General features: G+C 38.9%; 5 protein-coding genes across 7 annotated transcripts; all 5 read left to right on the top strand.

Moving 5' to 3' along the window:
* Positions 1-21,788: 21,788 nt before the first annotated feature.
* Positions 21,789-32,418, top strand: LOC138182580 (uncharacterized). Its single transcript, XM_069118580.1, has 3 exons — positions 21,789-24,756; positions 30,007-30,286; positions 31,290-32,418. Exons 1-3 carry the CDS (start codon positions 24,621-24,623, stop codon positions 32,386-32,388), a joined length of 1,515 nt encoding a protein of 504 aa, XP_068974681.1. The 5' UTR covers positions 21,789-24,620; the 3' UTR covers positions 32,389-32,418.
* Positions 32,419-60,398: 27,980 nt separating this feature from the next.
* LOC138182621 (uncharacterized) lies at positions 60,399-61,217 on the top strand. Its single transcript, XM_069118655.1, has one exon. It carries the CDS (start codon positions 60,399-60,401, stop codon positions 61,215-61,217), a length of 819 nt encoding a protein of 272 aa, XP_068974756.1.
* Positions 61,218-69,470: 8,253 nt separating this feature from the next.
* Positions 69,471-70,864, top strand: LOC138182620 (uncharacterized). Its single transcript, XM_069118654.1, has one exon. The coding sequence runs from the start codon at positions 69,578-69,580 to the stop codon at positions 70,862-70,864; it is 1,287 nt and encodes a 428-aa protein (XP_068974755.1). The 5' UTR covers positions 69,471-69,577.
* A 2,914-nt stretch (positions 70,865-73,778) lies between these two features.
* LOC138182494 (uncharacterized) lies at positions 73,779-131,290 on the top strand. 3 transcript variants are annotated; one of them, XM_069118402.1, is made up of 8 exons: positions 73,779-75,084; positions 125,983-126,168; positions 126,470-126,617; positions 126,796-127,072; positions 127,387-127,630; positions 128,161-128,298; positions 128,416-128,703; positions 129,193-131,290. In XM_069118402.1, exons 1-8 carry the CDS (start codon positions 73,779-73,781, stop codon positions 129,573-129,575), a joined length of 2,970 nt encoding a protein of 989 aa, XP_068974503.1. In that variant the 3' UTR covers positions 129,576-131,290. The 3 variants fall into 3 exon arrangements, with proteins under 3 accessions (XP_068974503.1, XP_068974502.1, XP_068974505.1); XM_069118401.1 differs by lacking the exon at positions 73,779-75,084 and adding an exon at positions 97,305-99,218 and having other exon boundaries at positions 129,124-131,290; XM_069118404.1 differs by lacking the exon at positions 73,779-75,084 and adding an exon at positions 97,308-99,218.
* A 1,710-nt stretch (positions 131,291-133,000) lies between these two features.
* Positions 133,001-142,920, top strand: LOC138182619 (uncharacterized). Its single transcript, XM_069118653.1, has 13 exons — positions 133,001-133,123; positions 133,628-133,723; positions 135,121-135,242; positions 135,313-135,539; positions 136,034-136,172; positions 136,263-136,420; positions 136,886-136,942; positions 139,505-139,608; positions 140,458-140,579; positions 140,915-141,141; positions 141,579-141,717; positions 141,801-141,952; positions 142,782-142,920. Exons 2-13 carry the CDS (start codon positions 133,653-133,655, stop codon positions 142,881-142,883), a joined length of 1,620 nt encoding a protein of 539 aa, XP_068974754.1. The 5' UTR covers positions 133,001-133,123; positions 133,628-133,652; the 3' UTR covers positions 142,884-142,920.
* The last annotated feature ends 1,259 nt before the right edge of the window (positions 142,921-144,179 follow it).

The following is a 144,179-nucleotide window of genomic DNA, read 5'->3' as shown; positions in this document are numbered from 1 at the left end:
AACGTTGTGTTTCAGTGTGGGATGAGGATGATGCAATGAGGTTGCGATGCTGTATTTATAATAGTATATGGAGATTCCTAGATAAGGTTAGAGTGTTGGACATTATGTATTGGAATACTTCTGAGATATATATCTTGTCGATATCTTTCTAAAAAATTCTTAATCCCGCAGCGGTATTGTTAGGTCATAGGTGACCGTAATAGTTTGGATTAGGTTACTTCGTTCGAATGTGAATTTTTCATTTTACACTATAATGAACATTATTACAGGTTTTAGAGACGTCACTTGGAAGTGTAGGATTTTCGTGGCTCATCATAATTTGTCTTAAAATTGGCGGAAAATAAATCCTATCAATTATACGATACATGCTACGACTTGAAAAGTACGAATTCGAATGCGACATCGAAGGGAACTTGCTGCCAGCTGATATGCAGATTTTCTGCTAGCAGCTTTGTCCCATCCAGTAAAATGTAAAATTTATTCAGACGTAAAACATTATTTGTCTCGGCGACAGTGTTCTTTGAATATGCGCGTTTTATGCCAGCAGGCGACATCGATACATAAGAAACGAGGGAAATACAAACGTTTACATTGCATATCGCAATTCGTACATACTTGAATATGTGACTGACTGAGGTATACTTTCTCTTTTTCTTCCAGATAGATCTTTCAACGCGTAGGACCATCATATATCACTATAGTTTCCATATATCAATTTACAGTGTACAAGAGAGGAAAAATTAAAGTATATGCAACTGTTCTGTTCTTGCGATGAAACATCTGCGAGGAAATTTTCCCGACAATGGCATCTGTTTGACAAATCTGGACAATCTCATTTGTAGATCATATTTCATTCATCAAGACACGCTTCATCATCTAGATTTATGGTCGTTGGTTCTAGGACTCTGTTCAGCTTCACCATTTACGGCTGTCTCGTGAATAGCCTGATCAACTTCCTTGACGAGCGCAATAGAGAAATGGAGTGTGTGTAATGGCAAGATTTTCAAGCATAATGCATTCGTTAAATAGAATAAGAAATTACAAATTTATATAAAGCTGTATAAAAAGAGAAAAATATAAAATCTCAGTGCAATGAAATTCGTAGAAATGCGTTCACACGTATATGCATACGATGATGTACGAATATTTAAGCAGCCAACTTAAATATACGCAGTTTCGTTTTCAAACATTGAAAATTTCACATCTTATGACCATGATCATTTTTCTTTAAATTTATTTCAAACGCTACAATCAGTTTGATAGAAATGAGAATATCTAATAAATTTTCATTTTTATTATAACATCGATGTAAATTTTCATATATACTATAGCGAATGAAAATTTCCATTCCCTCCCTTCCAACGAGTAACATTATAATATAGTGTGCCGACGAACGATGATGCGGAAGTAGTATCGTATTCGCCAGGACGTTCCGCGTCAGCTCCGGTCAGAAGTCACGTCCCATCGGAATCAAAGATTATGTCGTGACTCGGTTGAAGCTCACGCGAGGACCGTCACGATTCTTCACGAATGCCATCATAGACATGCTGCGCACCTACTTAAACGATCCCTTGAGAATTACTGCGATCGGAGGGTCGCACGTCTCGAGACGAGGACGAAACGCAATAGGAAACCATGGTTGAAGATTGTTGGACACGTCCGACGAGTCGATCATAGAACGAAGAACCATCGAAGGCTGCAGTTACACACGATATAAATGATCGTGCTTTCGTAGATAGCTAACATTATGGCGGATGTTAAAGGCATCTACAACGAAACACGAATCGTAATCGCACGCTTCGTAAAACAACAACCCCGCCCGATTTTCCCGGCGATAAATTCATGCGGATGAAATAATCTAGGGAAATTTTGTATTTCCAGTTAGAGGTAACGTATAAGATATCTTAGAGAAAATATCGGATTGTTGTGTAATAAACAAGCCATTCAGAAATTGATCGATTCCATTTTATGAAAGTTTCTTAATTTCCATGCAAAGTATGTGATTAATGTTTAATTGTTTAAAATTAAAATAAATAATTTTAATAAGATTAATCACGACAAGATGTTGTTCCAGTTATTTTAAGATCATAAAACATTTGATAATTATTTTTATTTGTGCATTAGTTTCATCCGCCTTGAATCAGTTATGTTTTACTTCTTTCAAAGTACGATATGTGATAACACGATTATTGCTCCCATTTCATTTATATATACTAATTTGATCAAACTGGTCCAAAAGAATGTCGAGAATATAAAATTTTTTCGAAAATGAAGTTAATAAACTTGTATCATAGTAAAAATGCATGATTTTAGATGAATTCTACTTAGATTCAAACTTTTTATTTTTATCTCGAAAATAAGATTCTCTATTTTTATAAGAACTAAAATCGTCTCCATTTGTCTTCATTAATTCCTAAAAGTGCGTTCAGACTATCAATATTTATTGTCAATATTTCAATCAATATATACAGGGTGGTTGGTAACTGGTGGTACAAGTGGAAAGGGGGTGATTCTACGCGAAAAAAGAAGTCGAAAATATAGAATAAAAAATTTTTTTTTTTATTATTTTTTTAAATTTGTCCATCGAGGCAACGATCTACAGTGAGATCCGTTATAACGTACCGCACGCGTACCGAGCGAAAATTTAAAGTCGATTTTCTCGAAAACAAAGCCTCAAACGAAAAATTTTCATTGTATATTTTCGACTTCTTTTTTCGCGTAGAATTACCCCCTTTCCGCTTGTACCACCAGTTACCAACCACCCTGTATATATCGATCGTCTGAGGTTCCCTTACTTACGAGAATGTTGAAAACTTCGAAATACTGTGAGTAAATGTCTGGACACATTTTAAAAGAGGGTTCAGATGATCAACATTACTGTTCAAATTATCGTCAATATTTGAGGATTCTCAAAATTTCCTTGACAATTATACTGATCGTCCAGAATCTATAAGGTTTCTTACATACGCTAATGTTGAGACCCTGAAACATTGACAATACTGTTGATCGTCTGTACGCTCCTTAACAAATTAATAAACCCATTTCCAGTAAAGCCCGATAGAAAGCAAAATAACTTATATATATAAATAAATAATTTATATTAATCAAACAAAACGCATATTCTATGAAAAAGAAAGATGATCCAATAACGCGAAAGAACGAAACAGCGTCTAATCGACAGGCGACGGGTTAACAAGCCGTAGCGGTAATTACGACAATACCATCGATAACACAGAAGGCGAATATGCTCGGTAAACAAATCAATGCATAGAATGTAATCAAATGCTCACGATGTCTGTGTGAAAACGCGGCCAAGCGACTGCTCTCGTGGAATGTGTAATTTCAACGTAAAAGAAACGCTGCTCGGAGCAACGACAGGGAGGAATAGAAACTCGCTGAAAGCAATTGAACCTATCTCTCTACTCCCCGTTGAATTCCCTTGTATCTGCCTCTCTTCTCTGCAGCTCCGCCATGTCCCATAATTACAGGATATCTGGGAACTCCGACACTGGGCGAGCGACTTTGTCTTACCCATATTCCGTTCTCTAAGCGTCCAGCCACTATCCCTCGTCGCATGCTCTCTCTTTCCTCATCCTTCCCCCTCGGTTGAATTCTGGAGAAGCGGGACAAACCGATAATTTAGCGGTTTTGTTATTTCTTGGCTGCTGGCTGCTGGCTCCTCGCGTTCGTCGAGAGTCTGGCGTTTTACATGCTCAAAGCCACCGTGCGCCATCCGTTCCCCTATCCACCTTATTTCTGCTCTTCATCCTCACTCCACACCCCTCTTTACCCACCCATCTTTTCGTCCTTGTTTCACGGCGCAGCACGCTTCGATTGCGACCACACCACCCGGCAAAATCACCGTCGTGAGCAGTTTTCGCTGAAGCGCAGTGTCGATTTCCACGCACTCTTCTGGCTCTTTCAGCCGACTCTTTCTTGAACCTGTACTCTTATTATTCCGCCGTTTCCCCGCTGCTGCTCCCGCGGAACAGTATTCAACGAACCGCGATTTACGAGTTCAGCCGAAAGCACGACGATTATGCGTGCCATAGGCGTGTTTCTTTGTACAAGAAAGGATATTCTGGTCCTAGCAAGGATAAGTTACAAGGTGAGAGCGAGAAGGAGAGAGTTTATGGGAGAAGCCGTGGCAAGCTTGTTAGGAAGTAAGATCTGGGACGAAGAAAGGACGCAAGAACTGTACTGTGCGACGAGCTACGATCGGTTTAATTATTACTTTGCTTTTTCTTCATGGCGTTCGTATATCTTGGGGAATTTTTACTTTCCTAGTAGGAAAAGCGTTAGTGGACAGTGTAGTAGGTCTGTTGGTAATCGGAGAGAATTATTCAGAAATTGTCAAAAAAAAAGATTCTGCCTTCGACAAAAACAACGTTATGTTGAAAGGCTCACGGTAATGGTGCCTCACCAAGTATTGGAAGATTTCAATCAAAACATCTATTTTTCTGTTCTATAAGCAATCTCGATAAACGACAGTGGTATTTCAATGTACAGAATTAGAAGATTCTAGTGGTAAAATCTGTCCTCCTAATCTACAAGTGATCTTAATAAACGCCAATGGTACCTCAATGCACAGAATTAGAATGTTCAATCAATTCGTAAGCAATTTTCAAACTTTATTCACAACGTACCTATGAATACATTTCTATTCCATAAAGAACACGAAGCATCTACACCTCCGAACCCAATGAAAGAATCATTATTAACCAACAATTTGCCGATAAGATCGATAACCGATCTCAGAGACAAGAATCCTAAGGAAGGAGAATTAATAAAGAATTGTAGCCGCGGGAGGGGCGTTTCTGACTCTCGAACGAACGACACGCGAGATTGCCTGCGAGATAATGCTTCGATTATCCCGCAGAAAATCACGATCGCGCGTCATAAATTACCTATGTAGACTCTATCGTATTCCACAGTGGATCGAGGCAACAAAAGAAAGACTCGGATGTGCGCCGATTTCCAACTAGATCCCGGTGTGACAGAGAAGAGATTCCCGCGACGTGGAGCGGCGGAAAGAAGAGGAACGGAAATTCTGTATCGGTCGATCGTTGTTGGCGCGAAAGGGGCGCCATAGGCGAATACCGTTGCATCGGTAGATCGGTAAAAGAAAAGAGGACGGCCGCGAATCGCGAATCGTGAATCGCGAACCGCCTGAATCGTTATCGCGACTTTAGATCGTCGAGAATGTTGCGGCCGAAACATGAGCGGGAAGACGCGTGATAGATCCACCTGGTGTAACATGGGAAATTGCTCTTCAACCGCGGAAGAATCGGGGTCATTTTGATCGATCTGATAATAGCGAAGGGCAAGATGGGGTAATTATTAATAGAGTTAATAATTAGCGATTAGATATAATAGAAGTATAGGAATTATTATGGATTGCGATTAACAATTAGATTCATGTCCGAGCTATGAATAATTATAATTAATGATTAGAGGAGATATTCGATTGTCATTAATGATTCGGGTAAATATCATTAATTCAGTTGGAGATTAAATAACTAATTGACAACTAATTTAGTCAATCGGTCAGATCAATCACGATTGTTGACGATGAATTTCTTCTAATCGTAAGTCAATCAATCAAATTAAAGATTTAAATCAATTGATACCTACTGCAGTGAATAAATAACTGTTTCTGCTTGGTCAACAGTGTTGACTATTTCTGATGGAGATGGTTTTGATAAATTGGACATGCTAGGTTGTTAAGGTTTAAATCTTTGCAGCATGAGTCACATTCGATATTTCATCACGTCTGGTTCGTACTTAATAACTTTCAAAAGCCATTCCTGATTTGATTATAGTTTTCGTAATCAATGATATACGTACCTACGTTAATAGATCTCTACATAATTTAATTATTACTATAAAATAGTATATTTTACAATCTTTCCTACTCTTTTACAATTTGTATACACTAATACACTTCGTCTCAGTCCCTTCATTTCTACTATATTTTATAAACTATATATAACTGTAACTTCACATGAGGTATCGCATATATTAGAGAACATTCTACATAAGAAGACAACATAACAACAGAAAGATCTAAAAATAATTGGTATAAGATGAATAAAATACGATTCACTCAGAATTTAGACATAAAAGTTACAAGTTCCATTCACGAACCTCTAATTTGTCTGAACCCGCAAAATTCATCAGTATGACCGGCGATTCCATTTCTCGAATTTATATAATTACACGTTCCTTTGATCTAGATGCGCAAACAATAGGCGGCATATTCAGTCAATCATTAATCTTCCTAAACCGCGTCAGTTTTTTCATTCGGTAGAAAAGCTTCCAATCTAATTTACACTTTCTCACGTCAGCGGAATTAAATCACGATGCCGCAACGTTGGCTGATTTATGGACACGCGCAACCTGCCTAAACCCAATAAATCACTAAACATTATAACAAAGCGATGCAGCCTATTATATACCGTGAGCTACGTTCTAGAGAGGCTTCATCGAAAAAGTCCCATTATTTACGCCACGTGTCGTGTCGTATGGGTTGGTAAAAAAAATGACACAGTTGATTTACAACGGCACCCACAAACGTAGGCAACACGCTTACAAATGCATTTGCATCGTATGGTACCATATGAGCCTTTTTATTCGAAGGATCGAATTGACCAAGGTCGTAAGCATCGGCCGTAACCTTTGTAGTTGGAAATTTATAGCCACCAATGGCCTTGTCAGCTGGTAATCATGCTGAACAACGAAGCACGCGCGCTTTGGCTTCGTAACGTTCGATGGTTCCTTCAAGAAGCGGATAGGAACGTAGTCATCTCGAAAAGAAAGGAGCGTGGCATAATATAAGAGCGACAGAGAATAAATGACGAGCATTTTTTGTGAATACCTTCTGAATGTCATGAAGTAAATTAAAAAACGAACGAGTGGTGGACCATGATATTCTTTCAATAGTATTGTACAATATAAACTGGCTCATGTAAGTATTTGAACATTTATAGGGGAATAGAAGATGTTTCTAACTTGCTCAAAATGGTAAATTTATATTTTCTTTATTTTCTTTTACATAGCACTTTTATCGAAATTTAAACTTATAAAAGAAAATCACTAAAATCCACAAAAAAATTATCTGTGATGACCAATAATAAGATATTTTATTATTTCTTTTTTAATACTAGCACTACTGACTGTTACAGTGACATGTTTAAATTTCTTTTTATTTTACAATCAATAAAGACATGTAAATGTTTTTGACCATGTTAATGTTACCTTTATTGAGATTGAAATAGTAACATTATATTACTATTTCATTTTCATCATGCCATTTTATAATTATTTATATTTATAACATATGCATACAGTACATATAATGTTGTTTTAATGTTTATGTGATTGATAATTGACGATGAGATAAATTTAAATAAATGTTATTTCATGTTTATCAAGTAATATTTACTTCAATACATTCTCCACAAATCCAAGGATTCGAACATCTCTTCCGCGTTTATATCAATTCCTTCGAAACGAGCCTTAGTCACGGCAAATCATTGTATACTTAAATCAATTTTGTTCACTCTTTGTTCTCGAGAGCTCTCTAGGTTTCTGCCAACTACGATTCGCATCATTACCATCCTCAGCCCACCCCACGTTTCATTTCCAGTGTTCCCTCCCTTTTTCCTTCGTTCATCTTTCAGCTGAGCGCAGCGTACATAAAACGGGACCAAAAGCATCGCTAACGAGCGCAATAGCATGCATCCTTCGGCTTCCTTTCCGCCATAAGATCGTAAACCATCAACCTTTGACTCTCGTAACTCAATCTCATTCTGTTTGCAAAAAGTTGAAGCGCCGTGTTCTGCATTTACTCGTTAATTGATTCCCATAACTGAAAGCTAATTATCCTGGAATGTGTTGCCAGTGACGTTAAATATTTAACGACAGCTCGTTATTGAATTATTGAATTATTGGTTCGCGTAATGACAGGAAGGACGAGAATGCATCTAGCTATCGATAGACGATATGCACTCTATTCTATTTATTCTGTACTTGTTACGGTCTAGACTATACAGTATAACGTTTCATCGGGTATTGAAATGTTGGGTGTTAAATGGCAGATGGACGACACACGTCTTATCGATACAAGAATTGGAATTGCGTTTCCATGTGTGTACGCGACATGTTAAACGGAGTTGCAACAAAAAAAGAGCGAACGTTTCTCTCAGAAATACCTGTTAACACAACGTTTAATAAAAGACAAGAAAAGAATTTTGAACTGAGAGTAAGAGAATTTTATGATCCTTTCTTATTTTCCTTCGTTCCGCTCTACGTTTGATTCGTTCTGCTTGTCGGATGGTTGAGATACTGAACGCGTTATTTTGCTTTAAACACGCAATATTCGACGATCTCGCGTCACCGACGAACTCGGTGAATGCGTAACGGAGCCATGTTACGATTTCATTGTTACTTGAAAATGTGAATTCAGATTGGAACTATCGATAGCCTTCTTCACCTTATCCGAGTTCTATAGCGAGTTTCGAATAACTCTATTATCGTAGATCCTTTATTGTTCACAATATCCGCTTTCTATGTACTTTCTGTCTATTTTTGTAGATATTTTTATTACGTTTATTATAGAAATAAATTATAAATATAATAGAAATAAATTTATTAAATCCTTACTTTGTGTTAGTTTGTTGCGTAATAAATGTCGCTTTAAGACGAGATTTTGTTTCATTTATGTTTCTGAATATTAGATGAACTATCCTGAAACTGCAATCAGATCAGAAATTTTCATTTTAAAAAAAGTTATACTTATTTATACTATTTATCTCGACATGACATTTGAGCCGAACTAATCAAGTCCGTTTATGTTCATATCTTCAATTGAATATTTAGTTAATCAGTTAAGCACTTTGTCTTTATTTATTATGCAACCATATAATAATATCACGTCATACTCCTAATTATTATTCAAACAACAAAAATTTATATTTAATTCTAACTTTAACTTTGATTATTCGGCGTAAATAACTAAATATGAATTACGTATAATACTTCAACATTTCCCATCCGCCATGGTGTGTTATAGCATGGAATAGCTAACGCTTATTTAAGTAGCTACCAAAACAAAAATCATAAAGCGAAGGGGTTAAGAAATCGTTTTTTGTGCGAAAGTCTATAAATCCAAAGAGCATCGTTTCTAGCTATGATTGCGTTTGTAAACAATAAAGACACGGAACTTATTGAATGAACGACGTGAATGGCCATAGTAATTTTTATTTATGGGCCTGTTAATTGACGGCTCTTGGCAAAAAATTGCAGCATATGGGAGTATACCAAAACGAATGCAAGTACGAGTATGATTGAACCTAATGGTACACTTACGTGGTTCGATAACTAGCCTGACTGGTTCGCCTCTGCGTATGGTTGCGCTTGACGTTAGAATAATTATAACCGTTGGTCTTGAAGGAAGCAGGAACAGTTACTTTGTCAAGTGCTGAATTTCTGAAAAAATATAAACGACACCGTTAGTCAGACTCGTCGTTCCAATCCTAACGCCTCGTAAAGTGTTACGTGTATTGTTCTTCCGTGTTTCTGCTCTATCCTACGCGTGTCCCACGCAAATCTATGTTTCATTGAACAACGAATGTTAAAAGCGGCGTGTGTGAATTAGATTCGCTGGGTTGTTAAAATGAATCGATTTGAAATTTAAATTCGAATCTCTTAAATATAATCTTGGTATGTTTTAATACTAACACGAGCAGAATGATTGCAATGACTAATTCGTAATATTTAATAGAAATTTATAAATATAAATTTACTATGATTTCGTGTCCTATACTTATCGCATTTTTAGGAGAAGGTATACTTGTAACACTCAATTATCCACTAACTTCCTCAATTGAAATATTATATATAAATCTCATTAAATAAGTATATTATTACACTCCATTAAAATTTGTTTAAATTTATTAAACCAATTTTATATTGTTTACTTGTATTATCTCAGTCGTCACGTTTCCAATACCATTTTCCAATACCATATTTATGTGTTTATATAAATATCGATATATGAATTTATCAGTTCGTGCAAATAGCAACCGCATGATTTTAACGACGCAAGAAATATATAGAAAGAAGCTGTTCGTCCCGTTCTTCATCCGCCGCCCACAGACTATACAAGTGCAATGCTCAACTCTTACATGATTTAAATAAACATGAAAATCGCTTGAATGAAAACAAGCACAAGGAGGTCGGATAATGAGACATCTTTTTGCGTTTCGAGTCGTCTGACGAGGCGTAGTTAAGACAAGCCTTGCGAACGCGTTAAATTCGTATCAAACCGACCGCAAGTCTCCATTTGCTTTTTCCTATGCAAGTCTTTGCTCCAGTTTGAAGAAAGGGAATATTTTTTATTCATTATCATCATACACGTACATTATTTGTTGCGAAGGTGTGCGTTACTGCAGATAGCGACTGAAATATAAGGGCTCCGACTAATTGAAAACAACGATGCACAAACGGGCCTAGTCCACGCGGCACGGATCTTAATTATGCGGTATCTTTTTCTGCGCGGCATATAATGTGTCGGAGATGAGAGTTAAAAATCTTTGCGCGGTATTAACATAGAAGGAGATTTTATGGGGGAATAAGGTGTGCCTCAGCGTGTAGCTTTTTGCTCCAAGCGGCACTTGTTTTTGTTACGAAAAAACGGTATTAAGATATGGTTGGTACTAAGGTGTGGTTGAAACTATTGGTTTAATGCAAGGAAATGGTGCGTTGACTTCAGTGCCCTAGTGTTTCTCCCTTTTCATTCCTGATGTTAAATTATCACCTTTAGAGTTTATTAAGAATGAAGACTAAAAATGCTGAATAATAAACGTGGGAAATCATAAACCCATCTAGTCAGTAGTCTAGATTGTAAGTGTTAAAGAAACTCATCAGAAAAAAATTCGTCATAATCAAAGATAAAGTCTTTTTCTCAAACAGATCCCTGCGCTACAAAATATTTAATTTCACAACTTGTATACAGATACACCAAAATCCTGGATTGGATTAACTCTGGCAAGGAGGAGCATTAATCACATTAAATGTTAACATCATTCCTGCTAGGGGTGCCATCAAAGATGTCGTTGGCCTCGTTATCTCCACGGTATCCCTCGGTCAAAATAGTTCTGCGATAAAACGCCACGGCTCCCAGATATCTCCCGGTTAATCATGACCATGATTATCAGGTTGTTTTGCATCGGTCGTTTTATCACTCAACGCACGAATAGGCATCACGCTAGAACAGCTTTCCAGTCTACCGTTTGAGATCCAGTCATGTTATCATCCCAACAACTTCGATACCAAACGATTCGTCCCTTCTTCCAAGCGATTACTTATTAGCCTGATCGTAATATGAAAGTAATTACCCATACATAAATCTGCTCGGCGCAAAGCCTTCAGCGCGCCATCGACTATCGAAGATTCCAATCCGTAAACCGTAAACTGATGTCACGTATGCTTCTCGAACGTTTCGCTTCTGCTATATTCTTTCGGTCGTCTCTTGTCTTCTCCTTCTTACGTTTTATCCTCTCTTCCAGTGCTGGACGTGAAACCAGGAAGGGATTTGAAGGATTATCACGATGTAACTCGAAGCAGTTATCCTCCACCGTTCATTCTTAACCCTCAATTACTTAATTAGCAATATAAACCGCGGTATCGAACGGCTCGAGAACGAGCACATACTTTATAAGGCACTTGCATCATGGTTGCAGACTTATCGGTTCGAGTGGGGCAAGGATTAACGGTTGTACGGTCCCAGAGGATGGACACAGGGATCTTCAACCGGAACATGAAAGGGAACATAATATATGTATATGTTCATATATATATATATCATATATATATATTCCAAGCATCATATATATATATATATTTTTTTCTTTTATATATATATATATATATATATATATATATATATATATATATATATAATTTGTTAAATAACCTACCTATATCAAACTATAGAGTTGGATTGAAAGTTGATTGGGTAGAAATATAGCAGTCCTTTGCTAACTAGACACGGGTTGGGATGTTATCTATCCAATTATCGAGAATAAAAGCCAACTCCACCAAAGATAAATATTTAGCTCCTAAAAAATAAAATACTAATCCAAATACAGTTAAGAAATTTTATTTACGGGACGTTCCTTTCCGACGATAGAACGAGCAGTATTAATCCGTCATATTCAGACTCCAGATAAACGATATTTCTTATCATATAATAGATTTTATAATACTAGTTCATATAATTTATACTACAATACCGCAATGTGCACAATCATTTTTCGCCCATAATAGAATTCACTTTCAAATAAGCAAAATCAAAAAGTAAAATTCCATCCAATCTTGCACTATCTGAAATATCCTTGTAAATAGAATTCAGACAAACGAGAACTTACTGCGATGGCAAAAAGTCCAGACTTATCAGACGTCCGATGCAAGAAGCGGTCGTCGAAACGCATTGGGGTCCATTATCGTGACATGTTTCGCTCTCTCGGCGTGAAGAAAAGAGTGGCTCGTCTCGGTTGCTATCGATCTTACTCCGCGCAATTTCATCGTTCGCGTTGATCAACGTGACTTTATGCGCGTGTATTCTCGCGCGCGCGCGCATTAGATCGATACGTAGGCGTTTGCGAAAGAAAAACACAACGGGACCTATCTGTCTCGTTCTATCCGTCTCTCTTCTCCTTTCTCTCTCTCTTTCTTCGCTTCATCCACCAGTGGAGGATCTTCTTCGGCGGTCGAATAGATGGAACGCATTATTCACCGTCGCGAACCCATAGCCAACCACGATTCTAACAGCGGTAATATGCTCCGGCGGCTCGGTACACCGTGCCGCTTGCATCGATCTTGTCTGGTGTATCGACGAGTCGACGAAATAGTAAATCAACGGGCGGTCGGTCGAGGGTTGCACACCGATAATCTTGCAGTGGACACCCTGCGCTGCTGCAGAACGACGAGTTGCTGATGAATAGAAAGGTGCCAGGGGGCCCGTGGTCGTATTTAAATCGTTCTTTCGACGTAATTTACAGCTTGTCGCGGGAACCGCTTAACGCTAAAACGTACGCGTCATCGTAAGTTATTAGGCAATGCAATGCCACGATCCGATGTTGCATGCTTTTCCTTCCCATTTTTTGTTCCTTGTATTTTTTCATGTCGTAACGGCGCAATAGAAGAAGAGTAAGATGAGCCGAGATTTCTCGCATGTTGCAGAGGAACGTGTAGAGAGTTGTGCAAAGTATGTCGCGAGTATATAGTTAATAATGTTATGGTAATCTGCTGTGACTTTGGAATGGGATTTTCTAGAGCTATTAAGTCATTTTATAAGTTTTATAGTGTCTTGTTATTATCGAAAGTTGGACGTGTCATTGTAGGGAAACATAACGAGTTTAATTATCAACGAATAATTCGGGATAAAATTCAGGAATAATTCGATTTTCAAATTCCTGTGTGAATGTCACTTTTAACTTATAAAATTGTCTAAAAGTTGTTGAAATTCTTTTTCGTAAAATATTTGAAACATATGTGTAGGAGAATAGAAGTTCCATGTGAACATCGATTACGATTGGCTGACATAAGTTTTGATTGTTAAAGAAAATCAAAAGTATCGGATGCTTAAAATTGTGGACTGAAAAAGTATATGTGACCACCCAAGATGTTAGATGAAATGTGACCAGATGCATCTTGAAAATATCTGTGTAGTCAGTTAGTTACTGAGTCATAGTCATTAAAGTTTATCTCTTGCGATATTTAATGGTTTTGTTGCATTATACTGTTCCCTTTATTTATGAATTATTTTTAATATATGTATATATGATAATTACAATATTATCATTTGACGTTATGTTATTAAATGATACTTTCAGCAATTTATTATCGCATACCACTATATGCAGGCAACTAAAAAACGAACTATTTTACAAATATACAATTTTATTGTATAATTCGTCATCACATTTAAATTAGAAATCAATCTTTTTGCTGCTACTCAAGTATTTTATTGCTCAATAATTACATGACACTAGAAGTAATAAAGAATACTTTAATAGTCGTCATATATGATAGAATTTAACGTTAATAAGCTATAAAGAAGAATGAATTCTGCTTTAAAGAAAATCGTAATTGGGTTTATTAAGGCATCCCATACTTTGTATTGTTTGCCCTTTTCTCGGTTTCATGCCGTCCTCCGGCGAATCATATTCTCTTTTACTATACAACTAACTTTATTTCATAAAGCGAAGCTATATTTCTCTGGTAAGATCGCTCTTGAATATTGTAAATATGGTGATACGATGTGGAAGAAGAAGATACCTAAGTGGAATGTACCATTGGAATTCTAAAAGTGCATAAATCATCGTTATGAGATATGCATGAGATGCATATGAAATGCGACATGTAAACGATCGAGTAGTTATCGGTCGTGTAACATTTTTGCGTGTTTAATTCAATCCAGTTCGTTATCATAGATCTCAGATTTACCCTGCGAACACCAGCAACATTACTCAATAGAGATTACTAAACATTTAGTAAATATAATCTTTCTCAAAAATATTGTGCCGAATAACAAATTCCATTCCAAAATTTATCTTCCAGGAATATATTGTAATTTAAGAAACTACAAATTCACAAAAATTATGAAATAAGATCCATTTGATATATTTGTTTACTACATTATATATTTTTTTTATATTGAAAAATAAGTATATTTTTGACATATTATAGAAAACATTGAATTTATTATTAAAAAATTACTGAATTATCAATGTATCGTGCAAAATATTAAATTTTATACGGTAAATTTTCTAAATCTTGACAAAAATTCATAAAACGAATGGCATAAGGTCCATGATACATACTACAGTTCTCTATCAGAAAAGATGAGCGATTTGCAAAGAAGATGTTTTAAAATATAGTATGTGGTAACTTATTATTTAAATTGCTATCCAAAGTGGTTTTCCTATCGTTAACCCGGTTTGTTAGTATAATGAAGCATCAAACGGCAGATGTTGTCGAAGCTGCAGTCGATTGGGTCTGTTTGGACTCGTGTCCAATCTCTTAGGGTATAGATTAGTCCGAGATTGATTGTTGCGAAAGTTTGCATGCCGTGAACAAGGGGCTGGGTATAAATCATTCTTGACTGATCGAGTATTAGCGGATAGCTTATTGTTGATTCATGGTAAATTTCGATTATGAGATAGCCAGGTGTATTACGAGATGACAGAGCTGTAAGGGCATGTAATTAAACGTCTCGTCGAGTTCGACTTGACATTAAACTTCAAGCAGTATTTAAATGGCGTAAGATAGACATGCTTTATTGCTCGTGTAAAACGATCGGTACTCCAATGTCTATTAAGTCTTCCGATAGAACTTTAAATGCTCGGTCTACTCGTAAACTAGACTGTAGTTACGGTATCTAAAATTATTCACGATTTCCCAACGACGAAAGCAATTATCAGACGAAGTTGTCTGATGTACTTCCTTAAATCGTGTTTAATCCTTCGATGTTAATGTAAACGATAAAATTATATATTATGTATACGCGAATAATATTCGAGATTCTGTCGTGAAGAATCGCAATAAATATTCGTAAATGTAATGTAAAAATTTCAAAATGTCACAAAATTTGAAATAATAAATTCTTATTTACTTTACGTCCTGTCATGCCCCAAATCATTTTCTCATTATTGGCTCCAATCGAGAAGTTGAATATTTAGTAGAATAATGAACGAGGCCTTTAGTTTTCAATGAATAGTCAATGAAATGAATGTTCAATGAGTAATAGATGAAGTCTGATGGCATTTTCTAATTAGAATTTCATAGTTCAGACTTCATTTTAATTTTGTTTCAATAAATCAATTACGTGTAACTTCTTATGAAAACAATATAATTTGCGGACATAAATTTTACAACCTACATGACCGTATAAACATGTATCCTTTTTAATACCCATAAAGTATAAGAAGAAGTATGAAGAAGTATTACATATTATAATATTGTAATATTATAAGTACGAGGTTTCATCTTATGAACGATCAAACGATACCTCCTAAAAACCTTGTATTTAAAGGGCATTAAAACTCATAAGACCATTGGTTCTTCATGGTGTTAGAACATTACACCGTTTCCTACAGTGTTATATACGCAAAACTGGCGTAAACTCTGGCAATAATCGTGGTCACGGTGCTGGAAGAAAGTCGTGTCCCACGAATTTGTTCCGCGTTTGGCACATGAAACGTTTTTGCTCTGTCGGTTCTCGCGAAGATTGGAAGTTCCACCGGTACCACGTCGCGGCTGTAGAATTTCACGCTGCGACACGGTAAAACATACTACACAATCTCCCGCATCTCTCCCGATACTACCTGTGTGGGCAGCTTCTTCTCTCCGCTTTGGCACGCGGACTCTTGTAAGTATAAATCCTGCGTTTTAGAGCGCGAAGGCCAGATTACACGTGAATAATGTCCACCCCTGTCCCTGGTCCGTTCTTTTTCCACTTGGCGAGTAGTTTGCCAGAGATTTACGCGACACAGATCTCCCGCGGTGTCGCGCAAATTGAAATTCTTAATCGGTGCTCGCCACCGTGATTCATAACGTTGCCGCGAACGCTATTGTAACGAGACTTTCGGTGCCTCGAGCGGCCAAGTTTTACTCGCTTATGTATGCATATTTTCTCGACTCCGTATACGATCCTTCAATTCAACGATAAGGACCTAAAAAGAACGTACTTCACTATTACTGGGATAGCAGTTGAAGTAGTTTCGTATTCAGATTGATTTTTATCCTTTAACTTCTTGTATGTCGAACGAAATTTTTTAAATCGTCCAAAAGATGTTTGTTTCTTTCTATACAATTCTTTCTTGAAAAAATAGTTTAAGTGAATTAAGAGACCAAGCTAACATTGGCAAACTATTTCAAATTAAGCGAATTCAAAGTTCTTAAAATCGAGCACCTGCATTATTTAACGAATGTAGGCAGGTACAGAAACTTAAAAGCACCCTCTATGCCTTTCAAATCACCGATATAAATAACAAATTCAAATTGTTAAAGTGGTTTCAAGTTATTTAGACTCAAATGACTTGAATTCAGGTAACTTGACTAATCTGACCAAGGTTTAAGAAGATGAAAAACGAAACAAAATAATATAAGGGAAGAAGAAAACGACAGAGAATGGAACGAGAAGCGAAGGAGAAGATGGAGAAAGAGATGGAACGTCGTAGAACGGGTGGAGGCAGATAAGAGCGAGGGAAGTGAACAAAAGGAAGAGAGTACGGTCGCTGGAGCTTCTTCGACGTCATTTGTAATACCGAATGGCCTAATGATGCGACTGGTCGTGACAGGACGGGGATAAAAGTGGAAGCGCGCGATTGCAGGGATTCGCCGTGGATGCCATCGTATGTGGAGTTACCCGGGAGCTGCGTTCGTACGGTCGTTCAGCGTGTCCCGATGATTGTTAAGGACCCAATCTCAGTGAATACTTTCCGGCGCGTAATGGTGATTTGCTCGATCGTAGAAACGGAGGCAACTCCTGCGACTTAATCGCGAGCAATTTTTGCACGCTGGTTATTACGGGGAGGAGAAATTGTGATCGAAGGGTGTACTTAGAATATTATTCGCTTGTGAACGTGTCGTATCACGGTCAAGTTGCCTCGCCAACCAGCTAGTTTATTACACTGTCAAGTGTCTTCTATTTTTAACCTCCACGTGCGTTAACCAAGACCTCTTTTTAATATTCTAAATTATACCATGTTTTCGTTTACGATTAATCTATTTTAACATTCTCATTCGCACGTCTTGAGAATAATTCTCTTTGGATCAGAATTATAATAATGTAGAAAATTATATTCCCTTGTTGTATAATACGAGCTAACTTCTTACGCTCTTAAGATTCGCTTTCCCTTGTTCTTCTTTCTATCCTCATCGTTCTCTATGCCTCGTCTGCTCTTCCAACTCCAGTCAATCGCAGCGAACGAACGGCCCTTTAACTGGATCGCTTGAAGGTTAGAGTAAAAAGCAGCAGCAAAGTCATAAGCATTTATGAGTTTCTTACGCGCTATAATAAGTTTGGAATGATTGTCGTTTGTATTCCGCGGATGCGTGCAGCCGCTGTTTCTTGCGTGGAGCAGACGAGATACGCGCGGCGAGTGCACGCCCGCTTCCCTAATGCGACGACGCGCGCCTTCCCCTCGAGCACGGTGCATTACCGGTCACGGAGAAAGAAGTGTCCCGTCACCGATTCTTCTTCGCACGTCGTTCCACGGTCGTTCGCCAGACCGAAGGATTACGCAACCATTCTTCGCCGTGGCGACTGACACTCGCTTCTAGACCTTGTCTTCTTAGGTGAGTGTGAGTATGATCAACGCATATGCCTCCGTATAAGAAGGTATTTTAAATGCGGCTGTTACTATGTTTAACGACTAGACTGCAGACATTTATATGAATTTATATGTTTATGAACGTAATAAAAAAATCGAAGTAGAAATACGGTTTACCCTTCAAATATTCTAACGAGTACTATGCTTTAACTATTTTATAGACTTCTATACATCCTATGGATTTTGTAAATTTTTGTAGCGTTTTCTCTCATAAATGAAAAGAACTTCCAAAAATTACTGAGACATTCTTCAATGTGATGAAATGCAACAGTACGATTATCTTTGATAAATACTACTAAAATATTCCATCTTTATGCGCATACCTTTACATATTACGCATGTTATTTCGTAAGTGATTTCTCAAAGATATAATTAAACATTGATAAACTAATCATTTTTAACATATACGTAGGAAAATTTCTCTTCGCAAAGAACAATGTAATATTGATGTCCCGTTTAATGAACAAAATTTCTCCGGTAATTTCTGTTTTAAATCCCGATCATTAACTTTAATATGGTCAGTCTTCGAATTCCTTTGTAATTGCTTTCTATTATCCTTTAGAAAGGTTCTCAGTGCGGAATGAACGAGAAAGACGAAATCTTAAAAACTTCAAACAATAAAGGTCTTGCACGGCAGAATGCACACAACGTAACTAAACCGACGCTAATTGTAAACGCTAAGGATGCCTAGGGTAGAAAAAAAGCATCGGTGTTTCACGAGCACGTGTCGTAAACCTTTGCCCTAACATAGCTAAGCCACGAGCACTATCGGCCTCTAAGTCCAAGAGGTTCGATCGTAACCAGCCTCTGTCTGACCTTTGTAGACGTTATCTACTGGCCGGCGTGTAATTGCCAACAGAGAAATCGATTCCACGCTTTTGATTGATTTCACCTGTTCCCGTTTCATGACTTATGCATCACGCCCTTTCACTTCCTGACACCAGCATCCCGACTGTAATTCCTGGTTCGTTTCAAAGCATAGATAGAATCCACCAGAGAGCTGTGATTACAATCATGCGATGGCACGTACGATTGCCGACCGGCCCAGAGACGACAGATATCCAGGAAATTGGTTCTATTATACTTTCTTTTAATGGAAAATGGAATCATGCAGATACATGATTCGACGTCCCTATCGATTATGTTCATGTCGTTTTAATTGGTGCTTTGCTTTGACTTCGATTTGATGTAATGCGATCGTATCTGGTATTGCTAATGGAAATCATACGTCCGAGCCTTTAGACTTGTTTTAAATAGTTCATAAATCGAGTATGCATATACGTCTACAGAGTGTCCCGTTTAAATTGGATATCTTCATATTTTACTGGGTTATAATAATAGGAAAAAATGTTGAAACTTTGTTTTGAAAGGACAAATATGAGAAACAAGAAATTTTTCAAATTCATAAGTTCAAGATCATTTCAAGTCAAGTGCACGTTCTTCGAAATTTTTAGGCCTTTTATTATTTTAACTGACATCTTTATCGTCATGATTAAAATACATGGAAATAAATAATGAAATTACTACATTAATCTATTTACCTTAACAAATATCTACGTCTAGCTAAATAAAAAGTGAATTTTACTGATTAGCAAAATATATTCATTTGGTTTACGACTCGAATAAAACTAAACTAACAACTGAAGTACGGATTTCTGGAATTTCCACTTTTCCGCTTCCTCTAATTTTTAATATTCCAATAATTTACGTACATTTATTATCGAAAGAAAAAGATAATAAAATATATCGAAGTACGCGTGAAATGTATAATTCCAGGACTGAAATCTTTATGGTAGTACTACAATTTCCTTGGCCTTGAAACACGACTCGCATCTCCGGGTAGCCCCAGAATAATTACGCTCCTCACGGACAACCGTCTCGAATCGTTCTTGTAGTCATCAGTCTCTTTCGCAGAGCAAACATTAAGCGGCAGCCGCTGCAACGAAACGTTTGCACCTACGAATTTCATTTGCCCTCGACATCAACTCCCTCGCGTCTTCCACCGCTATCCCGGCTATAATAAGCCGTTCTATCTACCTAAGCTAATCCTAACGCTAAAGGTTGTACTTCCAAGCGAAGTGTAACTTCCAAGCAATTTCCTGGAATGGGAAAGTTTCGAGGTTGGCTGACTTGTCGGATGAACACCGACTAGAACGGTTCAAATAAACTCGCTTCGTGGCTGGCTCTGCCACCAGGCAGCTGCCATCGGTCAATGTGCAATACGCTTTGACAAGTACAACAAGTGGCGGATGCTTCGCGGTGGTCGGCGAGACGGCGGAAAAAAGAGACGTTAAGCTATCGACTGGAAGAGGGGAAAGAACGTGCCGCAATCTGAAAGGTATCGTCGATCACCAGGGACACCGAGGGAAAAAGATTAGTTCGTTTCACGACGGGAAAAACGTCGAACGATTAACGATTAACGATTTTACGACATTCTATTAGGTTGTAACATAGGGAATGTTTTCCAACGATTTTTGAAGATTCGTGTTTCACTGTTTTCCTTTTTTTTCTTTTTGAAAATTGTGTACTTATAGATTTAGATGTCAAAAACTAGAAATTATACCTTTGTGAAGAAGAAAAATTTCAGCTTTAAAATGATATACATCTGCAACAATGGAAACATTTATGGAGAAAAGGGAAGATTGAGAAAATTTATATAATTAAATTGTATATTTCGTAATAATTTTGTGTTCATCAGCATTTGATTTTATATCGATTCGAATTTATTTTTCGAATTTTAATTAGACACACATATTGAGATTTTCCCCCTCACAAAGATATGCATAATACCTCTATTTATACAATATAAACAATTTCTTTCTCTTAAGCGAATTTCATTATTACAGAAATCTAATACCCTTTTTCATTTAATTTCTCACTTACTTAGCCATATATAATAACGACTCGATTCTCATCAGCAATGAGCTAAACCTACACCCAAGAACAATCAACGCCTCTCATCAACCATTTCCAAACTCTCCATTTAAACCTCGCTAATATCCTATGAAAACCTTTCGTCCATCTTAATCACCAATAAAATCACCATCGAAACAGCAACAGGAGGGTACGGTCACGCGAAATATCCACGAGAAGTATAATTGTGTGTAGCAGTAGCAAATATGAAAAGAAAACAGAAGCGAAGAAGACGCGGCGTGGTTCGCAAGGCTACGACAAGGTAAAGTCAACTAACTATCCGGCCTCGAAGAGAAACAGAACAGAGTAGCTAAGCAGAATCTCGAGGCAGGATAGCCAGGAAGAGCTAGGTTGTAGCCGAGGCGAGGCGAGTTCGAGTAGGGATGGGGCAAGGCAAAGCGCATTGGCGAGGCAACGCTAAAGCAACGGGCCCAAAGACGTCGGGACTCGAGCTGGCTCTGGTGGCGCGTTCACCTCCCGCTCGAACGCAGTACGCTTCGGACTCTCGCGCAGGCGAGATTGCACCAATCCGCTCGGTCGATCCGGCGACCACGTGCGCTCCGAACGTTCCACGGGAACCGGCTGTGTTTTGGTGACGGGACCGGGCCACTAGGCCACGTGTTTTTCGCTGGCTTCTTACATCCGACAGAACTAAAGAAAGTTCTTTAATGGATACGCGTGTTCTTTGAGGTTTCTAGGATTCATAAGTGGAACAAGGACGAGGAGGGTTAAGATATATCGTAATTATGATCCAATTTCTGGATGTTTCTATCGTGTATGAAATGGACAGATTGCAGTTAAGAACGCGATAGAGTTATCGAGATTATAAATAGACATGATTATTGGAGGATCTGCGGTTGTGTTAATTTGTCGAGCGAAGGATGTACGTAGAGGTGTGGTTGCTATGGTGTAATAGGAATCGCAAGGATGGAATTCGATCGAGGAACGATATAATTCGCGATTAAGAGTACACGTGGATCGGAACGTCTCTGCGATGGTTCAATTTAATCGGGAATTAATTCGATCGATCTGGATAACTATGGATCGTGAGAAGAAGAGATACTAGTTCTAGCTCTGTCCCTATCATAATGTGACGAATAAGTGGAAAAAGAGGATGTGGAAGTGTAGATAAGGGGAGTAAGATGTTCCGTCCAGAGGCAAAAGGTGAATTTTATAAACTGGAACGCTCCGCGAGCTCCGCCCCGCTGTTTCATTAAAGCAATTCGCTACTGTGAATACGGAATACGTTTTTACTGGGTGGTCGTCTGAAGCAATGAACGATTGAAAAAAAGACTTGACGAGTCCAAGTTTAGATTTATTTTATCCATGTCGAGCGGCTATACACTGGTCGGTTCATTAGACTATGAAGAGCGGAAGTGACGTTATACTATATCCATCGACATCGTGTTCGAACGTCAGGCTGATCGAGAAAGGAGACGTTCGATAAAAACAAGACGGAAAACGTCTAGTCGAGTGGCCAGGTAGAAACACGAATATTACAATCCTCTTAAAGTCTTAATGCTTCGTTAACTAACGATAAGTAAAGCTTAGTCCATATACGAGACCCATATCTATCCATTCGAACGGGAAATTTTATTCGTCGTAAATGAACGTTGATCGAGAGATCTGTTCTCACGGTTCGAATTAACAGAAAGGTGTCGAGAACTTGGAGCCTGGTTCAAGCGACAAAGAAACGCAATCTCATCACCGAGCATCATTCCACGATCATCGTTCCGAGGCGAAACTGAACGTGATGGCGAATGAATTTGGAATGGTCACGCTAGCGTGAATCGATACGAGAGATACGCGCCGATCCGTCGACACCATTGTTCGGTAACGATCGTCTTATGGATGGATCCATTGATTCGTGATCCGTGTTACAAATAGGCCGAGAAACTAGACGTAGAACGCGAGGGAAAAGAAAGAGCTATCAAGGAAACAAGAGGAGAAGAAGGAAGGAAAAAAGGCGAGCAAAGCGTACGAACCGACCGGGAGCAGGATTGACGGGATGCAGAAGAAACGGTGGTGCACAAAAAACGCTTAAAGCGACAGAGATACCGGGTTAATTAGATTATCGACGGTCCCAGGGAGTTGCTCTCTGAAAGAGCTGCCAGCACGACCATACATGGTCCACCGGCCTACGAAGAAGCTGGAGCGTCGCGTGGGAGGTCGTGTAGCTTCCACGCTCGTTTTTACGTAGCTCGGGAAGACGGATTCGTGTGCTCACCTTGGAACCCACACGTCGGCCGCGATTATTAAACAGGCTGGTTGCGCGTCTCGTTTGCGAGTACCGGTCTGTCGATTTGCTGGCAAACGACTTTTCCGAGAAGGCCAGCCATCACTGATCGTCCTTTGAGTTGGTTTCACGGTTACGCGTGATGATCGCCGATCTCCAAGATTTCAAAAGCAAAACGAGTTCGTTTTATTGCTCGATGATATCGATCGAGGTTGCAGGAGGGTACGCCAATCAGACATCTGCAAAGGAAGAAGATCGCGAAGAAAAGAGAAAGAAGGTTCCGTCATCTACTTGAGAAATCGTCGAAAGTTCGTCGATCAGTGGTCAAGAATAACTAGTCGTGAAAGCCGAATCGCGTGCCAACTTTCAATCTCGGCGCCGAATGCCCGCTACGCACGCCAAGATCGCGTTTAAAGCGGCGTCCGCATCCTATAAATCCAGATTTCCGCGATTCCAGTGAACCAGTCAGCGGCTGGCCGCGTATATATGTCGCGCGGCCTCTCTGCTAGATCATTAGACCCGCGTGGAGGAGCATTAAGAACGATGAAAGTGTAGCGGAGCGTGTTATGCAAAACAGTCGACGGAACCAGAAAAGCCTGATCCCGCTGATCGATCCGCTCTGCCGTCGCTACGAATTCGAAGCGATCCCTGGGAATGCGTCACGCTATCGGGGATCGATTTCAATCCTACTATCGATCTACCGAAGATTACGCAACTTCGAAACTTGAATCAGGCTTATGCAACGGTACATCCACTTTGCGATCATAGCAGTCATTGGTATCAACGATGAGACTGGTTAACGACGAAAAAATGATTCTGAATACTTCCTAGTTCTTTATCAACAACTTTCAACGTCGTCATCGTGCGATAGTCTTTACCAGGGCTAGTCGTTGGTTCTTTACGAACTTTAATCTCTTCAGGAGGATTCCTCAGCCTGGGATTCTTGAGAATTGAATTGCAAATCGCGGTTAGATATGGATCGATTCAAGGGCGTTTCGAAGTTCGCGCGGTGATCGAAAGTCGAGCGGTGGCGCTCGACCGATCACGCGGGACTAGGGACGGGAACAAATATGTCGGTCGCAGGAACCAGGAGGCTATGCAGAGTAGGCCTAGTCGCCGTGCTGGTCACCGCGTTGTGCGTGTTGACTCTGCTTGATTCGCCGCCACAACTCCCGGATCCACCAGCGGATCCTCCTCCTACGCCTGGTAAGCAATTTTCTCCGTTGCTGTGCTCCTTCGCCTCCAGCAGCGCGCGACCCTTGCCCTTTCGTTATCGCTGAACGGTTCGCAGCCCGTACCCACTAACGCGCCTTTGCCACCTAACAATGCCTATTTTTTCTCTGTTTCTTTCTATCTCCTTTTTTATTCGGTTGTTTCATGCTAGGAGATTAGACGCCGCTGATTTTGTCCCTTTCGAATCCTTGCGAGGGATTTTAGTTAAGTTTCGCGTTGAGTAAACTTGTGAATAGGTATCTGTGAGAGAGTAGGTCGAAGAATAAAAAGTTCTTAAATTTAAACGCCATATTCATGGAAATTTTACTTTCCTCTTACTTTTACTTTTTTAAGAATACTTATTGACATTTCAAAGTCTTAAATTAATCAGACGTCTTAAGTATAAGAAAAAAAGTAGTAGTTAAGAAAATTAAATTTTCGATTCAGTCTTGACATCCCTGAGATATTTTTAGAATCGTTGTTCTAAAATGTAATTATATCTAAATAAATATATTTTGTGAAGTAAAAATATGTACAAAAGTATAACTAGTAATTAGCGAATATCTAATTAAAAGATAAGGAATGGTGTCTGGCCTTATTGGAATATTTTATGTAGCAAACTAAACATCCTCTTTGCCTTATTTTGAAAGCAATATTTCACGAGACACGGAGCTAAGTGAATTCCACCATGCAAGAATCTCGAATTTATTTTCCTAGCATGAAAGCCCTCTGAGTCAAAGATCATCGATAACAGCTTCTTTAAATATGCAAATGTGCAACTTTTATCTTCTCCTATATCTACGTATTTGCATATCAAAGCTGTGCAAAGTGCAAGTACCTTGATCTGGGACCATGAGAAATTTATAAGTTTCCTGATGGGTTGATCGCTGCTTTTCAAAATGTGTCATAAATTTCCTGAGTGTGTCCGTCAAATATCGATACATCTTTCTTTCGAAGAACTTTACGAGAGCGAACAATTTTTAGCGAGATCAAGATGAAAGCACAAGGATAATAATCATATATCTGCATCTATGAGGAAGTCTATATAATATATCCTTCTATAATAGCACTAGGAATTTTTTGATCTGCATAATATTTAACAAGATAACTTTAAGATTCCTTAATTAATTAAGATTTCAGAATGTATTATGTATTTCACAGCATTTTGAAATATTATTAGCATTATTACGTGTAAAAAATATACGATATAGTATACAAATATGAATTTGCATAAATATACTATCTGTGTTCGGATAAGACATGACTATCATGATTACGTTGGCAAAACTTATTGTCTGATGTTTATAAATAGCGTTTTGAATAAATATAACTAAAAATCAAGAAATAATTTTAGACTCTTGGTAAGTTTGGTTTTAAAAAACACGAAGATACAAAGGTTATGTGATGTTAAATTATATTAAATTCCTACTACATAGTATACCCAGTAAGCCAGGGTAATTATTCACCATCTTTATGAAATCGTAAAGTTTATAGTACCGGTCGTAATTCAAGAGAAAGGTATTTCTGGCTGACGCAACGAAAATGGAGCTCTGGAGGAAAGTAAAAGTGACGAAATGCTCGAGTCCTTTCGCTGAGACAGCGATTGATACGCGACAAGAAGATTCTACAATCGCAAAAGCCATTCCCATGTGTTAGGATAGCCTCGTTTCAAGTTTAGTAGGAGATTTGTGTTTTACTGTTCGCACTACTTTCTACTAGTGAATACTTTCCCAGCGATTGGCTCTAGCCGACAAAGAATAGGAAAATTCCACACATGTCTTCAACTGATCATTAATTCATAATTCGAATGATTATGCTTAATTGTGTGAATTTTAACGAGCCCGCTGTTTCTCTTTGAGTAACGTGTTAGATTTCCTTTAAATAAGTTGTTCGGCCAGCAATCCGATGTAAATCGAACGTTTCATTTTATACTCTAGAGGCTTGCATGAGAGGAATCTCGGTGAAGATAAGAGTAAATTTTCTATTATGATTCATGACCAATGTAGCTGAATAACCAGAAGATCTCTTGCTACAGCTTTGCAGTTCTGTTTCGGTACAGTGGATTGAAATTTTCCTTTATCCATGAATAAGGGAAAGAATAGTTCCAGAGAGATTTTCTAAGCCTAAACTGGCAGATTTGAACTTCGATTTAATATCGGTATATAATTTCAAGTGCTTTTTTAAAAAATTCTATATCTTATCTTTTGTCTAATTTTTTCAAATAATTCAAAATTTCAGAATTCACTCACAATTAATTGTGTAAAATGATTCAAAGTCCTAAATCAACTACCAACAATTTAAACTAATTTTTAAGTGGTGAAATAATAATCTTACAATAAAGATCACTGGGAAATTGTAACTTCAAGACTACATAATTAACAAACGATAAATCAAATACGATGACTGATATAACACGTTAAAACATTCACCATTCATCGCATCGACACCTACTCTAAACTTTAAAATCAGATTTCAGATCAGAAATCAGATCGGATAATCCAAACTTCGTCTTCCAAATTAATTAAACCCAAAGCCGAACAACTATCATCTCCAAGCACCAGCACGTACTAATTCCCGGAGAAAACCGTCGAAATCGAGTCGAGTGGAATGGCATACAAAAAGCTCGCCCCTTGAGGGCCGTAAATCAACCGCGGTGCGGTGACACAGGCTTATCGTGGACACAAATCTCTACACGGTTCCTTGGCGGTAGCGACTTCATTAGGTGACATAATTTACAGCTCGATTCATCTACCGATTGCCTCTTCTTCCACGTAACACCCTCTTTCTTCTCGTTCTCCAACTATTTCACCTCTGCGAGTTACTGGAAAACGTGAGCCTCGAAGCCTCTTCTCTTCATAGTTCTTCGACCGTCGTCGGTTCATTCTCATATTTCTGTCGGTTACCGTGTAGCAGAATTCGCTTTCTCGTAAAACTAGCGAACCGTGGCGTCTCCGAGAGAAAGCAGGAAGCAAAGTTGCTAAAGGGCAGGCTTGGATGGTACGCGGCATCAGCGTAATACGCAGTCGTTGGGTCAAGCGTAGACACAACTTTTAACGATTGTACAGTGACTGTACACTGTACATAGTAGGATGCATAAGCTGAGATATCAGTGAGAGAGAGAGAGAGAGAGAGAGAGAGAGAGAGAGAGACAGACAGACAGACAGACAGACAGACAGACAGACAGAGACAGAAACAGATAAACAGACAGAAAGCGTGATCGAAACATTCGCACATCGATCGCACGCCGAAGGGCATGGATTTAATTGGTCGACCAAGCTGCTTTAATTCGAGAATTAACGGAAGATGGATATTTTATGTGCACAGGTGTAAGATGCTTTGGGAGTACAGATTTATGCTAGGTTGAAGAAGTGATAGAGCTAGAAGAAAGGAGTGAAATATTAACGGTAAACGTGCCTTTTACGTATCGTGCCTCTTGGGCTTAACGGTCGTGATTAATTCGGGAATCATTGTAATGAGAGTATCTTTGTTTGCTTAGCATTTGTCAGTCCTTATTTTGCTGAAGTAATAGTTTTAGTTTTGGAAAGTATTTACGGAGGTGGCTTGATTTGGTCGAATGTAAGACAAGTTCTTTTCAAGAACTTGATATAAATGAGAAAAACATTCGTTTTAAAAAATGGGGTTTAAATATAGAAACTCGAGTTTTGACTCGAACAACTAGTTTCATATTTGAAAAGCCGCATTCGAATTTAAACTTGAAAACGAATCTAAATCTAAATAATTAAATTCAAATATGAAAAATTACATGTATGTTTAAATAAAAATTCAAATATAAACGTCAAATTAATATGTAAGAAGCAAATTGTATAAAAATTCATTCTACAACTAACAGTTAACGAACACTTTAAACACTGATTATAAACGGTCACGTAGAACTGACAACCGGCTAGTTTCTATTTACGTTTCATAGTGCGTGAACAAATGACATATTTCACTATCGAATCCATTAAACGAATCGATCGTGATGGCAGAAAATGAAATAAAAGTATGATCAGGGTAACCAGTGGTCATGACTCCTGGTCATTCGTGACGTTTACGCAAAACGAGTTTCCCCTCGATATACGTTAAAGCATATTTGCTATTACAGAGCAATTAACCAAAAGAGCAATTGAAATTCTATATAGGTAGCTAATCGATGCTTATCGGAGGTCAGTGACGTGTTTCGAAATCGCTTAGAACAGGAATTGGAGAGGAATTACCGAGAATTTATGGAAATAACGATTTAAATGTAGCACGATCGTTTACTCACACGTAAACGTATTCACGACGTACAGCGTCCGGCCTCGCTCGATGACGTAATACTTCCGTCCGGTAAAAGATCGTCGAGGTGTCTAGGCTTCCTTTCTATTCGCAGAGAACGATGACACTATCATAGCTACACGATTGATAATAAAGGAAATTGTTAATCAACTGTTTACAGGTGCAATATCTTTTAATGTGGGTTTTCCGTTAGTTAAAATTATTTTCACTCGCACAGCGGGAGTGTAGGCTCAATCAATTATTGCTAGCAAAAGCTATAAATTTTAATTAAATAAACTTATTTTACCTCGGTAAATTATTGCTATAAAATTGATTTTCCGCGAATATCACCGGAATATATTCAGTGGAAGAATTAATAACGCAAGAGTAGTAAATCTTCGTAGGTGAATTAAGTTATCTGAGTCCATGTCAAAGTTTTACTATTCCAAGTTTTCACCAGAACTAAAAAAATTCTGTAATATTTAATTACTTATATGTTTACTACAACAGGTCATTAAAAATTCCATTCAAACATTTAAAATTTAAACGAAAATAATAATTCTAATTGAGGAATGGATACATACTTCTCAAAACTTGAAATAATTCCCCTAAAAGTCTTTAAATATGTATTCTTTCATAAATATCTTAATACTCATAGAAATCAATGCTAAGATTAATGCGTGAGTATAACTCATAACCCACGTACGCCATTAAAAGATTAAACCAATGTTTAGTATAAACGCTACCTAGAAAAACGAACTTAATTATCTAGCGCGGATACATTCGAGCCTCTGTAAATACTTAAGCGACCATGGTTTATCTTTCACGCGATGTAGCTTTCCATTTAATAACCCGCTTCGCGTACGTAGCTCGTATCGAATTAATTAGCCGAAAAGCGTGCGCTACCGCCGCTTCCGCGTTAATGAGCAGAGTGTAGCATGCGTCACGCGACTATCACAATCTCAATCTCCCTGACACATTTTCCAGGTGGCGAACCCCCGGGCACAAGAAGCATCGTGGCTTACTCATGGGCGCGGAGATTGGCACTCGATTACAGACCCTCCAAGGAGTGCGACGGTAATGGAACGTACGGAACGACGTTAAATACGTTCAAGTTAACCGATGAGAAGTGGCTCGAGACAATCCCCGGACAGCTCTTCCTGTACAGTGCCCACTTGGACCTGAGAGTGGCCGGTTACCCAAGCCTCAGGGTGATTGGCGTTAAACGTGGACCTCTACCGACCTCTGGCCTTTTCTGCACCGTCTGGTGAGACATTTTTTCGCGAACGAGTCAGCCTTTCCATCTTTTCTAGTCACTTCGACCGTTCTTACTTCCGGTATACAGTAAAGCCCTGGTATCGGCGGTTGATCGCGATTCTGCATAATTAAATGGTCACGGTCTAAAAAATTATATGGAAAATTTGTAAATTTCAGCACAGTGGATCTTCAACTCTCCATATTATTACTAGATTACGGATCTTTATGGAAATTAATGTTTCTATGAACACTAGGGAATAGAACTCTTAAATAGAGATTTCTTTTTTCTATTAAATATTATAATCAGTACTATTGTATTATATTTTATATATTTTTCTATATGTTATGCACGTTCTGTATATTTATACATCTTTAAATCTTCCATAAATGCATAAGTATGCATAAGTAACTACACAGTCCACAGATCCTTATGACAATTCGGAGATTTCGCCGTGTTTCCAAAGCCATATCGTTTTCATCCTTAAAAGCCTCTTGCCTAAAAGTTGCTAGGATAATACTATATCAAAATAACGAGATAATCCAACGACATATAATAAGATAGGGCTAATCGAGTTCCGCACTCATCATCCATGAACAGTTGCTTTAATCTAACTTCTTGCCTGGTTACTATCAAACTTTGTTTAGACCTTCTTCAAGGGGCAGGCAGCTGTTTCATAATTCGAACGATTATGTAAATTCGATCACGAAACTAAACTTCCTTCAGTCAAAAAACATTGGCCCCTTCTCGCAACCTATCTGAATATTCCGAGATTCAGCACAAATTACTGATTTTGCACATTCCTCAGACACGGGGAGGAAGATTTCTTTTATTAAAAACACGAGACTGAATAATCTTTGTTCCTGCTCGTTTACATGTAAGAAAATATAAGTAGCAAGGATCGTTTAATACAAAAACTTTCTTGAATTAAAGTCGCGATATGTTCTTTGAAATCTATCCAAATGTATTGAATATTATCTATATATTATCAAATATATAATCTCTGCTCGTTCAGGTACAAAGAGGAAGAACGTGGCAGAGCTGTCAGCGTGGAGGCACTTGTGTCGACGATTTGGTTGGACGAGTGGGGCGAGACAGTAGATAGCTATGCGGGAATCCTCGTTGGTTGTCAATTACCACCGGATGCAGCGATCGAGCCGTCGAAGGTGTACGTAGGCCTGGAGCCCTGCCACCAGAATGCTAGTCATAGTTTAACGATAAACGGGGAAGACAGGAACGAGGCGAAGGAACGACACCGCCAGTTCACACTTTGCATCAAGGGTCTGGACTTCGATGAGGACATCTCTCGGAAGATCGTCGCTTTTGTCGAATTCCACCGAATATTAGGTGCCGAGCACTTTTATTTTTACGTGTTCAATGTTCACGAGAACGTGTTGAAGGTGTTGAGGCTGTACGAGCGATCGAACGTGATCAGATGGTTCAATCTGACGTTGCCGGGCGATCTACCGAACGAGAAGATCGCTAGAAGGCGGTTTCTCAGCGAGGACATCTGGATCAAGAGACGTATGGAGCTGATACCATACAATCACTGCTTCTACGATAATCTTCATCGATCGGAATTCGTGCTGCCCATCGACATCGACGAGGCGATCGTTCCGGCCAGAAGAAAGAACTGGTATGAGCTGTTGCTCGACGAGAGGATCAAGCTTGGAAGAAACTTCAAGGACTTCGCCTCGTATTCAGTTAGAAACGTTTATTTCTTCCCTGAGCTGCAGACCAGAAATCAAACCGACCGTGCTAGCTTCGAGGTCAATTCCACGAATATTCTGCCTGATCTGGATTATCTGGACACAATCAGAACTGCTTGCATCTCGCCAGAAGGTGACTCGGTGAAGAGCTTTGTCTCGACCAGGCGCGCGTTAACGGTGCACAATCATTACGCTCTGACCACACTGAATCCATCTACCAGACGGGCGCACCATTTTGATCCGGAAGATGTGTTAAAGCATCATCATAGAGCCTGTGATGATAGACACTTGGACTGCGAGATTATGATGGGGGACGTTAGGGTCGATGAATCCGCGTTGAGGTACGCGGATGAACTTAATCGAAGGATGAGGACGTTTTTCAGCGACTTCAAAGCATTCACGTAGCGGGAAGAATGATGTATATAATAAAATAGAATTAATCGATTGTGATGTATTTTATTGATTCTTCATCTCCTTATTAGAAGAATATGGTGAGTTATATATATTAAGATGTCCTTGAATCTAAAGAGTTCTCTTATCAGTTATTTTGGAACTCGTTAAAATATTTCCTTTAAGCTATCAAGCGTTCTAAAACTTATAAAATCGACAAGAGTAGGCTCATCGTATCTTTCCCCTGTTGAAATTCTCGAAAATTTTCTTTCGCAATTCTCTGTTTATGCAAAATGAAGATATTTAAAATAACATTGGATACAAGCGGGCACCGTTCCACGAAATGAAATTTGTATAATTAAAACGGAAGATTACACGAAATCAGGGACACGAACGAGCTATTTCAGCAATGCACCTCCGCATTACCTCTGGGAAATAAGATAAGAAGACAATGCGACGTTTGCAACTTGTAACCTACGCCGTTCCTACAAAGATCAAACGTTCGTTGAAATTTACTTGTAACATGGTAAAAGCAACAATTCATGCCGCTTTGGAGAATATAACTACTATAATTAGAATAAAAAAAACTTCGCTTCACTCTTTTGCGAATTCTTCAAATGCACTCATGGGAAATTTTCTCGCTGTCTAACACGTCGCATCACTTTAAGTGTGATGCGCTCAAATTATAACTTTTTGGCTACCAAAACGAGAAAATCTATTCTTTGTTTTCATGAAGAATATCGCGAATTGTATCTATGTTTCATGCTTTTAACGCTGAATTGGCGTTGCTAACCTCGTTTATTGTGTTGTTTTCTTTTCTGCGTGGTGAGAATGGAAAACAAGTCATACTTAAGCAACCTCTTTCACTGGCCAGTCTTTTAATAGTCAAATGTTCTCACAAAGGAATGCAACAGTAGCGTGAACAGTATAAACTAGTACGAGAACGAGTATGACAACAGTATGTGAATGCAAAATTTACTTATATTCTAGTCTTATAGTTCTGAATTAGTGTTGTTTACCTTTTCTATTATACCATATTCTTGCATCTACAGAAAAAACAAATCACATTTGACCAATTTCCACTATTGACTACTCTCTTTATTGAAAGACATCCCTACGAAAGATCATGGTATTGTGACCGTGAATGCGAATCCTGTCAATATTCCAGTCTTTTAACTCTAAATTCATATTATTATCTTCTTTTATTATTCTTTTATTATTCTTATTTTATTAAACGGTCTAATCGCATTTAATCATTTTCTGCTCTTAATCCCTTTGATTGCAAAACCTCTTCACAAAAGTTCACGACAATATTGCGAACGTAAATACACGCTTAACTCATCTTCAGAGAGACCATTCTCATATTCATTTCCTTTTTATAATTTTTGGTCTAGTTTCTCCATCTAGCTCTAGTTTTTCTGAGTTGCAATAACATTCTCTGAGGTCAATACCACCTAATGACAAAATCCACAATCACTTAGTTGCCAACCTAATACTTGTCTCCTCTGCCTGCAACTCAGAGAAATTAGAACTAGACCAAGAAACTAGACCAAGAATCATAAAAAGGAAATGATTATGAAAATGGTGGTATTGACAAAATCCGCAATCACCTACCTAACCCCAACCCAATAGTTCGGTATAGAGAGAAACGAGGTGCTTGTCACGGCGTTCGGGGCAGCATTTACAGTGGTAAACAAGGGTTGGATAGCGCGCTATTCGAAATCCACGGCGCCCACAGCTCTAGATAAATTTTACGACGCGCATAAAGCGACGTGGAAGCACCGGCAAGGTCATAACGAAGTTTAATAGCTCATGAGCAGAGCGTGTCCCACATGCTTGTTAGACAAACATGCAGATAACACGGAATGTTATTTGGAGAAGAGATAAGTGACTTCCAACTGCGAGCTTCCCTCAAACTCTCTCTCGCTTTTCTTATAGAATGTTACACGAGGACTTCCAGCAGAGTTGCTGACCCTTCTAGGTCGATATTCACCGACTAGACTCGAGAGCCGGATATATAAATCCTGTGACATTCAATTAGCGAGATGTTGTAACAATTTTCATGCGCGGAAAGAATATCGAATTTGATAAGAGAACGTCAACTTTGAATGATATCTCTTTTTTGATGGGAGGGAGGTGAAATGATATCGGCCGAAGTGAAGATTAGAGTCATTTAAATTCGAATCAATAATAAGTAATAATAAATTGAATATTTTGCTGTAATCTTTAATTGTCTTTCATATTTATTAAATTACTACATTTTTAATATTGATCTTACGAAAATGTTGTGATTTATGTTCTACAAAAATGTAAAATACAAGTAACACAAAAATTTAATTATTGATGTCTTTCAGAAAATAGAAGAATGGTTTTATACATATGTATGCACAGTTTATCGTAGAAACACGCAGAAAATTATGTTCAAAGGAACGGTCATTACTTTGAGCGTTCTTCATGGAAATTCTATCACAAGATCTGGAATACACATAGGGCATGTATGCATGTACGACAAACTTCTGTGATGTTTCCAGCAGATCGTTTCAAAGCAACAACTTTACACGCGCTATAAGTATGGTCCGCATTATCGAGATAAGCGTTATTTACTCTCGTTCCTAGCGTGATGGCGAGTACTAACTAATGATGAAGATGTAGATAAATCCCTAGCGTTCATTCTGCGCCAACGCTTCAATTTAGAGCTGCTTAATGCTTTGATACATAATAAACATTCAATGATACACTACGTATACAATACTTTAGAAAATTAAAATTTTATATTTGTTGAAGGGCTTAATGAAAAGCTGATACAAATGACAACATTTTCATTAATTTGAGGAAGGTATGGATAAATTTAATTTATTACATAAATCTGTATGCTTTCAAGCATCAGAAAATTTTACTATACATTCTATCGCTTAAAACTATCAGGACACTTAATTATTTCTTGACAAAATTTATTTTAGTTACAAAATTTTGAGTAAATCGGGCTGCAGTGGTTTGTATTCGTTATAGTTATCAATATCTCTCCATAAGAAAATTCTCCAAGTAAATATAAATATTATGCATCGTTTCTCGTTACAGAAGAAAAAAACGCTTATACTACTTGTGCATTGAGCCTCTCAATTATCATCTACCATGATAAAGTTACTTAGCAGCCACCATTTTCTTCGAAACGAGCCATTTCACATCGCGATATAAAGCCTGTTTTCATCGCAAATATTCAATATAAATCGAAATGATCCTACACGCTCAGATGCAACGCGTTAACAAATCCGAAATAACCCTCCTCCTGTATCGGATCATAACTTACATACCAATTCTCTAGTTTCGTAGTTTTCACTGCATCGGTTTCACCGCTGTCAGATTGACCGCTAAAGCAGACAGTGAGACTGAGAGGGTTAACGAAGTAAGCGGAGCCGAGGTGAACGGAACGCATCAAGATCGACCCAGTTCTGGATAATAATAAGTCGCAGCAAGTGGAACGGATCGGCTGGATAAGGTATCGGGACAATGGTAAGCACGGAACGCCCGCTATGTTGTATGTAGGGAGGGCAGGTAAGTCGCACGAGGTACTCGTTCACGCGCACGTTTTCTTAAATTCTGTTCTTAAATTTTTCTCGCCTCCAGATAAGTGTGAACAACCAATACTACTCGATCATCAACCGAGTCCCGGATAATTCATTGTTACGTCGCCTAAAACATCGGCGCTGCAGCTCTCGCGACCGGGCAGCGGACGGCCTGCGTAACGTCATTTCAACCCTCAATAAACCTAAGGACCAACCATAACTTTTCTCTTGCATTGTATCCACATGTGTCTTCATTCAATCCGTTGTCCTGAAAGATTTCTTAAGGCTAAAAATATTTTCGACGCACATCTGGTTTTTAGAGAGGTTCTTGGGTTTATTAGGCGCAATTAAAAACACGGAGAAAGCGGGTACGCACCCATTAGAAAAAACCGAATAGCTATCTAATAGAACAGGCTGGGTTTTCCCATGCACAAGGTCACTCACGAACCATGTTGGTAGGAGGCTTCCTACTCATCACTTCTCCTACGACACTAGGAGGATCAAGTCGAAGACTTCTCCTGCTACATCAGGAGGGTCAAGTCAACTTATTTCGTCAACACCGCTAGGTCAAGTCAACTTACTTCTTCTACATACTACAACGTCGAAGTCTAGCATCTAAATCTCACGTCTATTAAGTATCCTCGAGTGCTACGTCCACTAACATACGAAATTCGACTATAAGAGCCTTGCTCTACTATTCATATCTATCTCATCTTCGTGCGACAAGTTGTTATCTACGATTTATATCTACTCAACAGTGTAGTTTAAGTGTTGGAAATATATATATTTTATAATTCTGTGAATCACAGTGTTATATAAACTTAATCACCCCTATTATCCTAACGGAAATCAGGGGATCGATCAACTCGTGGTGTCGATTAGTATAATCGTAACGGGAATTTACGACTCCCGTTGACGTCTCTCCTCGCGATTGCGTCTCCCCGCGATTGGTCGAAATTACATTCATTAAGGATCAAACAATAGTTTATCATAGCTGGACTATTTACTTTTTATGCATTTATGGGAAATTCGAAGATGGAGGAATATAGAGAATCTCAAATAACATAAAAAATATATAAAATATTCAAAGTAATATGTTATACAATATTTAATACATAAAATACATTAAATTTCCTACCCTATATTTGTTCTTTTAATTCGCAAAATTATATATTTGTATGAAAATAATGCAAAATATAATTATTGCATAAATAGTAGTTTAACGATAACGCTATAAATAGCTCGGTTTCTTTAAATTTCACAAAATTGTGATTTTGCTCGCCTCCGGGTAAACGCGAATCATCACGGAACTGTTCAAACGTCAGCCTAGTCCCGGTTAACCCCTTGACAACGGTATCTCGTAGGAGTCAAGGGTTTTTCATGTACACAACTTGCGTGTGCCAGACTTAAACATTATTTATGTAACATATTGTAATATTGCATTATATGTAGCCTCTGATGAATATAAAGAATAAAATTATTGCAGTTCTACCGGTAATTTTCTAATTTAATTTAATATGATCAAAGATGTTTTTAATTAAAATATCCCGAAAAGTAATTCCACTCCAGGATGTAAAATAATAAAGTAATTGAAATAAATGAGTATTTTAAATAGTTATTTTTTATCTGCAATACAAATAAAATGCCGAAGCATGGCGAGTACAGAGTATTTTATGGAAATGGGCGCACTTATATACATAGTGACTTGAAATGATTAGAGATAGAAAAATTTAATGGTGCAATTAAATAGCGTTATATAGTGTAAATTCCTATGTCATGAGCTTGTCTTGACTATTTTGATATAAGACAGGAATAATTAATTGACAATTGATTTGAAACAATAGCTTTTGTAATAATATAAAAGAAATGCAGAAGAAGCTTGATTACTATATGGTGAACAATAGAATTCCACAGTTGACAGGAACATATTTTATTTCTAAAGTTACTCCAAAAAGAAGAACGAGCAAACAAACGGACCTAAGATATTGCTACCAGGATCGTAATAAATCCCTGTGTAGATAAATGCTCTGAAATATATCACGCAAGAATAGGATCCTAAAACATATCTTTAATTTGGTAACGGAGATTGTTACACGTCTGTGATTTTCCACAATTTTACATGGAATACCTCACGAAAGTATTTGAATATAATCGTGATAATCAAATCTCATTTAAGTGCTAAAGGGATTACAAAATGTTCCGTGAAATATGTTCACTAAAAATCTCTTATAAATTAATTTGCCTGCTAAGAATTCCTTAGATCGCCTTTTTAACCTTGAGGACCCGCTATGAATCTTAAGATTTAGTTAACTAAGGTCCGACAGTCTTTATCCTAACAGTTCCTAAATCTACCACCTACTACGGGAAGATACGGGAAATCTGCTTTTCTCACGAACGACGCTTCCACCTAGCAACTTTCCCTCAATGGCAGTTAGCATCCTTCTTCAACCACCAACATAGAAATTAACTAATTAACAGGAACATCCATTTCCCTCACTTTCCGAACGAAGGCTTTTCTCCGCGAATCCGATGATCTCATGTTCTTAAACACAACCAATCATAGTATTCCTCTGCAGCATCATCGTGACGGAAAGTCATTCTCTCTCGTGAGGTCTCATTAGCGGGTGTATTTTCGACCAATCGCGGGGAGACGCAATCGCGAGGAGAGACGTCAAAGGGAGTCGTAAATTCCCGTTACGATTATCATAACCGACACCACGAGTTGATCGATCCCCTGATTTCCGTTAAGATAATAGGGGTGATTCAGTTAGTATAAAACTGTGATTCACGGAATTATAAATTATATATTTTTTCCACTTAAGTTACACCGTTGCTTATAATGTATATCGTCGACAATGAGTTAGCGTATAGAGACGCGACACACTGACACAATATTCGTTGAGTATAGAGCAAGGCTCTTATAGTTGAATTTAGCATGTTAGTGGATGTAGCACTAGGGGATACTTAATAGAGGAAGTGAATGTTTGATATTCCCGAGAACTGACTTAGATAGTTGATGTGAGTTATACTCCTCTAACGTTGTGCTTAGACTTAGATGTTAGGCGTTAGATTTTTCTATTCAAGTGTAGAAGAAGTAAGTTGACTTGACCCTCCTGATGTCATAGGAGAAGTAGATGACTTGACCCTCCTGATGTCGCAGGAGAAGTAGATGACTAGACCCTCCTAATGTCGCAGGAGAAGTAGATGACTAGACCCTCCTGATGTCATAGAGGAAGTAGATGACTTGACCCTCCTGATGTCGTAGGAGAAGTAAAGTGATGTAGAAGAAGTAGTTGACTTGACCCTCCTGAAGTCGTAGGAGAAGTAGTTATTTGACCATCCTGATGTCGTAGGAGAAGTGGTTAAGTGACGATGCTGTGTCGGAGGAAAGCTGGCGACGGGTGTGTCTAGCCCATGGGACCATCGGATTTGTTCATGACATTTTTGGTCAGGAAAGTGAGGGCAGTATACATTGCTTCTGATTGGATAAACGAAGGTTGGTGGACTAGGAAGGGTCTTAGCCGCCCTGGATAGAAAGTTGCTAGTGGGAAGTATCATACGTGAAAAGAACTAACTTTCCCGTGTCTTCCTGTAGTAAACAATAAGCTTTAGAAATGATTCGGAAAAAAGATATTTGTTGGGTCTGAAGGACCTTAGCTAGCAAATTACTGGGATTTATGATGGGTCCTTAAGACTATTGAGGGTACGCCGTAAGGATGAGCGGACATCTGGTGTCCGTCTGGCCCGCGGTGTATGGCCTGGTCGCCCGACGTAACAGCCGGTTACATAGCGTCTCGACAATCAGTGAATACACTACAAGCAGTTAATTTAGTAATACTAATAGTTTAGTAATACTTGTACCGTAGACAAGTAAGTCGAGTCCGACATAGACTTTGGAAGCAAGTACATTTGTTATCCCGTTGACAGCGGATTCGTTATCGAAATTATAACCATTGTCATTAGTGTTTAATCACAACGGTTACTTGTCAATTCTGTAATATCCACATTTGTACTAATAATCATATTTGTACTAGTACATATTTTCGCTACTGCATAACAACAATGTCTAATACAAATGAAGATTCATTACACGCACCTAACCCTAATCATAATGTGAACCTAACACATATAACGTTATACTATATAACATTATATTATATAACGTAATACTATATAATGTGATACTATATAACATAATACGTTGTAACGTAATGCTATCTAACGTAATACGTTATAATGGTATACTATATAACTGTAGTAACTTGTGGATCTTAGAGTAAGGACAAGTAATGATGTTTTATTTAGAGTTTAGTGTAGTTTAATAAGCGATACTCAATAACAAACAACCGATTACAATATCGTCGTACGTCTTATTATCATACTATCTCAACTCACACTACCCATTCTCAACCGACACACTGCGTCCTCTCAACTCGTATTCTGGCCGTTCTAGCATCCCTTTGTCTTTTCCTAGGCCCACCACACACGTGTTCCGCAGACGCTCGTTGCCAGGGTCACGTAGGCCTTTTCTACAAAACTATGCACTTGAAAAGACCGACGACAAATTGATGGACCCGACAGCGCCTCGGCTCTCGTGACATTGTTCATGGTTAACTCGATGTTTCTTAGGCCCTTTTCCCCGATACTACACTCGGCCATCCTGCAGTAACATCTGAACTCAGATGTTGTCTTCATTCTCGCTGTCATCGGATGCGTCCTTTTCGACGTTCAGGACCCAAGACTTCATGAAATCGGCAGTCGTCGATGTGTGCGCGGGTCCCTCATGCTCCCCTACTTTCTCCACGGTGTAGCGGTCATTCCGCATGGAGGTAGATGGACGCGTAGCCCGATAGAAAAAGCTAACCTGTTTGCCAAATACTTGTCTAAAGTATTTAAACCCCATTCCTCCAAAGCTGCCGCGGACATTACTGAATACCTGCACTCTCCCTTCCAAATGTCTCCTTCTATTGAACCCTTCACTTCTGCAGAGATTATAGAATCAATCAGTCGCCTAAATCCCAAGAAAGCAGCAGGGCACGACCTAATAGGCAAAAGCAATCAAGGAACTTCCCATTAAAGGGATTGCACTCATCACCTCGATTTTTAACGCTATTCTTCGCCTTGAATACTTTCCTAAGGCCTGAAAAATCTCACTGATTACCCTCATCCCCAAACCCGGAAAACCGATATATGAAACTAGCTCCTATCGCCCAATCAGTCTTTTACCTACCCTGTCTAAACTATTTGAGAAGATGCTAGCGAATTGACTCCTTCCACTCCTAGAGGATCTGAAAACACTCCCAGATCATCAATTCGGTTTTCGGAAACAACATTCAACAGTAGAGCAAATCCATCGAATAACCCACATGATCAGCCAAACCCTTGAAAAGAAAAAATATTGCTCAGCAGTATTCCTAGACATTCAACAGGCATTCGACAAAGTATGGCATAAAGTTCTACCTAACCAATAGACAATTCATGGTCAAATGCTTAAACGCCACTTCCTCAACATTCCTAATAGAATCTGGCATACCCCAAGGTAGTGTCCTTGGACCCCTGCTGTTCTCCATCTACACTGCCGATTTACCTATATCAACTGAGATAACAATAGCAACATTTGATGACGACACAGCGCTATTAGCTTCTCACGCAGACCCGGTAATTGCCTCATCCACTCTCCAGCGATGTCTCGACTCTATGGAAAAGTGGTTTCATAAATGGGGCTTCAAAATTAATGAAAAAAAATCCTCACATGTAACCTTCACGCTCCGAAAACAAGCCTGTCCCCAGGTCACCATCAACAATACAACAATTCCTAGCAAGAACTCAGTCAGATACCTGGGCATGACCCTGGACAGGAGACTAACATCCACATCACAGACAAAACGAAGCAACTGAAGAACAAACTAAAAAAATTCTATTGGCTCACGGGCCGACGCTCCAAACTAAACATACAGAATAAAATTACCCTCTACAAGACCGTAATAAAACCTGTCTGGACCTACGGAATCCAACTATGGGGAACAGCAAGTAACTCCAACATTGAAATACTTCAACGCTTCCAATCGAAAACGCTAAGATCCCTAATAGAAGCACCTTGGTATGTTACCAACGAAACAATACATCGCAACCTCAACATACCCACAGTCAAAGAGGAAATAACAAAATATAGCGACAGATATAGCAAAAGAGTCAACAAACACCGAAACCCCCTAATCACTGGACTACTTGATACGTCGGACCTGATCCGCAGGCTGAAGAGACACTACCCGCTAGACCTAAACGCTAGATTCAATTAGTTATTTAAATTAAGTAATATTTACTTATTTATAATACTTACTTAAAAATTATACTTATCTATAATAAGTATTAACTTATTATAAATAATTAGCCATGTCTGGCGCTACGCCAGAAAAAATTACTGAAAATTCTCAATGCGAGAATTGATTGTAAATTTCAATAAATAAAAAAAAGAAAAAATTCCCAATACCCGGTACGGACCCAAAAATCTTCCTCAGAGTTTTAACCCCGATCCGAACTGGGTTCTCTGTATGGCCACTAAATCCCCCCTTCGGTACTGCTTCGCACTCTTTCTTCTTTTGCTATAATTTCTCCGATTCTCTTCTTGAGTTGCGGCGATCTTCCTCTTTGCGTCCTCACGTAGCTCGCGAAAATCGACACAGACCCTGATGGAGCCACCTTTCTTTCGAACTACAACTATAGGACTTGCATACTCCAAGTCTGATGGTTTGATGACGTCTTCGTTTGTCCACAACTCCATCAAATCGTCCACTTCCTTTTTCTCAGACGGCACCAGTCTTCGCGGTCCTCGTACTACGGGTTTATCACATTTTAAAACGCTTTCTGCAGTTACCCCGACGCCCCGCTTCTTCTTCGGCTTATACCCCCTAATGATATCGCGAATCACTTCACGGTAATGCGGTTCTTGTACATGTGATACATCTATTTCGTCAGTCTGTTCTACTGCATTGACTTTCAATGTATCCGGCGCGTTTTCGTAACCGTCAGTCTGATCGTCAAGTCGTAGGAAAGTCACCTTGCCCCAGGTCTCATTATCAGTCGAACCCAAACCTTCAAACTTAAGCTTACAATTACCTAGAGGTGGTGATCCTAACTTCGCATACTCGTCTGTTCGTATAAGTGTGAGATCGCTACCCGTATCCACTACCGATATAAACTTACGGTCCTTTATCGACACTTCTTTCACGTATTCCTTCTTCTCGGGTCTTGAAATGAAGTCTTTTTTGGTCGCGCTGTACACTTCGCCGCCATATGTCCAAATTCACATTTAAAACACTTAGCACCTTTTACTTTCTCCGGACACTTAGCACTCAAATGACACGCACTACCACAATTGAAACAGCTTTTGTCACTAACTCTTTGCCTCGACTGACTTCGCACTTCTGATCGTCTTCCCATATCGTCCTTGCGTTCCCCAAATTTTGTTCCCGCCTTCATATCCCTTTTCATCGCTTCATACTGCTTGAAGCGTTCTTTCAGCTGTTGCATGTTTTTAGCTCCGTATAACACAGCCCTATTTACGACCTCGTCAGGAATGCCTTGAGTAATATAGCCGATTTGCGACTGTATATCGACTCTTCCTTGTCCCGCAATCTCGTGCATACTATGCATGTATAGCTGCAGACTCTCAACCGGTCTCTTCGTCCTACGCGCTAACTCCCGATGTATCTGCTAGTCGCTTACTACATCCTCAAATATGTCTTTTAGCGCCTACCTTAGCTTTGCCCAGAACTTCATGCCTCGTTCATATCGTACGAAAGATTGAGCGGAGCATGTGAGCAGTTTCTTCGCGAAAACTACCATGTGGATGTCTGACCAACCACACACTTCTGCCATTTCTTCGAAGTCCTCGATCCATCGATTTATACTCAGCAGATCGTCCCCACTGAATTTCTCCAGCGAGTCATCTACGTCTTTGAACATTAACACCATACACCTAGGCTCGTCTTGCCTCGATCGTCTTATCACTTTTTTTTTCTTCTTTTTATTAACGTGGAGGAAATCCGCACGGACACCAGGTCGCTTCTGGGGAAAAGCGGCGTGGTAGTGCCGGACTCCAACTGACTAAAACCTCCACGATGACCGTCCCGGCTGCGATCGAGAAGGGCCCGGGAACCGGTGTAAGCGATACACCGCCTCCTCCCCCCCCCCCACGCGCTCAATACGTCATCTAATGGAAAGATGTGCGGCCACTTCACACCGCGCCTCTTCGCCGGAGCCGCCGGCAGCTGCCAGGCAGTCCGGTTCCCCTACCGGGCTGCTTTGCGGCCCCGGGGCGCTGAGCTGCCAGCGCCTAAGTTTGCACCCCACCGGGGGACGCGGCGGACCTAGTGCGTCTCACCGAAGCGCGCCCACGACCTCTGCCGCGCCCTCGCCGGTCAGTCCTCTCAGGGTGAGAGTACCGCACCCTCACCCTCTCCGGGGCCTCTTTTCGAAGCATGACTTGTTCACAGAAGGAGGTCACGGCCCTCCTCCTTCACTCGCTTACCAACAATGCCTCGAGGATCGTCGGCGGCGAAAGATCCCAACCGATTTCCATGATGAGGTCGTGGCGCGGTCGCGCCCACAGTATTCCAGCATGTGCTGCGCCGAATCCACGCTCGCATCGCAGTGGTGGCAGCGCGCGGTCGCCTCATTCCCGATTCGGTGCAGATACTCACCGAAGCAACCGTGTCCGGTGAGTGCGTCACCCTGCAGGTCAGGGGAGGCCCGCTGCCGTCCAACCAAACGTCTCAGTTTGGAAGGACGGCCCCGAGGACCCTAGTCCCCGGCGCACCCGCTCTCGTGTCGAGGCTGGCGCGCCATCTGTCGAGCAAAGCTCGCCGAGCCCAAACCCTGACGTCGGCGCCCACCGGGCCCGCCTCGTCCGACAGACCCCGAGTGTGGAGGTAAATCTCACGACACCTCAGGGCCTGCAATTCGAACGGGGGAAACCCGGCGAGCACCGCCGCTACTGCCGCCGAAATGGCGCGGAAGCCCCTCACTACCCTGATGGCCACCGTCCTGTGCAGCCTCCTGACCACTAGGAGACTGCGACGGTTAGTCATCAGGTCCTCCGTCCAGATCGGAGCTCCGTAGAGGAGCCTCGATCGCACCACGCCGGCGTACAGCCGGCGCACTCCGACGTCGGGCCCGCCCAGCCGAGGCAGCAGATGTCCTAAGGCGTTCGCCGTCACCTCAACAGACGGCGTCAGGCGCTCGAAGTGAGCGCCGAAGGTCCAGTGGCTGGCGAGGGTCAGGCCCTGATACATCATGCTGGTTCCGACCCCGATCTCAGCCCCCTCCAACCTCAGGCGATAACATGCTGGAGGCGTCCCGTGATCGGCCTTGCGGCAGAACCACATTGCCTCGGACTTCTCAAGGGATACCCTCGGTCCCAATCCCTTGATTTCGGCGACCACGCAGGCCACCGCCAGCTCCGCCAGGCAGCGGTTCTACCCCATGCCGTGCCACAGACCAGCACCAACGTGTCATCGGCGTAGCACGCCAGTGCCGAGTTCGGCGACATCGGCGTCCGAAGCACCGCGTCGTACGCGATGTTCCACAGCAACGGGCCCAACAACGAACCTTGCGGGACCCCGCGGTATACAGCCCTCCCGGTCACCCCTCCGCCCGGGACGGTGTAGACGATACTCCGGTCCCGGAGGAACGCCCGGACCACACCCCGCAGGTACGCGGGTACCCGATGAAATTCGAGGGCCCGGCATATCCTGTCGCAGAGGATGCTGTTGAAGGCGTTGACCACGTCCAGCGACACGGCCAACGCCAAGTAAATACGCCGCTCGGCCACCTCGGCAAGGGAGCGGACACGGGCGACAGCGTCGGTCGTAGACCCCCTCTGGAAACCGAACTGGCCATCGTGCAGTCCGGGCACACTCCGGGACAAATGCGACTCCAGGCGGGTAGCCACCACTTTCTCCAGTAGCTTGCCCGCCTCGTCCAAAAGGCACACCGGCCGGAAGGCGGAAGGCGAGACCGGAGAGCGCCCCGGCATCGGCAGCAGGACCATCCGCCCCTCCATCCACGAAGTGGGGAATTCACCTCGAGACAGGCATCCGTCGAACAGATGCATTAGTCTAGCGGCCAGGACCCCGGCGACGTCTTTCCACAGGCGGGCCGGGACTCCATCGGGACCCGGAGCTTTCCGAGCTCCGATCCTCCCGACAGCCTCGGCCAGTTCTTCCTCGGTGACCCTCGATTCCGGGCTCCTACTCCCCGCGGTGACACGTGGTTCTTGTTCCGGCGGTTGAGGCTCCTGCTCCTCCTCTTCGGTAAAGCTGCCATCTCCCTCATTCGCTGCTCCCGGGAACAGGGTGCCGACGACCTCCTCCAGGAACCTAGGGTCCATGCTCTCCGTTAAGGGAGACGCCCATGGATGGAGTTTGTTCAATACCATCTTGTAAGGGTGCCCCCAGGGATCACAGTCGAGGCTGGCTAGAATCTCGTCCCAGGCCCGCCACTTCGCCTCCTTGATGGCTCGCTGCAGGGGCCTCCGCGCTTCGCGGTAGGCCTCGTACAGACGAGCCACCGTGCCTTCGTCCTACCGCCGTCTACAGCGGGATCTGGTGTACTGGCGCTGAGCGTGGATGCACGCCTCGCGGAGACGAACAATCTCCTCGGATCACCAGTACACAGCGCCGGCGCGGCGCTGGGCTCCAGACCGTGGCACACACGAATCGGAGATCGAGTGCATGTCGCGCCTCAGCCGGGTCGCTCCCACTTCCGCGCCTTCGTCGGTCGGGGATTCTTCCAACCAAGCGACAGCTATAGCAGCCGCCGCCATGAAGTCCTCGTCGCGGAGGGTCACCGCCCACCGCAGGAATTTTCTTCTCCTTCTCGGTAGGCAGGTGGCTCCGCGCGCACCCGACGAACGGTCGCCCATCGCGTCGCCAACCGCCACCTCCATCAAGTGGTCCGAGAGGGTCTCCTCCGGGGGACCTCCCAACCGGAAACACGGCGGGATGCGGCAGGGTTTGCCCATGTGAGGTCCACTATGGACTCGCCCCGCCCCGCCAGGCACGTGCTGGACCACCCCCGGTTCATAAGCCGGAGGTCGAGTGCGGCCGCCCAGTCATGTACGTCGTGCCCCCTTCCGTTAGTCCTGCGGGAGTCCCACGCCGTAGAGTGGAAGTTGAAGTCCTCGAGGACCAATGACGGGAAGGCGCCCAAACGTCTCGTGAAAGCCGCGAGTCCGTCCAGGAAGGAGGCGTATTCTGTCCGGCTGATGATGGGCGACACGTAGACGGCCACCACGGCCAGGTCGCCCCATTTCACGGCCACGAAGCCCCGTCCCCGCTCCAATCACCGAGCAGGAAGTGCTTCCCGCAATCCCAGTCCAGAATATGAAGACCGAGCCGATCAGATCCCCAGCGCCTCGTGACGCGTCGCGAATGCTGTATGGCTCGGCCACTGCCGCCAGAGCAATCCGCCGCTCCGTCAGGCTCTGAAACATTAAGTCCTGAGCGCGGCGGGAGCGGTTAAGATTGCACTGCAGGAGCAGTTGTCCTCCTCCTCTCCTTCCGCTCACGTCGGGGAAGGCTCCGTCTCCATAGCCTCCTCCGGGCCGTTCCCCTCGCAGTCGTTGTGTCCGACTTCTCCATCCTCTCTTTTGTCCTTCGTGGGGTCAGTTGACGGCGGTATTGTTTCCTTCCTCGTCATCGCATCCACACCGTCGCCTGGAACGGTCCTTGTTTCCCGTGCGGCCCTCCTCTTACGGGCAGGCGCTTTGCATGCCGGTGATCCCATACGGTGCGACGCGGGCAGTCCCAGGTCCGCGCACACCAACGATGCCGAGCAGTGCCTGGCGCGAGGTCCTTCCGCCCCGCACCGGTAGCAGCGATCCGACCGGTCGACCTTCCATGTACAGTCCCGGCGCACGTGACCCGACTCCATGCACCTGAAGCATTGATGTCCTTCGCTTCGTTGTTATCTTTACTTTGGCTGCCCTCTCCGTGCGTTCCTTGGTCAGCCGCTCCACCGTCTCTTGGAGACGACTGACCTCTCTCTCCAGAAAACGCACGATGTCCTTCTTCCTGATCGTGGGTCGGTTCCGCGTTTTTACCGTTGCTTGCTTGTCGACCGGTCCGATCCTCATTTCGTCCCTCCGCATGTCGTCGCCGCCGTCGGTACCGCCGCAGATGGTAGAGGCGGCGGCGGCCACGGTGGCAGCCCCGGCGTCGCTATCGGTGTCGGTATCCGTCCCGCGCCTCGCGCCCCTCTTCTTCCTTTTACCGGGAGCCGGAAGTAGCGCGGAGTCCGGATCCCGCGCCGTGTGCGACGTTCCACGCCTCCACCGCGGCCGTTGGCGGTGGAGGCGGTGCTTTCTGTGGACTCGGCAATCCTGCGGTACGGCCGCTTGCCGAGTGTGCCCGCAACGGTCGAATAGGAAGAGCATGACGACATTTCGTCGTCGGATCTCAACCACGCCAATCTCGTCGTCGTCGTCGTCTTCTTCTAAATCGTCATCGTTGTCATCCTCTGGATCGTCATCTCGCGCACCGTGTTCCCGCTCTACGCGTAACGCAGCAAGCAATCCTGCTACCAGCTCGCGTTTTCTGCCCGCCAGTCTCAACCGTCGTCCTCTCAGTTCGTCTTTCAGCACAGGTATTTGCATCTGGGCCACCTGCTCGTCAGCCAATCCTGCTTCTCCTGTATTGTAGTCAGTCATTGTTCTGAGATACCACTTTCATGAATACGGTCACCTAAACACTTCACTTCTCACTTGGCATTCTAAATCCCGGACGAGCCCCCAAAAATATGTACTAACTTATGGATCTTAGAGTAAGGACAAGTAATGGTGTTTTATTTAGAGTTTAGTGTAGTTTAATAAACGATACTCAATAACAGCAAACCGATTACAATATCGTCGTACGTCTTATTATCATACTATCCCGCTCCTCTACTCTCTGACTTCCCGATTCACACTCCGTGACCTCTCAACGCACACTGCCCCTTCGCAACCAACACACTGCGTCCTCTCAACTCGCATTCTGGCCGTTCTAGCATCCGTTTGTCTTTTCCTAGGCCCACCACACACGTGCTCCGCAGGCGCTCATTGCCAGGGTCACGTAGGCCTTTTCTACAAAACTATGCACTTCAAAAGACCGACGACACATTGATGGACCCGACGGCGCCTCGGCTCTCGCGACATTGTTCATGGTTAACTCGATGTTTCTTAGGCCCTTTTCCCCGATACTACATAACGTAATACGCGATAACGTAATAATATATAATCTAATACTATATAACATAATACGTTGTGACGTAATACTATATAACGTAATACTATATACCGTTATACGTTATAACGCAATACTATTATATATAACGTAAAACGTTATATCCTAATAATACATAACGTAGTACTATACAACGAAATACTACGACACGTAATACTACATAACGTAGTACTATATAATGGAATACAACATAACGTAATACTATATAACGCCATACGTTATATCGTTATATTATACAACGTAATACTATATAACATAATATGTTATAAGGAATTAAAATGTAACATAATATTATAAAACGTAATACGTTATATCATAATACTATATAACGTAATACTGTGTAACGTAATAATATATGACATCATACATTATAACGTTATACTATATAGCGTTATTCCATATGTCCTTATACTATATAACGTAATATTATAATACGTTGTATCGTATTACTGATTAATGTCATACTGTGTAGGGGAATACTATATAACGTTACACTATATAACATTATTCTATATAACGTTATACTATTTAACGTAATGCTACATAACGTAATACTATATAACTTAATACATTATATCGCAATGCTATATAATGTAATACGTTATTACGATATACTATAGAACGTTATACTATATAGAGTTATACCATATAACGTCATACTATAGAACGTAATACTACCATAATATAATACGTTGTATCGTAATACTGTTTAATGTCATACTATATAACGGAATACTATACAGGGTGGTTGATAACTGGTGGCACAAGCGGAAAAGGGGTGATTCTACTTGAAAAATGAGGTCGTAAATATAGGATAAAAATTTTTCGTTTGGAGCTTTGTTTTCGAGAAAATTGACTTTGAATTTTCGCTCGGTACGCGTGCACTTTATTTCGTCCCGTTATAACGGATCTCGCTGTAGATCGTTATCTCGATTGACGTTATGTTGATAAACACTTTTCACAGTCTTAGTTGCTTCACGATTCTTCGAATTCTACACGAAAACAACTTACATGCTTATCATATCACCAGAGTACAAGGACTCATGCCTCATGATAACATTTCGCGAAAGGCATTTTGTCATTGGTTGCTTCAACAGCATGCCAACGATGCAGAATTTCTGTTGAAAATTTTATGGACCGATGAAGCGAAATTTACAAGGGACGGCATGTTCAATGTCCATAACATGCATAATTGGCAAAATGAGAATCCTCATTCTATTGTTGAAACACATTTTCAAGTAAGATGGAACGTAAACGTCTGGGCTGGCATAATCGGGCATCTAATTATTGGGCCATATTTTTCCGAAGGAAATGTAACGTCAGCAGCATATTTCGATATCTTAGAAAACAAACTACCGGAATTATTAGAAGATGTACCGCTGAAAACTAGATGAAGTTTAATTTTTCAAGAAGACGACGCACCGCCACATTTTAGTCGACATGTTTGAGATTTTTTTAACCAACATTACCAAGGCTGGATTGGTAGTGCTAGAACAATAGCTTGACCACCACGCTCTTCTGACTTAACTCCGCTTGACTTTTATTTATGGAGTCATAGTAAATCAATTGTCTATTGTAAAAAAATCGCAAATTGCGTGCAATTGAAAGAAAAGATTATTGTAGCCTTTCATACTTTAAAACAATCGAATACGTTAGAAAGTGTTCATAGAAATTTAATTAGAAGAGCAGAAGTATGTGTTCGGCAGAATGGGAAATATTTTCAGCAATTTTTGTAATAATAAACTTTATGTTTACATCATATTATTTCATTATGTATTCTTAATTTCCAGTTACGGCAAAAACAAACTTAAACTGCGATAATATCCATCGAGACAACGATCTACAGTGAGGTCCGTTATAACGAGACGTGATAAAGTGCACACGTACAGAGCGAAAATTCAAAGTCGATTTTCTCGAAAACAAAGCCCCAAACGAAAAATTTTTATCCTATATGTACGACATCATTTTTCAAGTAGAATCACCCCTTTTCCGCTTGTGCCACCAGTTATCAACAACCCTGTATAGTATTCCGTTACATAGTATGACATTAAACAGTATTACGATGCAACGTATTATATTATGGTAGTATTACGTTCTATAGTATGACGTTATATGGTATAACGCTATATAGTATAACATTATATAGTATTCCGTTATACAGTCTTACGTCATATAGTATTACGTCATATAGTATTATGTCATATAGCATAACGTTATACAGTATAACGTTATATAGTATAACTCTATATAGTATAACGTTCTATAGTATATCGTTATAACGTATTACATTATATAGCATTGCGATATAATGTATTACGTTATATAGTATTACGTTATGTAGTATTACGTTAAATAGTATAACGTTATATAGAATAATGTTATATAGTGTAACGTTATATAGTATCCCCTACACAGTATGACATTAATCAGTAATACGATACAACGTATTATAATATTACGTTATATAGTATAAGGACATATGGAATAACGCTATATAGTATAACGTTATAATGTATGATGTCATATATTATTACGTTACACAGTATTACGTTATATAGTATTATGATATAACGTATTACGTTTTATAATATTACGTTACATTTTAATTCCTTATAACATATTATGTTATATAGTATTACGTTGTATAATATAACGATATAACGTATGGCGTTATATAGTATTACGTTATGTTGTATTCCATTATATAGTACTACGTATATAGTACTATTTCGTTGTATAGTACTACGTTATGTATTATTAGGATATAATGTTTTACGTTATATAGTATTGCCTTATAACGTATAACGGTATATAGTTTTACGTTATATAGTATTACGTCACAACGTATTATGTTATATAGTATTAGATTATATATTATTACGTTATCACGTATTACGTTATGTTGTATCGGGGAAAAGGGCCTAAGAAACATCGAGTTAACCATGAACAATGTCGCGAGAGCCGAGGCGCCGTCGGGTCCATCAATGTGTCGTCGGTCTTTTGAAGTGCATAGTTTTGTAGAAAAGGCTTACGTGACCCTGGCAATGAGCGTCTGCGGAACACGTGTGTGGTGGGCCTAGGAAAAGACAAAGGGATGCTAAAACGGCCAAAATGCGAGTTTAGAGGACGCAGTGTGTTGGTTGAGAAGGGGCAGTGTGTGTTGAGAGGTCACGAAGTGTGAATCGGGAAGTCAGGGAGTAGAGGAGCGGGATAGTATGATAATAAGACGTACGACGATATTGTAATCGGTTTGCTGTTATTGAGTATCGTTTAATAAACTACACTAAACTCTAAATAAAACACCATTACTTGTCCTTACTCTACGTTACGTAGTATTACGTTATGTAGTATTACGTTACGTAGCATTACGTTACGTATTATTACGCTATGTAGTATTACGTTATATAGTATAACGTTATAAAGTATAAGGTATTACGTTTTATAGTGAAACGTTGTATACTATATCGTTATATAGTATAACAGTATAACGTATTACGTTATATAGTACAAGGTTATATATTATAACCTTATAACGTATCAAGTTATACAGTATAACGTTATACGTTATATTGTATATCGTTATATAGTATAATGTTATATTGTGTAACGTTACATGGTATAACGTCATAACGTATTACGTTATGTGTGTTCGATCACTCGCGGAGAGACGCGATCGCGAGGAAGCACGTCAACGGGAGTCGTAAATTCGCGTTACGATTAGATAATCGACGTTACGAAATGATCGATCCCCTATTTCGGTTAGGATAATAGAGGTGGTTTGAGTAGTTACACTGATTCAACAAGTATAACTTAATGATTATTCCAACAACTTTGTAAGGAAATGATTACACCGATGCGTATGTACAAGTTAAATAACTAGTTGACTGATCTACGGTGTAAACCCGGTTAACAAGATGTTGACAGTTTGAAGGAGAGAAAATCAGTTAGCTTCGGCGATGAAGCTGTGACGGAGGAAAACTAAGGATGGGTGTGTCTAGCGCACAGGACCATCGGATTTGTTGGTGACGATTTTGGCTGATAGAGTGAGGGAAATAGGCTTCGTTGTTAATTGGTTATTTGCTATGGTAGTGGGTGAGGAAGGATGCTCACCGCCCTCAAGATAAAGTCGTTAGTGGGAGGCCTCATACGTGAGAAACGGAAACTTTCCCGTGTCAACCCGTAGTGGGCAATAAACTTTAGGAAACAATGCAGCGAAAGAATATCTGTTCGGTTCGAAGGACCTCGACTAGGAAATTGCTGAGATTTATGGAGGGTACTTGAGAATATTGAGAGTACGCAATAAGGACGAGCGGACATCTGGTTACCATCTTGCTCGCGGTGTGTGGCCTAGTCTAGGTAGAGTGTCGCCGGACGTAACATCCTCCCCCCGTTGAGAGGACACCGATCAAACTTTATATGTGGGTCAGGTGGGTGTGTGATCCACCTCCTTCGATGTCAGTGATTGTCCAGACTCATCTCGGGCTGATTGACATGGCAGAGGAACCAGTCGTTGGACGCCGCGGTCCAGGAGGCTCGATGATGTCTGCACAGTCGCTGTTCGAATTATGCCATCGGCTCCGGGATGGACCTTGACTACACGGCCCAAGGGCCAGTGTATCAGTGAAACGTTGTCTTCTCTAAGAATGACGATGGTGCCTTCTCGTATGTCGTGATTGCCCTTGCTCCATTTATTTCGGATGCTCAGTTCGTTCAGATACTCTCGATGCCAGCGGCGCCAGAAATGCTGTTTGAGTTTTTGAATGTGTTGCCAGCTGGAGAGACGATTGGATGGAGTGCCCGTGAAGTCTCATTCTCGAATGCTTGTTAATGAATCTCCGATGAGGAAGTGACCGGGAGTAAGGACAAGGAGATCGTTTGGGTCGGATGATATTGAAGTCAGCGGACGGGAGTTAAGGATAGCCTCGATTTCAATGATCAGTGTGTTGAAGTCGTCGAATGTTAAGAGCTCGTTACCTGCGACACGTCTGAGATGTCGTTTGAAGGATTTCACTGCAGCCTCCCACAACCCGCCGAAGTGAGGTGAGTTGGGAGGAATGAAGCGCCATTCGATCCGTCGGTTGGCCAAAAAGAACTGAACCTTTACCTTATGATCGTCGAACTGCAGGAGGTTTCGGAGCTCTCGTAATTCGTTGTTGGCACCAACGAAGTTGGTACCGTTGTCAGAGTAGATTGTTGTACAGAATCCTCGGCGAGCGATGAATCTTCGCAGAGCAGCAATGAAGGCCTCGCTAGTAAGGTCGCTGACCAGCTGGATGTGGACTGCTTTAACTGCCAGACATACAAAGATTGCTACATATGCCTTGATTTTACGTCGGTTGCGATCCTTTCGTTCTTTGATGTAAAACGGTCCGCAATAGTCGATTCCGACGTTGGTAAATGGCCGAGATTCCGTTATCCGTGCAGCTGGAAGGTCGCCCATTACGTAATCCACTGGAGGTGGGTTGGCTCGGCAGCAACGGACGCACTTCTTCAGCGTGCTCCAAACTTGACTACGGCTGTCGATAGGCCAATAAGATCTTCTTAGGGCATATAAGGTGGCTTGAGTTCCGGAGTGGAGATTTAGGAGGTGTTCATGCTCGATTATGATTGCTGTAACTGAGGATTTGGGTAGAATGTTTCTGATTGAAAGGCATTGGTGAGTGACTGAGTCGGCCTCCGACTCGCAACATCCCGTCCTTGTCCAGAAATGGGTTGAGTCGTCGTAATTTCCCCTTCACTGCAGAATTTCGGTCTGTTCGGAGAATACGGATTTCATCTGAAAAATAACAGAACTGTAATAGTTTGACCAGTTTGTTATGCGCATTGGTTAAATCATGCGTGGTTAGAGGTCTCCATCAATCCTGTTTTTGTCTCCATCGAAGGCAACGGGCGGCAATTCTTATCAGCTTGGGCCAAGAAGAAAATCTCTCCAGTAGACTGTGGTCAGCCGGAGTCACGGACGGACAGGTTGCCTTCTTCTGCTCCGGTATTTCGATCAATGGTACTGGGTTCCACGTCGGCCAGTATTCTTCAGGATGTTGGAGCCATTCCGGTCCATGTTGCCAAATGGTTGGTCGCAGGAAGTCTTCGGGTGATTGGCCTCGATATATGAGATCTGCAGGGTTGTCGGTAGTGGGAATGTGACGCCAATCTGAGGTGTGAGTCTTCTGTTGAATTTCTGTCACACGATTAGCGACAAAGGTTTTCAGCGAATGGGGTGATGTATTAATCCAATAAAACGATTGTAGAATCAGTCCAATAAACGGTCCTAGAAATGTTGCTTGGTAAGGCTTGAAGGACTGTAGTGGCCAGTGATGTGAGAAAAAGTGCTCCACTCAGTTCCAGCCTTGGAATGGTTTGTGACTTGAACGGAGCCACCTTTGACTTTGCAGTGAGGTGTCGTATCCAGACATGACCATCCGGAGTGATGGTGCGAAGGTAAACGCATGCCCCATACGCCCCTTCGCTGGCGTCACAGAACCCGTGTAACTCAATTTCCGCTGCAGCCTTGATTATGGTTTTACGTGGAAACTTTAAGTTGTTTAGTAATGGCAGTTGTGCATAGTATTTACTCCATTCTGTATGTAAGTCGGCCGATAGGGATTCGTCCCAATCAATTTTTAATGTCCAAAGTCTTTGGAGCAGCATCTTAGCTCGAACGATCACTGGTGCCAGTAACCCAAGAGGGTCGTAGATCTTGGCGATTTCGGAGCTGATTGTTCTTTTCGTAATTCGAGAGGCGGTAGGATTGATTTTGACGGAATACAGGATCGAATCGTCAAAGGAATTCCAAACAACACCCAGAGTTTTGAAGGTTTGCGATTCGCCTAGTAGCAGCTTATCGTTTATGTCCTGCTCGGAAAGTCCTCGTAGCAGTTCCCGGTCGTTAGATGCCCATTTTCGAATGTTTAAGCCGGCTAGTTTAAGCAATTCAGTGAGCTCCGTTCTCAATGATCGTGCCTCGCCCTTTGTATCAACTCCTGTGAGAACATCGTCGACGTAGAAGTCTCGCTGTAAGACCATCGCCGCTCGTAGGTACCAATGTCTCTCGTCGTCCGCCAGTTGTTTGAGGCATGAATGGCTAGATAAGGGGCCGCTGACAACGCGAATGTCACTGTGTTAAGGTAATAGGTGTCAACTTCTCCATCAGAGTTGCGCCACAAAATTTGTTGGAATTTCCGATCCTCTGGACGCACAAAAAATTGTCGGTACATCTTTTCAACATCTCCTGTAATGACGTATTGATGAGAGCGAAATCTTAGAAGAATGAAAAATAAGTCATCTTGTAATTTCGGTCCCGTATGAAGTACGTCGTTTAATGAAACTCCGGTGGTGGTTGGTGCAGATCCGTCAAACACAACTCGGAGTTTTGTAGTTTGGCTGGACTCTTTGATCACGCCGTGATGTGGCAGAAAATATCCGTCGTCCGTGCAGTGGTCCGTGGTAATCTTGGTCATGTGTCCTAATTCTAAGTATTCTTGTATTACGACGTGATAGTCGGCTTTGAATCGCTTGTCCCGTTGGAACCGACGGCAGAGGGATGTGAGTCGCTTCATCGCCATGGCTTTAGAGGATCCAAGGGAAGGAGTTGTTTCGTTAAATGGGAGAGCGACAATGTATCGCCCTTCGTTGTTGCGCTGAACGTGGTTTCGGAAGTGTTCCTCGTACTGTCGTTCCGCTTCCGAAATGTGTACAGTGGGCGGTCCTTCGTCGATTTCCCAAAAACGAGCGAGATCCGCCTGTAAAGCCGTCGTGGAGGCGTGAAATGCGTATGCTGGTGATTGCGAGGTTGGGTTCCCCCGGTGACCCATCCGAATCGCGTTTTTTGCAGACGCAAGTCGGGTCCGTTTGCTTGACTGATATCAAGTTGGCCGACACAGAGAGATGCTAGTGTTGGTCCGGCGCTCAACAATAATTCGATCGGAGCGGGTCTATGGAATCTTGGATCGGCTAGTTGGAGATTCCGAGGTATCTGTATCGTTGAGCGATCTACGGGTTGATCTGGGATCCAAGACGATATTGTCGGTATGATTAGGAACGTCAAGGTGCGTTCATATGTGCCGTCAATGGAGGTGATCGTGGCCGTGATGTAGCGTTTCGAGGTCGTCGATAACTTGTTGAGTGTTCCGATTGGGACCGAACATTTCCGTTGATTGAGTTTTAACGAATTGTCGAGTTTTTCGGTGACAAAGTTCATGCTAGAGCCGGTGTCTAGCAGAGCCCTACAACGGAATGGTTGAATTTTATTGTTCAAGATGTTGACCTGCGCTGTGACTAACAAATCGTGCTGTAGTGGTTCAGCAGGAAGTGAGGTCAATGAGTCTGTTTTCTGTGGTTCGGTCCCTAACAAAGTCGTCTGATGTCATTGCTTTCCTTGTCGTTTAGGACTGGACGATATATTTGATCCCGATGCCGTCGTTCGCGATAACCGAGATTCGCGTTTCGGAGATGTTCGCGGAGACGTTCGGGGAGACTTTCGGGGAGACGTTTGGGGAGACGTAGATGCACGTCTCGAACGATGTGATGAAAGCGGGGTCGGTGAACTGGGCGACGATCGACCGTTGGATGATCGGCTGCTCGACGATCGACCGCTCGACGATCGACCGCTCGACGATCGACCGCTCGACGATCGACCGCTCGATGTTCGGTTTACACGTGTTCGTAATTTGCGATGATCATGGTCTTGATGCAGATATGTATGGTGTCGCTGTCTGCAGATGCGACATGAACCGGCGGAACATTGAGTAAGGGCGTGATCTTTGCATAAACAATTGGTACAGAGCGACGTCGCCGATGCAAGGAGGTAATTTTGTCTGTGTTCTCCATTGGTATAGCCGATTGTAAGATAATGCAATGAACGAGCTTACCTTGTGGTTGTAAGTTTAAATGTTACTCGTCACCGTGTGTGTCTCGTTTGACATGTAAGACGTGCTCTTGCGGAAGTTGACCATCTAGTTGTTGGCGTGGAACTGCGTGGTTGCGTTCTTCAACCACCGGGTTATGCCTCTTCAAAACTGATGGTTCCTGGCGTTACTGACTTCGCTGGAGTGGTAACGCTTCTGCTGCTGTTTGTGTTCGATTCACGTGGCACTGTATGGTAGTGGGTGTCACTGGCGTGCACTATTCACTTGCCACTGAGTCCGGCTCGAAGGACCAAAATGTTCGATCACTCGCGGAGAGACGCGATCGCGAGGAAGCACGTCAACGGGAGTCGTAAATTCCCGTTACGATTAGATAATCGACGCCACGAAATGATCGATCCCCTATTTCGTTTAGGATAATAGAGGTGGTTTAATTGAATATGACACTGATATAACAAGTTATGTATCACAATTTAATCCAACAACCTTGTAAAGAAGATAGTTACACTGGTGCGTATGTATAAGATAAATGAATGACTGATCTACGGTGTGAACCCGGTTAACAAGATGTTGACTGTTTGAAGTAGAGAAATTCAGTGAGCTTCGGCGATGAAGCTGTGACGGAGGAAAGCTAAGGATGGGTGTGTCCAACACACGGGACCATCGGATTTGTTGGTGACGATTTTGGCTAATAGAGTGAGGGAAATAGGCTTCGTTGTTAATTGGTTATTTGCTATGGTGGTGGGTGAGGAAGGATGCTCACCGCCCTCGAGGTAAAGTCGTTAGTGGGAGGTCTCATACGTGAGAAACGGAAATTTTCCCGTGTCAACCCGTGGTGAGCAATAAACTTCGGGAAACAATGCAACGGAAGAATATTTGTTAGTTTCGAAGGACCTCGACTAGGAAATTGCTGAGATTTATGGAGGGTACTTGAGAATATTGAGGGTACGCAGTGAGGACGAGCGGACATCTGGTTGCCATCTTGCCCGCGATGTGTGGCCAGGTCTAGGCAGAGTGTCGCCCGGCGTAACAATATAACATAACGTTATACAGTATCACATTATAGCGTATTACGTTATATAGTATTACGTCTTAATGTATTACGTTATATGATAAAACGTTATACAGTGTAACGTTACATAGTATAACGTGTTACGTTTTATGGTATAATGTACTACGTTATATGGTATAACCTTAGAATGTATTACGTTATATAGTATAACGTTATATACTTTAAGGTATTACGTTATATAATAAAACGTTATACAGTATCACATTATAGCGTAGTACGTTATATAGTATATCGTTATACAGTGTAACGTTATATATTATAAAGCCTTACGTTATATAGTGAAACGTTGTATAGTATATCGAAATATAGTAAAACACTATAACGTATTACGTTATACAGTATAACATTATATAGTAAAACGTCATAACGTATTACGTTATATAGTATAACGTTATATAGTGCAACGTTATAACGCATCACATTATATGGTACAACGTTATAACGTACTACGTTATATAGCATAACGTTACAGAGTATAACGTTATATAGTATAACGTATTACGTTTTATAGTATAACGTTATTCACTATATCGCTATATATTATAACGTTATAAGGTATAACGCTATATTGTATAAGGTATTACGTTATATAATATAACGTTATACAGTATCACTTTATAGCGTATTACGTTATATAGTATAACGTCATAACGAATTACGTTATATAGTATAACGTCATATAGTGCAACGTTATAATGCATCACATTATATGGTACAACGTTATAACGTATTACGTTATATAGTATAACGTTGTAATGTATAACGTTATATAGAATAATGCTTCAATGCTTCAGGTGCATGGAGTCGGGTCACGTGCGCCGGGACTGCACATCGGCGGCCGACCGGTCGGAGCGCTGCTACCGGTGCGGGGCGGAAGGACATCGCGCCAGGGACTGCTCGGCGCGATTACCCACATGTCCGGTGTGCGCGGACCTGGGACTGCCCGCGTCGCACCGTATGGGATCACCGGCATGCAAACCGCCTGCCCGTAAGAGGAGGGCCGCACAGGAAGCAAGGACCGTTCCAGGCGACGGTGGGATGCGGTGACGAGGAAAGAAACAATACCGCCGTCAACTGACCCCACGAAGGACGGAAGAGAGGATGGAAAAGTCGGACACAACGACTGCGAGGGGAACGGCCCGGAGGAGGCTATGGAGACGGAGCCTTCCCCGACGTGAGCGGAAGAAGAGGAGGAGGACAACTGCTCCTGCAGTGCAATCTTAACCGCTCCCGCCGCGCTCAGGACTTAATGTTTCAGAGCCTGACGGAGCGGCGGATTGCTCTGGCGGCAGTGGCCGAGCCGTACTGCATTTCCGACGCGTCACGTGGCGCTGTAGATCTGACCGGCTCGGTCGCCATATTCTGGACTGGGATTGCGGGAAGCCCTTCCTGCTCGGTAATTGAGAGGGGACGGGGCTTCGTGGCCGTGAAATGGGGCGACCTGGCTGTGGTAGCCGTCTACGTGTCGCCCAACATCAGCCGGGCAGAATACGCCTCCTTTCTGGACGGACTCGCGGCTTGCACGAGACGTTTGGACGCCTGCCTGTCACTGGTCCTCGGGGACTTCAACGCCCACTCAACGGCGTGGAGCTCCCGCCGGACCAACAGAAGAGGGCGCGACGTACAGGACTGGGCGGCCGCACTCGACCTCCGGCTTATGAACCGGGGGTCGTCCAGCACGTGCGTGGCGTGGCGGGGCGAGACCATAGTGGACCTCACATGGGCAAACCCCGCCGCATCCCGCCGCGTTTCCGGTTGGGAGGTCTCCCCGGAGGAGACTCACTCGGACCATCTCTACATCTTGATGGAGGTGGCGGTTGGCGGCGCGATGGGCGACCGTTCGTCGGGTGCGCGCGGGCCCATCGGCCCATCGGGAAGGAGAAGAACCCGCCGCGACGAGGACTTCATGGCGGCGACTGCTATAGCCGTCGCTTGGTTGGAAGAACCCCCGACCGACGAAGGCGCGGAAGCGGGAGCGACCCGGCTGAGGCGCGACATGCACTCGATCTGCGATTCGTGTATGCCACGGTCTGGAGCCCCGCGCCGCGCCGGCGCTGTGTACTGGTGATCCGAGGAGATTGCTCATCTCCGCGAGGCGTGCATCCACGCTCGACGCCAGTACACCAGATCCCGCTGTAGACGGCGGGAGGACGAAGGCACGGTGGCTCCTCTGTACGAGGCCTACCGCGAAGCGCGGAGGCCCCCCCCCCCCCACCGAGCCATCAAGGAGGCGAAGAGGCGGGCCTGGGACGAGCTTCAGGCCAGCCTCGACTCTGATCCCTGGGGGCGCCCTTACAAGATGGTATTGAACAAACTCCGTCCATGGGCGCCTCCCTTAACGGAGAGCATGGACCCTCGGTTCCTAGAGGAGGTCGTCGGCACCCTGTTCCCGGGAGCAGCGAACGAGGGAGTTGGCAGCTTTACCGAAGAGGAGGAGCAGGAGTCTCAACCGCTGGAAGAGGAACCACGGGTCACTGCGGGAAGTTGGAGCCCGGAATCGAGAGTCACCGAGGAAGAACTGGCCGGAGCCGTCGAGAGGATCGGAGCGCGGAAAGCTCCGGGTCCTGATGGAGTCCCGGCCCGCCTGTGGAAGGACGTCGCCGGGGTCTTGGCCCCGAGACTAATGCGTCTGTTCGACGGATGCCGGTCTCGAGGTGAATTCCCCACTTCGTGGAAGGAGGGGCGGATGGTCCTGCTGCCGAAGCCGGGGCGCTCTCCGGACTCGCCTTCCGCCTTCCGGCCGGTGTGCCTTTTGGACGAGGCGGGCAAGCTGCTGGAGAGAGTGGTGGCTGCTCGCCTGGAATCGCATTTGTCCCGGAGCGTGCCCGGGTTGCACGATGACCAGTTCGGTTTCCAGAGGGGGCGGTCTACGACCGACGCTGTCGCCCGTGTCCGCTCCCTTGCCGAGGGGGCCGAGCGGCGTGGTTACGTGGCGTTGGCCATGTCGCTGGACGTGGTCAACGCTTTCAACAGCATTACATGGGACAGGATATGCCGGGCCCTCGAATTGCATCGGGTACCCGCGTATCTGCGTGATGTGGTCCGGGCGTTCCTCCGGGACCGGAGTATCGTCTACACCGTCCGGGGCGGAGGGGTGACCGGCAGGGCTGTACACCGCGGGGTCCCGCAAGGTTCGGTGTTGGGCCCGTTGCTGTCGAACATCGCGTACGACGCGGTGCTTCGGACGCCGATGCCTCCGAACTCAGCACTGGCGTGCTACGCCGACGACACGTTGATGCTGGTCTGGGGCATGGCATGGGGTAGAACCGTCCGCCTGGTGGAGCTGGCGGTGTCCTGCGTGGTCGCCGAAATTAAGGGATTGGGACTGAGGGTGTCCCCTGAGAAGTCCGAGGCAATGTGGTTTTGCCGCAAGGCCGATCACGGGACGCCTCCCTCGGGTTACCGCCTGAGGTTGGAAGGGGCTGAGATCGGGGTCGGAACCAACATGAAGTATCAGGGCCTGACCCTCGACAGCCACTGGACCTTCGGCGCTCACTTCGAGCGCCTGACGCCGTCTGTTGAGGCGACGGCGAACGCCTTAGGACGTCTGCAACCTCGGCTGGGCGGGCCCGACGTCGGAGTGCGCCGACTGTACGCCGGCGTGGTGCGATCGAGGCTCCTCTACGGAGCTCCGATCTGGGCGGATGATCTGATGACCAACCGTCGCAGTCTCCTAGTGGTCAGGAGGTTGCACAGGACGGTGGCCATCAGGGTAGTGAAGGGCTTTCGCACCATTTCGGCGGCGGCAGCGGCGGTGCTGGCCGGGTTTCCTCCGTTCGAATTGCAGGCCCTGAGATGTCGTGAGATTTATCTCCACACTCGGGGTCTGTCGGACGGGGCGGGCCCGGTGGGCGCCGACGTCAGGGTTCGGGCTCGGCGAGCTTTGCTCGACAGATGGCGCGCCAGCCTGGACACGAGAGCGGGTGCGCCGGGTATAAGGGTCCTCGGGGCCGTCCTTCCAAACTGGGACGTTTGGTTGGACGGCGGCGGGCCTCCCCTGACCTACAGGGTGACGCAGGTGCTCACCGGACACAGTTGCTTCGGTGAGTATCTGCACCGAATCGGGAAGGAGGCGACCGCGCGCTGCCACCACTGCGATGCGAGCGTGGATTCGGCGCAGCACATGCTGGAATACTGTCCGGCGTGGGCTCGGCCGCGCCACGACCTCATCATGGAAATCGGTTGGGATCTTTCGCCGCCGACGATCCTCGAGGCATTGTTGGTAAGCGAGAGAAGGAGGAGGGCCGTGACCTCCTTCTGTGAACAAGTCATGCTTCGAAAAGAGGCCGCGGTGAGGGTGAGGGTGCGGTACTTTCACCCTGAGAGGACTGACCGGCGAGGGCGCGGCAGAGGTCGTGGACGCGCTTCGGTGAGACTCACTAGGTCCGCCGCGTCCCCCGGTGGGGTGCAAACTTAGGTGCTGGCAGCTCAGCGCCCCGGGGCCGCAAAGCAGCCCGGTAGGGGAACCGGACTGCCTGGCACGGCGGCTCCGGCGACGAGGCGCGGTGTGACGTGGCCGCACATCGCTCCATTAGGGGACGTATTGAGCCTGGGGGGGGGTGTATCGCTCACACCAGTTCCCGGGCCCCTCTCGATCACAGCCGGGATGGTCATCGTGGAGGTTTTATTCGGTTGGAGTCCGGCACTACCACGCCGCTTTTCCCCAGAAGCGACCTGGTGTCCGTGCGGATTTCCTCCACGTTAATAAAAAAAAAAAGAAAAAAGTGCATTATCTTGTTGAAAGATTTAATCAAGTCCAGAAATGCGTTCTGCATGATTATTTATTTGTTCTTTAATTAAATTTATGTATCGGACACTATTCACTTGTTTTGCCGAAATAACCGATGTCGGCCCAAACCATCACGCTGCCTCCTCCCATTTGTCGTCGAAATGCTGACATTGTCTCTTTTCTTATGTCATGAAAATAATATTTTAACCCATCAGGACCATCTAAGTTGAATCTTTTTCATCTTTTTGCCATAGTCTTCAACATTTTTTAAGAAATTGTGTATTATTCTACGACTTCATCTTATTACTTTCTATATTTTTGCTACTGATGACTGTTTTAGTTAAAAAATTTGCTTTTTTTCAAACTCGTTTAATTTTTTTTCGCGTCTTACATACTTACAATTTTATATAATATTGTACTGTTATCTTTACTCGTTGATAGATCATGAACTACTGAGCAATTCCTAAACATATTAACAGAGTGTGTTATCATTTCGACCTTCGTATGGAATAGTTTTTCTTTGTTACACATTAAACCTCATAATATTTTTAATTATTTTCAACGAACCGCATATTCTTGTAATGTTTTGATGTCGTACGTTACAGACGAAAAACTTTACATGCGTCATTGAGAAATTACAGATAACACATCTGGGTTTTCTTATTGACGAGGAGTGTAATACATATATAACCTTATATAATATGACGTGGTATAATATAACAAATACATTATAATATAATATATATAATACATTAGGAAGTAATATAATATAACGTTATATAATATAACGTGATAGGATGTAACGTAATACATTATGACGCAATACTGTACAATGTAAAACTATATAGCGTAATACATTATAAAGTAATATAATATAACGCAATACAATATAACGTGAAACATTATAAAGTAATATAATATAACGTAATATAATATAAGGTGATAGGTCATAACGTAATGTAATATAACGTAGTAATATAAAAGAAATACAGAAGAAGTTTAATCACTGTATGGTGAACAATAAAATTCCACAGTTGACAGAAATATATTTTATTCGTAAAGTTACTGCATAAAGAAGAAAACCAAATCCGGAAAGACGGCCAGCAGATTAGACGAGCAAACAAAAGGACCTAAGATATTGCTACCAGGATCGTAATAAATCCCTGTGTGGATGAATGCTCTGAAATTTATCACGCAAGAATAGGTTCCTAAAACATTTAATTTGCTAACGGAGATTTTTACACGTCTGTGAGTTTTCTCAATTTTACATGCAGTAGCTCACGAAAGTATTGGAATATAATCGTAATAATTAGATCTCATTTAAGTGCTAATGAGATTTTAAATGTTCCGTGTAATACAGACAATATGTTCATTAAAAAACTGTCATAAATTAAATTGTCTACTAAGAATTCCATAAATCGTCTGTGTAATCTTTTTCTTAAAACTGCTTCCCACTTTATGCAAAGTTTCCGTCTCGCGAAATCCGTCGTCGAACCGCAGTTCGCTTCAAACGAAGCCATTTAACCAGGATGAACGAGGCCGCCACGCTGTTCGAATGAATCATTTTCAATTTAATAGGTATTCCTTTGAGATACGCGCATTTCGTCGCCGATGCGGACCGACTTAAATTAATACGCATATAAATCATTCGGTGTGTATAAAGCAGGAAGCGAGATTCCTTCTTTTTCCTTTCCTCCTTTTCTCTCTGGGTTCACGTGTCACGTTAGTTACGAGCATTTAGATGGCATAGCGCGCGCGAATTTACGACAAGCAACACTGGCGACAGACTCGTCTGTTCTTTTCCCCGCGGCTGACACGCGCGTTTCAGACCCCTGCTTCACGAGGCTTCGTCGCACGTGGAATTCGTATGCATCAACTTCGGTAATGTTTTCTCGGTGGACCGTCCGCTCGTCGTTTCGAGCGCTCGTAATTTTGAGACCAATTTCAATTTAAACGCTATGAGAATTTTTTCTAGGAAGACCATCTTGATATTTTGTGAAATGTAACTGAGAAATTGAAACGTTAGATAAATGATGTAAATGATGACACATAAAGATATGATTTTTTTAGTGGAAAAAATGTTATTAAGTTCTGCAATAATTTATCTTAATTTATGTAAGATAGAGCTCGCAAGATAGAGACATGATCGAAGGTGTTAATTAGAAGTGATTGAAGAAAATGAAAGTACAATGTAAGAATAAATAAATTGACGTGATCCTGTACATTTTTTACCACTTATTTTCCCTTTAACTCTGTGAAAATGATAGATGTTGGAAATTTATAGCACTTAAACAAATAATGATATGATCGATATATGTAGATTCGGCGGGAAAATTAAATTATAAAGATTGATTCCTTTGTCTGAAATTTCAACTTTGCAATTATTGGAAAAAGTGAAAGAGAAAAACGAAAATTAAATAGATCAAAACTTTTATAAGAAAGAAAATAAATAGATTTTCCATTTTTGCTTCTTTTGTAATAATTGTAGTTGTAATTTTCGTTTCCTCTTCTTAAACTCAATGTGGATGAAACGGTGATTTATGAGAAGAAGGAAAAGTAAAAGGTATGACCTGTGGTATTATATTATAGAATGTTACAGGAAGCACACTGATCTACGACCTCAGAAGGTTACAATGCAAGTCTTATTACACATAATTACATTTTAACGGGTTTAAAGAGAATATAGGACATGTTGGAATATGAAATACGTGCTCCGTTAAAGAAAAAGACGTGTTAAAGCAGAACGAGTCACGCAATTTATTAAACTACCGTACTTAATCACTATCTCTTGCATTAAATACGAATAGTATTATACGTTATAATCATCTAGGTACTTTTACATTACTGCTCTGAAATATTATTTCCTACTTTGTTATTTTGTTTCTCACCAAGCCATGTCACCACGGTCTTTAAAATTTGAACATAAAGCAAATAGAATAAGCAAATAAAAAATCTTCCATCGAAAGAAATGCAATATCCTAGAACTGATAATTTATACAAATCAGAGATAACGACTCTATCTGATCGTTGGGAAAATACCTTGAATTACATGAAGATTACTTTAATTAATCATATGATGTTACGAAGGAATTACAAGCGATTAAAATTTTATTTGACGAAACGACATTTCATATGCAGGAACCTAATAGCTTCCTCTCGGATCGTTAAGAATTCCAGTTATGAACCCGACTCGACGAGGTCGTAGAATTCGTGAACGGACGTCTCATCAGAATCGAGAAGCGCATCAAACGCAAATAATTGACAAACTTTACAGCCGATTTCTTCAGCGATAACATCATAGCGACCAATCTTCTCTCGAGCGACTGCATTTTTATGACTTTTCTTCCCTTCCTCAAAAAATCCAGGTCGCTCGATGTCGAGGACGAGCCGTGTGTCTTTTCGACACCTTCACCCTTTTTCGCCTCATTTACCAACGAATGCTCTTCCCCCATCCGTAACTTATTGTCCTCGCCTCGTGCCCTGTCGCTCTCTCGATATGGCGTGCGCTGAACAAGGCGCTCGAACAAGCCACGCGTCCTCGCGGTAGGTCAGTACATCGGAACTGCTCGCGCAAACTTTCATCGATCGTTTGTCTTTGCCACGAATTGATTTCCGACGATTTACCGTTCGGTTTCGACCCTCTTTGCTCTTTTTCCGCTTGATCGATGCTCGTTGTGCCCGTCTAGTTTTGGTTTTCAGTCGATTCATTCGAAGATGTATAGTCGGAGACAAAAATAAATGGACAGGTAATGGAAATAAATATCGATGAAGTTTTGTTAAATACGGCTTGCTTAGACATAAATGTAAATGTTAAGTTATATGTATTTAAATGGTAATTATTATGTATATATATGTATATAGTATTATACTATATTATATTAGTAGTATATATACTACTATGTGTATGTACATGTATCTATCGTCTACATTCTCTATATATATTACTATATACTATACACATAATAGTATAGTATATATGACATTATATTACTATCATGATATAATATTGTATCTACTATACTACTATATACATACTATACTACTATATATAGATAGATAGATAGTAGATATCAATTACTTTATATATATATATATATATATATATATATATATAATTTAAGTATATAACACTAACACTATTTCGATCAAACTTTCACTACCTGTCCACTTATTTTTGTTCCTGACTGTAGTATAGTTTTGGATTATTCAAGAGGAACACGTGGCTATATTCTTACCACAACTTTTCAATAAGGCATTTATATATAATATTATTTTCGTTTTTGTTTACCTATGGAACATCTTGACAAAAATTATATGAAGATTTGTGTTCAATATCAAGTTCAAATAAAAGTATTTAAGAATACCAATATCAACCTCAAACACTTATTCTAATTAATTCTTATTGTATGTTTGTACAGAAATGGATTAGAGATTTATATTCCTTATATACAATCCACGGGACAATTTACTGTATTTAATTTTTCAGTCATTAACCATCGGCACTAAAACTTTCATAGCACCTTCCTTAACCACATTAAATCAATCAGCCCAAACCCGAACACCCCTCACACAGATCGTAAAGATCGCAAATTGCAAACCTACATACGAACTTTATACTTTCCTTCGAGCATTTCGACACGCTTCAGCGGTTCGTCAAAGCCGGAAGTATGTAGAAACCTCCGTAAGCGGTATAAAGATGCCAGATAACGATCGTCGAAAGTCTACCGAACATCGTCGCGTAACAAGACCCATCGAAGCAAACAAATTTTATGGACGATCGTTTTACGATCGCGATATCACTCAGTTTCGCGAGTTAAATATCGAAATCATAGATGTCGAATTTGGCATGTAATTCAACGATACGCGACAAAAGGAAACAAAATAAAACAAAATGGAAGCCAAGCGCATTTTCGTTCGAATTGAACAGGAAGCATAAAGTCTTATTGTCGCTTCTCGTTAGCACGCGATCGTTTGAAATTCGTAGCTAACTGTACGGGAAAAGAACCCTCTGCAACAGTGGCTTCGCGATTCGTCGAATATCACAGACATGCGCCCGCCATTGGCAAGAGGGAGACAGCAAGCAAAGGAGAGGGAAAAAGATGGAGTAAAGAGGGAGAGAGAGGAGAGGGTTGCTCGCAAGTGAGCAGCACGTGCGTAGCAGTCATCCTGGCGCACTCGCCAGGACCGGTTCTTCCTTTTCAAACAATCTTCCTCATCCATTGACAATCGATTGCTCGTGTCTTTCATGTTCCATTAGTGGTCCCTCGTAATTTAGTTCTCCAAAGCTCGATTGCCGTCCAGTGCTCAGATAACGAGTCGCGTCTACGTGCATGTTTCGACTCTGACCGCCGATAAATTCTTCGGTGGAAGGTTGAAGTACGGCGCGAATTCCGTAAAATCGCGTTGGGACCATTGAAAAATGCAGTCGTCTCGCGAAGATCATCAGTGCTCTTACAACCGAGATCTCGGAAACAATAGTGGCTCGCGGAGGAAACTTATACTCGACGAGGAAATTCTTTTATCAATCTTCTCGTGGATTAAATCAGTGATTAGTCAAGGGAAAGCTCGATTTTTTATAGTTAGACCAACTGAGAATCTCGATTATCATAAAACAAAAGCCTCCATATGTGTCTTCGTCGTATCATTGATCGGTGCACTCAATTCGTAGATGCTCGATTCAATGAAGAACCGTTCGAGAGATGACAGTGCGCGAGGAGGACCGGAAGAACATGAGACACAGCAGCTCTTGGCCGGATTGGGCGCTACAGACGGTGAAAGTGCGCGTGGATCCGTTGTCGCGCGCCTTCACAATTATCCCGACGATTCGCGAGGGTTTGCACCCGTTGTTGAAGAGCAATTGGATCGACGAGATCGTTTTCCTCGATCATGACGGCTCAACGTCCGCCGAGACGAAACGACGATTCGTGTGCAGCACCAAGACGGTCGAACAGAATGGCCACGGTGAATTAGGGGAAACTTTCGAACTACACACCCTGGTACCTGACGTTATGAATGAAAGTTCCGGAAAAGCTATTGGCGAGGATGGAAGAAGTGGCGAATGTCATAAAAACGAGCCAAAATTGCCTTCGAGACTGTGGTCCAACGAAACTGCCAGAGAATCTCGCGAAGATAATAGAGATATGTCTGAGAGAAGTAAGCCAGACTTCTATCTAGTTGACGAAGAACGTACGTCGATACCATACCGCCAGGAAGACAATACGAATAAACCAAACTTCAGATTGGAATCCACCGATGAACCTTCCAAATGTTCCACTGCACAAAACAAATACACAGAAGAATCAACCGAATTGAAACACGAAGATCCTCTACCTTTAGAAATCATCGTAAAAATCGAAACATCCAAGCATCTGCAAACAGTTCCAATTGGAACGGAAGACAGAGAAGGCGCTCAAGGTTTGACCCAAAAATCCAACCCAAGAAAGACACCAACTCCTCAAATTGAAGTAGTAGATTACGACGATATAACAAGCTTCTCCCTTATAACGGAAAGACAAATGCAACATGCTTGCCCGAAATGCACTTCGGAAGGTCAGCTTCTTGAACGCGTAGACCCATTTCGTTCGCCGGTTTCGAGCAGGAAAAAAACCGTTGGTCGGTGTCAGGATGGGAAGCCGGAAATGGTCCGTAAATATTCCGCGACGGAGGGTAAAATGAGGAACAGCTGGCGTAGAATAGGAGCGAGCGGTCTAATTGGAGGCGCCAGGAATAGGGAGAAGGAGAAGTACGCGCGGAAGAGGAATCCGCTGTGCAGGCCGACGAACGACGTGAGGAAAGAGGCCACCCTGAGGAGGCATTACTATCCGGAGGGAGGCTGGGGCTACGTGATCGTGACCTGTTCTGCGCTCGTCCATTTCCTCGGGATCGGTTTGCAGCTCGCGGCGCCTGGCAGCTGGCATCTAACCGCCAAGCTAAAGTTCCATCAGCCCGCCCTTTACAGCGCAGGTAACATATCTCTCGTCTTATAGAAAGTGGAAACAACGTGAGTGAGGTAGAAAAATTAGTCAATAGTTAGAATTTAGGAATTTCTAATTATTCTGTTCTCCTGTGTTAAAGAGACTTATCTATCTATATCCTTTCAGTTTGTAGTAAATTTGATGTTCATAACATTAGTTACTTAATTACTAGTTAATTAGCACCTACAAATTAAACCTTAGGTCATACACGTGAAGATTGAGCTTTAACAGACTATTACATTATGCAGAGCTTCCTATTTGTACGATCTGTGACCCTCAGATTTTTAAATCTTCTAAATAACAATCCATCCCAATCAAAAATTAGGTTAATATGGTAGAATGGCTATTATGCAAAATATGTATTATCTTGTCGAATAAATATTGGCCAGTTCTAGAAAAGCTTTCATTACGAGATTCATAACTTTATGATTTAATCAGATATAATTCTTCTGTGATACAATTAAAAAGTCAGACTCACAGAAATTGTGTAACATGATGAATGTTCTGCTTAAACGAGTCATTCTTGTAACGAACTCTCCGATTGGTAATCCTACTTTACGCTTCATTTTACAACCTCACTACACAACTTTCAGCAAGTATACTTTTGCTGGAGAAATGTGTCAAGTTTAATTGGACGTTACTTAATTGAACCAGACAGTCGTTTATCTTAATCGGAAGTTCGACTGTTCGAATCGACGATAATCACAGAATGGCGGTCGAAAAGAGTTTTAACGCGTGAATTCGGGAGCCGGGCAATCGGTTGATTGCACTAAGTGAAAACCTTGTTCGAAGATACGATCGAGCAGCGTTCATAAATCAAATTGTTTTTACGCGGTTGTTTTTTTCCCACGGTTCGAGCCGGCGCCAATGATCGTCACTGATCGTTATGTACACGCGGGTAGAGGCTCTCGAGAGACTGTTCGCTTCGAGATGCGAAATTACCCTTTGAGGCTTCGCGATAAGAAATGCCGACAGGTACTTGGTCTCAAACTGGTGGATGGGTTGTTGTTGGGACTGGGAAATTTAAGATACGTTGAGTCATATTTCCGTTAGAGTGATTTTGTCGAAGTATCGATGCGAGGAATGTTCGTCGAGGGAGCTTTGAAGTTAAAATTTGAAAGCATCGAGTCATGTTTTCAATGGTGCGATCTTCTCGAAGTACTCATTGGTAAGTTTCGAGTTGAAATTTGAAATCATTCAGATGGGAAGATTGCAATTTTTCAGTTAAAAATTGTATTGGACGGCCGTGCATTTAAATACGCTTAAGCGAAATAAAATGGCAACTTGGCTCTTACTTTAAAACGAAGAGGGCTCGAGTTAAGAGACAAATGGTGGCATAAACAACTCTTTGGTCCAATCAACGGTTCTCGAAACCCCGTTTTAATAACCATAAGTCAACTATTACGAACGATCGTTTGTTTTTGCACACACTCTTTACACCCCTGGTCAATTTAAATACCAACTCGCTGGCTCAGCAGGTCACTTGTCCCGCTATCGGAGATTCGCGCAATGAATTGCCGTGAGTGGTCAATAATTCCACTTGTAATCAACTTATCTCGACACTCTTTTCCAAAACGGAGATACGGAACGCGTCGTATCAGTTTGTTGAAGGTGATTCTCATATCGCGCGAAAAAAATACTGTGGCTTCGTTTTTCAGGTTTCTCGATTTTGCCGCATGCAAATGAAACGTCTCGCTTCGTTAACGATGTTGTGTACAATATTTCAGACGGTGAGATTACGTGTCTGATTTCACAAGTACTGGTTAGGAGTAAAAGAAATAAAAAAAAAAAAAAAAGAAAAGCAAATAAGAATAAGGAAGAACAAAAAACAAATTCTTATAATATTTTTTGGAAATGTAATCGTTACTCAACGACCGTAAAAAGCAAGACCAACTGTGTGTTTCGATCGGCGCATAACCGCAATGGTGAGCTCTTCAATTTATCCGATACGAAATCGTGTAGCAAGACCAAAGTCAGAGAAAAGGAGAATCGTTGTATCGACAGTCTGGCCGCGTCGCGAAAGCCTCACGTACTTGTTTCACGCGTGCAAGGCATCACGATGCATTTACGAAGGACCGATGAGCCTTCTTACGAGGGACAAGCATTAATTTGCTTGCTCTCGACAGGTAAAACGTAACCTTTCGTGCGGACACGTGGGCCAGTTCGAAATCGTCCGTGTTCGCGAAACGATCGTGAAATGCAAAACACTTTGGAGAGGAAGAATATTGTGGTTTCGTTTCTTGCTGTGATATTCGATCGAGTTCGTGACTTGAGATATAGTTTTTTCACGCGACGAATTACCGAACTATATATTTGTTATTGAGTTTAGTTTAACTAAATAATATAAATTTTAAATCGTTTTGAGGTAATGGTTAACAAAATCGCTAGTAGATTAATTTCAGATTAATTCGCGACTAACTTGAATTTAATTTTGAGCTATGAATATATTCTCAAGAAATTAGTGTTTAGTGTAAAAGTACCAATCTCAGACAGTTATTGTTTACAGTAAAATATATTCTATAAAAGTGAAACAAACAGATACGAACTGCGATGAACGTTTTGTTTCGATTTACTATGATAGCAAACATGTTAAGTTCAACAATGACGAAGAGACTCTAGTGTGTATAATATAAAACATCTGACACGGAGTGAAGTATTTATTTAAAATAATTCAAAAATAAGTAATCCAGGAGTAAATAAACCATCTATCAGACAGATATTAATTTCCTCACCATCGATTTCGCTCCAAGATTATCATCAGCGTCCATAAAAATCATGAAATAAAACCGCACAAACTATTTCGCCCGAGGTAATGCCCATTGAACGGGGTAATACCTGCTGCAACAAGTACCCGCATGCTGTATAGCACGCGATTTATCGATCGCCGTCTAATCATTATTTTCATCGCGAAAAATCAGCCCTCGAAATGGACGTAGGGTGTAGTTCATCAATTCCCTCGAACAGTGATACATATCGAAAACGTCGTGACTCTTATAGCGCCGCGATGATTAACGAGAATGCGACTGCTGACGAATCGTCTGGAAGCAGTCGTCACGCAGAAGCTCCAATAAAATCTCAGCAATTTATCATTCAAAAGATACCAAAATTACCAGACAATTCCAGTTTAGAATCGGAGAGTTGGTCCATGGAAAGCTCTGTATTGAAACGGGACCTAACTAGAACTTCGTCTACAGACACCAGCCGGTCTTGGAACGAGAGCATCGAGATACCAGAAATATTTTTGTCCCATCCCGAAATATGGAACCGGCTAGCAAGATGTCGTTGCTTTCTCATGGCAAAAATGTCGATCTTATCCGATTGTCAGTGTCAGTGTCGTTGCCAGTGCCGGTGCAGCCAGTGTCAATACTATCGTCGCAAGATCTCCAGTTGTTCGAGCAGAGATCACACATTCCTAGCCGGTTTTAAGAGGAAAGATTCTAGTTATTCGGTGTCCACCTGCCAGAGCATCCTGCCACCCTCTTCCGGCAGGAACTCGGTCGTCAGTCTGTTCCATGAAATCAAGGAGGACGGTCGTGAGGCTCAACTCGTCGACGATGTGATCCAGCGTCGGCATTCGGATCAAACGCAGTCGCCACGCGGCTGCAAGATCGGCCGTGTAGATAATCGCCGATTCTCCGAACAAGCGTTCGCTAGAGGAGCAATTGAATGCGCTAGAAGAAACAGCGACGAGGTTGATGCAACCAAACCAATCATCGCAAGAACCTATCCTCGCTTCTTTCCGGAGAAGATCTCCAGAATCAACGAATCTTGGACGCCTTTGCATAATGAGAGTCGCGAGACCGATCCATTGAAAGAAACTCCCGAAAGAAACATAGACAAGCGCGGTTCCGCCGCGCGGCAGAGAAAGGAGAAAAAGGATGAAGGTTCAAGAGACGTTTCGAACGAACGTCGAAGAAGTAGCATAAGTATAACGCCAAAAATGATGAGGAGACGATTCTCCGAGCAGCTAATCCTCGAAGGTGGGCTGGGTAGTATTCCTGGTTATGAGGATCTGCTTGATGAACAAGAGGAAGGGGAAGAATCTCTCACCGCGATGAATGCTCGCAAGAAAATCACCCTCAAGAGACATTATTATCCAGAGGGTGGCTGGGGTCATGTGATCGTGCTACTCGCGATTCTAGTGCAATTGATCTGCCACGGGGTGCAACTTGGATCTGGTGTATTGCTGTCTTCGATGGTCGAACAATTTCGATGTAACGTGGGACATACAGGTATGAATTATTTAAGAATTGATAGCTTGTTTCTGCAAGTGTGACAATAGTTTCATAAAACGTTTAAAAAGTATGTATTGCTGCTTGTTAACGATGTATTTTTTGAAATTGAAGTCGATGGTATATCTAGGGCTTATTGCATTGAGATTTTAACAATTTTATAGAAAAATGTATTATAGATACTCTTCTGCTTCGTATTTTTAAAATTGTGAATATACGATGGTTTCTCCTCTCGTTCCTACTTCTTCATTATTCTTATCTACAATATTGTTTCTTGTTTATCAAGCTTAGATCATTGTTGTATATCATTTGCGTCTGTATCAACGGACTTAGAAATAAACTGAAGCGTTTTACGTTGAAATCTGGTCCATACGAATTTCGATCGATTTGGAGATTTATTTCACAGAATATCTTATATATATATAATACTCGTCAAAAAACATTAAAAAAATAAAGCATATCAAAGTAATAAGTGATAAGGTGTTGTTAGCTCCACTCTCGTTCAATAAAAAAAAGGAAAAATGAAAACATTAAACTTGAAAAAAAAACACTTGAAAAGCATTAAAAAATAAAATTACATAACGCAACATCTTAAACACAACTATAAAAGACACCAAAATTCATAATTATGTTTCACTTAAAACGACATTAAATTCACTCGAAAGTAACAGAAAACAAATTCTCACTTTTCAATTTAGCCTACACGCAATTTAACCACCAGAGTGTTCCCCGAGTAATTAAAAAAGCCATGCATAAACACGTGAATTGCTCGTATAGATACAAACGATGAATGCGTGCATCTGCTCCACACGGTAATGGCCAAATTAACTCGATAAGAAGCGAAACTTTTCACTTGGACGAGGAAATGCAGAGGCAAGATACGCGCAACATATACGCGATTTCATACACCGGCACGGCAACTGTCGCCCCGGCAAACGGTACTTACCTACCGTAACTAGCACTCGTGGCTTCTACGAGTCCTGTTCTACATTACACACGACCGTGCACTCTTAACCTACATGAGTTTACACGAAGCGAAGCACGTGCATCGTAGAAAGGATCGTAGAACGTTTGTCGGATCAGCTATGTCGACTTCGATGCTCAATCTCCTCCGAGAAAAACTGTCTCCATGGATATCGATCTTAGGATCGCTACGATATTCTACTCATTTATTTACTTCTCTCTTTTCATTTCAAATGGAACCTCGTTAAAATTACAAGGTGAGCGGTTTACATCATACCTACTTATTTATTAAGACGTCGTGTTGTGCGGCGATCGGAATGTTAAAGCAAGATATCATTAGGCAACGAGCAAGAAAGCACACTGGTATTCTAGCTAAAGTGGATGTCACAGGTACGAGAGTATTCTGGAAAATCGATGATGATTTTTTCGCTTCCCTAGGATGTCCTCTATTAAACTTGCGTAAATTGGAATTATGGACTTATTGTCTTCATTATGTAAGGGTGAATTATTTTAGAAGTTGTTTAAGGAAAATTGGAAAACGATGCTGTTTTTCCTTTTAGTGACAATTTGAAGTTTTATGAAGTTTTATAGCTGGGATAAATGTTCGTGACCCTTTATACGAAAATGTAAAATTCTGAACAGGTTATCACAGTCGTTGAGGCGCTTGTAGAAAATTGAACGTATTTTACGACAGTTATATGCGCTGCTGTAAAAATTGCGATCTCGAGGCATCAAATTTGGAGAGTTTTAAAGAATATATCAAACGAAATAAAGAATTGTTCCTATTTTTTGCATGTACATTTTTTTAGTAATTGTGAACTATGTAGAAATAATGTACATTTAGTTGCTAATTAATTTAAAGAGCTAAATAAACTCTATTTTCTATTAGTTGTTTATTCTGCTTTTTTACTGGTTTTATTTGTTTCTTTTTTGTGATACGTTACAAATGATTCTTTGATATAACTTTTGGAAAGAGTTCAAGCTAATGCAACCAAAATATTTGCATAAAACGAAATAACTAGCCTTATCAAGACTGAAATACCGACATGCATAATATTATAGAGGTAACATAGCGCACTCTACCTTGCAAATGAGAACATTCTCTGGACAAATATGGCAAATCTCATGTATAATTGTGCAAGAATATCAAATTGGGGAGAAATTAAATATTAATTAAGGTTAAACGAATAAAATTATTGTAGAAGACATACATGACATAACAAGAACAATATAAAAAGGACATGTATAAAGATTCTTCCCGAATGAATCTAACACGCGGAAAGGATATTTGACTGTATCATTTTAAACTATATAAATTATAACACGTTGCACATTGTGCATCATAAATTTTGATTCGAATTTATCAAGTTACTGGTTTGGTAAACTTCTACCTTACCAACTATCGACATGTTATCGATTCTGGAAAGAAACTGTGACGTTTGAAATCCCTAGGCAATGCCAGTTATTCGAACTTCATAAATGAGTAAAACAAAGTTAAATTTTGAAGAAAATTTGACACCGTGGATGCAATAATCAATAAACGATTTTCTAATTCCTGAAATTATTACATGAAAAACATTTCATAACGCTTCAACAATCTCCACACCCTTCACCTTAATAAATTAAAGTAAAACTAAATTAAAAGTAATTAAAATGAAAAGGATATCAATAAATCGTAACTTTCTGAGAATATAACGCAACCTTAGAAAATAAAAGAACTAATAAAATGAATATAAAAAAATTCCTTTTACCTAGTTCTACATATTTAAGTACAAATTAATTCATTCCAAATTAATTAAACAATCATAGTCTTGAACACAACATATCTATAAAATATCGCAATCAATAACACTATTCCATCTAAAGAAATATCTTAATCAATATATATACATGAATCTATGGAACATAAAAATGCTAAACTTTACGTAACGAAGTCATAAAGATCTCGATGAATGGTAAGCTATGTAACATCAAAAGTTGTGATAACCCAGGTAAAGGATAGTGTGGTCCTTCAAAAAACTGAGAAGAAATTATTAAAATAGGAAGATATTACCAACGTCCTCTGACAAGTCTCGTCGAGAAAAGCGACAGGAAGATACGGATTATTTCAGTGTGACGTCAGCCACAAGGAAATCCGTAAGAAGCGATTGTCAGTGGAAGCGAGGAATCACTATCAGCTAGGAGGAAAGGATAATTCCACGTAGCAATGAAATCCTCCGACCACCGGAATGCTTTTGTTCTATCCTTTTTGGGGCCGTTACATTGACCCCCGTTTCCAGACCAAACTGCAATTCTCCAGGACGCTGACATTCATGTATTCAAATTCGCGAAACCTATCCTTGCTTCGATCTCGATCGCTGAACGAACACTTTGGCTTTCGCGAGAAGTTGAAACTTCCCGAGAGTCGATTCAAACGATCTTATTCGTTGTTCGCGATCGTAGATGGTTTCTCTTGGTTCTCTTTTCTCTTGGTTTCTCTTTTTAAAGCAATACTGCTGATCGTAGAAGAAAAAGACGAAGGATAGATCATTGCTAAAATTCCTGAATAAAATTTTGTTCTTTCACGGATTTTTTTACTTTTGAAAATAGAAGAATGAAAATTACTAATTCCATAAAACGTTATACTTTTTTTTAACATTTACGTGCTTTGTAATTTTCTTTGAATTTGAAGAAGGCTAAAAATAAGATTCAGGAAATAGGATTCAGTTTCTTTCAATAGCATAACTACAGTACTTTTTCTATGTTTCTGATTTTTATGCATTAATAAAGGAACAGATATTTATGTAAAAAGACACGTCCAATTTAAAATGAAAAAAATGATGTAATTTTATCAATTTTTCGAAATTTAGAACTTGCTCGCTGATTAGTTATAACCAGTACAGTAAACAAAAAGAAAATTTAATAAAATCCCCTTTTTATTTTTAAATTAAATCGTTGCGAGAACCTGTCATACAAATTGTGTAGCTATTGTCTTACATATACCTTATAGAAGAAGACGACAAAGAGGGAAAGAAGTTAGAAACGAAATAAGTCAAAGAGAAACAAAATCGATTTAAATTCGTGATGAGTAACAGATTTTAAGTTTGGACTATCCAATAATTCGTGAAAACTTTATTGTGTACGTGACTAATATTCTCGCGTGCTAGACTGTTCGTTCAACAGAACGATAAGTCGTTCAACTTCACCGTATCACGGGGGTGACAAATGTCTTTTAGTTGGCATGAATGCAAAACAGCTGGACTGGGGAATAGACTACTTTACTTCTATTCGTGAAAACGCCTCTTCGCAATCACGATGACTACAAAACGGGTGTGAAAATCCGCTGAAACGGGAAACGTTCTCGCCTCGATATTTTCTAAACGCAATCTCAATGTAAATCTATAGAATCCAGTTGGAGAATGGAATTTTCCGCGACTGAAAAGTTGATTTACGTGATACTGTAATGCAAATTTCAAAAAATTTCAAAAAATAATCATTAGAAAAGATATGCACGGAATGAGCATAAAAATCAGTATAACACGGGAAACGATCCTATGATAGAGCAGCATATTTTTCATGTAAGTTCGAAAGAAGATAAAAATATTAGATATATAACTCAATTTTGATTATTCTCCAATTAAATACTATCGCTATTTTTCAACTGTTGCATTAAAGAAATTCTCTCAAAATCCTCGCTTTCCATGAATCGGCAAAATGTTTTATAAACTGAGCAAAAGTAAACATAATTCACATAAAAATAACGACTACGTAATCAATCTACGTATTTTAAAATTTCAACAGAAATTTTCTTCGAAGTTAGATGTATTTGTATCGATTTTTACAATATTGAACTTATCCAAAGAAACCTAGAACTAGATCAGTGAAACATCAGGTGATACCACCTCAGTAGGAGTATCGGGCTCTTCCTCGCAGCATCCGGAGTGTGAACCATAAAGATAGGTTTTACGGTCCTGAAGCGACCGTACGTCACGGGATATCCGAGACGTCAGGAGACGTCCTCGGAACAGTGAGCCACAAGGCTGCAACTTGACGCGTATCGTTGCTTCCAGCAGCTGGGTGGTTGGAAAAGATTCGATGGTCGCTGAAAAAAAGTAGAAACGTGGCTGCATGTCAGTGAAACTGCATTTACAACGCCCAGGGGCATACTTGCTCCGTTCGCGAGATTTGCGGGGAAAACAGAACCCATTGTCTGTGAAAAATTTTTCAGAAGAATCTTCTATTGGAATTTTGGATGCGAGAACGTCTTGACCGTTAAAAGACAGAAAGGAAAAATACATGGAGTTGAGATTATAATAACTAGATTGACGGTGTTTGTTTATAGATTTGTGGGAAAATTAAGTCTGCAAATACATACGAAATATCTAAAGCATCAATTTTATTTATAAACAGTTTAGATGTTTCCTGCACGATTGTGTGTTTTCTCGTTGTTATCTCACTGTATCAAACAAACAAGTCCTTATTAGCGATATTAGGAGTTTAAATCTGTTCGAGTAACTGGCGAATAATGTATTATTATTTGCAAAGGCGATAAGGTAAGCCACTGATAATCTAGTCTATCGTGTCACTAAAGTTTTAATATATTTCTAGTAATCTCTGTCATGTCTGATAATAAGAAGTCACTAATAATCTACTCTTCTCTTCAACATTTCCACTGTTTTCGTTCGTTAACCTGCCAGAACATACGCGGTTGATTACATCAGCAGATGTCGGAATAACTCGGTATCGTAACCAGAAATGAGGGAAACTTCTGAAGGAGCAATAATGGACGACACATAGCGGGGAAGGATATCGTTCCTTTATGCCTCTTAAGAACTTTTCCAATCAAGACTAACACCCCATCCTCATTTGTGTGCCACCTATTAAGAAAGAATGTTTATGCAAGGCATCAGGAGGATGCATGGCGATCGACTCACGCGAAACGAGCAACTTCCGCGACTATATAGGCAATTCCCTGTCGGTAATTCTCTTATATTTTCCGTGCCCTTGGGCAATGATACGACTAGAAATAACATGCATCCGCTGATTGTTAGTATGGTATACGGTATGTCTGCTTCCAATGTATACATTTGCTTCCTTGCTAGAAAACACAGAACTGTTTATTCGAAAGCTATTTGCTTTAGGAGCAAACACGTGATGATGGAATTGAACTTTTTTGCAATTATGTGTTTTACGAACATAAACGTAGAGCAGGTAATTCTTGAGAATTATCCCATGACCCACAAAATCCATACATATCAGATTTATAACACGATAGTAGCATAATAATATTTACAACATTCGATGTAAGAAATGAGATTCATCTCGGTCACCAACGACAGCTATCCAACGCTACAACGCCCAAAAAGCTCATAGTACTCGAACACAAATGCATCTAATCATTTGATAGTCTCATCTCTCTCGATGTTCTCTTTCAACCATTAATAAAACCAATCTACAAACAATGTCCCCTATGCCCATTACACAATCAATGAGACATAGAGCGAACGTCAATTCGTAGGAACGTCGATGACCCATTGTGACCTGTAAAACTTTATTAGGGTGCTCCGGTCTAGATACACAGAGGTTTATTGTAGGCGGCTCCATCGCGAAGCTGGCTAGTTGGAAGATGAAATGGAAGTCGAGGCGAGGTCGGTTAATGACATTCCACGGGGCACGCGCCGCGCTCGCCAGAAAAAGTTTACGTTCTTGGAGCGGCGTTGTTCGAGCGGGTCGTGCACGCCGAATCGAGTTTTACTTTCATTTGGTGAAAGTGGTGGCCCCACCGGTTCTCTACTGGCCGCCGCCGCCGCCGCCGCCGCCGCCGCCACCGCCACAAGCTTATCAGACGTACGCCGTTTTTCTTATTCTTATTCTCTCCCCCTACACTCCTCTCAGACGTCGTTTCTACAAGGCATTTCGTTCTGGTGGAACCTTTTGCCTCGAGACTCGTCTCGTTCCTTCTCTCGTCTTTTCCTTATTGGTCCACCGACCAAGTAATCTGTACTTGGTACGATTCCCTTCCCCTTTCAATTCTTTCTCTCTTCTCTTCTCATCGTTTATTTTCTTTTCTTCCTTTTTCTTTCATCCTGTACACCCTACTACTTCTTTCGTTTTCCTTCGTTTTCGTTTACGAGTCTGGCAGGTTATGTATCAAGTGCACAGGATGCGCTCGTAATAAAGCCTTGTTTTTTATTACGGTCCATCGAGTTCTTTATCAAGTCGCACACATAAATTTGTATTCGCCCCGCGCCTCGTAAACGCGCGTTGGGTTAAATATTAAAGCGAAGGATTAGATCACGACGCGACGCTGCTAAATTGGTCTCATTGAGGCGTACATCGAAGGAAATTAGAATGGCCGCGACGGTCGGGAAATGAGCCGCGGATTAACGAAACTGCGAACTGGTCTCACTATCTCGATCCGAGAACCCAGCGGCTTTTCAGAGGATCGTTATCGCGACGGAGACATTGGCGGCTGATATTCTCATCTCAACGAAACCGCGTCCATTATTTAACACGAAACAACTAAAACTGTAATACCAGGTAAAATTTTTCCAAGGAAGAAAGCACATAAAAGAGCCTTCTGCCTAAATCTCGCATTCTTAATTATGATTAAATGTATAATCGTGTGTCCTGTATTTCTAAGGTCTTTTAATACAATTAGATATCAAAACTTTCGATATGTCTATGATTTTATGAAAAGTAATATTTATCATTTGAAATGACTGATGTGATTCAATGGACTTTAAGTATCGCAAAAGAAGGTTTACGTTTATGTTTATTTAGAGAACTGTACTTTTCTACATAGAAGAACATTTTCGCTGCTATTTCGGTAATCAATTTTTTTATAGTGGTTGGGATGCTTTGTGATACTTCCTCTGTCATAAAAATTAAGATCGAGAATCATAACCGTAATTTTGCCAATCGAAAAAATCACCGAAGTGTACATATGTTTTAGTGCGTTTATTTTCAAGTTCTCGCCATTATTTCGTATATTAATTTTATATTTTCTATATTCTAGCATATTAATATTATACATTAATCTATACTGTATATTATTTTATATTTATACTGTATATTGTATTGTATAGTGTATATTATAATTTGTATTGTATATTGTATTATACATTGTATATTAATTTCATATTTTTGCTATAATTTCTTATATTAATTTTACATTTTCTATAATTTTGTACATTAGTTTCATATTAAACCAAAATATTTAATGCATATTCGGAGTCTCCAATTATAATACGATCAACTTCGAATGGCAAATGGAGCAAACTCTAATCAGTGAAGCCCTGAAAAAGTTGATACTCAGCAAAACCTTCTCATCTGCCTAATTGAGGCCAATATCACTGAATGCAAACCGCGAGCAAGACGTAAGAAACGTAAATGGATGCGTACAATACAACACCACTAACGCCAGAGTACTCAATCTGGTTCTCATTTGATTTTAGATGAAGCTCGACGAATTCTTCGAAAATGAAATCTTCCTTCCAACCATGTACCTTCTACTTCTCCTTCGCCAAGTTTAAGGAACTTTCATAGCGATCAAAGTTTACAAGTTTATTGTTCAAACATACGGATGCTTAAAAATCTCAGTGAAATGGAATTTTATTATTCCGTTGTATTATAATGAAAATTGAGTGAGCAAAGATAGTAGTGGATTGATGGAGTTGCAAGTTTAGGAATTGCTTGTGTGATTCTCAATAGAGAGATGTTAGAGATGGAGGATTGAGTTACAAGGCTTTCGCGGATACGATCTCTCTCTCTCTCTCTCACTCTCTATCGAGGGTGGAGTTAAAATGAGTTAGAATGTTTTTAGGAGTAGTGTGTTTAGCTGGTAGTTCTTTATTAAAAATTTGTGTAGTGACCTTCGTAGAAGCTTGAACTTAAGATGTAATTTAAAGTACTTGAATTATTAACCATTCTTTGTCCCTTAATATCAAATTGACACTATAAGAAAGTAATATAATAGGAAGATAAATTTGCATATTCTTCTATCGGAAGTGGAAAATTATATACCGTTTTCCTAAATGTTCTTATAAAATTTTAGTTTTCTGCTTTAGAAGTAAACTAACATTGTAACTAGGTATTTTGGTTTGCATTAAATATTTTTACCCACTGAGAATTCTGCTTTTAGATAATTCAATGAAAGTTTGGGAATTTTCGCGTGTCGAATAACAGCTTGACATTCTGTGAGAACAGTCCATCGTTCTGTAAGAAACTATATCCATCAGCTACTCGAACTCTCGTTTCACGGAAATGGATCTGTTAAAACACAGGCGACCGCGTACAGACATTGATGAATCTACAGACTCCAATTTATTACGCACAGCAAACAATTAATGATTTGCCTTTTGAAATCGAATTTAATGTATCCGCTAAAAATAATCAGAAAATATTTATTAACCGAACGTCGCTCAAATAAACAAAATTTAGAACTGTAAAAAGTTGTATAAAGCATATACAAATTCAAGAAAATTGAAATGTATCTATACTGATTTCAAATCGCATCATGTTTCCAAAAAATGATAATTTTTACGTAACTAGCATTAATGAATCCCATTAAAATTACCACTTTTGTTGGTATGTTATGTTGTCATAATTGGACTTGTTTAATTACTTACTCGCCATTCAGGAGGATGCTGAGTTTAAACTGTTACGAACACGAACATCCAGACTTCTTTTCTCACCTACGACGTGCGTTATTTCCAAACCGGCGACGATCTACCCTAATCGAGAGAACCGCGATCGCACGTGCGATTTCGTCACCGATGATTCAGAGCAACGATGTAAGCAGTCACTTTAAAACTATCAAGTATCTTTATGAGAGACATTAATAGTCGTGAGATACCTTTATATCGAAAAATGATAGCGACGATGTTAAAATCGGACCGACATACACAGCCGCATGATCATCCAGAAAATGAAATACAATTTTCCTGTTGAATTTATATAGGATGCCTTTGGAATGGTGTCGGAAAATTTATAGGAATATTTTCCAATTTGTAACTGACACGGAAATCTTGATAAATAGCAGACCACGGGAGCTCGTTACTTTGACTATTATCGTTAACAATCCGTGATTAATTGCCTCACACTTTACGCAATCAGCCGTATTAAAAATATCTTACACAGCGACTTCTCTTGATTGCGTAATCTCTATACCTCATTTTTCTCTCAATTCATATTTTCTGTTTTAAATACAGTGACTCGTGAGAGTATTTTATGGATATATTATGTGTGTTGTACAAAATATATCGAAACTTTATTGATACCGTAATAACGCCGACTGTCATGATTATATTAGAGTAATTTGAGATCTATCTGATAAATATATCTATCTAATAATTATAGAAACTGGAAAATATTTATGTACTACGTTTGTACAAAATATCTTGCAATTTCTATATGCATATTCAAATTTGGTTTAATCTTTACCAATACAAATATGATAGTCATATACCATTATAGAGGTAGTGAAATTTCAAAATGTTTGATACAACACATATATACTAGTAAAAGTTTTTCATGATGAGTATTACAGCACTTTTGTGGATCACTAAACAGCAGTCGAATTTATCTTTGTAAAGAAAATTTTCTTCTTACTCACTCCTAATGCATCAAAGGTTCCACAAACATACTTTTAAGAGTTTCCTAATGAAATTTCCATGCATTAAGCCTTCCTCACCCTCGTCAAACTCTGGCTGAGACTGTCTAAAAATTTCCACGTTGTTCGTAGAATATCCTGTACGCAATTTCCGGTTTGTTTCACCATTGAGCAACCTGCGCTTGATTCCTGGACCATTTTAGGATCCCCGTGCATGGAGATCGTCAGCCGGCACACACGTGTGCCTTGCTACGAAAAGGAAACGCGCGTCGAAAGGAGAGCACGCAGCTCGCGTTAACCATACAGAAAACTAACGGTGACTGTTGCGTGACGTATCTCTCGCGTTCTTCGTTTTTTCCTAATGCTGATTTGCCGGTACCATAAACATCATTAGTGCAGGACCATAGAAAATTGTTCATCCGCCTGTTCTAATTCTTACACGCTTAATTTTACGTATGCGGAACATTGTACTTATTTGAACAATTGAGTAATTATCTTGATGACTGTGTGATGAGAAAATGCAATATGACATGCTATATTATCATGTACTTACTTTCATCAACTTTTCTTCTTAATTTGAAATGTATTTCCTTCTTCAATATTTCTTAAATTTCATTTAATAATTTACATAAGCGTTGCTAAACCATTAAAGTGGTTTCTTTAACTCAAGTAATACTTATTAATAACTCATTAGTAATATATATATTTGTAACTTATTAATAATAACAAAAAATGTGAAAAATTTACGCTTCATAATGAACAGTAAATATGTTTTAAAACAATATGAGGAAGACAATGAAGATTAAAGTAAAGTAAAGTGAAGATTATTCAGTAAGAAAATAGTATCACCTTTAAAAATGTGCCGTACCACATTACATTCTTGTCAGATTAAATGACAAATATATTTGCTGCCACTAAAACTGGTCTTAAATTTCAGTACATTATATCATCATATCAAATAGTCAGCATCAGTGCAGTACCCTACTGTTATTGATATCGTCGATATATGAGCCACGATTTACATGCGACATTTATATTCTTCATTCGCCTATTCTCATTGCCCTTCTAAACTCTTTGTTTCATTTTTCCACGATACCTTACAAACGGTCGACAAGGCGACAAAGATATAATATACGATGTGTAGGTAGCGAGTCTTTCCTCGGTACGCACAGGCCACGATACACCACGAACACGGCTATGTCAGGATATTTTTCGAATTCCCTACTCGTGATATGATTAAAAAAGTGGAATTAGGCCGCTTGTGCGTTCACCTCGTTGCGATTCCGGCGATCTATTAATTGTACCCTCGAAATCCGCTCGATGATGGACTTTCCTTCTCGTGCGACGATGCTCACAATTTAAGAGTGTCACGCCGCGCCGTCTGGAAGAATGCGCAATGGAATCCACGGGAAACTGGGACGGATGAAAGTGATTTTAAGAATCACTTGTGTGACACAGAGAATTTTGAATGAGAAGGAAATGTGAAATGGAAATGGTAAGCGACTCTGTAAATAGAGGGAGTTATTGTTGGATTCTGAAATAAAATTTTAAACAATTTTGTGCTATTTGAAGTTGTTGTAAAAATTATAACAATTGGAGAATCCTTGAATGTCATCTGAATTGTCACTTTAAACTTTCAACATTTTGAATCTAAAGTTCCCAAAATTTGTATCTTTTAAATCTTAGGGGTTTTGATAAGGATTTATATTAATTGTCTATTTTAATTGCTAAATTACTGTAAAAGAAATAATATTAGCTACACGGCACATTTGAAATCTTGACATTCTACGAGATTGCTATGTCAGTCTCCAAGATATCAGAAAGTTGTTTCGAGAATCCTCTGCAATCCTATTACACACTATCTGATGTGACTAAACTCTCGAACACTGAAAAACTCCGAAAAATCTAGAAAACTTTGAATTGCTATTAAAAATACCAAATAAGTGTTATATTCCACATTCTAAATCTCCAAATTCAGTACTTTGAAAACATTAATTTTATCAAAAATACCATGGTTTTAATAATTATCAAAATAAATAATCTCTCTCTGTGCCATGTTTGAATAAATTTTATACTTCTACTCTTAAAGCATATGACTCTAAAATACTTCTGCATCTTTCCAATTATCAAATTACCAAATTTTTAATCTTGTAAATCTCCCATCTCAAAATTTAAGCTTCACGGTCTCAGCTAATTCACCCACGATTCTAAATTCCACACCTCTTAATTAGAAAAATCATGTCAATTACAGATCCTCCACTTATTAGAAATAAATTTATACTACGGTCCACCTTTACAACGACCATTAACCAGTGCAAAAATCGCTGGAGGCAGCAGCCTGTACACCCGCGATCGACGAAAGGTCTGCAAAAACGTGCATAGTGGGCCAATAGTCGATTGCAGATCTTGGAACACGAGCATAGGTGCAAAGTCGGCGAACGATACCTGCGGCTACGCAAGGATCCGTTCTCGTTGGAGGCGGCACACGAGCGGCGGTGGTGCTCGTGCAAAGTCGGGACAAGAAGGGGCAAAAGTGGAAACAGAGAGAGGGAGAGAGGCCGGCTTTCGTCGCAGTAGCATCAGTCGCCGACACCGCGCGATACACTGCGCTTTGCACATCTTCGAGTCTCATTTTGTCTTGTTCAAACGATCGTTCTTCGACGAGAAAAAGATTCTAATGCGAACCTAAGTCGCGATCACGTGTATCTAATCGTAATTCAGGGAACATTTACCGTGAATTTTTTGCCTGAGGGAGTTTGAGATCAACGGATGGTATTTGAGAAGTTGGCGGTATAGCAACAAGTTGGGAGCAGCAAGTAATTGTTTTTATCGTTGTTAGTTTGGGAAATTGAGAATGCCAATGTGATGCGTTGAGGTTGTGGTTTATGTAAGAATAATTTACTGACTGCACTTTTTAGACCGCGAGATTGAAGTTTAGATGTGGTTATAGTAGCCGTTAGCTACCCCCGTAGCTGCGGTTTCGTTTGGAAAATTGGAATCGTAACACGTGTATGTGATTTTGGTAAAATTGAGAATCAGCGAGTGATCCTATTTAGTTTGGTTTATTTTTTGGAAATTAATTGCTTTCGCATTTATTTCTAAATAGAGCTGTACTATCGTTCCAAGTTTAGTTTTTCAAAATTGGTACATATATGATAAATTTATGTTTGAGAAATGAAACTCAAATGAAAAGATTCAGAATGATAAGTGGTTACTTTATATTGTTAATATAAGGTTTATAAAGACATTTCTCGCTGAAAAATGCCAGCCGTGCGCAAGCAATAGATTTTCACAATGATATAGATCCTCGTGGGCGTGCGAGTTCATAACACACAAACTTCAATATTCTCTCAACGTACACACATAGTTCATAAACTTAAAAGCCTGGAAAGTGCAACTGGCCAGAGGCACTCAATTATGTGTTTATAAAACCTGAGAGATCCTGGTCATAATACTTCCTTCAGAATCCTTCCTACCAATCAAGGAATTCTACCAAAAACATCAACAGTTTTCAATGTAGCAAATAAATTAAGTTTCTCCGCATAACATTTCATAATCAAGCATTTTAAACAAATGTAACTTCCAAATTCGACCACAGGTTTCCACTTTATACATTGAATAAAGTTACCAAACAGGGGGAGCCAAATAAAAGATCGGACAACAAATTAAAAGATTAACAAATTTTCAATCCGACAAATAAATTAAATTTCTCTGAATTGCAATTAATTAAGCATTTTAAAACAAACGATATTCCCAAATTCCACACAGGTTTCGTACGTTGCATAAAATTGCCAAACAGGGAGAAAAATCCGTTAATTACGATTTTAATTATCGTCGAAATTTTTTATGGTAGTTGCGCGCGCATGGTATCAATTCGTTATGATTATGAAAATTATTCGGTTCGATTTCACACTCGAGAACTCGTTTTGCGACTTCATCGCTCGCTCTTCGTACAGTCATCACTTGCGTTTTGCCACGTAACAACTATTGTCAAAGTTTTCTATTGTAACGTAATAACTCGTCTGAGGGTACAATGAATCGAAAATTTATTAAAAATCGAGCATTAGGCCAAGGTACATTAAAATGACGAAATTTTGTGATCGATCGATGATACGATATAAAAGATTCGTCACGAATTGAAGTAATTTACAACTGCTCATTTTGAAGCCTCGATTGATTCATCTTTACAACATTCCCGAAAGACTTCCTCTCGAGTATTGCATAAACTACCAAGTTGCCCTTCTTCGATCGTTTTATTCGTTCGGTCAGTGATACATTCGAGAGCGCGTGATCGAATCGAGCAACCGTTATCATAATTTATGCTAATGAATTTGGTCCGGGAGCTGGGATGAATTTAATTATGGTAGAATTCTGTATTGAATTGATAATCGTGGAGTGCATATAGCTTCTCGGATATAATAGAAATTTTTAGGTGAGATATAATTAGACAATCAATAACTTTGTAATGATTTATAGAATTATAAAATATACGATCATTCTTTTCTGATATTTCCAATAAAACTTCTATTTCATGTGTACATTTGTATAAGAAAATGTGTATAAGTATTTCGAAGGAAAAGAGTTTCGCCTATATGTTCCTAAAAAGATAACGGAAATTAATAAAAAAAAAAAGCTTTCTATCGTGAATGATACGAAATTTCCAAATAAAATACTACAGTATTTGACAAAAATTCATTGCAACAAAATTCAATACAATTCAAGCATAATAAAATTCCTCGAGCTGACGTTCTCGGATAAAATATTAATAATCACAATGACGCAGTGGATAATTATAACGAACGATGCTTTAGAAGCCAACATTTCATGGCAAGTTTACAATATTTCATTGATCCCTATAAAACTCCTTTTACAATTTCTCCATATCCGATTCAATATAAAGATACCACTTCGTAATACACGTACACACGCACCAAACGTCTGCTTTCATACACACAATAAACACACCCCCATTCTCCAATAGCCCGGCAACGAGCGGGTAAAAATCTCGAGAACCCGTGAACGCGCTCGACCACGAAGATCGTCAGACAGTCGCTCGTAAAAAAAGCTGGGACAAGCGGTTTAAGAGAGTCGAAATCCTCGCAGATAAATCAGTGGAGAGCCGAGGAGTCGTGACAGGTGGGGAGAGCTTTCCGTGCGAGGCATCCGAAGGAATTCGCGGCACGCGTCCCACGGTTCTTTTCGAGGAACGAAGACACGAAGAACTCGATTATCTGCGCGAGAAAACGAGTGGCTCGCGCTACCGTCACCCCAGGAAGAGACGCACGACAAGGACGTACGCTGCCTTCCAGACGATCGACAGCATGCTTCTGACGAAACCGGGCAAGTGGTGGTCCCGCGAGCCAGCGCGAATGCACGCGCGAAGGGTTGCGCGAGCGAGAAGAGTGAGCGTGCACGACACGGGCACGTAGTCTGTCCGAAGGTGAATAGAAGCGTGCGTGTGATGTCGATATCGCGGGCTCGATCCTGGCCGCTTCTGGACCCGTGCGCCAAGCAAGAACGCGAGAACGTTCGTTTGGAGAAGGTGGAGCAGAAACAAAAAGCAACAGGAGAGACAGAAGAGAAGAACTGTCATCCGCATAACAGCAGTCCTCAGGTGCAAGCAAGGCGACTTCTGTCGAGGCATTATTATCCAGAAGGAGGCTGGGGATGGGTCGTCACGGTCGTTAGCACGTTGGTACATTTGCTGGGACCAGGTTTGCAACTCTCCATCCCGGCCACTCTCGCGCTACCGGCTACCGTCAAGTTTTATCATCATCCTCTGCATACTGCCGGTGAGTTAGCGAAATGTGTATTTGCAGAAGTAAACATAGTAAAGTTGGCTATTCTGTTTGGAGATTTTGGAGTTGATGGTATATAGCTGATGAGAAGCGTAGGTGAATTGTTACTGGTGGGTTGACCTGGATGGTTATATCATATGGAGCAGATGCTCGTTTTGAGTGGAGGTCGAGGGAATCACACTATCGCGCTGCAATTCAGGGAGAATTTGTGTTAATTTGTGTTTTGTTGGAACCTAGTATGTGGAATGCGTTTCACAGAAAAGGTAGTAGGATAATTCTTTGTTTATATATTTGCAGAAAATACGGTTACTTTTATTAGAATCGTACGCTCTTAAATTTGGATTAGTTGTTACCATTTTGGAAGAATCGTTGGCTGTAAATATTTTAAGTTATGATAGTATATTCGGAGAGTGATATACTGTTATTAGCTACATACACCTTTTAACCACGGGAGACGCGAAATTGTGCAGAATGAAATATGAGGTACCCAAACATGGAACGGAGGATTTATTTTCGATGAAGTTTACGGTAACACTTTTGACGTATAATGCCTGTGATAGTTTTCTTGTGGCACAAAGATAATAGCAATTTTCATAAATTCTTTTTTATTGCACCATTAGTATCGTTACAATGTACGACCACACGAAACAAATGTTTAATTAGAGGTTTGCCATGATCTATTTTATAGCAACCACACATTTGATGGAGAAACATGAAAAGAAGATACCTCTTTATAGAAGCTTAGTTTCGATTTAATAATCTTGTCCAAAATTTACGACACGCAAATGGCTTCTCTGGTTATGCAATCGAGTGGCGAACCTCCATCAAGTTACGAATATAACTTCCTATTGAAATTGTCTTTTAATTGGCAAAGTCCACGCGATTGTTTCTACCTCTTGGTAAAATTTAATAGGTAATTGGAAAATGTGGTATCTAGTATACGAAGCTTACAATCCAACTTATCTGATTGAGAAATTGAAGATGGAAATTGCAAAGTGGAAACTGTTGACTTCGGTATTTGTAAAATTATGAATTTGTATAATTGCAACAAGTTTAAAAATTTTAAATTCTCCAAGTTCTGGGTTTGTTGAAATAACTTGACAATTATTGAAATTAAAAATGTTTGAATTTATAAAATCATTGCGATACAGGTACAGAATATGTACTTTATAAATATTAAGTACGTAATACTTATCGATTGCATTAGACAACTCGATTTTCTAGCTAATAGTAGAAATTTTTCTGTTTCATCCCTAACCATTCTGTTTTCCTCGATTTCTTACGTCTTTCCTTCAGGGTGCTCTTAAAGGCAACATATGAGACGAGAGTTTTTATAGGAGGAACTTGTAGTGGCAGTTATGAAAGGCATTTATCACAGTTTTCAAACTCGATCACTCTTATTAGCACCAATACTATAGTATCAATCAGTACATTTCTCCAAAGGGATAAATGTTTCATACAACTAATGAAATTATAAATACAGAGATATTTCGCGTAAAAAAAACTTTCTATACGTTGCAAATATCCTTGTATTATATCCTGAATATTCCAAAACATTTTTCAAATGATATAAAATATTTTAGAAAATTGTTTAGAAAATTTTAGAAAATAAATTAAAATCTATAATATATTACCTTCCACGAAAAAAGCTTAAATCAACACAAGACGATTCCTGTACTTGGATTCAAAAAGATTTAAAGGTTATTGCTTTGATTTAATGTTTTATATTTCCAAGTTTATGTCAATAATAAGGAGAAATATATTTTTCTTAGCAATAAAATGCGTTAGAGACTCGTATAATATTAGGATATCACGAATGCAAAGACCGTTTGTTGTTTCTAAAAATAAACGCTGAGTGCTCATACTAAGTTTCATAGCCCGCGGTAACGTTTATATCATATTGCGTTTACGTCTAGCGCTCAGGGCATATCATATAGTGACATCTTTTAACGTCGTCAAAAGTCTAGGGAATTTACATGACTTTTAACCTGAATTACCGACTAGGACAGAGTTAACATCATAGCGCACTCTACATTTCAACCGTGTAAGATCCAAAGAAAGCAGTCGATATAAAGTAAACTACTCGTTTTTCATTTACTCTTTTGTCCATCAGTCGGAATTTGCAAAATATGGCGGTTTCTTTAAGAAGTTTACAGTTCTGACGAGTTCTATGTAAGTTTCAGCTTAAGAGAACTTCATTAATATACTTTATCTCCTCGCGACTATTTCTTAGTGAAACTTCACTTCTAGGAGATAAATCATTGATAATGTTTACAGAAGAAATGGATGTTCTAACTAATCAGAAATATGATTCTCCTTTCAGCAGAATATAAATAATTCATATTTGAAAAATATTATAAACATCTTTAAACTAACAAACGTAGAAAAATATAAATGTATATATAAGTTTCATAGGTTGTACAATATAATACATATTCCGACTAATTTATTCATTCATTCAAATCAGTCCTATCATTCAAATGAACAGAAAGAAGAGCGATTACAATAAAGAGTAGGCAAGCTTAACTATCTCAATTATCTCAACACCTGCTATACTATACGCTGAGAGTTATTGAAACCAAAATCATTAGGTTATTTTAATAGCAAAGTTGTCCAAACCATAATGCAATCCTATTGCGCAATTTTAAGTATATCAATAAAACTTGATCTTAATTAAAATAAGAAGAATTCAAAAACTACGAATGATATAGTGCGACGCAAATGACGGTATCGTTTCATCGCAAACATAATAATCTACAACCCATAACAAAGATCTGGAACGATTTCTTGCAGACCTGCCGAACACGTCATCCTGACGTGTAATAGCTGGCAGCCGGTTCTTTTCTCAACATAGCACGAGGGTATCGGTCAACATTGATCGAACGATTTGGCCCTGTCTAATCCTGATATTACATCAACATTTAATCCTAGATCTGAACATGTATTCAGCCATGAAAATGTGAGCCACATTCAAAGGTTGACAATGCGCAGATTACAAACTGCATTAATTACGTGCTGGAAATATATCTGGAGGCACTATGTTTATCGTTATATCTACATCGACAGATCGCTACTTTCATTGCTATTTTGATCTACCTATTCTTATAAAACTACTCCAATTTGATGCATCAAAGATTCCAACTTTAAATATCTTTTATTATTAAAACACAATATTCCCAAGAAAATAGTATTTACATAAACTGCCCTAGAATAGGTAGTACAACCAGGCAAAAGCTCTGTTGAGTACACGTATGCTTGATTCACTTGTGTAATAAAATCACTTTAATTCAGTGCGCGTTGAACCTACCCCATGGAGAATTAATTATCAACAAATTTGCGTCTGGCCAATTAATTTTTAAACTCTATCTTCTCATAAACATAGCTTTAAATAAGAGTTTTTATTTTTATTCGACTTGTTTTCGAGGATAAACTCCTGTCTGAGTAATTGTGTCTACTAATTGCTAATCGTAAATTAGTTTACTTTAGACCATTAGTATGTCATTAACGAATTATTGTAGTTATTAATAATTAATTTACGTTAAAATCATCTAATACGTTTGTAGTAAATGCAGACAGTCCATCTCATCCACTTCATACATTTCTAATATCTCATAAAACAAAATAACATTGAAATTGTTATTAAATGAGTTTTTGGAGTTTGATATTTAATTGATTCACACAGATTCAGTTTTTGCGTTCTGTATTTCACCACCATGTACAGCCATATGAACACACCGGATACACTTAGATAATTAACACGTGGTCGACGCCTAAGACAAAGGAGCATCGTTAGAAGTCATACCAACTTAGTATGTAGGAACTAGTGATCATGCCAACCTAACATTTCCTCAACAGAAATTATGCTAACAGCGAGATTAATAAGGACATGTAAAAGTGTTTAGATTAGTGTCGCACGGTGCGCTTATTACCACGAACGTGTTAATGTCAATTCATACAGCGAGAATACTTAATTTATGCCGGGTTTATGATCCGAGTCGCGTCACAGTGACGTGTCGTTTAATGTCCGCTGATGATACACATCGGCTGATGGAAGGTAAATACGGAAGGCCCACAAATTCATATATGTATTTTGCTCGAATAGGGGAGAATAGAGAAGCGAGTAAAGACGAGCGACTACAATGGACAGGGATTTTCGATGTGTAAGGGGTGAAAGCGCGTCGCGAAACGAAAGGGCTTTCCGGCGCAAATGAAAAAGTTAGGATCATCGCGACGATTTCGTCTTTTTTATTTTTGGTCTGACAAAATTACTCACGATCTCCGAGATCTCTGAGCATAATTCTATGATACTGGAAAGGATGGAGGCTGACGGAGGGTTGCGTCGGATGAAACGCTCGGGTAGATTAAACCGGAGACGCTTTTGGGAGTTTGACGAGCGTCTTCTGGCGACGTGGGTGGTGTTTCGTTTTAGATTCGCCTGCTCTGTTGCAAGAAATGCAGAAAATTATAGAAATTGCCAGGAATATTATAGGAATATATTAAGATCATCACCCATTTGAATATTCCACCCGAATTTCTTTAGAAAGCTCTGGTTGTTGTACTAATTATGAGAAATATTAGTTGAATGTCCTGCAATTTATAGACAATGGATACTTATGCAAATTTAAATTTATATAATTTCTATGGTTGATATTTTTTAATTATACGTTTAGTTGTTGTGTGTTTTATTGTGCACTTTCTTTTTAAAGGAAAAAAGGTTATTCTTTATTGGGATATTAAACTTCTCTTGGTTTATTAAAAAATGCACATAGAGTAGTGAAAATTGCAACTCATTTTCCTCATCATGAAAATTAAATTCTGGCTTAATAAAGTGCATTGTGAAGCTAAACATGTTCGGGGCGCATAAAGTGTCTGAAATACGCTTAAAAGCTGCATCACGATCTCTTAAAGAAATATACCGCAAGAAAGTATATCAACTAACGAAGTATCTTAATCGAATGGAGCTACGTGGGAAGAATTGACTTGGACAACAAGCTTTTCTGCACGAGATATCTTATCTATGCTTCGGCTATGACTTTAAATACATTTCTCTCACGAAGAAAGCTTTTTCGCTCACCATGACAACCAATCTCCCTATCAAACGAACCACTATGAACCTTCTTTAATAAAAATTATCATTAAGCAATAACAAATGACCAAAAATTAACCAACAGGAAACAAATAAGTACAATTGAGGAACTTTCACAGTAATTCAAAGGAGTTTGAATATTTTCGTAAGCCACTGTAAATCAAAAATCAAAGTAAGCAAGTCAAAAATAAGCAAGTGTTCACATCTTACTTTCCGCGGTAATGTATACAGGCAGCCATAGACCAGTCATGTTTTAAAAGCTCACTCAACAACTTTAGTTTTATTTTACATTAGAATATAAATGAAATAACAGGGTTATAATAAAATACTTAAAAAATAAAAGCAGGGACAAGCATAGAGTTTGTAGTAAATGTCAGTTATTGCTCGAATACTTATAACCTACAGTGGATGTTTACCATAAATCTATAGGCTCTTTTACTCAAAGCTCCTCAATCACCAACTGTACAAACAATTACTTCAAGTATCACTCTCACATTCTTCAAACCCTTTGAATACTTTCCCGAAACAATTACATTTCTACCTTCGTTTGAAGTAACAAATCGACGAACGTTACTTACGCAACAAGCTCGTTGGAAGCAGCATTTTTCGCGCATAATTGCTTCGCTTTTGCCATTGGAACAACGGCTACCTGAACGTTCCGCGAACATACAAAGTGGCTGGAGCAAACAGCGCGGAGGGGGTTTAGAAAAAGAGAGAGGGATTCCTCCGGCTTCGGTTCCAGAAGCGCAGCTGTCGAGCGTGGCCGCGCGGACAGCCGCACGATTCTTGGCCGACGCGGTTCTCCGGCCAGTTTGCGTGCTGAGCGTGGCGCGCTCGGTTGCTTACTTGTATCCTCGACAGCCTTCAGATCGCCGAGATATCTATATTCAAACCGTATAAAACCGGGTCCTATATACGTTGCCACCAAAATCGCGAACCGGTTGAATTTGTCTTAAGCCAGAGAATTTCTCCGAACGAGACTCTAATTACTGTTATAACATTGAAATGTAACAGAATCGTGTAGTTGCAATTGTCAAGTATGCATCGTAACTTTCCTTTTCTAAAATGACGTTTAGAAGTCGCATTTAAAAACGGAAGAAAAGAAAATGAATAAAGAAAATTAATAACAGGAGATGGTTTTGTAAAATAGAAAAAAGTAGATGATATAAAATGTGTATTAACTCAAGCGTTGAATATCATCATTTTGCAAGTCCAAATTGCAAAATCTTCAACTGGATGATTCATGGAACGCAACTGAACACGTAATTTGACTGTCGCGACTTAATCTCGCATTTTCGCTCTGGTGGACAGTAAGTAAGGAATCAGAGATCCTTTGGTGGAGGGGAAATGGAAGAGGCAGAGGAGACAGAGAATCGACGACGAAAACGGCGAAGACGACGAAGACGCGAATGGGAAGAGGCTTGAGAACACCGGATAATGGCTGCCTCTCGCGTCGATCTGGAAATCGGCGACGATCGAACGACAGTCAATAAGTCATCGCTCCTTTGTGAATCTCTGACTTCGGAAGATTCAAGTGTCACCAGCGATATCAAGAGAAAGCGAAGGATTGCGAATAAAAATGACGGAATGAGAGGACTCGTCGTCGTGGAGGACCATCGCAGGACATCCAGCGAGGACGTCCAAGGACAAAATTTGACGGTTCACGAACGTCCAGATAAAAACAGATCGCTTCTCGCTCAAGATGGAAGGAGCAAAAGTACGAGAAACGCAGAACTTGCTGACAAACCGAAAAGTTCGCGGCAGCATGACGCATACAAGTTTCCCACTGAGCACAAACGGCTTAGCGTAAACTTCAGGCCAGATAACTCAATACAGATTGAGAAACAGAGGGTCGCGAAGTCGAAGAAGAAGCCGGAGAACAAGCAGACATCGATCTCTGGGGTCATCTATAAATTAGTAGGTTCGACCAGGCAGCGTGGATCGAAAGAGAACGTTGGTAAAAAGGATCGACGCGAACTTTCACCGCGATATGGACCACGGAATCACGCGAATTTGATCGTAGATACGGCGGAAGGTACAATTGAGAGAAGGTCTCGAGCAGAAGTACCTCGTAAACTTGCCGATTCTCCGAGAGACAGACCGATAGTAAAAGGGCGCGAGAACATCGAGAGGAGGGTAACTCGATCATCCACGAGCCAGGAAAGTCCTCGTGTTAGTGAACCCCGATCCTCCAACAACGTGACGCCTGTTCGTAAAGTCGGAAAACACGTTGGCCAAACTAAGTGTCCAAATTGTGATGAACTGCATCTTTCTTACGAAAAGTCTTATCTGCCTAAATATTCAGGATTTTTAGAGTGTGAAGGACTAGCGTGCGAAGAGAACTACGTAAAGGCGGCGAATGGAAAGAAATCAAGGCACGAGACCCCTGTTGCGTCGTTGCTATATCACAGCAGGTCTTTGCCACGATTATCTGTACACGATAGCGGTGTTGCGTGCAGTGGAAACGAACAATCGCCTGCCGCCGGCCACGCGCACAATTCCAAACAATTGCTGACTGATTTAAAGCAACTGCATACATTGAAACAACATTATTATCCGGAAGGAGGCTGGGGGTGGGTCGTGATGTTTGTTGGTATGCTGGTGCAGATGCTGTCCTATGGAGTACATGGGGCCAGTGGCATCTTCCTGCTGCAGGTGGCTGACAAGTTTGCCCACGCTGTGTACTGGGAGTCAGGTTAGTTTGTTTTGGGAAATTGTTCCGAAGATTTGGTTGAGGGGATAAGAATATTATTTGATACGATCTATGGACAGACGATTTATATACAATGGTTCGTGTAGATGTTTTTACACTTACAAAACTTTTCTTGCGTGTTGTATGAAAGATTAGCTATATATTTTTAGCTATTAGCTATATATTATTATTAGCTATATATATATTATATATATATATAAGTTATATAAAAATTTTGAAAGTATATATACTGTATCCACAAGAAGTATATGCGCACTATTGTATTTATTATAACATTTACGTAGTAATTAATTATGTCCAAACATATTAAAATTACATGTTCATAACACCTGTATTTCCGTGTATAGTCTTCAATCCGCTTTTAATTTACTATTCAAACTTTATAATAAATTCACTATTCAAACACCACACGTATCAGTACCTCGTGTTGCAACAATTTAACGTTCAGTTTCAAACAATCTATTCACGTGTATGTAGCCATTTGCTCATCCAATTCGATCATCTACTCATTTGCATAACAAATCGATCGACGAATTGTTGAAACCGTAGTAATACCGATTTTTCTTATGTGTCATTCAACATTAGACTTACGCGAAGCGTGCATGTTTTTAACATATTCGCTATCATAGTAAGTTGGAGCAGCGCGTTTCTTTCATTTTTATTCATTTAATACTATAATATTTTTATGAGGTTTAGGTTAGGTACTAACCACAGCAGGTACATATATTTTTTCAAGAGTATCTCCGTCCCTCTGATTAATTATGAAGAAAATAATTTAGAATGTGTAATTTCACTTGGTTTAGTAATTCTCTAGTAAATCAATCAGCAATAAAATCCAAATATATTAACTAACATAAATAATCGAGAAGCAAGAAAAAGGAGCAGAAGAAGGAAATGAGCAATAAAATTGGAACATTAACTACCGACAGAGTTTCAGTCTGTTCCAATTCGGCCATAAAACGGCGCAGAACGTTATCGCGATTGAAAGGGGCAGAAAGTTGCAACGTTGTGGGAATAGTCGGTGAAATTAAAGAGCGTCAGCTGGCTGGGCCGTGTGAAACAAGGCTGAAATCACGATGCATCTTTCACCTTGTTGCCCGTCCACTAGCGCTTTGTCTGCGCGCAACTGTTTCTCTCGTTTCCGTGGCCACGAAACGTGCATGGTCAGGCACGTATATCGCTCTTTGGCAAACGTCCAAGCGGCACGAGTGTCGCCGAGTATTCTTACATCTGCCGCCTAATAAACGAGATATGAATCGCGCTAATTATACATCACACCTTCTCGCCGTTCGTTTACTTCGGTTCGTGGCTACGCTTGGAGAAAAAGATGCGGATGAATGCCACTTGGCAAACGTTCCACCCCTTGTCGTTGGCAAACTTTACGAGTCTTCGATGAGTTATCAAGAACATTGTGAGATTCTAGTAGTAGCTTTCGTCGCAATATGATTTTCTACACATCTTTGATTCCTATCTCTGTAGTTGATGATATGAAATAGTCGAGCTTCCTACAATTACAAGCCAAACTGATCACCTCCACTCTTTACCTCCTATCTTATATAACATACAATTATTCATACACATTACCTAGTATACAAAAAATAATTTAAATATATGAAACTCACCAGTATTCTACATGATTCGATTGCGACTTGATAAGAAAAGATTCTAATGATATCGATTTATTAGGAACTTAGTAATGAATGTAATATTGGGGTTTATTGAGTTTATTCTATTACAAATAAAAATCTACTTTTAATTGTTTTATGTAAGAGTAAAGATCAGAATTAATTGTAAATTTTAAATGATTTCAATGAGCATAGCAATTTCTAATGAATTGAAGTAACATGGAAAGGCAAATATGGATATGTATTTCAATATATTCTAGTTGAATCAACAAACATAAGTTTCTCAATACACTTTGCGCACCATAAGCAACATCTTGGCGAAACCACAGGGAAAAACTATACAGGCTCGCGATGGAGCCGGCCGGTCTAATAATCCTTAGAAAATATTCGCAATTCTAAGGAGATGGCGTGTTGTCCCTCTACTGTTTCTCACACGTGGCCCAGTTATTTCTCGAAACGGAAGCAGGCGTTCTCTTATCGAAATAGTAATAGCTAAACTGAATTGGAAAGCAGACGGCTATTCAATTATCATAAAACACACGAATGAAACGTGGAGACAATATATTTTTGCTCGCTTTCCTTTCATAAAATATCCATAACGATTCCCAATTTAATGATATTTTACTGATATTGTCTACGATCAGATTAAATAAAGAATCCCCGATTTCAAGTGTTATAAAATTAAATTTATAGGTAGACACAACTTTATCAAGAGGTCTCGACAAATGTATTTACTACACAAAATTCTATAAATCTACGCACTAGAACTACATTTATTTGAATTCCATTTACTGAATTGAAATTTTAGTTATTACCCGGTTAATTGAGCTACTGACTGATCTTTTACCCTCAGGAATTTATTACAATACAATCGACCAGCAGTCAGACCAGAAAATTTTGAGAAACTCTTCAAAGCAACATTTTCTCTAAAATTCCTACAGACAACGGTAATTTCTCAAAATTTCATCCACGGCTTCTTTCGAACTCATTCCACTAACGAAGCTGTAATAGTGGTTCATGAATCGGCCAATAAAGACGAATTGCTCTCTCGCCTTTACGTCATCCACGGGTGCTCGATGTCAGTGAAACGATTCGAAGACTTACCGTCTAGGAATGACGTCATAATAGAACGTTGATCCTGTTCTCGTTTGAGAAAGCGTTGTTCATGAGTGCGTGCACACTTGAGAGCAGGTGAGGGACTCGATTATTCAGGTGGGACTAGTTCCTATTCGAAGACGACTAGAACCCTCCAAATCACACGATCGAGAGCAGAATTCCAGCTGACTCAGTGACTGCTCTTTGCTCGAAATCCATGAGAAACTGTTCCTTTAATTATGTTTATTGTAAGGTATATTAAATTCAGAAAGGTCGATCGTACGAATTATGACGCGTTCGCTCGATTTTCTCTATTTCTGGCTGTTTTCGTCGGTGTCGTGACCTCGTTATGAAAACGGAAGACAGCGGTTGACAAATTGCTGGCGTTTATGTAAAATAGTTGAGCCACGTGATTTTCATATTTAAGTAGCATGAGATAAAATGGGGACCAGGTAATTAGAAATTGAATAGACAACAACATTTCGAGGTTTTATCTGTTCAGGAGAAACGTGCAGAAAATTCTAAACTGTTGTTTACAGCGTCTAGTTATACGAGGTTGGTTTATAATATTTATAATATTAAATCCTAACATTTGCCATATGTATTACATGTCATTCGATAGTTTCTATTCTCTTTATTAATATTAATGAAATAGAAATACCTGTATAATTTTATGTTTCCTCTTTTAAAGACATTTGTATTGATATCAGATACCGCTCCGTAACGATAATACTAGTATGATAATGTCATAATAAAAATAATTCTTTAGAAAGAACCTTCCTTGAATGGAAAGATCTTTAGTATCTACTTCGCCAGACCTCGCTTCGATCCCTTACCATCTTTTTTTATTTACCGTGAAACTACTATCGGATCTACTTATTCTATAACAACGTGAAACAGTGAAAATATTTCGAACATTGCTTTGCATCAAAAACAATTGATTTCTTTGAGCAACAAATTCACAAACTATCGGAACGTTAGGGAGAAATTATAAATAATAGTGGAAAATATTTAATTAATCAAGTCATGTTAAATAATTATGAAAAAATTATAGCCTTCAATCGCAAAAACCACAGGAATTTATAGATCAGCATAATTTTTTTAACGGAAGTGCAGGTAAGACAAAGCGTTTGATAACCTTTCGAAATACAATTCTCCAATGAATAATTATTTTTACAGTATTAAGTCAGAAATCCATCAGATGAATTTACACAGTTTCCTATTCATGACCGAATTAATTCGACATTATAATTCCATCATACCGTCACTGTCGAAAACTTTCACGGTAGATAGACAGATCGCCACCCACATGCGTTCGCGGCGCAAAGCTATCGATCAAATCGCGTAGAACGGAAATCTCGAGTGCTGACTTTATAATTGTTGCTGGTATGAATTCCAGTTAACAAGAACACTCTTAGAAAAAGAACAGAGAGTAACCATGTGCACGTTTAAAACGCATGCCACAGGCTTTAACGAGGCTGTCGCATTCTTAGCTGCACTATTAACCACATACGGACCGCGTAAATAGCCACACTCGCTTTAGGCGGGCCAGACGATTACAAGAAAAACATCGATCACGAATTCGATTAATTACTGAATCCACAGAAACTTCATTTGTCTTTGATTCCTGTGGATTCTCTTCTTTTTACCCTAAGATGAAAAAAATAAACGAATTAATAGCTCAGCAAACGTTCTCCCTTTTAGAAGCTTAGGTTTCTAAACTTATACGAAAAAATATGTTGCAAAGCATAATTCTAAATAAATTAAATAAATTATTAATGCTCCTGCAAATGTATATTTTCTTAAGATGAAAGTAGAACATTTAAAGTAATACTCGATATATTATATCGTACATATTTCTGATACATTTTGCTCATTATACATGCATATTGCGAACTAGTTATAAAAGTTCTAAGATCTACTAAATTATTTCAATTAGAACAGTTTGATAATTCCCCAATTATTTCTTTTGTTACTATTTCGTAGTCACAAATATTATAGAATTGTTCTCAACACAGTGGCGAGAGAGTTTTTCGGGCACGAAGTTGCGATTGCGTTATTTAGAAAGTTAGATTCGAGGAAATGCGTGCGTGCGTCAAAGTGGTTGACTGGCAGGTATAAGTATGTGAGCGTGGGGAGATGAGTGTTCTTAAGCGTGGATAGTGTGTTGTGAGAGGGAAGTTTTAGACAGAGTAACAAGCTAAGGCGGAACTTTGTGCGAAACTTCGAGAGCAGAACGAGTTTTAAGAACTTACAATCAGCGTTTAAGAGGACCCCTTGCCTGAACGAGACCCAGCCTGGCATTCTCATTTATTTCATTGCAACTATACTGTTTTAAGATTCATGCAAACTTTTAATTTTCCTCGCTCGAACTACATACTATCGTGATACACGCGGAAGAAATAATATTAACATTGATAGAAAGCATATAAGACCTGAATTAGATTTTAAGTTTATTTCAAGAGTATTTCAGTCGGAACAATTGATAATTCCTTTTATGAATTTGATTTTATAAGCACTTTGTTCGCAGATACATCAATCAACTAATACATGCAATGTTCGACTTTTGACGAATGCTGAAAGACACACGTTTGTATATGTAAAAATTCACAAATTGAAATCATATATGAAAGAAAAATTCGCATTGCCAGTTTAAAAACGATACATAAAATGATTTTCAGGAAGATGAAACTATTCGTTGAAAAAGAGAATAAAATAGAATTTTGTTTCGCCTGACTTGATCACAGTCAATTGAACAAAAAAATAATTCACTCCTTGGCCTATCACAATCGAAGTTATGATTTCACTCACACAAGAATGACAGTACACGCAAACCAAGCCCTTCTAAAATTCTATCAAATTAAAAATCCCCCTTTGAATTCCCCTGTGTCTCTTACAACATGTTCCTCCGTCTGATCAGGAACCCTCTTCCAATAAGGCGCGAAACACACGCGCTGTCAGATAGAATTCTTCGCTTACAACACAAGTATAAAACGCGAAACACGAAGAACAAACAGAGAAACCTGCAAAGTGGAAAGATGGAAGGAACGCGATAAAAGTGTTCTTGAAATCGCCCCCTACTGCGAATATGTAGATCCGCTATTTTTCATACAGCCTGTTACGCGATACCTTCACGTTGGAATTCTTTGAAATTTCCGCCTGTTAGGGGGCGAGTTCTGCTAAGTTCAAATTCCTCCTGGGTAGGTTTCCGTTCGGGGACGCGGATTATTGTAACGGCGTAGATAAAGAAAAGTGGCCTTCGCGGGAGAAAAGAGAATCCCAGCTAAGAGGATCTGGTATCAACGACGATGGGACGGAGCTCGTCCCACGGACGTTAACAATCAAACGGAAATGCCTCGGATCTCGTGAAATCTACCAGCTTGCGTTGCTCGCGGATTTTTCTTCGTTTCTTACGAAGATTCGTCTCGCGGTATTGCTTCTTCGTCGCACTGGTGACAGAGAAAAAGCGAAATTACTTTCGGAGGTTACGCTGGGAAGTAGAAAATGCCAGATAACTGTTAGATAAGTTCACAAGGGAAACAGTTGCAATAATTGCATCTTCTTATCTGAAGGTGAAATTGATAGAGAAACTTGGGAACTACAAAATAGAATCACTGAAGATTAGAAAACAATTGGACCTTGCTTAGAAACCAGTTAGGTTTAAAGCGATTAATACGAGTGTAAATTAAACCTTTTGTATTGTAACTGACGATTATTTGAAGCTAAATTTCGGAGTTTTAAATGGTATCTTGTTGGAATTTAAATTAGGTATTATTAAGTGTCAAATGTTAATGTACACAAAAATATGTCTAAAATTCCGCTATTATTTCTATTAGAAGGTAAAGAATACTTTGAAGACATAAGAATTAAGTTATAAAGCTGTAACCAGTTAACAGTAAGAAAATAATAATAAATGATCTGACATATTATTCTTCGTATTATTGGGCTTATTTGCGTAATAATTTACTAGCTACTATTAGTAAATTGATAACTTAGAAGTTATAGACTACAAACTTCTCCTCGCGTGCTAATTTAAGAATAACAGATAATACATAATACATTTTGCATCTAATACTGTAAATGCAAATAATTCACACGATTGAAAGTACACATACTTCTTAATCAAACAGATTAGAAACAAGTTCTTAGAACAACGTGGAACTCCAAAAGAACCAAAAGGTACTAGCTCCAGTTCTGCAAACAGTTGGCTACGATCGAGCCAAATGTCAAACAAGTCTCGGTTCCCCGACCGGTCTAACTTATTTTCGTTGCGAGCTACTTTCACGGTCGGAGCGATTGCCCCATTTTATCCACATGTAATTTCTGACGTCACAACACGACGTTCCATGTACGGTGTATCACGACGACGTTACTGTCATCCGCGAATATGAACAGCGACGAGAGGGAGGAGCTGTGTGACGCGTGTTGGAATGAAGTTTGCGAGATGTAATTCGCGGACGGGTCTTTTGCTCATCAGCCGTTACACGCGTGACAGAGCAACGGTGCACGCGCGCTGTTCGCAACGCAAATTGCGCGACATAAAGTAATGAGAGATACGAGGCGCGCAAAAATACCAGGACGAGAATCGAGGCTGCAAACGAACGACGAAAAAATTGTCGTTTGAGGAAAAGATGGAGAGCAGATTTATTGGGGAACGAGCACGGATACGTCGAGGAAACTTGACGTTTGGTGCCACAGAACACGAAAGAGCGCGCTATACGAGTCGGGGGAAACATTTAAAATGCCTGAAACGCAAGACGACGCGACGTCGCGATTATTTGAATTTGTCTTGAAATGAGGAAAATGCTCGAGATGCTTGGATACGAGGGGTTGTGTGAAAGAGCTTGATGTTTGATGGGGGAACTGTTTTGCTAACTCTGCTTTATTTCAATTTCATTTTTTAAGTAATATCCTTTTCTGTTCTTTAAAAAGTGAGTCAGCTATACACGTTCCAAATTTTATAATAACAAAAATCAATATATATAAAAATGAAATTTGAATATCAAGAATTATTTAGTGACATTTTATGATTTTTTAATGTTCATATAATAGATCTAGGCTTCCTTGCATTATGATTTATTAACTGATAATAATTGAAAAGCAAATGACAAGATGTAAATTATAGGCTTCTCTTGCATAGTTCTTACGATTTTAAGTAGAATAAGACGATCAGTATATAACGTGACTTCTATTGGGTAGGTTCTTGTAATTTTAAGTAGAGACAATCGCTTGTACAACTTTACTTGTCCAGAAGAAAAAGAATATGTTATACAAAAGAAGGTATTACTGTTAATAATTTTCGGTTAACTGAATCTATAGTAGCTCAATTGTACCTCACAATTCAGCTTTATCATTCAAACGAGATAAATTAGGAATTGCAGGAACCTTCTCAACGTAAACTTCCTGTGCTTAGACATCTTAATATTAATCCAAAAATACAATCGGAGAACGTTTTCCAGAAATCATCGACTGACGTCTCGAAATAAAATTCTATGGAAGACTCGTAAAAAGAAACATGAAGTTTCATCATGTCATAGGAGGCATCCTGTCCAGATGCGCTCAGTTCTGAAACGCATTCGTAAATCCTTCAAATTTCGACGAACGACTTACAGGCTGCCGTCAAACCCTTTTTCTCTTTTTCCAGACATAACATTTGCCCGCGAACTTTCCTGTTATTTCGTCAAATTTACATCGCCAGCACTCTCCCTCTAGTTTTCTTCTCTTTACGAAGAAACATACAAACGCGAGCATGTTAAGCAGCAACGATCTTTAATTGGCTCTTCATCTAATGGCAATTGCAACAATTGCGACCGTGTAATTGATTTTAAGGTAATTGTAACTGGATCTCGTGACTTCTGATCGTACTCTTAACCTAATAAACGTGCTTCATTGGGAAAGTAAGCGTGATGCGTTTTAAAGTAGTCGAAAATAAAGCTCTCGCTGTGGAAATGGTCATTGTTTGCATAGTTACGTTAAAGAAAGTATAAAGAGAAATAAGTGACGAAAATTGTAATTTACGTCTAAAATACTGTTTGTTCTAATTAGAAGAACACGAAGAGCTTTTAAACCAATTCTACAATTATCAATTTAGAAGATTCATGGTTTCACTACTTGCTTGGTTGGAAACTAATAACAACTTGTAGTTTGCAGACTTTTCTTCTTATGCTAATATCAATAAAATATCATATAACGAATATTCATTTCAATTCGAAATGTAACTAATAAACTACTATGTGTCTGTTCCAATTCTGAAATCATCTACAAAAACACAAGTAGAATATTACACACTTGAAACACCAGTTATCTGGCCCAATTTCGCAATTGGGGCAAAAGGGAGCGGGTATAGATTTCAGGAACGCAGAAACAGAGTTTATTTCTCAGCGTACGGAGGAATTACGTTGATTTACATCGAACGAGAATAAAACTGGACTAAAATGCTCAGGAGAAGCGGCGTAAAAAAGACGCTTAAGAGACAGTGACGTTGTTCGGGACTCGTGTATCACTGTGCGCGACTCGCGTGTCCGTTTTTAAACGCTATAAAAATGACCGTCGAACCTCGTGATAAACCGAATTCTTATTCTCTTTGACAGTTATACTTTTTCCAGTGGTCGTGCTCAATTTACTTTCGCCGACTATATTGCGCGCGGTCGCTCGTAAATAATTTTTAATATAGTTTTCCACGGTTGGTATATTATGTCTGTCCTCCCGGGCGTAGTTAAGTTCATTTCGGTAAAATACTGAGAGTTTCCCTCTCGATGCGCCCAGGTGCTCGTATCTTTAAATAAATTAGAGCGCATTACAAAGATTACCGACAATGCTTTCTGTATTATTTCCGGTTATCGTAGTTATTTCCTGACCGTACGCTTAGAACCCTTACCTCGAAGCAGTAAAGCAACGTGTTGTTAAATATTAGTCGGAATATTAACCAATGCTCTCGCGGATATCCTCCGACTTCCAGTTCATTCTGAATCATTTTCACTCATTTTCACGATATCCTACAGCGACTTGCGAATAAAGGAAGTAAACCGTGACATTGTTCTAATACTCGTAGCTAAGTAAAGTAAAAAAAATTTATGTTTGGAGTAAAGAGAGTTTGAAGTTTCAGTACTCTTTTTTATATTGGAAACTTTAAATTAAATGTAATAACTAGAGAGAGAAAATTCAGAATTCTCAATTTGATTTCTTTTACCGAATCGCTTCTTTAATCTTCGACTGATATCGTTAGATTTGAATGCTTGAGTTAGATTAGACTAATTTTCTTCTGTGTTCTATATTTTATGTAGTAATGTTATACAGTCTACTTATACCAATATCGTCATGTTCAACCCAATGGTGCCAATTAATGGTTAAAAATATTCCTTTCACTCCTGAAGTGCATACAAAAAGTCATAAAGAACCAAACAAAGATTACTTGAATGAAGGCACAATCTTCAAGGTACAAGTACTTCGACGTCATTGCCCCAATTGACGAACCTCGGAATAGAAAATCTATTTTTCACTGGGTTAATTCCATTCAAAGTGCCAAACATATTCGTAAACCAAAAAATATAGTGGCAGACATTTTGTTAAATTAATCAAAACGTTCCTATGAAAATGTAAAGATAAATCATAAAGAAAATTTTATTATTCTTTCTACATGTATCATGTATTTTTAACGATATTCAAACTACACATATATTAAATAAACAAATAATGACTATAATAAACAAATGTATCTTATGTGGAATAATGACAAAACTGGCAGCTTCTATCTATATCTACAGAATGATATTATTATATACAATAATATACAGTCGATCCAGATTTCTTGTCCAGATGATATAAGTGTCTCCATTCAACAACATTTCACCGTTCCGTTAGTCGTACCAACGAAAGTGAACGCGAGTTTCGTTTCGAGCGGCGATCTATAAAGGTTCTGAGATAACTGACATTGGAAGGTGAAGTTCTCGTTTTTCGTTGACGTATCTCTGGTAGATTGTGTGAAAAGAAGCAGGTCGATCTGACGAAGACTGACATGTTAAACTGGGTAGAAATTCGACGATTACGAATGCGTGTCCTCATGAATGAAAGATGTCGCAGCATGTAATTATAGAAGCTTGGGTCGCTATGTTTTAAACGGCGTTTACAATTTTAGGTCGGTGTTGGGAACGTGGAAACATACCCGTTGACAGTGATTCATTTATCGCGATCGTCAGCGTGAAGGATTTATTTTATGATACTTCGTGTTGACAAGTATATTAAAATTGCCGGCTATTCTTATAATATATATAGTCGATTTCTTCTAAATAGACATTTTGATATATTTTTTATCATGTGTAAAAAATATTAAAGATGTTAAAAGCCAGAAATTTATTATTAGCAGATTAGTAAACGTGTAGTCAAAACTTGAATTTAGAATTAGTGTTTCAGTCCCGTTGGATAAACTTGTTTTAGTGAAAGTTATTACAATCGCAGCAAATGGAGCTGTCAAGTGTATCCAATATTTAAGTCGTGTAAATTGTTTTAATATCTGATATCATGCCTCATTAATCTTTTAATGAGTGCGAGTTATAAAAACGAGAGAAAGTAACCTTTCTGTTTTCGGAATAATCAATTAAGTATTCAATGTCGAGAAAAGGAGATAGCAAATGTTGAAAATAAAATTCGCATTCTCCTTAAACGAAAAAAGAAGGAAAATTAAGTTACTAGAATCAGAGTTTCAGCAATTAAAATCTCATTTATATGGTTCAAATAGGCAAAAAGCACTATTCAGCCAGTTCCAAAATCCGCATTCCATAAATTCCCAAACACGGGGCGACCCTCCGATTCCCATTGTCAGATAAATGACATTAAAATTATCAGAAAATTTTTTCCTCCCCCATTCGTCGATATATCATATAACGGAGCATTTTCTTCTGGCGAAATCGAAGGGGATGCCCGTATCTTGCAGACGCTCCCTTTGACCACTTCGTCATCAAGTGTACATAACGCCAACGCCTTCTGTCAAAAGCATTGCATCGTCCCCTGGCGAGAGCCGACAGAAGCCGAGTGCAAAAAGTGCTGGGTGTAACCCTCTATACAGAAAGATATTCGACGTAAAAAAGAGGAGCCAGGATCCTTTTCCTGGCTGCCACCGACAGAGATCATAACCGTTCCTATATATCTGCGCTAACGTTCAATCAGACTCACCACGTATAAACGCGGCGCGTAAGCGCGACGAACTGTTCTGGAGTCATTGCTTTCGCGAAAGATTCGACCGCCTTCCATGGGATAAACGAGTTCCATCGTCGGATCAGGAAAGTTTCCTTCTGTGAAAACTGGTTGCCTCATGGAAACCGTAGCTTGAGTCATCCTAGTTTACTATGTGGAAAAGCGTTCGTGCGTTGGAAATTCGATGGGATACGTCGACCAACTTCCAGTTCAAGTCTCTTCTTTAATGCGTGAATTTTGTGGAACGAGGATAGTTTCTATAGTATTTTTTGAAGATATATGTATTCTTGAACTCGGGAGAAGTTTCTATGAAAATTTCGATGTAAAAATAGAAAATTAGACAGAATGTGGAATACAAATTTGTAAATTTTTACTCAAGTGATTTAAGAAAGCGAAATATAAAAAAAATGAAGAGGAAATTTTGATAATGACGACTGAAATCTTAAATCACTGATGACAAATGCATGAAAAAGAAGATGAGATTGATATGGTAATATTATAGTCCAGAGTAGAATATTATTTAAAGAGTGTTGACTTGTATTGGAGAAGGAAAGTGCCAGCTTCCGGTAAAATATCTGTCCCCCGAGTTTATCCGGTTTAGATAAGTCGAAAAGCAGAGATCAGAATGAGAAATCTTCTTTATCGGCTCTGAAAGCTTGCAAGCTCAGTATTCAAATGTAGGCGTGGATGATGTATAAGCTAACAATACATTTTTGTGTAGGCAGACTTGGCAGCTGGTGTCTCCACTTTAGTATTGTATCCACTGTTACCGATTCAGTACGAGATAAAATTACAATATCCCTGATATTTTATACAATTTTGCTTTTTTAGTGACAGTATATCAAAAAAAAAAAAATGAAATAAAATAGATAGTAACATTAAAAGTTACTAAAACAACTTGGATATTATATTAGATTTTGATACCAAAATTTTGGTTTTTTATATGCAAAAATTTTGGAGAATGAGAGTAGTATCTTGATTGTTGTGAAAATACCCAGTCATTATATTAACTGTCATAATAATGGTTATTAAAAATAATTTTTTGAAATGATCATGAGAGCAAATTATAAAAATTTCTACTTTACATTAAATGTGTGAATAGAATAGTCAAAATCTACTAGCCAGCACCCTCAGCTAGTTGATAGCTCATGTCGACCCTATTCACATCTCAGAGTCACTCTAATTAATTTCACGATCTGTCTGATACGAAGCTTGAACAGTAAATGAGCTCGTACCACGATTTCACGGTCCTTATATAGACAGTGGCCACTACCTTCAAGACGTGACGCAATAATATATACTGCTGCCACAATAAATAATTGTTATAGCTATATCAACACATTATTTATTAAGTTTCATGCTTTTACTGTTATTTTCTTTCGACAATTTTTTCTCAACAATTTATGACAGGTATGATACTTTACACATTCCTTCGTTAATTAAAGTTACCTTTACATTTCCATGTTATTAATTATGGAAATGTGAACGAAATGTAAATGAATGTAAATGAATTATGGAAATGTAAATGGCATATGGCCACGTCAAAATATTCTTTTACCTTTCTAAGGTACAAGTAGGTACAACAAACAAAAACCATTAAATTTAAATATTGCAATTGCAAAAATTCAATCATCATAAAAAATCAGGGCTATTAATTATCGTTTTTGATTAGTGATTAATTGCAGGTTTCTTTTATATAGGTGGTTAAATTTAGTGTCTCGAGAAGAATATTTTTGTGTGTTTACAGTATTAGCTTAAGATGCCAGAAAGCAAAGTCACGCGTTAATGCACAAAGTAGCATTGCAGTCAAATCGATAGTCCCGGAACAAAGGAAATCCTCACGCTAGACTGAAAGCTATACAATAGTTGAACAAACATCGACAAAAAGCTTTCTCCCATGTATGGTAAATACAAATATTCGGGCAAAACCCTTGGCTATCTCTTAGCAAATTAAGAACATGATTCTTCGACTTCCCCTGTAAATATGAATCTTGGTAGTGAAATGATCAGACACATTTTCTTTTACCGCTATCGACGTCGACGACTTCCTGATTTATCATAATACTTGGTCTTTACTTATCTAATTAAGTGTTCTTTCTTAAAATTTATTTAGTTATTTAATTAATTTTTTGCCTTCTCAAGGACCACATTTGTCTTTTACTTCATATTTACTTATATATTTAACTTTTATTTAATTAACATAAATAATTCATCTTGTACATTCATCATAAAATTATAAAAGCATCATTATGTATGTGAACGTTGAGTTTGTAGAAGCAATTAATTTAATAAATTAAGTTGCGTACTATTCTGAAAGTCCGTGACAGTTTGCATAGAAATCAGCCAAAATTTGAAATTAGAAAATTGAAATCCAGAGATTTCTTCAAAGGATAAGATCCTTCTGGCAATCTACGTGAGTGACTCACGTCTATCCTCAAGAATCATTGTACTTCTTACTTTCCTTCTATCTCTACCTACTCTTTTCACTGGCTGACGACGTAGTTTTTCGTTTTTCCTCTTTTTTCCATCTCTGCCTCGATTGAATTTCCTTTCTCAATTGTACAAAAAAGCAAAAACAAAATCACAAATTTTATACCGTTGTCCACTATATAATAAAAAATTCGAATATTCGTGCTTAAAATTTAATTTGCTCCATTTTTATAGAATTACTCGAATTAATAATAGAATTCTTGAAGAACAACAAACGATATCATCAAACAAATATACAATTAAATTCTGAACTTTTAAAGTCTACGGAAAGTTCGAAATAAGAGAATCAAAAGTTGTTCAAAGTATCTTCTAATAAATGTTAGCAAAGAACATAAGAAAAATTATTTAAAACGGACTAACAGATAAGTCTACCGCTTGCCACCACGCAGTAGCTTGATATTGCAAATTTTCCGCCATACCGGTACTCCAATTGCCAATCTCGTGGTTGTAGATCACCGTTAATACCCATTGTTGGACGAATTCGACAAGATTGGTTAGACGAAGTAGAAGAGCAGCCCACTAACCAGAGCCATTTGTTAAGAAGAATGGTGACCTCGGGCAATTTGGGTGCCAATGTATCTGCCGTTATATATTTCGTTCTTGGCGACATAGCACTGATTTTGTTGAGCATATATCTTCTATTATTTCTCGACGATTAAATAGATTTCAAGATAACTACGCGAATAAACTGAAATTTTACTTTTACTTTTTTACTAAATTTATACAGAGAATGCTTACTATTATATTATTTCCGAAATCTCATTTTAATAATTGATAATTACTTAATCCTTTCATCTTGGGTAAACATGACATTGTATTTTTACGAACTAACTTGTACTTCCGTTTACTAAATTAGTTTACTATAATCTAATTAAGTAAACGAGTAATGTATTTGTCTTCGATAAAATTGACCCCAGGTTTCAATATATTACGTCGTCTTTGCAAAACCATTAAAACAAGATATTACTATTGATAAATGCTATATCTCATAAATAAAACAACAATTCAATCACGAAGGAGTGCATAACGAAATTTAGAAATATACTTACTCCAATCATTTCTACAATTTTCAAAACTCGCGTACCCCCTTATCCAAGGTAAAGCTTATCATTTGCCTCGCAATTACACATAAGGTACGACGTCGTTTAGCGTTCTCCCCTTTAACATTATGAATACTTCTTTATTTGTCCTGGTCGTTGGGACGTGCCTCTGATCTTGTGATCAAAGTGATCTTGATTTTGGAACATGTTCAAAAAGAAAAGGAGAGGCGAGAAAGTAGCTACATACAGTGCTCATGGTAGTTAATCGTTAACGTAGTCAAAGAGAATGTAAAAAAACCATGGCGTTAATGTAAAGATGGTGTACGTCGCACGCAGAATTTATAACATTTGACGATTAGACAGCTGCAATATGGAGAGCAGGATAAAAATAGAGTTGAACAGCAGGTATACGGCATGACGGACTGTGAAATTTTATGAGATATTCGCGTGTTCCCCGAAGCCAACTTAATATGATAACCACTTTCAGAGGACTTAAATATTCCAAGAGTTTGCACGTGTAGTAGATTTGGAAGTTTATCGTCTTCTGGAATCATTGAAACAGAGATTTCGATAAACTTCCTTTATTCTTTGTGACGTACCGCTTGATTTGCAGATTTTACGAACGTCATCTAAGAATTTTACAGATCGAGATATCAATTAAGATATAACCGCCAATTTTTAGTGGAAAAGTCTTAAAATGGAAAATTTGTTGAATTATAAAAATACATGCATAAATTTATGTGTGATTGAATTATTTGGAAGTAATTATATGAAATATGTAGAAGCGTCATGTTTCTTGGATTCACGCGTGAGGTTTGGCTACATTGCTCGGTACATTGAAGAAAATAGAAGGTTTTCTTCCGGAACGCTCGCGGTGACTACGACGTACGGTAGATTTATTTCAGACGTCTACTTGCGCATTCAGCCGACGATTTGAAAGCAGTTCGCGCGTCGTACCTTAGAGAAGCTTTGCAAAGATACTAACCCCTCATCTGCATAAATTGCAGCAGTGGCGTGATTCTCTTTAACATCTGTATTTCTGGAGGGATTTGCGGCCGAAAATTGAAATTCAATTTTATTTCATGACTCTATCGTATCGAGAAACTTCCTCAAAAAAGGGCAGAAGAAATATATTTTCTAAACAAATATGTAATCAAATATTTTATAAAATTTGTGTTTATTATGTAAATATGAAAAAGACAAAATCCTTTAACAATGAAGATTTAAAGATTGAAAACTAAAATTAGAGACACTGTTTTTCCAGAAAGCTTCTCAATTATATAACTCAATACGCGATTTACGATAGATACCATTTATTACGAGTGTATCGACCAATCAAAAAATGAATGTCTTCAAATGATTTATGTATAATATTCTATTCGATTAGTACGATGAAATTCGTACTCGGAATTAATTAAGTATATCGTCGATAAGACAGTCTGTAGGAAGTGACTATTTTTATGAAGTTAAATAGAGAAACAGGTTTTCTTGTTGATTTCTGTTTCCTTTATTTCATATAGGTAAATTAACTAGCAGAGTTGTCAAAAGAAATCGAAATTCAATTAAGATTTCTCTCTCTCTCTCTCTCTCTCTCTTTTTCTCATGATTGATTTCCTCCTTTACTGTTAATTTGCCGCGAAAGCTATGCGTACAAAATGTTCGTAGCTAACTATCGTTCGTGTCACGCGACGATATGTAAATTGTTGTAGAATAATTGGATAGAGATACGAAGTATCGTTAATTCAAGAGTGATATGTTAAATAACGATAAATTATGTTAGAACTCGTAATCCAGCAATTATTATAGTACACGCTTCGGCAGTTAAATTTTTGGAATTTATCTCCGTTACTATCTTTTGTAACGATCGATCGACTTTTCCTGTTGACATTGATTTATCGTTAGTCGACAGATCGGGTAAACCGTTTTATCGATTTGTTCAACGGGCTGAATGCATTGGAACACTGAGTTTAATTCAATTCTTGACCGAAAATTACGGTTTTGTGTCACTTCAATCATCTACATTAATTAAAAGGAGTCTATGCCTTTTTTTCAAGAGCCTATAACTAGTGGGGATAATAAATCGATACTGGATTTTAAATACATATGTTTTATTAGATGATTTCGTGCAATGTCTCTTAAATGATTAAACTTTACCAACACAATTTTTTTAATTAATACTATTTGATATTTTTCCTTATTTAATCTCTTAGATTTATCTCTCATTCCCAGAATAAGTCCATCAATTAATATAAAAATGATATTAATAAGACCAATATAACCATTCTATAATACATAATTTATGCAAAGATTAATTTTAAAACACTTTTTTGTTGTAACTATGTTCCAAGACAAACCAAATATTGCAACTCAGAAGCTGTCTATTAAATAATTTAATCTCGTTCGCTCCTACAAAACTGATCAAAAAACCAGAGACAAACAATTGGGAAAATATACCTAATCGTTCTTGCCTAAAACTAAAATATCGATTTTTCATCCTTTAGTTCTCCCCATATGCAAAACTGATAAGCTTGACCAGCGCAGATATTTGATTCGAACCCGATTTATCGCGGACCACCGCGAATCCAAACGCAAACTGTATGGCCATGAAAGCACGTGGCTAGGTAGGAAAACGAAGGGATTGGCCCACTGGTTTCCCCTACGCAAGCCCAGCTTGCGACGGTCCTCTTCTGTGAACCACCTAACCGAATCCAGTCCGCGTTCGACAACGCGCCCCTCGTCTAGCGTGTTACGTCCCTTTTCTACTGAAATCCCGTGATTTTTTGTCACAAAGTGTCAGTCGGGTTTTGCTCCAGGCAAGAAACAAAGTGCAGTCGATCTGGCTCGAGGGAATAGGTAGTTTCAAATACGAAACAGTGCACGTGGCTTGAAGTGTTTATGGTGGTTTGAAACACCGAGACGTGGAAAATATTATTATCATCGGTTCATAAATTTTTCATTTTGTGTTTTAATTAGAATCGATAAGAGGAATTTTTTACTTTTTCTATGATATTTTGATGAATTTTAAAAGTAATCAGAGGGGGAATGATTTTTGTTGAAAAAGCTAGTTCCAGAAAGATGAAAATTGAAAAAGATGAGAAAGAGAAGAAAAAGAATGCTACGTGATACTTTTTGGTATGGCATGTTGTTTGAGGTATTTTTATTTCAATCCAACAACACGTAGCATCGTTGACCCCTTTCAGCTGGAAACTGATTATTTTAGAAAATTTTTACCGCGATCCAAGTATAATGTAGTGGACAAAACTTTATTGAATTTTCCACAGGAGGCACTTTTTCTATAGATACCTATAATACTAAGGGAAAAATTGAATAAAAAATTTCCTAAATGAAATGCATTAAAAAATCTTTCCATTGTAATAGGGAAATCAAATTTCAATTAAACCATATTTCTCTCCCTCTTCGCTCGACTGAGCCGAAATAGCGTAACGACTTTGCAATAAATTTGACCAAAAATCATCCGGTATTGAACATGAAATACGAGGGAAGGGCCGAACCGCTTTAGATTATATGAATCGTCGCATTGTTACGGATCGCCTACCTTTCAAAATCGCGCGCTCCGCATTAAGATTCTGTTGCTGGTATATTCACGAACTTTTACTTTCATTTTCTTACCCGCTCCAGCTTGACTCAATTACAATGGACCAGGAATATGTCTACACATTCAGCTCTTTAGTTAACGCACCCCCTTTGCTCTTGTTTGCCGAGCTTTTAGTGTAATTCAACGGAGAACACTGCTACTTGTGACCTGAATACGCACATGTTAGATTTAAACGAGTGAGTTAGATGAGTCTTTGGTTTATCTCGTGATCATGTCGATACTCTTCTTTTATATATGATATCTTTTGTCATTTTTCGCACAGATTACATAAGATGATTTGGTATTACGAAGAGAGAAATATGTTAATTCAAGTTTCTGATTCAAAGATACAATTGCTTATATTCAGTCATCCACATGTGAGTCATTCTGAATCATTTAGAACATTTTATTTGTCACGTTCAGTATTTATAAATATAAGTTCAGGAGAGAATCTCTTAAAGCGTAGGTTTTAATCAGTCGACTCTCGATTTAATTATTTCGCTAATTCGTTTATTGCAACGAAAACTTTACACGTACTGTTAGGTAACGGAAATAAAGTATAACTGTCTTTACACAAATAAAATGAGCTAATAACACAAGACATTCTTACATTAAACTTTCTGCATCCTTTAGTTACAAAAATCCATGCAATATCCATGCGATCAACTCAATTCGATCAATGTCCACCTGGTAACTTTCAGGAATGCCAACCCTATTTCGTTGCTCATTATCAACAGAATTCGAAATAATTGTCTTTTTCCGATTTCAATAAATTTATACCTAAAGAAATTACTATAGTATATCTTTCTAAATATTTCGAATTTTATTCGTTTTTAACAATTCCGATATTACAAGTTCTTTGTCAATTCAATAACGTTAGGTTTCTAATTTCGATGTATTGGTAATCGAATGTTTTACATTCTTTATCAGAAAAGAAAGAAATGAAATGAGCGAAAGGAAACAATATTACTTTTTCTCTTCTATTTCATTTAACAAGTAGAAAGATAGTAGGTTGCTCGAGTCGAGGCATTAGTCTCGAATTCAGTTTTGTTCTGAAGTGGAACTTCCGACTCGGTTTAAAACTTCTCCCGCGGAACTTTCCGAGTAAAAGAATAGAAAGGACACTCGGTTTACCAACTTTATCTGCGTGGCTATCTTCCATCTGCCACAAGGTATAGGATTTAATCTCCACCATGGCCGGAATAAAGTTTCCAACATATTTTTACTACTAATATAGTCGATACTTCGACCCTGCGAGCTTATCATGAAATTGAAACCCAATGCCTTTTGTAGAATTTTATTAACAATATTTCGAAACCTGTTTACTATAGAATATTCCAGGTCCGATTCTAAACATAAATCTATTGTATCATAATTTCTCTCTATGTGGTTTTAGAACTAGTTTTGAAACGATGAATCCTCCCTGAGGATGATTTTCGGAATAAACTTATTTATAAGGTAATCTTTGAATGGCGAATATTCGACCGTTGCTTCTTTATCATCTTTCTCATCTGTCCCTCGGGTATTAAGAATGGCAAATTTATTTTGAAAGTTATATGCTTTGTGGACCTTCGAATATAAAGGAAGGAAACAGAAGGCAGCTGTAAAATATAGATACCAATAAAAGATCAAAATACGATAAAATATTTTTAGCATAGAAATCTCTAACACTGGAAATTCAACCTAAACATTAAAATTTTAATCTTATTTTTTTATGATATGAAAATCTTTAATTTAATAAATAAAATAAAAATAATAAATAAAATAAAATAAGTAAATAGACAGAGACAGTATTCCATAATGAGAAACAAAAGATAGTAAATATGAACAGTGTGCCTTGGTGAAAATAGTCAAGGGATGAAGAATCGAAACCGCAACGAAAGGAATGTCGTACTTTGTCCCGCTCGCGAGGACAGCGGGGTAGCGACTTCCGGTGAAATAGGTGAACTTTCCTTCTCAGGAGAGTGTGAAGGAGTCGTTTGTCTGCAAGAACGAAGAGGTCCAAAGGAGATCGAAGAAGATGAAAATCAGGATCCTAGGTCTGACCTTGCGGATACGATTTACGTGGTCCTTTTGTCAATAATTTGACCATCCATTCTTTTTTATGGTGCATATTTTTTTACTGAAATTTTATTAACTTCTAGATTCTATTTTCGCAAATTTACTAACAAAATCTAATTTGGCCATTTATTTTAATAACTGTAAATTTTAGGCAGCTGATTAAATATTCAATACAATGAATGTTAACTTCTATAAATCGAGTTGTAATTTTCTGTAAGAAAATTTGAAATGTTCTTTGAAATAGTCTTCAGTGATTATAAAATATACTATAATGTTCATAACGATCTTATAGACACGTTATAGCGATAAGTATACACTACATATTCATTCACTAATAATAATTAAGTTAAAGTGGAAATTTTTAAATGACCATAAGTAAATCGTATATGCCTTCAAGGCAAGCGTTCAGTGCTCTTATTGTGGTTGTTTTTCGCGCGGTGTAGATACATCGCACGATGTACCATAAGACAGCATTACTACCCGGAGAGTGGTTGGGGTTGGGTGGTCGTAGTAACCGGCGTTATGGTACAAATTCTTGCCACGGGAATTCACGGGGCTGTCGGAGCATGGTTGCTGTTGGAAGGAACGAAACGATACCGTCAACCTGTTTTCAACGTAGGTACGATATGCAAGGATCGACGATCCTATTTTCTAATCTCAATGTTTAACTGTGCGCTCACAGCCTCTCCATGACTAAATTACTTAATAAAACCCGCACACTCTTATGTAGACACTAGAAAGATACCAGTTTTGATGTAGAATATATCTATTTTAAAATTCGTAAAATATAAAAAATTTCAGAATAGAAATGAAAATTTATATGAAGATGTTAAAATTATACGTTATATACAATAATAAAATATAATTTAATAAAGCATATGTTATAACTAAGATTATGGTTAAAAGAATTTTAGAGAAAACGTAATATATGATATTAATCTTTCGCAAAAGTTACTTTTTTAATAAACCAAAATAAAGTGACAAGTGGGAATAGGTTTAAAAATAGAACCAGAAATTTTTACGGCTTTCAAACAACAAAAATTAAAAGAAAATGGCACGATATTAGTGTATAAATATAAAAACCAGCACATGTCATCATAAAAGCTTACACCAGCTACTTTGCAAACTCTACACATTCGATGTTTCCAAAAGAGCCATCTGTCCTAATTCGTCGCACGTTTCTAAATCATCAGCCCCACACACAGAACATATTGATATCAGTTATATTTAAATTTGCCAGAAGAATACAAATCAGTGTTTTCCGGTCCACATGTTCTCAAACAGGACTTTAAAATTTATCGCGCGCAGCCAGTGCCAAACAGAGAAACTCACGAAGTTGAACTCTGAGCAGGATCTTGACAACGAGAAGGAAGCGTTGAGTATACTATATCGTATGAAGATTTAATGTGGCTGGGAAAAAAGGAACGATTGTATTTGAGAAACTATAATTATGACCATTTCAGAAATATTTTACGTATCGAGTGTTGTTAGACTGAGAGTTGAAAGCGATTCTTTATTATTATTTACAAATGATCCCGGAAACTGATATTAAAATCACTTCACGTTAGTGTCGTTGTCGTAAAACTAACTCTTGTATCGTCTGACTTATTTTTTTGGAGCCCTGCCGCCTCTTTATTCTTTATCCTCCCGATGCTCTTCTAACTACTAACGAACACTACTTTCCCTTTTTGCTGTCCGTTTATGAGCGTCGTTGTTTAAGAACCAAGCACATTTCGACGACACGCGAAAGTTTTTGTGCAACCTGTAAGGTCTTTTGCGATGACAATGAAGAAAAGATAAATAGTATTTTTAAGAGAATATCTGGATTGTGAATTTTAAATAATATCGAGCAAACGATGTATCATCCAACCTAACCCCAATCTATGGTAAATTTAAATTAAATAAAAAATTAACACGAACACACATACACACACAAAGATATTCCTAAATTTTTCGCGCAAAATTTCACTCGTACTTGTTCAAAGCAAATTTTTATTCTTCTTGGAAAATTATTTAAAGATTTCATTTAAAAACAAATCATATAATATAATAGAGACAAGATTAAGGAAGATTCTTTGAAAGACTAAAACAATACAAAAATGTAAACGTTGACACAAATGACCCAGTTTTTTCGCGATGTTTCAAAAAAGAAAAGGAACCAAAACTCATTCGCTGAAATGAATCCTTAAAGACATTTATCGTGTGATATTAAGGGAAAAGACCGAATTATGGCATTTTTGTAATTATTGTAATGAACGAATGATCATTGTATAGATCTTCGGTTATGCTTTTTATACTTTACCGAAATTCCTTCGAGGTAACCGAGCTTCCCGTTCAGATACAGTTGCTATGAAAGCGAGCTTAGAATCTTGCAGGGTCATTGACCTTCTCTTTCGCCAATTCACTCTCCCTCTCGTTCGTTTTCTGGCTTCAAAAGAAATTCAAGGGTGAAACCATGGGCTAGACACTAGTGGGATTTTCGATAGAGGATCCTGATCCTGACCGATGACAAGGGTGGCAAGGGATCAAGGAAAGGGAATCGGTATATAATAGAGGTAGCATTATACAGTGGATATCTTGTTTGAAATCTACAAGTTCGGGATGAACCTTTTTGCTTTCACTTCCTACATTATTGCAGTACTACATTATGTACGTTATGGCAGTACATTACTAATACATGGTATACAATGTTCTTTTAAATGTTTTATTTTATGAATAATTATTTATAAATTATATTCTTTAGTACTATGATTACCAGAGTTTTGTCTAGTTCTATTAAATATATCTTTCCTATATTTTCGAAACGATCATCAAATAATTGTCTCTATTAAAAATAATTTACTATTATCAGTAAATGTAGGAAAATATCTATGTTTCTTTTCAATGAAAAGACTGCAAACAATTGTATTTATGAAAACCATATTTTCTAATCTTTTTATGGAGTATTTTGATTCGGCTTTTCCTGCTAGTGTTATCAAATAGCAATTATAATTTACTGGATAATAGTATAATTGTGATCGAAACACTGCAAAAATGTCTTTATACTATTATTTAAGTTCATTATTTAAGTTCCTTGCAAAATATATTCAAAAACACACGTCAAAAAAATTATTTTTCTTATTTCAAATCTTATTTCTAATTTATTTATTTTACGTCCACCTTTTTTCGTACTACCAAAATACCGAAAAGAACTGTGGCTGTCATAGAACAAAAAAGATGAGGTATTAAAGGGGAAAGAAAAGACCGAGAGTAAAAAAGCGAGCCATGCTTTACGAATAGGTTATTTCCCACAAACGTGAAATCGTTTAACACGGAGCCTATCATGTCCCAACCTTTCTGCCGAGATTAATAAGTGGTCCTTTTTGTCATCCGGATAACTTGGTGTCTTTGTAACTAAGTCATAAAAAAAACTGCTCGGTCAGGTGATCGATAAATTCGTCCCAAACAGTTGTTTCTTACTTAAGGGAAACATCCCTTAGTCTTCATCCTTTGTATCTTTCGTTTGGGAAGAATAAATCTAATATATGATAACAGTCAGATTCTATGAAATTTCTACGCGTTCTACATAATTTATACCACGAATTTTTCTCTTCGAATTAAACGAAAAGAAAGTAATTCTTCAAACCTAGAAAAATTCAAGAACGCTTTCACACTTAAAGAATCACTCAAGTACAAATATCGCAAGAAAGCTTTTCAAAAATCCCAATTCACTTACTCGAAAGACTCCATTCGAATTCATCGTGTTGAGCCGACGACAAAGCTATTGACTCAAAGTAGATGCAGCAACACGCCAGCCCACTTTCTCAATAAAGACTGCATCCGTGACCGTCAAAAGCAAGTTGCAAGATTAATAACCTCTCGTTTTATCCTCTGAAGTACCCTTTTGTCTACGAGAGCCGACTCTATATTTTACGATGGACGGCATTCTTCGAACGATTGATCGATGAGCCGACTCGACAAACGCGGCTTCGGCAAACAGTGAAAATTAATTAAATGACCGAGCGGAGCGCTGCTAATCGTTCAGGCTATTCGTCGTGGCCGTAATTAAAACAGTCTTAACCTCGATCGCGAGTCAACTTCTGTTTAGCAAGGTAGTCGACATTTAATAGGCGGTTTTAAGAAGACTGATAGCTGTGGTCGTGGTAAAAGAAAACGCGTAAGCAAGGAAGGACGATCACTGGTACGATCGTTTGTGGCCGTTTCAAAATGAATTAGAACCGACGACGAAAGTGGTCATGGTACTGTCTCGGAACGGAATCGATTTATCATATTCGATCTCTTAACGGTGAACCAATTCAACGAAGGCGAGAATCGTAGTGAAAATACGGTGTCCAGCACGAAATAGCGAGTCAGAAATATCGATCATACCACTATACGGTTCTAATTGAGAGGAACTCTGGGAACGTAAAGCGTTTATTATGATTACAAACCGCGAAGGTGAAATATGGACGGTCGGGATCGAACGTCAAGGGGCGAAACTCGAATCCGTAACGGCATACGAACCGCATAAATCGTATATTGAACGGTGCAAATGAAGCTTGAGAGAATTTGAATATCAATGGATGATGAGGCGCGTGAAGCGTTTGATCGTAGTGTTTGGTTAATTAAGTCAATATCACTTTGTTTTTCTTCGAATTTGTATATACAGGAAATTATCAAGGCACATTATGATTCATAATTATTCGTACGATACACCTCTTATAATATTTTATACACCTTATATAACATTTTATATACTTTCATATTTTATGAAGTATCAAGTTTCTAATAAATTGGGTCTGTTACTTCAATAGCTGTTTTTCGTGAAATATCAGATTAATATCTACTTATTGATATATCAATCACTAACCACTCTCATCAATCAAAGGAAGACAGTTCCTTTAAGAAAATCTGTCGATCAATATGAAAAAGGGATGGATCTAAAAGGTGCAAACGCTATCCATTAATGTGCAGTGATGGAAGAGAATCATTTTATATACATATATATAGCTTGAAAAAGTAATAGCTTCATTTAAAATATAAAAACAGAATTATGCAATGAGAAAAATATAATAAGCTATAAACGTCGCATAAGGAAAGAACAATAAAATGGCAAGAAGTATGCTAGGCGAAATGAAGAACAAGCGTTATTTAAGCCGGAACCATCGGTAATATAAAAACTTATCATTATTTTCAAAGTTTCATTATTAAGAAATTTTAATTTGTAGAAAATATTGTAGACTTTTAAAAACTACGTAACTATTTCAATTCTATGAATCAGAAACAAAACTTCAGCCTGATGTAAAATTTGATCCAAATAAAATAGAAAATATTTCTCAAAAATATAGAACTATGTATATCGCTAACAAAAGCATTATTTTCATCAAAAATACTAAAAAATTCGCGTTTAAATTCATACTCGTAATAAATGAAAAGTTTATATAATAGATCCCAGTTTTTGTAAAGCTATTTTATCTGTTTCAAACTCCGAAACATTTCTATTATGCGGCCATAAAGTTACTAAAAGAAGAACATATATAGAGATACAGCTATTTAATGAACTTGCATGGTGTTACATATATCACATAACGTCTTTTTACTGAGAACAATATAAACCAAACAACGATGTTCAACGATCAAAAAGCGATTAAGAAAGTTTTATCTTCTTATAGGGTGGCTGGGAGCAATGTCTACGGGAGTGGCTTTACTAGTTTCACCCGTAACAATAGCGTTCTGTCGGAGGAAAAGTACAAGACTCACCGCGGTTTTGGGTGGCCTCGTTACAGCACTCGGTTGCCTTTTCACTTCTTTTGCCTCGCAGTTCCACCAGTTGTTCTTCAGCTACGGTACAGTTGTCGGTGAGTCACTGTAAAAATACAAGGAATTCCCTACTGCTGTTTCTTTTCATAGAAACAAGAAATATGACAGAACTTATATAATATAACGATTCTTCTTCATCGATTAAACATCATCCATCTTCCTTCTTAAGCAATTGTAACTCGACTTTTACAAGTTTTCGTACGTCACTTTTACCCTCAACAGTTTCGACACAAACGATTCCCTTGAATAATTCCTTAGATAAAACTTTACTTTGGGAAGAAATACCGAGGGATCGAGATAATGGCAAGTTCATGGACTGTGTTTAATTACTTTACGCAGGTATAGGGGTTGGCATAACGAGGGACTGTAGCACGCTGATGGTGGCGCAATATTTTAAAAGGAGAAGAGAACTGGTTGAGATTTTCATCGTATCCGGAAGTGGCCTTGGTATCGCTGTAATGTCGGCTTTCATAAAGGGAATGATTAGGTAACAAAAGAGATATTCTTATCTGAGCTATTACACAAAGCTCTAATTCATATTCATTGATATTTGTTAAGTCAAGCGTGATGTAACATAAAAATACTTGATTCAAAATGAAAAAGGAGAAAAGAATTTCCTAAATAAAAAAAGCAAAATTATAAAAAATCCTGTATTCCGATTTTAGCAAAATTGGTTGGCGCTTAGGACTTCAGGCAGTGACGGGTGTCGTTTTCTTGACTTTCATCCTGGGTACCTTTTATCGAAGCGCATCCCTGTATCATCCACAACGTAGAGCCATTTTACATTTGAAAAATCAAAAACGTAAAATTAAAGATAAAAATAAGACAGACGATGGACCACCGTTCTTCGACTTCAGTACGCTGAAGAGCAAAACAGTAAGAATATTGCTGGTGTCCACTGGAATATCTGCCTTTGGGATCAACACCCCGATATTTTACTTGGTAAAATGCGTAATAGATTTCTTTAAATAATTAAATGCTATATGTTTGGCATACTTAAGTGCTATATGTTTGGAATATTTAAAAGTGCAAAATTGATATAATGCATATAATATGCAATAGAATTATAAAATATTCACAGTAAAGTGCTTGTTGCAATTGTTCAATAGGAGAAACAAATTTCTATATAAATTTCATTTTATTGGTGGTATCTATAAAAATATAAAATTGCATAAACATCCGCAATCTAATAACTGCAAGAGTGGGAAAATATTTTGAACTAAATTTGGTCGTTTAAATATTTTATTTCATTGTAGGCACATCAGGCCGAGGAAGAAGGTCTTGGTGACACGGTGATCCTACTTCAGGCTTACCTCGGTTTGGCTTGGACCCTCGGCTGTGTCGCCTTTGGCCTTTTAGTCGTGCATCACAGCGTCGAATGCAGGATAGCGCGTCAGTATCTTACGCAAGCGGCGATATTTGTATGCGGATTGTGCATTTTGGCCCTCACTGCCGTTCAAGGAAATTATCATGGATATGTGCTGTTCGCCTGGATTTACGGTACAGTATCCTCGCCTGTAAACGTGCGTGAACACTTCAGAAAAAATCTTTTCAGGATATATATCTAATTCCTTCCTAAGTTCTCGACTCTTTTGAATGATCTATAACTATATATAATATGTTATATAATAAATATTAAATAATAAACTATATATATAGTTTATTACTATGTATTATTATTTATTTATTATTATTATTATTATTATATATATATATATATATAATATTTTTATCATTTCATCTCCTTTTTTTTCATTAATGTATTTTTCTTGATTTATTCTTCTACAAAGAATGTTTCATTGCAGATAGAGCTTTGCTCATATAAGATTAAATAAAATATGTAAAGCTATGTTGAATAATGACAGTGACTTCGTTCAAAAAGATTCTCAAAAACTCTTCCTTTCTTAACTTTGACTTTGATTAACTCACTAACGACTCACATTCGCCTCGAAATTCGAATTTTACCACTTCTTTATTATAAATTCAAGTTAACTCCGGTTTTAATTAAGATGAAACACTGAATTTTGCAGGCATCTTCTGTGGTGGTTACCACTACAGTCTCAAAATGTACACCTATGAGAGAGTCAGAGCAAGAAATTTCGCAAGAACGTGGGGTTTCGTGCAATGTTCCCAAGCTATACCAATAGCAATTGGAGTTCCAATTTCAGGTAAAAGTGAAATATTTAATTTGTTTGAAGAATGTCCTCAATGTTACTATGTTTTCAATGACGCAATATAACATCGATCAAGAAAATTAAGAATGTTAAGAGTATGAGATTTTTCAGGATACATGAACATTAACTACGGTGGGAAGGCTGGTTACTACTTCAGCTCGACCTGTGTTCTAGTAGGCAGTTTCACTCTCTTCTTCATAAACCTTCACAGAAGAAATTTATCGAGGCATAAACACATAAGATCTAACGGAACCAAGCATCTCTGCGTTTCGGATAATTGTCCACAACGCCGAAAATTGTCGTTTAGCCAGGAACCAGACAACGATGGTCCACATGTGGCTGCTGCAGGAGCTGCTGCGGCTGCTCTTGTGCTTGGAACTGAGATTGCACCAAATCCAGGTAAATTTATTCACTTACGTTATTTTTTATATTAATTCTGACTAACTTTTTTTTGCCTTTATAATTAAAATCTTCGACATACAATTTTTAATATCTACTTTAAATCTCTTTTACATATCCTCGGGCCGTAAGCAAACCACAAGAGTTTAGGCTAACGTAGGGTTAGCCTGGTGTTTCCCTCATTTATTCCTCACATTTGTATCCGTCATAGGATCTCTTCTTCGAATAAAAAAAATACACGTAAAATTTAAGTACATTGAACACTAAAATCAAATATTTAAGGATATAAGATATAAATTAACATTGAATATCCTAAAATGAAATAACCCAACTCAAATATAATCCATATTGTTGTGATCACATATAATCCAACTGAGGGTTACGATTCTAAAACCTCGAATTTTTATATTATATCTCAAGGGTCAATCAACTCTAGAACATCAAAGAAAAAATCAAACCGAGATAGCAAACGATGGAATCTCATTGCAGGCGAATTGATCGACGGCCTTGCCCCGGAGAAGCCAGAATTGACATGTATCTCCGAGGAGGGAATTGCGGACATGGATCTTCCTGACAACATGCTCGAGGACCTTGATTACATCGGAGACTGTATAACTTCGTGCAATAAGGTCGAGAATTATCTAATGCTGTCAGAATTCGAGAACAATCTGATAGCTGAAATGCCGATTATCACGGATCGTCGAGGCCGAAGGTGGTCTTTGGCTCGTTCAAAGGGTGGTCAATCGAATTTGGATCGATCCCCAGGGCCTCAACCGACTAACGAAGAGACCGATCCCAAGCCCAAGTGGCACGTGACGAATGTGCCTCCTGCTAATAGGGTGATCACAGTGATTGACGAGGCAAGCACGTAACTCGATCACCAGAATCCAAGAAGCTGTTAATACTCACTGAGGATGCTTCTGAATGAAATTTTACGTTTACTGTTTCGATGTAAATGGATACTTAAATTGCTTTTTTTAAGTTTGTAATGTAATTTTTTTATATATACTGTTTTAATTACGTAAAAGAAATTTTGATTTACTTGCATAAGTGAATGAGAATTGGAATTGCAAACACTGAAAATTAGTATTTTACGAATTTTATACAAATTGAATTTTAGAATAATTCATTAATTGCAATAATACAAAAAAAAGGATAGATATTATTACATAATTATTGTTATGCGATGTGAATGGAGGCTCGAGAATCAAAATCACGAATAAAGTTAAAAAAGTTAAAAAAAGATGAGGGGAATTATCCAAGAGGCCGACATTTCTCGTCATCGCGCTGCCTTCGATCGTCTGTCTCGTTTGTTCCTCTTTGATTTAAGATACTGTTAGAGATCATATTAGCGATACTTTTGCGAACGAAACACGTTAATCTGCGTTAAACGTCCCTACGGAGCTGTAGGAAATTCCAGTAAGGGTCACTTAATTCGCGGTGCAATTAAGGACAATAACGTCGGCTTTCGACGAGAGGAACCACGGAAACGTTCCGTCCACATGGAAATAACCTTGACTCCCGTCGACGTCTTTGTTTAAGCTTCGTATTAGTTCACTGCCACGCGTAAATGTGCGAATCGAACGATCTTTCGTCAATTTAACAAAAAGGAAAGACAGGACACATTCAAACAAACAGCTCAAGTTTCTTTACTTTAATGTAATTTTTATTTTAGAAATTGTGAATCATAGAAAATTAAGGTTTTCTATTTAAAAGAGGTTGAAAAATTGAAACTAAAATTTTGAATAATTCTGTTAAACACAAGATCGTTCGATTCATGTCGATGTTGCGACCCAGAGTCTTTTTCGAAGGAATCTGCTTGCACGTAGGCAATGCTAGCTAAAGATATTGAAACTAGTCCAAAACAAAATTCGTATGCAGCGATGAATGGTATAATATAACGATACGAATAAATATGTAGCCAGGTACAAGAGTTTATGGTTGTACCGTTGTATCGTTCGAGGCATTTTAAGAGAATATTCATACGTGCAGCGTTTCTCTTTCTGTGATCGAGCGAACCGCGATCGGTACAAACGCAAAGAGATAACAACACTATTTATTTATCAAACTATTTATATTAGAACCATACATACGTATGTTATGTACATATATATACATACTTATATACGTGATAATAAGCGTATGCACATGCGTGTGGTATTATAACGTAGATTACAGTTAGGGAGCCCCGAAATAGTCGATTAAGGACAATTTGAAGCCAACAGTATATCAAGGATTTGTACAGAGAAACCAAACTGGTATTACAATTCTAATACCTTATGCGATCGAGCGAAAAACACTATAATTTTATTTAAAGAACCCATCAAATTAATTCATTAAGGATCAACGTTGCGTTGATACAACATTCCATTTGCAACTTTTTTCAGTCAATTCACGTCAGTATATTCTATTTCAAGAAAGTTTTAAATATTTGTTTCATCTTTGTTTCTTCCTCTACTTAGATTCTAAAGTTTTCATAGTACAATAGTAAACTGCATATTTTTTAAATTATGTAAATTTTGTATGCATTACAAATTTTTTCTGTAATTTGTATAATTAATTCCTATATCCTATTTTAATTAATTATTTTAATTATATTTTAATTTTATAATAATTTTATATATTTTAATATTATTTTAATTAATTCCTATATATACCACGTTTTGCAATTTTCACATATTATTTCATTGCTTGATCCTTAATGAGTTAAAAATATCATTAAACAAATAGCCTGATGAATATCTAATATAATAATGAGAACCATCCGGAGAGTATTTTTAATGAAACATTATTTTAATGACTCGACACCTGCCTACGTGATGTCGCGTTTAAGTTACGTTTATCATATTATTGTTATCACGAAGATAACGCAAGGCTACTAGTCTAACGTGTTGTATAAGCGACGCAAAGAACAATAATTTATGAATTACTGTTTATTACACGCTGCAGCAAAAGAAACAACACCGAATAAACTGCCTATATTGTAATATTGTAACGTTGTTAATACAGAAACATGATTTTATCAAGTACCCCGTTGTTTTTGCCTTTCTTTATTAGGAATTTATTCCCAACATAAAAGTAACAATAAATGCGAAAACAGTGAAATACTCAAAGTAACAAAAAATTAAAAAATATAGTGCGCACGTAAAGCGATTCTGTCAATATTTTCCTTCGTTAACCTACTTTATGCATACATGTCTCTCTGCAATTAACTTCTTAAAGCTGAGATAACATTATATATAGTTTGACTTGCAATTTTCCTCGAGATACGAAATGTATCTTCCTTATTCTTCAAACTTTTAAACATATAATCAATTATTAAAGAATAATTTTTTCCGGTTAAGTAGCTTAAAAAATAGAACGTTCATTTAGGAAGAAATAAAAGCATTTCATTTATTCAACGAGAAGAAATCATGGAGGAATTTCTTTCCAATTACGACTAGAGAGCTGTGTGGAAGGAAATCAATTATGCAATTGGAACAGTATTCCCAAATGTTCCATTACGACATCGGTGTACGTAAGGCCGATAATGCGGCGTTAATTACGAATTCTTGGTAGCCGACAGTTGAACATTTGTTACGTGCATTGGCATGCGAGAATTATCGAACGCGACTCAGCGTGTACCAGCAACGCTTTATCGATAAATTTTAATTTTCTTTAGTCACGCTCTGGCCATGCTAAACGTAAATTTCGTTGACTAACAAACCTACAAATCATATTTAAAAAAAATTCTTCTTTTTATCTAATTACCTCTGCATCATTATCTATCTTCAGAGGCACGCTTTGAGATTCGGATCTCTAAAATTACGCCAGTCGAATGAAATATGGAAATTATACAGTTGGCAATATAGTTTTGGTGACAGTATTGATGATGCTTTCGACAGGATTAAAGTAATTACGGTATTAAAGTATTAATATTAAAGAACTTCCAGAAAAAAGAACCCATGAAACAAAATAATGAATTAAATAAATTAATGAATTAAGCAAATTTGAGTTCCAGTTTCTTAATATAGAATCAAGACAAATCAATTCAATATAGAGTATGTTCATAGAATTATGTTGAATATAGAATATACTTATATTTGAACTAAAATTAGATGAGTTTGTAACTTAGAGATTGGAGAATTTGTTATACTTGTTACAATTTAGGAAATTTCAAGTGACTGTCCTCGAGAAGGAAATCGATTTGTATGAAAATGAGACAGACTTGATCGAGAATGGAATCAGACGGTGCGTTAATTGCTATGCAATGTAATCGTGTGCGTTAATCGGTGATGGCCAGGTTGCGTAGAACAAGAGGTACGCTAACAGCGCTGATGAGCAGTCGCTCCAAGGCGTCCCATGAAGGTACCCCCTTGGCGTAGCTGCAGCTATCTCATCTAGTAAAAAATAATCCCAGAAACCCAATTATATCGTCAAGGTAAGGAATTACACTTCTGTGGAAAAGATACATCTAACTGCGATTTACTTGGAATGAGCAAAATTTTACTTTTCATTTTACTTTTCCACCAGGCAACTAATTCGAAAATGATGGCATTCTAACTAGCATTTCTTTATCGTAATATTTAGTCATTATTTTAAATTACCTTTAAAGCCTCTTATCTTCAATTTCAATTATAAATTGGTGAAATGAAAATTTTTCGGTGGCATGCAATAAATGCTTTAAACAAACTTAAACTTTAAAATTGAAGTAACATATATTGTATCACAAAAATCTTACTGTACTATGCATCTTAATTTAAGATTTTTATTCCGATTAGTGAATCATAATTAAGATTTTGATCCTTCATTTGCACTTCATTTACTAAGTGATCTAATTGTGCCGTTATTGGTATATTAGACGGTGAAACTATATTTGTTTATGAAATTCAAACGTATCTGAAATGTGATAGTACAGTTTGGTAAAAGAGACGATATTTTTCAGCGCTTCGGAACGAACGAGTGCGAGGATGTCCTACGGAAAGTTGCACGTTCTTCCACTAAGTCTCTTTATCCTGATTCCGGTAACGTTTCTAATTACGTAAGTCTACCAAGAAAAAATGAGCTTCAACGGAGAAAACTGAATTCTTGGTTAAATGATCATATTTCCTTCATCTTCAATTGCATTAAACTTTACTTTCAATTCTTATTACAATTTTACTATAATCAAATTTTTATTATGATTAAATTAATTGTCAAAAATTACACATCACCAGTACAATATTTTCTTACAAAAATGTTGCTTATTTTTAATCTCATAGTTTATATCTGTTGCTGTGGTTCAATTTTCTGTATTCCAATTTTACTTTAGTTTCCGTTAAGGAAATCACTTACGATATTTTAAGGAAATTTTTGGCATAGAATTGAAACCAAAAGCCGTATCATAATATTCCAATAACGATTTTTCAATATTTTCTTCAAATTTGAGGAATTTCTCGGCAATGGAAAAAGACGATTCGAACGAAAATGACTCAAAGGATGCAACAGGACAAGGTTCGGTGATTAGAAATATGGATTCACATTAACACAATGATTGCCAATTCATAGCAAAAATAAAGCCGTAATCAGAACGAGTAAAACTAATGCTCACTAACTAGTTTTGCGGTCGATCAAGGCCATGGTATCAGAAACAACGACAGCCGTGCATTCTGTATCTGACAGCATGATGTAAATCGCGATTAGTTTGATTCATTATGTTCCACTGTGTACACTTCGCAGGGATCATTGTTCTGTAAATAAAGCCACATTCAATCGTCAATGTGCCATTGAATGGATTTGCAACATCGAAAGCCAGCATACTTGTTGAAAGTGCTTCTTTCATTAGGGAAAAATTCTAGCGAAACTTAAACTTATCGTGATTTATTACTGAATTTAACTTTCAAACGTGATTATATTTTTCTATTAGTATTTGGCCATAACTGATTATTAATTATTAAGTTGTTCAAGTTAGAGAAGAAAATTTGTTTCATTTCAGTTGAGCATATATAGTTTTCCGCAGAAGTTGTCGTAGATCTTATGACAAAGTCATTCTAATTTAAAGCAAGCATATGTAATATATTTATTTCTTAACCAGTTCTTAGTCATCTTGGCAGAAAATGCACTAACTTCAGTATGAAATTTTCTAATTTTATTTTAACAAAATTGATCTTTGTGTAAAATGTACGAAGATTTTTGCAGGTCACTGTATTATTTAAAAAAAAACTTCTTACATTGCATTTTCTTACTTATTACATTTCTGAATCTAAATTATTCAATATTATTTTCTTGGAGCATTACTTGGAATCACGTTATCGATACACCTAAAGGCTACATCTATAATTTATATCTACAATTTACGTAATAAATGAACTATAATCAAAGTTTAACTAATCCCCTTTTCTAAATCAACACTCTACATGTAATATACGAGCATCCATTTTCAAAGCAATTGCATTTCAGATACACTATGTCGGTGCAATGGGACCACGTAGTACCAGGATTTCCGTACATATCGGAAACAGGCACCTTGTCTCCGGAATCGTGTATATTTGCCCAATTCCTTAATATAGCTGCATTACTCCGTAAATATCAACTAGTTTTACGTTTAAACGTATATCTACCGCGGTTAATAACACTGCACATGTATTTTAGTCGCCTGTTGCGTATACATTAGACATCGACAAGTTTCCCAATGGCAATTCGAAAGGGGCAACGATCTCGTTAGCAAGAAAATCGTTGTTGTGACGGCATGGTGCGGCGTTCTAGGTTGCTTTGGACTCGATATTCTGGCGAATTTTCAAGAAGCCCGTGTTGTCGCGGCTCATATGATCGGAGCAATGACTTGTTTCACGGCTGGAACCATTTACTTTTGCCTGCAGGTACGGTGGATTCCTGATAAATGGATAAGAGAAATAAATTTAGAAAGGGAGTTTTTATTGCCAGCAATAGTACGTATCACTTGTTTCACCCAGCTATATTCTGGAAATTTACTCCTGCGTAACATGGCATAATGAAACAAAATAGTTTTGAAATATGACTATCCGCTTCTTTCTCATAAAAATAGGAAAAAACAATTTTTCAAGGAAGATGCACACAAAATTTTACGTTAATCAGTTAAGTAGGGTTTCAAAAAATATAGATTTAAGAAAAATGCATTTGAATATCTTTTCGTGTGCCGTCGAAGAACTATAACATCGTTATCTTTAGAACCTCAAACAAAGAGTTGTACACGTGTATTCATAAGACTATATTCTTTAATTTAAAAAATGTTGAGAAGGTGGACCTTCTCGAAGATCTAAAATAAACTATTTCCTTAAATTTCGTACACAAGAAAAAAGATAATACATATTTGTTACATATATAATGCTTTCAGACATATTTAAGTCACAAAATGGTACCAGCAGTGAATGGCAGAATTGTAGTATACATCCGTGCAGCACTTTCGGTGTTGACGCTAATTTTGACAATTACCACGATCCTACCTGGCTACATTTCAATGCTAGAATTTCAAGGTGAAATTGTTTCTCCACTTGCCTTATTTGAGATATGATAATAAGCGGGCAGACAATAATATGTGATAATGAGGTTTCTGTGAATTGCAGGCGATGATTACAAGAAATGGCTGCCAACCGACGGTGGCTGGGCCTGGCATGTCGCTAGTGCCATTTCCGAGTGGGTTCTAGCGATTGTTTATTGCGTTTTCCTGCTAACGTTCGTGCCAGAATTTCGATTAATCAATTTCGAGGATCCTGTGGTTACGGTACTTTTTTCTTATAACATTATATTTAATACACTGTGGCTCGCGAAACCAAAAAAATTAGTATTTGTACTAAAAATGATCTTATTAAATATTATAGCCTGTTAATATAGCGAATAGTTAATTGTTCCAATACTTCCATGATCTCTGAAAAATGTATACTTACAATAAATACCTCGCGATACTTGTTTCATTATAGTGCTAATAAAATTTTAATAAGTTCTCCGTGATAAGTGTTCGAATATTTTCGCGAGCCATTGTAAATACAAGTATTTATCACACGATAGATACAAGCGATTAATATTGCACGTTGAATCATAATTTACAATGCCGTGCTTCTTCTTCGTGTTCAAAGTTCCCAAACATAGTTATACCATAATCATGATTCAATTAATCTTATCGGAGCAGAGTTCAATCAAAACAGCGTTACAATAATATCGCAATGACTTCCAAATCTTTTGTTTTCAGTTGATATATCTAGACAAGGATCAAGATTTGAAATTGCCACACAAGCTAAATCCACAAGTTCAAGAATCTTAAAACTCCTCGAATATTCAAGCATTAAATTATCTTCCTTCTAACGTATGCATTTGAAGATAATTTCTAGTAACATTACTTTTAATTGCTTCTTTGATTCAACCCTCTATAACACCATATAACTTGGAAGTTATATAAATTTTGGAAATTTTATTTTCTGCTTATTACTAGAACATGTTTATGTAAATTCATATTTTTATCAACACAACTAAAGGAGAGAAATCTGAATATGATTTTTTTTTCACTCTTTAAACATTAAATACTTTAATTTGTATATTTTTGTGTAATTATATCACATATCATATTTTTCTTTTATAAATCGAAAAAAGAAATCTGATTATAGAGGGTTAACACCACGTTTAATGTTTACAAAATTCTTTAAATTATTCGTGTGAGTATCTTCCATTTCTTTTTGTTTTCATTCAACAGTTTGCTCGATTATCACTGCAGCTGATCGCGTTATCTCGATTCACACCTCAATTACTGATAGATACCGACGTTTCGTTGTTTTTGCGGTCGATAAAACCCATCACGTGAAATAGTAATCCCCGATGAAGTTGATCGAACAAATATTCAAATGTCTCCACAGAAGAGGGCGCGAATCAACTTTGAAACCCGCAAACACGGTAAAGGTCATCATCTACCAGCATTAAAGCGAAATTTGCTGTTTGAACGTTCGTACTACAAATTGCTCTCCGTGGAAGAACGTGATTTATCTTTCTCTCTATTCACTCGATCAAAGTTACTTCGAATAATGCGGAAATTTTGCACGAATCTTGCCCTGAAGTATTACCGCAACCAAATTTGTATGTCGACTGGCACTCATCACGTTGTCAATTGTCAGTCGATATCTGCGACTTCCTAACCAAATTAAAAACTCCTCGTTCAACGAATCAATGAAAATATAGATTTCCAATCCATCGCTTCTCGAATTTAATTTGTAATATGAATGAAATTTTTATCGAAAAATATCGTGTGGTTTGCTTCGAATCGATTTTAATCGTAGAACGAAGCCTGCCGTCCGATCACGCTCGAGGAACGTGTTCGAGGAATCCCGCCTCGATATACGTATTCGGTTTCAATGCGAATATTTGCGGCTCAACGAGTTCGTAGAAAAGTAGAAAGAATTTGCAGAGTCATAAATTCGTTAGAAGAAATTCATCCGGACGATCGTAAAGCGAAAAGGTGATTATTTAACGGTATTGATAAGCGTTACGTCTACATGTATGTACGTACTATCGCAACACGTTCGCGGGTAGTATTAGGACAAACGTTTCTTGGAGAACGTCTGTCAGTAACGACGACGGCGCGGCATCAGTCTCGTGGCGCAGCTGCTGAGAGCGCCGTTCTCGCTAGCACAACATCGATCGCGCACAGTCGGCCATAACCTCTGTGATTCTGCTCGCTCTTCACCCTGGCCTCTCAAACAAAAGCTCGAAAATCGCGTAACTACGAGAGAACCGAAAGAAAAGCAAACCAAGTGGAATATCGTACTTCGCTCTTCGTACATCGTCAACGACATAGTATAAAGAGTGTTAGGTGTTGTTGGGTGCTATTGGATAAGAAGACCTTCAACCGTGTGCAGCCCCTTCGAAAGAGTTTCTAGTTTCAGTACGACGAGACAGTTTGTGGAAGAAACGTTGGTGTTCAAGAGACAACGAAAACGTCAAAGGTACTAGCAATTTTTTTCATGTCCATATGAGTTGGAAGAGTCGACTGTTTTTGAGCGTCGTTGCTACGTAAGATTTCCAATTGCTTCGTTGCAAGGGTTCCCTTTCCTCTGTCCCTAGACAACGCCCGCGTGAGAACGCACACGTCGAGAACGGCACCTCGTGCAGGCGTTTCGAGTTGTGTCATTCTCTATTGTCGGCGAATACTTGCGGCGACCGCGACGTGTGCCACGGACACTTGCTGTAGTTTTTCTGGTAAGACACCGTGTACGATATTTCTGGCGCGCAGCTTGTGATCTACTTTCAATCGTACGCATGTAGTGTAATATACAGTATAATGTAATTTATTATAGTATTTTACTATAGCATTATCATAGTACTATGATATATTATTGTAGCAGTTAAATATAGTCATGAAGTGACTGGCACTGACTCCTTACGTGCTTTAAATAGAGTTGCAAATATTTACCACTGACAATATGCATATATGTGTAGTATATACAACTCGACAGAATTCACATATTTGAAACATTCTAGATCAAAATATAACTAGAATTCACGAAAACAACGACATTGAAAACAATACGAGCACGTTTTATGTTAGGTCGCCACGTGACATATTGTTATTTTTTAATCAAAGGTACGTCGAAGAAGAACGTTAATGGCAATCGAATTGCAGTACGGTCGCAGCTACATGCATTCTAGCGACTGATTCCCGTGGGAAGGAAGTGAATAAGAGGTCCAGCCTCTTGGAACAGACGAGCATGAGTGCTCGTACCTTGTGGACGCGTGCAACGACGCGTGTGTCTCCACGATAGCGGCGTCTTCCGTGGGCGTCATCATCTGACGTCATTGGTTCCGGCGGGAAAGCCGACAATAACCACAAACGCACACAGGAAACATGGACAAGGAGGACTTCCTGGTCAACCTCCATTATCTTCCGATTATCCTGTTCATTTCGTTGCCTTCTGTCTTTATTTTGACGTAAGCAAAATTATTGCTCGATATTATGAAAGAGTTGTTAAACTGGTATTTTCTTCTTTATTCAAAATAATCCATAGTGGTTATTTTATTTTTATTTGTTTCGTTAGATTTTGTAGATAAACAAATTTTGTTTATATGCAGTTAGTTTTCTTTAATTTTGATTGGAGATATTGTTTTTCTTTACCAAAAAATAATCCATAGTGTTCGTTCTATTTTTAGTTATTTTGAACTTTGTAGACAAAAGAATTCTGCCTGTGTGCAGTCGGTTTTGCTTAATTTAAATTCAGCGTTCGAGAGTTTCTTTTTTTTATTTTCGACGCACCATGTGTGATTGAATGCAAAGTACAAAGCATAAAACATTCTCCGTCGGAAATTTGTTTTGCAAATTACGCAGATCTGCATAGTACACTGCGAATACTAGTTTGCAGATTCTGAAACACATATAAATAAACATGAAGATAATATTCGATCCTTATTATTGTATATTACAAATATATTCCGATTAACACGTGACTACATAGACGTTAAACAATTCATAAAATGACATATTTAGTAAACCAAGATAGTAATTAATATGCTGTGTTTTAATCTTTTAACGTAAGCAGATATAATATTACATTAACATATGCTGGGACGACATACGGTTACTTACTGTTTTGCATCTTGTTGAATATGCAGATAACCTCTTATATTTGTAATTAATATTTATTATGTCTTCTGTTTTGCTATATCTAATCCTTAAGTGCAATGGAATATGTTATGATTTCTTTATTTTCCACAAAGTTTTCAGTAAAAAATTTGTAAATAAATATTCCGATAAAAAAGTATGGATTTATTTGTATTTTGCAGTTACATAATAGCAGTTCTATTGGGTCATGTGGAAGCCGAGTTTCCTTACATCTCGGATGCAGCTACCTATGCACCGGAAAGCTGCATATTCGCTCAGTTTATCAACATGATCGCGATGCTCAGTGAGTGTCCAACATCAACAAATGTATTTAAATCTTCGATACACTCGGAGGAAGAAAATCGATTGATACCTCGCACACGGTACACTGACCTCGATTCTCGTTCACTGGGAATAAGCGAGAGTTTAGCGGAGCAAAAATAGCATTTGTTTTCGGAGGCGATCGTCGTTAAACTTGGACTCGTAAATTTTAAAAGAGATATCTAAACCTGTGCAAACAACGAGTGTCTCAGAATCGATGAAAATTGTTTGATGTAAAAATAACTGATAGATATATGTGTTATTTGTATTATTGTCTCTGTATTTGTATTATTGTATTGTTGTATTGAATCGTTTCAGTGTCGTTCCTCGTCTACATAAGATACTCTCAAGTGAAAGAATGTTCAAGTACGTTTAGGTTGCAACATTCTCTACCGAAATGGAATCATTGGGCCTTGATTTTTGGCCTAATATCGACGTTTGGCCTCTCGGTGGTCGCAAACTTTCAAGAAACATCTGTCATAGTGGTACACTTTATTGGCGCTCTTCTATGTTTTGGCGGTGGAACTGCATACTTTTGGACACAGGTACTTTAAAAAATTTTATTTCAATAAGAAATTGCAATCGCAAAATGTATAGATACAGATCCACGAATTAACTATTTTACCTAACTATAATAAAACAAAATCGACAGTTCTTCTCTCAAATTATTCTCCAATCTTTATTCTACAAAATTTAATACCCATGAGCTCTCATTCCACATAGTTCAATGAAACGTGGCTTTCGAAATTTTTCGTTTTCCTCTCGAAAAGAATCCAACAACTGCCACTCGTCTTGATAAAAATACAAAAATTAAAACTAGCTGAAAGATCGTGGATAAAACACTAATGTCACCTAATTGGATCGTACTAAATGAAGTCTGATACGTGGCTTGCGTAATTTCCTAGAAAGCTGATTTATTCACAACATTACATTGTCTTTCGTTGTCTGGCTCTTTCTCATTTTTCATGCGTTTTGTTCCCAGGCCGTGTGTTCGTTCTACCTGCATCCGCTCGGATGTTCGTTGAAACTGGCTCATCTTCGGGCGGCACTGTCCACCTTTTGCACCGTTTGTTTCGTCGTAACTCTCATCACTGGCGTGCTGGCACGCTTGGCCTATAAGGGTTAGTTTGGTTGTGTTTCCCCCTTCGTTCAACACGTTCTTCTTTTACATATTAAAACGATGCATCTGTATTTTCGTTTCCAGGTACGAATCCTCGGAAGTGGTACAAGGAAGATGGCGGATGGGAATTGCACGTGGCTAGCACTATCACTGAATGGTTGTGCGCTGCAGCATTCTGCGTGTACATTCTGACATTCACCGAAGAATTTCGCGATGTTAAAGTCACTCATCCAAAGGTAGGTAAAAATAATTATCGCAATAATTATTTTAAATATGTTAAATTATTATATTATTGATTAACATAATTATTATATTATTAATTAAAATTATTATTATATTATTAATTAACATCATAATGATATTAGTAATTTCAAATAATTGATGTGCCATAAAGTATGATACAAGTGCAGTGAAGGAGATTTTATGGCTCAAACTAAGATAAAAATTAAGAATAAGAAAATTGCATTGAAAGCTTTTGCATTGAAAAATTTCAAGAAAATCATATTGTATTCTACTTGCAAGTAAATAGTAGAATGCGATAGTCTAGACATACTTTTGTAGGTGACACAATATCGTAGTTTATTTATTATCAGTACCACAAGTGCTACTGACTCCTGATATTAACTATCAGTTTTTATTAAATATGCGATATAACGCGATATAGTAATGTACAACATATTAAATCACATTTTGATTAAAATAATAAACTGAACTCGGTTTAGTCTACATCTATTATTACTGTCACTTATTAGATTCATCGTATTCATTCTTAAATTCTTAAGAGCGAATTAATATGTAAATATTGATATTAACTAAGTTAGTCACGTAGGTAATATAAAATAAGTTAGTGAATTTTGTAAAATCAGTTATCACTTAAGTACACGTATACTTGAATGATTCTCAAATGCATTTTTCTCAAAAACGAATTTTCCAACACAGCTTTTTATCTTGGATTTTTGTCTTATTTTATAGAAATATTATATTCACTATTTCAACTTTTCCGTTATTCTATAAATAGTTCTACCTTTTTACAGTAAATTTAACATATTTTGTTTATTTATTAAGGTTATATCCACCCTTAACCGTACAAGATTGAGCAACGAAGCGCTGAACGAAAGCCAGGACTCCGCGATGGGTCACAATCGAGATGCAACAACGATCACCTGATCGCTCATAGGCAGAGGCGCCGGTGGTTACGTCAATCTCCTCTCACACTCTCCAGTGAACACTCCGTGTCCCGGTTACAGGTACCGTGAATCCCGCGAGGCCCTTTTAGACGAGGTCGCACCACTGATTGCGACCACACCGCCATCCACTTGCGACGTCGAGAGGAGAACCGACGTCCTCTGCCCGGTGCAAATACATGTACACGATCCTACGATATGCGAACGACGAAGACAGACAAGCGAACAGAATGAAGCAGAAAGTAGACAAAAATGGGGTGAAGATCATTCAAGGAATTGGATCGATTTGGATGAAAATGTCTTGGATGGTTACATACTCATGGATGATTCCTGTTTAGAGTCTGGTATCGTGCCTGATGAAACGCAAGAAATTCCCTACCCAGAAGGAGCAATAGAAGTAGACGACGAGAACGATGACGCTGATAGTCACGGTAAAGAGGACTCTTCCATTTACAGCAAGACAAGAGTAGTTTCGAGAAGGCCTCGAGAAGATTTCGATCTAAGTACGACCTATCCAATGGCAAACAGTCACGAAAACGCTTACAAAGAATCTAGCAGTCACACTAGGTATAGCGAGTTATATTCGGAATTGACCGTTAAGAATTACCTGGATGCTAATCGAGAAGAAGTGACCAATTATTCAGTAGCCAACAGTCATGGTGATCATAGTGTGTCGTCGGAGAACAGAGAACGAAGTTTCAGAGAAAACACTGAAAGTGATCAGTTAGGTTGGGACATTAGACAGCAGACCAACTATGAGGTAGCCAATAGTCACAGTAACTATAGAGTGTTTTATGATAGTCAAACGCAGCCGAGGGAATTGTTACAGACGGCTTGCTGGCCGATCGAATCCTGGAGAGAACATTTAAGCTCTAAGAATCGCGTGTTGGAAGATCAGAAGCAGAAATCAGCGAATATTGGACAGATGTGTGATAATGAATCTACTAAAACTAGTCATTCTGGCGCGAAAAGCGATCCAAGCTCCGAACCAGCTTGTGATATCGAACAGTGTCTTGTACAGATAGAAGAGAGTCTCTTAAATATCGAGCAGAATTTGCTTCACGTGCAAGACCTCGATATACCGGAATTGAGAAACCTATTGTACAAAAGTCCAAGTATCGAGAAGAGTCTTTACGAGGTCCAGGATCTTCTGTACGCAGACGGTATTGTTCCTGTAATAAACAAGAGAAAATCTCTTGGGTCTGAAGACGAAGACGATGATGAAGAAGAAGAGGAGGAAGAAGAGGAAGAAGAAGAGGAAGAGGTTTGGATAGGTCAT

This window comes from Bombus flavifrons, chromosome 8 (assembly GCF_040668555.2).
Source record: "Bombus flavifrons isolate JBK064 chromosome 8, iyBomFlav1_principal, whole genome shotgun sequence".
NCBI lineage: Eukaryota > Metazoa > Arthropoda > Insecta > Hymenoptera > Apidae > Bombus > Bombus flavifrons.
This window is presented reverse-complemented; position numbering and strand designations above follow the sequence as displayed.

Coding starts and splice junctions, on each gene's coding strand:
- LOC138182620 (XM_069118654.1), top strand. CDS start 69,578: ATGACAGTGCGCGAGGAGGACCGGAAGAACATGAGACACAGCAGCTCT.
- LOC138182580 (XM_069118580.1), top strand. CDS start 24,621: ATGTCGGTCGCAGGAACCAGGAGGCTATGCAGAGTAGGCCTAGTCGCC. Junction 24,757..30,006: donor GGATCCTCCTCCTACGCCTG/GTAAGCAATTTT, acceptor CACATTTTCCAG/GTGGCGAACCCCCGGGCACA. Junction 30,287..31,289: donor GGCCTTTTCTGCACCGTCTG/GTGAGACATTTT, acceptor CTGCTCGTTCAG/GTACAAAGAGGAAGAACGTG.
- LOC138182494 (XM_069118401.1), top strand. CDS start 97,961: ATGGCTGCCTCTCGCGTCGATCTGGAAATCGGCGACGATCGAACGACA. Junction 99,219..125,982: donor CGCTGTGTACTGGGAGTCAG/GTTAGTTTGTTT, acceptor ATCTTCTTATAG/GGTGGCTGGGAGCAATGTCT. Junction 126,618..126,795: donor TTCATAAAGGGAATGATTAG/GTAACAAAAGAG, acceptor TTCCGATTTTAG/CAAAATTGGTTGGCGCTTAG.
- LOC138182619 (XM_069118653.1), top strand. CDS start 133,653: ATGTCCTACGGAAAGTTGCACGTTCTTCCACTAAGTCTCTTTATCCTG. Junction 133,724..135,120: donor CCGGTAACGTTTCTAATTAC/GTAAGTCTACCA, acceptor ATTGCATTTCAG/ATACACTATGTCGGTGCAAT. Junction 141,718..141,800: donor GGCACGCTTGGCCTATAAGG/GTTAGTTTGGTT, acceptor TTTCGTTTCCAG/GTACGAATCCTCGGAAGTGG.
- LOC138182621 (XM_069118655.1), top strand. CDS start 60,399: ATGTTTCAGAGCCTGACGGAGCGGCGGATTGCTCTGGCGGCAGTGGCC.